Here is a 121,896-nt window from a genome sequence, read left to right on the forward strand (position 1 = left end):
GTCAGATTAAAAGTTGCAATCGGAATCAAAGAAGAATTCACGGAAAAAATATCTCTGAAATCAACGGCTTGCAAATCCCAAATAAAGTATCGCTGATTCAAAGTCAGCTTAAACTCTTTGATGACGCCAAGAAAACACAAAAAACGGTGTTCTTCTTTTCGTGAATGTGAACAACGATACAGCTATGACTGGCGGCATATTTCAACTTTTAGAGGCGATACCACTGCTGTTTGCAACTGCAGCTCCACCTGTTGAAAAACCTACCGCACTTGGTGCCATTGGAACAGCTGCCGGCCTGGCATTGAAAAAGCAACAGGATACAGTCTAACGACCTCAAGAAAGGGACGGGTCTAACATTACCAGGAACATGGTACGGTCAAGATCTGAGACTGCCGGTAACGCTTCCACATGTCCAATTTGGATTTATTTGATACTGCTCGGCGATTAAACATAAAACACTACAGAGGTGTGTTCATGCGTGATCAGTTACCGGAAAAACCAAATCGTGTTGAAACTGTTATCATTGATCTCGATGACATTTCTGGTCCATGTATTCATTGGGCATCATACGCGGTTGATCCGCGTGGTGTTGTTTATTTAGATTCGTACGGATTGATGTCAACGAGAAAATTATTACAGTATTTCAGCGGATTATGTAGCAGAGTGCGAATCTGGTATTCAATATTACCAATACCGACAATAACTGATCCACCAAAATGCGGTCATAAAGTCGTGCTTGAGTATACAAGAGGACAGCATCGTTTTAAAAAGGTTAATAGTTTATAGTGGGAGATATATACGGAAAACATGTTACACGTAAGTGCCCACGTAGCGTTCATTTATCTGCGTTTGTGAGGCTAGATGAACTTGCTGACCTGCTTTGACCAGGATGAAGTTGTTGTTTGTCAGGAACAGCTAGGACGGTTGGAGACGAGCAATATTAAGTGTGTCGATATTATCCTGCGAGTCTCAGGTGCAACCAACTATAAGTTCATAGATTCTGTCAGTGGGCTTAAACGAGGGTGTAATATCAGACAATGAATTTGCTGAAATTATAGATATTTAGGTATCACACGAACGCAAACATACTAGTTCCAACGTTACCAACGGCAAATTTATAATCCGCCGTATAGATAATAATGATCGCAGAAAAACCTCCACGACTGGCACAGATGAACCCTAGCATAACGCCGCCGACAACCACAATGATATATGCAACGTCAACACGGCCGAAATTCGATATCAGTTTTCCAAATCCGATAAAAGAATATAATCGGTCAATTGAGATCGCACTAAAACAATTACGCCTTTTTATAGTTGTCCGAATATCAAAGACAAATCAGTTGGTGGATTAGACACTAACAATTTTGCTTCTTTTTTCACATAAAACGAACTTGGAAGGGGGCCAGCCAGTACAAGACTGGGAAGGTGTCAGCGTACCAAGAGGGTCAAATCAAATTGAACAAATCGATGATGAACAACAGCGCAGAATCAAATCAATAATGGGAAAAGAATCAAAGATCGCTATAAAAGGACACGAACTAACGTTGAGCGCCGCCATTGAAATATCGACACTAGATCACGCATTTGAAATATACAAATCGTGATCAGAACCGTGTTGGGGTGTTCTCTGGCAGCACCTATTTATACTGGACTACCACAGCAAACGCGATATGATTCTTCACCGACAGGATATCGTTTTGTATAATAAAAATACAGAGTACTGGTACCTATTTTCTGAGTAGCAAGACAAATATGAGGAGCGTAGAGTAAATGAATCTCAAATAGAAGAAATCGGCAGAGGGATTGCGCATGATCGTGACACTTCACAGCATTATCTACAAGCGCTATTTGAGAAGTATATGATTGAATATCTGAATAATGATCTTACAGAAAAAGTCCTTAATACATCTAAACCATTTATAGGCCGATGCTCGCAGTTTAACACAAATGACGGTCGAAACAACCCGTTAATATTCTGGTTATAAAAAGTTATGTCTTGATCATTATAGGATCACCGAAGACCAACTGTCGACCTTCAAACTACCCGGGATGGACATCGAAAAATGAAAAAGGAGCTCGATGACATAACTGATGGAAATTTTCCAAAGATCTTTGCCACATAGGAGAAGATAGAAGACCCTCCAGCTATTCTCCGACATAACAACTATCCAATAGTTGCTGGTCTTCATGTATCACCAGGTATTGTCAATATCACGTCGACGATTTCTGTAAATCTAGTTTATGACGCAATCCACGGTAGCTATACCGTACCTGGGCAAGCATTACACTGGCAGGTCCAACAGGGACATGTTCTTTACAGTTTTTCTCCAGATGTCCCGCCGGGTAATTTGATTGTGTCGATGCCCGTTAATCCTGTTTATTTACGAAGGCATAATCCATCGTTGTCACGAATACATTTCTGTTTAACCGACCAAGTCGGTAATTCGTTGGACACGCCCGGTGAAGAATTGACTGTTAGTTTGTATGTGAATGACAGGCCGTGAAACAGCCCACCATGAAAAAAATCCCGAAAAAATAGCTCATATCGATAACTAGAAAAACAAATCATGTATTTTGTCGTTAATTGTTTGAGGGTACTGGTAACGTTGCCTATCCACCTTGACAGGCGCAGGAACCGTAGCGGATTCCAACACAAGTTTGTTGATCTATCTCGCACGCGAACTTATAGCCACACGAGTTTCATATTGTCGAGACACATCTGATCATATTTTCTCAATGGCGCTTGCCAGTGGAACAAATTTAGCTATCTCACGTTCATAGTGTAAATCCGCCAATGAAAATTCCATTTCACGTTGGAGCAATTTGACAAATTCATACTCTACCGCTATTGTATATCTACCCTCTTCCCGTCACTGCTGTATCACCTTAAAATATTCAATTTTTTCAATATCGAGTTGAACCGCGGGACCATCTTCTGTAACTGTCCAATTTAATATCGTTAATATTTTCTTGGTTCATTGTACAACGAATGCATTTCTTCAAATAAGATTGTATCGAGACCAATTCGATAACTTCTTGCTGTATGGTATAAACCTATCGTGATGAATCCATGCGATTTTTTCTACTCATGTGCAAAGAAGTTTTTAAACTTATTTATGTCCATGTCGCCGGGACATTAAGTCTGGTGAATATTTCGCAGCGTTCGTGTATCGACACCGTTAAATATAACCAAAATATTACAGTTATCTCTGATCACTGTGTTTTAATGTCCGCCCCGTGAAAATATTCTGGTCCGATTTGCTTCTTTGTCAAGCATGACCTTATCGTAAGCCCCTTGACTGTTCATATTCCCGTTAAGATCCTCGACGGACGGATCATTATCGATGTCAGTGATAAATTCAATAAGATCATCTTATCCTTTGAATTTTCATTAACTTCCTTAAGAACATACATATGTCGTTGGTCATCCACAGATGTCGCTACTGAGTAAAGTTTGTCACATTTTAGCCACCTCATTATCAGATTGAGCAACAACTGAGTTTTACCAGACCAAAAGAGACCAATTATAATAGCTCGAATTGAATTTGGTAACACTGGATGATGCTTTGCCGGTGCCAGCTCGCGTGTTGCTGTAAAATCAATCACGTTCATACCGTGCAGATATAGTACTATTTATAGTCATGCGTTTATATTGTGTTTGATGCAAGACGGTCACGGATACAACGAGTTAAACACAAACGTGTTGAAAAATAAAGCTCGGGAACTCACAGGTAAGTGTGTAAGATGCCTCTGCGACCAACAATTCAAGCATTACCGGCGGTGATATCGGTGGGACACTCGGGATATTAGCAGGAACACCATGGGCTAAGTGCCCAGAAGAACATCTTCCGGGATATAATTATCGTGGTCCTGGAACCCGACTTGATTTTAGACTTCGATGAAAAGATATCAACCAAAACCAGGCGATTTCTGGTAAATGCGATTCGTCAAGCGTGCAATACTCATGATGTCGCGTACATAAACAAAGATCTGTAACGAGATATCGCAGATGTCAAGTGGATTCACACGTTGAAGTCGATGAAAAATAAAAACATATGAGAATCATTCGCGAACTGGTTGATAAAATCAGCGATGAGCGCTGAGTTAGCTGTAGGAAACAGTCATTGAGCGATTTAATCAAACACTTGCACAGCGACTATTTTTTACATCAATATGCGCATAAATTACTGAGCAAGGACAGATTCCGTTAATGTGTTACAAGACTACCTCACGTTGTGGTCGCGTTAATAAAACGAAGTCACTCGCGAAATTAGTATGAAACTCATCTAAGCAATTGCGAAGAAACACATACGACGACGAAAATCATTAGGAAATCAATTACAAAAACCCGTGCTGAAGATCTTGCTTGGGGGAGCTTGCTTGAGGAAGCTCGCTCCCCTACGCCTGTTACATTCAAGACATGTCAGAGCGCCATTTTCGCATATGTGGCGGTGACTACTATCGATTCCATCCACGGTAAATTGACGTATGTCGTTGGGGAAATATTGCCCTAACTTTATTGTGTTACTGCAGGCGCATTGATTATTTTCTCGTTGTTTTAGCTTCATGATAAATTCAACATGAAGATCAAACTCGCGCTGTTTTTGTTTTGTTGTCTTCTCGCGCATAACCAGCTAATATTTTTCTTCACCGCGTTGGTTGTTAGTGCAGTTAATACAACAGTTGTCGCCACCGCCTCCGTAACCTAGGCAATTCTTCTGGAACTGTCGGCGTTGGAAAAAAAAATTTGTGAAGCTAAAATAATTTACGCTATAGTGAATCCAGTCAAGTTTTACCTACATACAACTCTCAGATCATTAGGTCGCCATGAATTCCAGAATTTAGACATTGGTGTATCGAGATTCGCAGTACACATTATTTCACACTAAATCTTGTCCGGACGTAATCTGATTAGCGATTTCAACTGTCTTAATGTTTCATCGCGCGATCGATAGTCATAAAACATTTCTTCGTAGTCGCTAACGTAATTGCTCAAATAGTCATGCGGAGATGTTCCGCCACTTACGATAATTGCCTTGTTTTTCGTCGACAGCCAGTCATGAAACATTTTTAGAATATCTCCGGACACTGTGCATATTTCGTCCCAGATAATGATTTTAGGAATATATATTTCCCATACGTGCTGGACTCCTTTATCACCACGCCATCGAAAGAAACTTATATGTGCATAATTTAACTCCCCTATGTTTCGTCTCTGGTAGGACGGTGAGTTGGCGTCGACACAATCATGTCAGAGTTGCGACAAAAAAAAAGATATCGCACGTGTTGTTTTACAGAACCAACTGGACAATTAAGATAGACTGTGCTATGTTTCGTAATTGGATCATTGACTGACGGTGACGATGATGGTTCTGATAATTTATCGTTTCGGTAATAAGAGCCGACTGGTTTAACCTCAGCTGATTCAGAATAATTACATATTTGTTCACGCGTTATTCTCCAATGATCCAGCGTGTCTCTCCCAGACCAGCATCGTCGGCTGCAGTAGCGTAGCGTCTGTACACAGCGGAACTGTGTTTATAAATGGTTTCACAAGGTCCATTTTCGATCGACCTATATAAAATGAATCCGTGGTGACTCTTACATCATCCGCAAAAACCGGTTGATCGTCGATAGGAGGTTTATTGACGAATATGCTAGCATCGAAAATCTAAGATGAGTAACTGATTATCGTGCCAATATTTATTCGATCTCGCGAGATTGCACTTGGCCACGACATCAATACTCCTCTCGACGTTGTATCTGCGATCCCAAAATCAAGTTTTTATGGGTCCATGGGTAATCTTGTGCAGCGGCGTTGATTATCAGGTGACGACCACTGCGTAGATTTGCCAATTATTGTTTTACAAATATATTTATCATCGCGTGTTAACCAGACATATTTTTGTGGTTTGTATGAAATTATCGCAGATGTTCCAGTCAGTAACGTTAAAATACCGCTATCTAACAAATACTGGAATAGCACTATTGGAGTCCAAACACGTTGATTTTTGTGTGCAGCAGTCATCAAGATTAATTTTATTGCCCGATTTATTAAAATGAGACCAAAGCAGCAGGGGGAATACTCGTTGAAAACTGGAATGATTCAATCTCGGCAAATCCAGTTATCTTGTTATCAGCAGAAAAATTGTCATTTATTGCTACTCTGGTCATTACGTGTGATGTATGGCCGAATCGTTCAAAATACAGTTGCTTTCGCCATATCCAAGAAAACTATCTGCATAAAATGCCACATTGTCAACTGATATTATCTCGGCGGATTTTATATTTTGTGTTTCATCGACCACCATAACCAAACTCTATGCAAGATCTTGATATATTGTCGAGATATTCTTTTGGTAATGGAAGCCAAGAAATTTTATTTTGTACTATATGAGCCACAACAGACTACGTAGTAGAACAGTTATTCTCGCCATCATATTTTACCGCAATCTGCTTCATCGCACGTTGAGGAGATTCCTTCCGACAAAGTATAAAAATAGGTAGCACAAATTGATCAAATGTTGATTCATTTAGTGCCAAATAAATCGGACACAGATAAATCTAAGTCGTCACCGTAAAATAGCCAGACCGATACAGGATCACGCGCACTAATATTATAAATCTCCTCAAGATGATCACCATCATAAAATTGTATTGTTCTTTCTCTTGGAAATTTTATTACTGATTTAGTCCAGGCTAGACTGTTATGATCTATAATTGCTACTGGTATGCCCTTACCATAATACTTGCCAGAATTATACAAAATGTTGTTTGTTATTGTTTTTACAACGATCGGAAACTTCAGTGTTTTTTTCCAACACTACTACGTTATTTATTTTAGAACCGTTGATATGAGAGTTTTCCCACTGTGCTATTTTTTGTTCTTGATTCTGTGTGTCCCTTTTCTACGTTTCAGGTTAGTAAAATGTTCACGGACACGTTGGACTTCGGAATTTAATGTTCCATGTCGTATCGGGTCAAAAGCATTCATATCAGGATCGTTTAAACGGTATAGTACATAAACAACTGCTGACACTGTATACGCGTTATTGTAGTATGGTTTGTCAAATCCGGTAAACGAGCCTGGTTTGGAGTTTGTGTGCACGCCTTCGACATTGTTATGTCATCATGTTTCCTTGACAATGTTGAGTTTATGACAAATAATCCAAGTTAAGCCATCTTGGCAAACATGTTAGATAACAAATTTTATTATGAATATGTACTTTTTGTCGTCTGCAAGATTATTAATATTAGTCGCTGCTCTTTTGTCGTTCATGATAGAATTAATGGAAATACCATAACCGTCTATCCTAAATGTTGAAAAACACGAGACGCACCATCTCGCGCAAACTCATTTATGGCCATTGTGATAAATTCGTTAATCTGATTTCTTAAATAAAATTGTGTAATTTTTGACCTTGGGAAAGCTGGATTTATCCCAATTTAAACTAAAATACTGTTCTCTCAGCTGCTTTACAACTGTAAAATTAGTCATTGCTATATAATTGCGAAAAGTATTTTCTTTAACTGAACTTTATCCAATAGTATAGTATGCATTATGCAAAAAATAGTTGTCGCTGGCTCATGATCTGATCAGTTACACCTTGTATAATAAAATTGTCGTGGTGACTACTGCATATATCACATGGCCAATATCAGACGTAGAAGTGCTGTACAAAAACCATGTCTGAAGTGAGTTGGGGTCAAGGAGAAAACACAATTATGTGTATATGGCGGTGGACGAAAATATCGAGCGCTTTAACGATATTACGAGATACAAAAGGCTTCTGATGACATCAGAATAAATGATAACCTAGAGAGATATTCCTTTGCTGAAAAATAATGTTATATTAGAGATGGAACAATTTATAAAAAAATATATTAACGTTGATGAATTTATATGCCATCCAATATTAACTAATTATGAAGCAAGCAGATCTGCGATCATCAGAAACTGTCGTCTAAAAGAAACCTCTTGAAAATGGCAGTAAACTGTGGTTCTTCACTATAGGTAACGGAATTTCAGGAAGCAAAAAACAATGTATCGCTCACATATATTTATTTACGAGTGTTTCAGTGATCCGAGTAGTGATGGTCTTGTGGTTGACGATTTACAAAATTCAAAGAGACTTAACCAAAAAATAAAATTTAATACTTCACACAATAAATATCTTACTGCAAAGATTCACACTAGTCAGTTGACTTAAAAGATTTTAGCATGCACAGTAACGTATTTTTTTTAAAACAGCAAATTGCCTGAATTTCAATTCGACTTATAATTTTGATATTTCCTCCATGCAAGGTGTCAACTAGCTAAAAATACACGCTGGGTTCCCCACGCTAGACCAATATTATTACCTGTTATGATAATAGAACAGGAATGATTTAAAATGCTCAGATGCTTAATACATTTTCTGTTTAGTGTAATATAAATACGTGTACACTAATCTTTGATCTGTTATTTTAGCCATATATTCTTAATAAAGACAGTGGCTTAGAGGCTAAAGCGTACGAACAATCAATCTGTGAAAACTTACTTCATGTTCGATCCCAGGAACACGCGACTGACATATTGTCGGCGTTTAGAAAATATTATAATTGGAAGCGTGCCTGCAATGCACTAAAAAAGATGAAATATCGGTGAATGGGTAAACTTGTAAAACTTAACCTATGTGCACTTGCCTTGGCCCGTCCCGATCACAAATACGGGTATTCATTTTATAGTACCTGGAGTTCATTCGGGGTGTGTGTATGCTTGATTGCAAAGTTAAAATTCAGCCTGGACAATACTCTGAATCTCTAACATTTCGTTCTAAAATTTTATGTTGCACTTAGCGATTCGCCAGAGGGTGTGTTCACACACAATGGAAAAAATAAACTATAATAATTACCCAAGAAAGTTATTCAATAGATATTCAGCATCTATCAACCTGGTCGCAGTCATTTCTTTTTGCTATTTTTATAAAAGGCTTAGATTAATTAATCAGCATTGCCACAGGTAAAATCAACAATTTTACAATGGGGCTTTGACGGGGGGGGGGGGGGGGGCTCCTCAAGGTCAACGCCTTTCATGGATAGGCCTTTGGATAATTAATGAGTCAACGTTGCTTGGCTTAAAATAGTATCTTTTTAGCTCCCGTTTTTTAAAATGGAGCCATTATGATGGATGTGCCTCCCTCCAAGTCGTCGCCACATTTTTTGGGTCCGACCCCCTCTCCTCCTGCTGAGAGAGGAAGGAAGGAAGGAAGGAAAGAAGGAACGAGAGAAGTGTCAGTAAACAACTTTTCTTGCATGTAAACAATGCATTTTTCTCCACTCTAAATAACACTTATATTGTACAATTATGAACAAAACACAAGCGACTCCAAAATGAAACTGTATCGTTTTTTAAGTATTATTTTGAAGTATTATCAGAATGATATTAACTACAATTCCCCGGCAAGTTCATTTCTTCGTAATATCATAGTTCGATGTGTTTCTTTGGTTATATGGCGTTCCATCCATTTTAACGAACTTAGTTTGTTCACCACAGAGCGAAAATCAACCGGTGTACGCTCAAGAGTCCCAAACAGTATTAGGTGTGTATGATTCCTAGACGTTCAGGTTCCATTTATTAAATAAAAGGCCTCGGGTTTAATATTTTTCAATACTCAGTTACGCTTACATAGGGGCCATCCGTTTAGTACGTACGCAAAAATCTCGCAAAGCTGGACCCCGACACCTCCCTGTACACATGCGTACTTTTTTACACACACCCCACCTGCGTAAGTACGCTTGACGCACCCCCACCCCCAATTCTATTAGAACGGCCTGTATTTAATCCACGCAGAAACCAGAAAGGATTAATAATATTAACATGTTTAATAAAACAGGTAGCCCACCGACGTTGAATGTTTGGCTGCATCGAAGAAATAAGCTGCGTAACTTTAAACAGTTTGTCTAATGTCCGCTAAAATTCAAACTCCGACTGTACCCAATCGAACAGGGTACGTATTAGACAAATTATTATCGCGATTTCACTCACCTCACCAACGATTACTTTGCGTACGTACATTATCAGTAAACACCCACACGCACATACGCAAGCGTATGCATCTGGGTTACCCGTCTCCCCCTCCGTGCGTACGTACTAAATGGACGGCCCCATATTGGATAGTTTTCAATTATTTTTTATATTGTCTTCACGCGTGCAAAACAGATAAAATAAGGGTATGACTTTCTGGCAAATATTGGTTGCAGCAGCTGCCACAGCAGAGTCAAGATTCTGTTTGAAATTTTTTACATGTTTTGGATTGTGAGTCATTATAGCTCTGGTTGCTGGCATGATTTATACATCAGGGGTGAGGATCATTATAGCACTACCAGTTGGTGCATTCATAATTTGGAGAGTAGCTTGTAGCCCTGTTTGCTGCCACGACCGTTCTGTTTTAGTTAAGGTGAGAACCAACTGTTTACGTTGGTTTTGGGATTCCTATTATGCTTTTAAGCTGACGCAGACTTTACGTGGGGGTGGGAATCATTATAGCACTGGTTATTGACACGAACTATACGATGGAGTGTTGATTGCTATAGCTCACGAGGTCTACAAGAAAGATGGGTGGGGAATTATGATTGCATTTTTCGCTTGCACGACGTATACATTGTAGTGGGAGGGATTATAGGAATGTTTCATTGCACGACCTATATGTTCGGGTGAGAATCATAATAGCACTATTTTGCTGATACGACTTACATGTGTGGGTGGAGAGCTTTATAGCACTGTTTGATAGCATGTCATATATTTTGTAGGGGGAATTATTATAGCACTGTTTGATAACATGCCATATATGTTGTTGTAGGAATTAGTATAGCACTGTTTGCTGCCACGGCCTATATCTTTGGGTGGGAATCATGGCGGAGGGGGTCATGTAGCACTGTTTGTTGGCACCACCTTTATGTTAGGGTGGAAATCTTTATATCACTGTTTGTTAGCACGACCTATGTGTTGCACTGTGGATGATTATAGCTATGTTTAATGGCATCGATGTATTGCTTTACTTGTAGAATCACAGAATCATAACGTGTATGAGTTATCCACCTGACAATAAATGCCACTATTTATTACAACAATGGCGAAGCAATTTCTTTTTTATCTCAAAGTTAAAATATTTTAGATACTTCTGAGAATTTTGAATATTCCTAACTCTGACAACTTTTGAGAGATATTTACAAAGTATTGGTCTACCAAGGCTGAAAAACAGTTAATGCACGAGTACGTGTCGAAACTAAATAACATTTTAGCAGAATGATAATTATAAAATGTGCGTCATAACGAGATTCTTCAGCATCATAAACCACAGACGTAAATTTGTTTCGAAACCGACGCAGATTAAGTGATAACGATGGTGTGATAACATAATATTCCAAGACCCTTTCCTTAGGAAGTCTGGCTGCATTAATTCCTTCTAGCATGATTAAAACAAGAAATAGTTTAGTGCTTGTAGATTGAATAATAACTGGACCAAATTAATCTATCATCTAGCATTACAAAAAGAAACCTTCAAGAGTGAATTGCTATTACGAAAAATGGACAATACTCGGAGGTGAGTTTGCTATTTCCATTATAGATTCATGTATTCGCGCAGTTGAACCAGTATGTTTTTATAAAATGAAAACAGCAACGACATCTACACCTAGTTACAAAATATGCACTATTTCATGGTGTTTATTAAGCGGTTTACAACACGTACCATTCAAAATAATTAAACCTCTACGCACGTAATCCAGTGTTACGCTGCTGATAACTAGCAATGGAACATGTATAAAATACGTGAAATTATGCAATAAACAAGAATGCAAACTACGAAAGAATTTTTACGAGATTGAAAGCTACTGCAATTAGCTTTTATATATATATATATATATATATATATATATATATATATATATATATATATATATATATATATATATATATCTGTCTCTTTCTGTATATGCTTTGTGCGTGTGAGTGCGTCCCTGTGTGTGTGTGTGTGTGTGTGTGTGACTTGCACACTAACTAGCGTGTTCAAATTGGTGCTAGATCAATTGTGCAAACAGTCCAGAATGAATTATCTTTATGTTTAATATAACTGACTTAACTGCAAGAGATTATCTAACACACTGTAAACCTTTTGGCTCCAAAGCTAATATCCCACATGTATCCCTCAAACCTTCTACAAATGCTCATCCAATCTTGTGTCTAAAATTATGTATAATCTGTAGTTTCAGTTCAAACTTAGCACACCTTTTGTCCCCCTCCCCCCACCACCACCAGTTTGCGGATACAAAATATGTATACATGCTATGCTGTAACGGTATGTCGGCACAACATTGGTTACATGGTACCGACGTAAAGTTAAGTTTAAAAAATGTAAAGACCGAATATGAAGAATACCTTCTTTTTGCAAAATGGGACATGGAACAACTTTTAAAACTGGAGATAAGAACATTTATAATGCTTAGTAACTGAGACTAGTAATGATAAGAAGCAAAGGTCCTTTCAAACGAAAAGGTTTAGGAGCACCGTATTATCAGACATCCTCGACAGACAGATATGGCTAAATACATTAATTCTTTGAAGAAAGTTAAAACTAAATGAATGACACTATAAATTAGAATACCTTTATGTAAATTCCACGTGTCAGCTTTCTTTGTCATCCTACTCCAAAAGCTGTGTGGTTGAATTTAGTTAAGATACTATCTGCGGCTTTAATGCAGGATTCTGGTGACTCCAAATACCATTTTACACTGATTAGCAGGTTTCCAGACAAAAGTATGCAAACAATTATATTTTCATCCTATTTAAAAAAGAAAGAAATAGCAATGACATAAGATATGTTTACTGAATGATTCCATGCCTTAGAAGATGCCATCATTTTAAAGATAACAGCCAACTAGAATCTTATGTGCATTTGTTACATTAGTTTAATATATTGTTTTATTGGTACTTACCATATATTGTGCGTACTATTATCTTCTTCATCGAGATATCTTTCACCATATGGTACTAATACGTTTTATTCACAATTCAGACTAAGCTACTGAATAGAAATCAAAGTCCAATAAATCGCACAATGCGTACCGAAGCACGCCAAGCATCGGTCTCATGCGTGTTTGCCTGCTACGTAATAGTTAATCTGTGTTCCTTTGCCATGTCATAGTACCGCTACGTAATTTTGGCTTCTTTGTGGATCTTTTGCAACATCCTTAACGTTTGTCTTTGCTTCATGGTGCATATGCTGCTTTTGCTTGTAGTGGATTGTCTTTTGGTTGGAAGGGTTTGTCATTCACGGGAGTTTAGCAACTTTACGATCGTGACAGGATGAACCAAATGCTGTTGGATCGAACGAAGACACATTACAAAAGCACGTTACTAAAGTGTTAATTTTTATACAAGTAACGAATATTTAATTTCTGAGAAGCTAAACTAACTTCTTTACATCAACCTTACACATGCAAATTAAGCAAAACGATTGAAAATAATGCACACCAGTTTCATCATAAGAGACAACAAATAGTATCGTTCGTCAACGGATATGATAAGTGTGTGGATTTTTTTAAAGACGTTGATAAATGATTGATCAACATAGTTGATTAACGTATTTGTCAAGAAATATGACGTTGCATTCGATTGACATGCATATAACACTGAATTTTAGGTGAAAAGCCTAATATACTGTTCATCAACAAATATGCGGTTGTTTTCTCATGATATCCCGACGATGAGCCTAAATACTCCCAATCCATCGTTCACGATGAATGGCTGAGGAATTATCCAGTGTAGTCCACTACCGCTTCTAGCAGCTTACTGAAGGAATCCCGTTGGCCCATAACCTTTGGCCCGTCATACTGAGCCGAACATAATCATTCGTCCAGCAAACGTCACCGAAGTTATCATTAACTACAGCATCATGGTTATACTACCGCACTGAGTTCAACAATTATGGAATAGCTAAAACACAGAAAATAAAACACGTTTAAGGACGAAGACAGCGGCATACATTAAGCATGCGTGTACATGAACTGAATTCGTTACACTTTAAAATAATTTCGTTCATAAGAACAATTCTACGAGATTAGTAACATGATAATCGTGTTCCTGCATGAATCTGTATACAACAAGAATACTCTCACTTGATTATAAAGCTGGAATGTGTCTCATAGTTTAATGCTTTCAGTGTATAATAGAAGTTAGGCTATGTATTGAGCTACAAAATGTCTAACCTGAAACAGACTATATCGGATTGCATGGTTCCTAAACAAACAAAATCACACAATTCTAAACCTCATGTTCGGGATATAAAAAGTTATTGCTACATACGGAGAATGGGGACAACTGCTGAATGGATTCCACATCAGCACCATCTGCATGTCAAATGCAATGTTTCATCCCTGCCTGTCATTTCACAGACCTTGATCTTGTACACTTGACAGATCCAAAATAATGCGGAACTTTTTGCTTTTGAAAAACGATGAATTTCTTCTAAAATAACGTGAGAAAAATAGACCTACCTAAAATGGTCCTATCATTTCATTATCAACCATTACTTGAATTAATCATCAAAACTAAGATTACCCTGGCAATTTGAGTGTATTTGAGCAATCCTTAATTTTTTCATGTGAGAAAACACATAAGCATTTCCTATCTATACAAAAATATCAAGAAGAGAAAAGGAAAAAATGGAATAATTCCACACACTTCCATCATACTAATATACGCATCGTACGTATTCGTTTAGCCAAGCATGCGACTGCATGATGTAATAATTATTGGTTACTGCATTTGTATTGGAAAATAGGAAAGAGGAGTTTTTTCTGAGTAATGCTGCAAGACCTTGGTAGCGCAATATTACTCCGAAAAATTGAGTTCTTACTTTCCCCTTGAAAAATGCAGCAACGTTTTTTTTTCATTTCGATTTCCTACCTAAGGCTTAATAATAAAGGAATATGCTAAAACAAACAAGATAATTGACTTTATGCTGTATTTGAAAATAAATACAGGACCTTGCATTCGTCAATACCCAGTAGCAACTGTAATGCGCAAGTAGCACAGCCCAACGACCTTTGAACTTCTTCGTGCGCTCGACATTAGTATTTAAACAATTTTCGTTTTCGCCTACTTAAAATTGAAATTTCGAGTCATATTTTGAATGAATGCACATTGAAAAATATTTCCAGTTGGTCTGGAATAGATGCATTTTTGGGGGGGGGGGGTTATTGTTGCAGTTGTTGTTGAGTCAACTAAATTCTGCTTTTCTGCTTATGAAGGACTGATTCATTTTAGGTCAATTCAGTACATAGTAAGAGAACGTGATTTTATTTGGAAATATAGTCGAAATTACAGTACAATTTCTGTGTGTTTCAAGTTAACCATGACAGGGGTCATGTCATTCGGATTTGCAGAACTAACGAAGAAAGTACATTTTGAGGAAATTCAAGATGCATAAATGTAAGTATTGTTAATACCATTCTTATTACCAGTTAAGAAAAGACATGTTACTGCCCTGTCACTCGTATGTTCGCTGTTGGTGGGACCCCAGCTATGACATGTATCCTACTGTGCATATCTTCTATTGCTAACGTAACAATGTGCCAAAATAGGTAAACGGGGAAAATTACAAAGCAGTTTTTCTGTGAGATGCCGTTTTGCCAAAGGAAATAATATTTTTAGACGTATTGGTGTATTGGCTCTAATACTCCTAGTTTCCCACCAAAACCTTCAGTTGCATTTTGTTTTCTTGAATTTAGTGTTTTGACTGACTTGTAAAATGGTACGTGTCTGACAGATATGCCTTGATCTCAATATACTTTTCTATGCTATTTTTGTGGACCCTACATAGCAGTGGTCATAGTCTGAAGTATTCTATTTGAGAAAAGCTACGAATATTTCTCCTAAAGAACTGTTTCAATGATCAGAATCGATTTTCAATTATTGCCTCTCTTACGTTTGTTGACATTGCAAATATCACCTTCATTCGTTTGCATGTTTCAAATTTTCGTTTGTGACCTAGTGAACTCGTACACATACTCACCTTTATCATCTCTATTTTCAAATGGACGAAACAGATTCTTTAGTTCATTCACAAACAAATATGATCAACCAAAAGTGTCTACAACATGAATGCACATGGCTTGTTAACAAAATAATTAATAATACAAGACTCTGTTTTTTATAGACACTTGTCGTGCAGTATAAAGGTGTTAAGTATTGAAAAATACTGCACGATTCTGACACTAAAGTTAACGGAGAAAATTTGAGCATATAATGCAACGTAATACATAAAGATTGATGAAAGTGATTTTTGGGATTCTGTGGCTTCATTCTTGGACACTACATCTCCCAGTAGGATCTTAATCACATGTACTTTAATGATGGCAAATCCTTTAATCTTTTTTCAAATTTGACAGAAGACATTGATACACAATCCAAACGCAGAATACATACAAAATATACACACTGAAATAACACAAAAAACATATAATGTCAGGTTGATAGATATGCCATATAGACCCCTCTGAGCACAGTTCTAATCCGCGCTGAGCCAATGAATGAATAATTGTTGTATTAATCTCCCCATCTTAATGGCTGATACAATAGTTTTATTCTCTTAATAAGCACAATAAAAACAAGATCAGAAATGCACAATATTCTATAAGGTGTATGAATGGTATGTAGGTATGCCCAAATGCGATTTATGCTTGTATCCACATTTTTGCAATTGCATGATATATTTTTGTTGTTGTTCGAACTGATGTCAGTTTTGCATCGGTGGGGCTGAAAGCTCCTTCGCAGATCCAACAATAAGTGGTCGCGGAAACCTCGCTAAAATCATCTCTGGTCATAATCATATTAACGGGCGAGAAAAGTTGTTTTCGGATTATTTTCGCTGTAACCTCGATCGATATAAAGAACACATCAACTGCGTACTTGACGCGATACACCATCGGTGACGCAGTCGCTCATTTGCATCTGACAGCAGGGTAACAAACACTGCACAAGACTTATTCAGCGACTTGCAGTATACTTTATTTAACGCGGGGTTTCTTGATCGTCCACAGAAATGTTTATGCATTTTACGTACGTGTACATGAATAATATGAAACTTTCATATTCCGTTTGCTTTTCGGTTAATTTAAGAATGTTCGTGCCAGATTTCGGTGGATCGCAGACTAATGCTTTTCGCTGACTCCCTCGCAGTAAATGTAATGCATATCAAGTAATTGTTGCGTAGTAAATACAGGCAGGCAACGTCAATACAGAAATTTTTCGCATGGTACTTGTTGTGCCGATAAAGCAACCCTGAAAGATTACTCTTGTCCACACCTAGTGGTGTCGCGCCTCTGGACTATCCATGCTGCTCAGTAAAAATAGATCAACTTTAGCCTGTTCGCGCGTGTAAGACTTGTTTGCCGCTATGGATAGTCTTTTCTCATAAAAGCCTTTGTTCCAATGGAACATATTACCGGTGATACTGGAGCTGAGTTCTTCAAACATTTTGTGTATGGTCTCCTAAATCTGTACAGGACTTTCACTGTTACCAAACTTGAGTTCACTCAGGTACTGTTTGTATTTTCAATGCTGATCCAGTATGATCGATAGCAAAATGCAGGGGAAACAAAGTCACCTGTACGAAACACCGGTTGTCTTCACTTTGCATATTTATTACTGTCCGTAGTGGAACATGCTTTGGCGTTGGAATATAACTTGATAATCGAGAAGGCTTGTACCGATAAACACGAACATGAACGTTTTGAAAATCGATGCAGAACCTTTGCAGATTTCATCCTTGATGGATTCAGTACATGTGCGGTTTCAGATTACACGAGCACTTCTGCGAAAATGACTGCGTGTGAACCTTTAAACATGTCGTTGGTACCTTTAGATTTTACAGAACGAAGTGGTATAGTAAAGTTCGCAACAGAAGTAACTTTCTCCTTGACCCCGGATGTACCTGTGTGCTGAAACGTTGATATGATCGATGGATGCATGCTTGAGAGATGCTTGAGAGAAGATTCATATCGTCTTTGCTTGGTGTAAATGTTTGTGGAATGATTGCATTGTAATCTTCAAAATCACAAGCGCTCATGTGCAGCTTAAATTCGGAAACTTGGGCTGGTTGATGTACATAGGCGACGACGTCATCGGCTGGGCTGTAGTAGCTGCAATGTGGCAGTGGTTTTGTTTATTTGGCCCGTTCTGCCCGTAAAGGAATTTGGATACTCAACTGCGCTGCAACGAAGCTGTCTCATAGTTGCATGTGGCTCGTCCGGTGAGGGGAACTGCCGAATAGCGCAAGTAAATTTACCTTTCTTGCAGCTCTTGGTATCCTTATTCAAAGGCTTTGCGAAAATTGTTTGAGCTAATTCATAGATTGCCTCACAACCGCCTGTGTGTGGTTCCTCTGGTAAAAATCCATCACCAGCGCCCGTGAATCATCTTTAGGTAGTCTTATATTAATGCAAGTGCATCTGCTTTTATAATACCTTCTGGTATTTTTATTCCACGGTCTTGCATGGAATGCTTGAGTTGGTTTACAGTTGTTGTTGTTATTGTTTTTGTTGTAGGGTTTAACGCCATTTTTCAGCACAGTATAGGCTATACATGGCGGCCAGTATTAATGGTGGAGGAAGAACCTGAGAAAACCCCGAAAAGAACCACCGACCTAAGAGAAGCTACTGGCAAGCTTTCTCACATGCCACAAAGGCCGAACCCGAAACTCGCACCCACACAGGCAGAGGTGAGATGGCAGTGATCCTTAACGGTGAGCGCTTTAGACCACTCGGCCACTCGGGGCCACTGGTTCACAGTTGACACACTTATAATAATAATAATCATTTTCTAATTGCTTATCATGTTATAAAGTTTCTGTAAAAATATTTTTATTTTGAATCAGACTCAGCAACGGGTATCTCTTCTATGCTTGGTATTATTTCATTGACTTCTGTGTATTTTTTTAATAGCGTCGACGACAACAATATTGTTTACCTTGACTTGAATAGAATCGTTGCTTTTATTTTCCCCAGTGGCGACAATATATGTGCTGGCTAGTCTTTGCCTGCACCCGCGATAATACTTCCACACGGATCCACATGGCCAACGTAGATGATTAAGCGCTCTAGGTATGATGCCGCATTTAAGGCATGGTCGAGCGTCCGTGCCAACGCGTAACTTGAGAGTAGTGAAGTGGGGCACCCTACGTACAATGTAAATTAGCATTACAGGGACCTCTGGGCAAATCTACGTACAATGGAAATTTAACATGGCGAAAAATCGTGGGCAAATCTACGTACAAGGGGAATTAACATGGGAATAAATCGTGGGCCACTTTACGTACAAGGGGAATTTAACATGGGGAATAGAGTTTGGGCTTGTTTAGGGACAAGGGGAATTGAACATGGGATTTTTTTTTTTTAAATTTTGAAAAAAAAGGGGGGTAGGCAATTGAAAAGTCATTCTCTTTTCGAGAAATATGCGTGGCCCTGAAAAGGGCCTTTGGGTTTATGTTAATGTATCCATTAACATAAAGGGCACCGCATTGGTCTTCTTCTTGTCCTTAGGCTGCGTCTCACTGTAGGACCGTAAATCAGGACTCTTTTGAGGCATCCTTGTCTTTCTACGTAGATCCTACGTATCCACAGACTGGTGTTTGTCCTGTGGACAACGGTCCACTTGGATGGGACATACATGGGTATGTCCGTCCGGAACATCATGGAAGACACAAGCGTAGAAGATTGCACATCGGTCCACATCTTGAAGTGACGAGAACAGGTGAATCAATGCACTGAACTGCGCTTATTTATAGGTAGAGGTAGGATTGAAACGGATTGAGTTCATTCACCAATCCAAACACGCGTTACAAAATTCAGTCAGCCCGCATCCAATCTGAAGAGAGTAGTCTGTGACGTCAGTTGGTCTATATAGATTCGCTAGCGCTTGTGTGCAGTCAATCTATGCGACAGTGATTCAACATGACGGAAATTCAGAAAACGATCCATTGGGGTGCACCAACAGGGGAGACTGCCCAAGGGAACCCGGACTTACTTTCAGAAGAGGTGAATTGGGATTTTGTGGATTTTCTTTCCTCGCAAGAATTTGTTCCGGAACCTTCGTTACCTTCTTCATTACCGCAAGTGGAGAATTTTAGACAGAGACAGAAAGAAGAATTGGAGAAATTTATACAACGACAAAAGGAAGCGGAACAAGCTTTTCTCCTACAGCAACAGCAGCAAGAAGAAGAGGTAAGAAAAAAAAACAACAGCAAGAAGAAGTAGCAGCAAAGAAACAAGAGGGTGAAAATCAAACGGTCACGGTACTGTTGGACATTTTAGCGGAGTTAAGAAGTCTGAAACAAATGTATCAGACTTCTTTATTACGACCGAAGAGAATACGACCTTCCCGAGCTAAACACGTCAACCCTGTGACTAAGCCTACCGTACCACCCTTAGTGATTTCAACCCAATCATCATCATCATCAACGTTACGCAGTCCAGAAGTAGGCCTTGGCCGTGGCAAAGGCTTAAGGCAGTTAAAGCTGATTGCTTAAACTCACCCCTACACCAAAATAAAAAGGCCCTTTTCAGGGCCACCCACATTTCTCGAAAAGAAATACAATTTCAATTTGCCAATAACTAAAAAAAAACCAAAAAAAGACAAATAGCCCATTTTACCGCTATAGTACGTGTCTTTGTATGAGTGCGTGAGTGTACGTTCTTATTTTAAAATCATAACTGAAAGACACTTACCTTATATCATTAATTTATTCTTTTATAAATATTTACAATCCAATTCACAATTCACAATACAACACTTTAATAAAAAGTTCATTGACTTCTTCTGTCTCCTTGTTTAGTCTCTCTGTTTTTTAAATTTCTTCACCGTCACACTCTTTTCCTCTTCTTCCTCATCACTTTCTTCCCTTCTTCTTTTCTTCTCCTGTTTCTTTTTCTTCACCTGTCTGCTTTCTTCCTCTGAAAAATCCCTCTCTTCTTCTGAAGAATTTCTCTTTTCTTCTGACTCCTCTTGTTTCTTTTTTGGGCAATCTGGAGACCAATGTCCTTTTTCTTTACAATAATAACAGGTATCTTGACTTTTGTCTTTTTAGCCCCTGTTTTTGTTCTTTTTTGACGGTCTGGACACTCTGAAGACCAATGTCCTTTCTTCTGACAGATATAGCAAGTATCTTGACTTTTATCTCGAAAGGAAGGAGAGTAGTCCGTGGGCTGGTCTGAAGAGAATTTTCTAATGACCCCTCGCAAAGCTCTGACGAAACGTTCGATTTGGTTAGTCTCTTCCATCGTTGTGCTCGGCTTGAGAGTGAAATGAATAGTGAAAGGACAAGACACATACCCTTTTTATATACGCTGGTCTGCCATGACTATAAATTAGTCTATGGTGTTTGAACTTGAGTCATTTGAAGTTTTTCACTCAAGATGAAACGATCCTATTCATTCGAGAAGAAAGAAGAAGAAGAAGAAGAAAGTAAGAGGCAGAAACGTGATCTATCGCCTCGTACCAGAGCTAAAATCTTGGCACAAATTCATGCCAGTGATTTTGAAGAGGACATGAGTGAACCAGAATCCGAACCCTCTAAACCAAGTTCACCACCCTTAGTCAACCCTGAAAAATACTATTCCATTCGAGAGACGGAAAAGCGCTCCTCTAGAAAATTTAGAACCACGGCTTACACCTACACAGTGAAGTTTAAAGATTTCAAGGCTGACGTACCATTGGAGAAAGCAGAAGGGTTTATCACCGAGATGTGGGATTCTTTGCTCACCGCACTCAAGCGACAATGTCAACCCAAAGAAGACGATCGCTTGACACTATCCATAGATCACGACAGCTTGAAATCCCCTGTTTGGATCGAGTTTAGCAGACCCGCAGAACTAACCCCTTCCAAAGTCATGGACAAGATTCAACACGTACAACAATCTAATGATCAGTTTGACATCACCGATGGTAAAGCCACACTGAAAATGGCCCACGTCTCTCCTCCTCAAGGGACTGGACGCAAAAAGATGTTATTGGTGGACGATCTTCGCAACACCAAAACAAGTCTCGTCCGAATTAACAACACTCATGACCAGATGTGTTTAGCCCGTGCCATCGTGGTGGGACGAACCTATGCCAACAAGAACGACACGGTAGAATGGAAAAGAACCTGGAACACTATTCAACGTTCCTATCGACCCAAACAACGAAACGAAGCAGAACTCCTGTTGCAACAAGCCGGCCTGTCCAAAGACACACCCTGTGGCATTCCTGAGATGCAAAAATTGCAAGATGTCCTAGCTCCACGCTACACCTTGAAAGTGCACCCTCAAGAAATGCGCGGGCCTCTGTTGTTTCGAGGCCAAGATTTTAAGGACGGAAAATACATTCATGTTTATTATCACGATGACCATTTCGATGCCATTACCAGTATCACCGGATTCCTGGGATACAGTTATTATTGTGAGAAATGTGATTATGGTTATAACAATCGAGAGCAACACAAGCATTGTGGAATGAAATGCCCAGGATGTTTGGCCTCTCCACCCTGTCTGAGCGAAGAACCAGTGCCTTGTTCAACTTGTCTGCGCACGTTTGTCAGCCCTACCTGTTACCAACAACATTTGAAAACACAAGGTTCACAGAAGAAATGTGCTTGTCAACTCCTGAAATTGTGCCCTACCTGTGGACAAGGCATACTTACCAATAATGCCAAGGCACACCTATGTCGAGGAAAGAAAAAATGTCACATTTGTCACCACATCGTGGACTTGGAACACCAATGCTACGTGCAAAAATACCAACCTCCACCAGAGAAAGAGGACGGTTACAAGAAGAAAGGCAATTTCATCTTTTTCGATTTCGAATGCATGCAAGAGACCGGCATTCACATTCCTAATTTCTGCGTGGCTCATCGAGCGTGCGAGAAGTGCATTCAAGAACCTATCTTCAGTCATTGCCCTCACTGCAGCAAGATTCCTGGAGGACGTGAAAAAATCTTTCGGGGATCAAACACGTTAGCCGATTTTGCCCAATGGGTCTTAGACCCCGTCGACAAGACGTGGAGCCAAGAGGACATCGAACGTTACGGAGATTGTCATCGTCATGCCACGGTGATGGCTCACAATTTCTCCGGATACGATGGACAGTTTCTTCTCAGATACTATACGGAACAAGGCACCGAGCGTCCTAAAGTGACTTTGAACGGAGCCAAAATCATTTTCATGCAAGTGGGACAAGTACAGTTTAAAGATTCGATGAGCTATTTGGCCATGCCTTAGAGTCGAATGCCTAAAACGTTTGGAATGACAGAAATGGCTAAAGGTTACTTTCCACACTTTTTCAATACGGAAGCCAATCAACATGCCGTTCTACCCCATTTGCCTGAGACTCACTATTACGACCCCGACAACATGCGTACCGAACAACGAGAAGATTTCTACGCTTGGTACCAGGCTCACGCCTCGGACCCTTTCGACTTTCAGGAAGAAATGCTAAAGTATTGTCGTTCCGACGTGGACATTTTACGACGTTGCTGTGGAAAATTTCGAGAACTGTTCATGGAACACGGAGGGGTCGATCCTTTGAAAGAAGCTTGCACCACTGCCAAAGCGTGTTCCTTAGTGTACCGGCAACGATTCGTGCCTGAAAACACCGTAGCTGTCATCAGCCCTCAAACGGCCCACTTTGTCAAACGTCAATACTCGGTCAAAGCCCTACGTTGGTTACATTACTTGTGCGACAAGGAAGACAAGTGGATTCAGCATGCCCGCAACGGAGGGGGTGAAAAGACCATTGGATCGTATTCGGTCGATGGCTGAGACTTAGAAAACCCAAAGATCGTGTACGAGTTTAACGGTTGCTTATTTCACGGATGTCCCGTCTGTTACCCTGATCGTAGCACTAAAAATCAGTTTTTGCAACGAACCATGGAAGACTTGTACCAGGACACTTGTCAGCGACGCCTAAAGTTAGAACAGCAAGGATACCAAGTGGTGGAAATGTGGGAACACGAATACGATCACCGTATGAAAACCGATCCCGAGTTTAAACGCCTCGTGGAAAGTTACCAGTTCATGGACCCACTGAACCCGAGGGATAGTTTGTACGGAGGAAGGACCAATGCCACCTGTTTGCTGTACCAAGCCGACGAAGAGAAAGGAGAAGAAATCAAATACTTGGATGTGTGTTCGCTGTATCCCTACGTGTGCAAATATTGTCACTTTCCTACAGGGCACCCGCGATTGCTGACGGAACACATCGACATGGTCAACAGTCGACAATACGAAGGCTTGATCAAGTGCAAAGTTTTGCCTCCCACGAACCTATACCATCCCGTCTTACCTCACCATTGTCAAGGCAAACTGATGTTTCCTTTGTGCCGTACTTGTGCCGAAACGTGCAACCAAGATCAGCCTTGTCAGCACACCCAGGAAGAACGGGCCTTGACGGGAACCTGGGTCAGCGTAGAATTGTTCAAAGCTATGGACATGGGATACCAACTGTTAGAAGTGTACGAAATTTGCCACTTTCCCAAGACACAACAATACCACAAGGGTGATCCCAGTCAGAAAGGCATTTTCGCCGACTACGTGGATGCCTTTTTGAAACTGAAACAAGAAGCCAGCGGCTATCCTTCCTGGTGCCACACTCCCGAAGACCAAATACAATTCAAAGAGAAATACCGGGAACAAGAAGGCATCACTTTAGACCACATCGAGAAAAACGAAGGCAGACGGTCGTTTGCCAAAGTGATGTTAAATTGCTTGTGGGGTAAAATGGCACAACGACCGTGTTTACCCAAGACGGAATATTTGACAGAACCTTCCCGCTACTTCCAGATGATTCACGACAAAACCAAATACATGAAACACGTGGACGTCGTTCGCGAGGATTTGATCTTGGTCAATTACGAAGAAGATCTGGACTTTGTACAAGACGACCCTTTTGGAAATGTCATCATTGCGGCTTACGTGACAGCTCATGCTCGCTTAAAATTGTACGAAGCTTTAGAACTGTTAGGGGAACGCGTCCTGTACTTTGACACGGACAGTTGCATTTACATCCATCACCCGAGTCAACAGCACCCTGACATCGAAGGAGACCGTTTAGGAGCCTGGACAGACGAGCATCCCGACGACAAGATTCTAAGTTTCGTCAGTGGCGGTCCCAAAAATTACGGCTACGAATACCGGGACAAACAAGGAGAAGTGCAGACGACATGCAAAGTGAAAGGACTGACTCTGAATTATCGTACCAGTCGAGTGGTCAACTTTGGGGTATTGAAGGAAGCCTTGCAATCGGGAGAGGATGGAAACTTTAAAGTGACCACCAATCAACCGAACAAGATTGTACGTTTACCCACTCATCACATCGTCAGTCGACCCTTGGAAAAAGTCTATCAAATCGTGTACCAGAAGTGAGTGCGACTTCCCAATTATTTCACCTTACCGTATGGACACGTCGGTATTGGTCTGTATATAAAAAAGGAACCCTAGGCAAGATCGATAGTTCATTGTGACTACCAAGACCGAGGGAACAAGATGAATACTTTCAGAGAAACACAAAACAAGTTGTTTAGAAAGGCACAATTCAAGTGTGAGGCTTCTGAAGTGGAATGCGATTGTGAACCTTGCGATGGGTACGATGCTGTACGTTGTGACCTTAGCGATGCCGTAAAGCGTCATGGGAACTTTGTTCTTACGACCCCTCTCATGGAAAGTGATGCTGTGCGTGTCAAACCTGGGGGATGCGAAAGTGATGCCACTCGTCCTCTTGGACATTTTACTGGGTTTCGTTTTAAAGGGGAATGTTCACCTTCACGTCTACCCCCCTACGGATGTCATCCAGCCCTGAGCAAACTCCTGTTCATGTCACCCAACCCTCATCGAAACGAACCTGTGAAAGACGAATATTCGTTTCCTGTGCGTTTGTCGGAATACTGCGACTTTGAAAATCGTCTTCAATCGTTCAAAGGAAAATGGCCTAAGTATCTGGGAGGACCGACCCCCGAAGAATTAGCCAGAGCCGGATTTTTCTACTTGGGCGAAGGAGATAAAGTCAAGTGCTTCAGTTGCGGTGTGTCACTTCACCACTGGGAACCGCAAGATTCGGCCTACGTAGAACATGCTCGATGGTCACCGAATTGTCATTACTTACCCTTAGTGGGACCGAGACATTGAAGTAACTTACCATAATCTGTTCATGGATACTTTACAAGAGAACATTCGTGCTTTGCCCGTGGAGTTGAGAGAACGCATTTACCGAGAGCTGGTCAAAATACAAGTGAAACGTAAAGAACAATTGCATCCGTTACGTCACCGGTGTTTGAACCACTGGTACCTGAAGGCTATACAAGGACTGATTCAATTGAAAGTGTTCCATTGGACAGACATTGATCAACGATCCCCTGGTTTTAAAAAGGATTGGTTTGTTATGGACGATTCTATCTACTACATCATTGTAAACTTACTGCATCGAATTCCAGAGGAAGAGTTAACGAATTACCAACATCTTGAACACAATGTCAGCTTAGTGAAAGAGGAAACTTCTGAACGAATTGTAATGTGTAGATTAGTGACTAAACGATTTAAATTCGACACTGAAGTAAAACCATGTTTGTGCAAAGAGTACATTTCTTGTGTCAGACCAAAGAGGATTTAGTATGACCTATTCATGGATACTTTGCTAGAGAACATTCGTGCTTTGCCTGTGGAGTTGAGAGAACGCATTTACCGAGAACTGATCAAAATACAAGTGAAACGCAAACGCAAAGTTATTCAACCGTTTTTAAATTATGCTCTGTTCCAAAGTACAAGAAGACTGATTATGAGTGGATATTACATTAGGCACAAAGTTAAACGAGGCTATTGGCCACCACACAACGATTCCAAAATCAGTGTATATACTTATGGATACTTTACAAGAGAACATTTTGGGCTTGCCTGAGGAGTTGAGAGAAAGGATTTACCGAGAGCTGTATTGCTTCCGAAACAAAGAGACTATAAAATCAGTCTGCCATGCCACGGCTTATGTCACAAGTGATTGAACAGATTCCGTGGAAGGAACTCAATGACCATATTCAAACCGTAGATCATTACCATCGATTATTACAAGAACTGCATACATTCAATTTGGGACGACAAGTGGTGTGTGTCTTAGTGACTTGTTTTCTGGGATTTCGTTTACCAGCCGATTCTTTGTGGACTCTTTACGATCAGTACTTACCACCTCAATGGCCTTAAATGGTCACGAAAAACTCCTTTTGCTCAAAGCCTTGCGTTTTCATCTGGATACTTCTCGACCTCAACAGGAAAAAAAGATTCGTCAACTTTTAGCTACCCATGACGTGTATGACGATGTGTGTGTAGCTTGTGACTTACATCCCCATTGGACAGATGTCCGTGCCTGGAAAGAATGGGGTTTTGAGGTTTGGACCCAAGAAGTGGCCCAGTATGCACGAGAGTTGTTCAAGGAAAAAAGTTACTTTTCAACCCGTGTTAGTGACGGTGCCAGAAGAACCCGTCACCCAGGACGGGACTGTCGTGGACAGGCCTGAAAGACCCTTTCGGGAGGACACTTGTGTGACCTTACCCCCTACTATAGAACTGGTTAGAACATTACCCAAAACATGTTGTTGTACAGACACTTGTTTTTATTCCACGTTAATGGTTATCATGTGCCTTTTATCCTTGTACTTAAGCCTTTGGCTTTTATGTATTTTTGTCTTTCGTATTCATGTTTGAAAAAAACATTCAATAAACGTGTTCTGAAAAAGTATATAAACTCTTGTCTTGTTTGTTTTCGTGTCACAAGTGACATTTCTCACACCATGGCTACCTCTGCTGTCTCTGCTCCCTCTTCCTCTACTGTCAAAGTCATCGACGAACACTTAGATCGTGCCAGTTGGGAGGCTTTGTATCTTCGCCATCCCTTTAACATGCTCATTGCTGGACCTAGCGGTTCAGGCAAAACCGAATTCGTCAAACGTTTGATCGAACATAAACATCATTTGATCGATCGGCCACCTCGACGGATCGTGTGGTGTTACAAAGAGTGGCAATCGGCGTACAGCCTCTTGCGAGAAAGTCAAGGCGATTCCATCGTGTTTGTGGAAGGCATTCCTAAAGAAGACGACGGCATCGTCTCTGACTCCCGTCAAACCCATTTGGTCATTTTCGACGACATGTTAGGAGAAGACGAAGAAGAAATTAAACTGTGGTTCACGCGCAAAGGGCATCACCGTAATGCCAGTGTCGTTTACATCACCCAAAATTTGTTTCAACAAAGTAAAGCCCATCGCACCATCAATCTCAATGCGCATTACGTGGTCTTGTTTAAAAGCCCTCGAGATAAATCGCAAGTGCAAGTCTTAGCCAAACAGTTAGGAACGCCTTGGCTGACTCAGGCGTACGACGATGCCACTCAAACTCCACACGCCTATTTACTCGTCGATTTGAAACCTACGACCCCCGAGGATTTGCGATTTCGTACCCACTTGTTTCACTACTGGTGCCAAGACGGAGGGCCTGTCCTGTACACGTCTCCGTCCTCGACTTAATTTCACTCCACATAAAAAAATCTATAAAAACCTCAGACCCTTTTTCGTCTGTCTCACACAACGTCAACATGACGTCTCTTCAGTCGCATCTTCCCGTCAAATTGATTCGTGCCTTGTATGGCATCAGTCGAGAAAAAAATCCACAAACACGAGCTCGTGTCTTAGAAGCTAGTCTCAAAGAAGTCTTACGATGGTTCACGGTGACAGCACGTCAATTACTCCAAGGAATCATTCAGATTCCTCATCAAACCAAACGCTTTTTCGATCGAAACAAAGTCGCTTTGGTCCAACTGGCCGATCCCCGCATCGACACTCAAACCAAAAAACAAATCATTTTGAAACCTGGAGGGAGCGGTACTCTAGGAGGGGTCATCATTCGCTCTCTCTTAAGATAGGATCCTAATGCCCCCAAAGTTATACCCAAGAAAAAAGTCCAACGAAGCCCCAAGAAGAAAAAGACCAGGTCCCCAAGAAGAACTTCTCCAGTGGCGGGACCCTCCTCTAATCAGACACCACCACCCCGGAAAAAGAAAAGAAGCCCCCAGAAAAAGAAACAGAGAAAAAGTCCCCAGAAAAAGAAAAGTCCACAGAAGAAAACTAGTCGTAAGAGAGGCACTTCGGCCAGGACGCAACTTTACACTCACATACCACGACCTGCCACGGCAGTGACTGCGTCTCCGGCATCCTCACGTTCATCCACTTCTCCGTTGATGACACCAAGAACTGAAGAGTACTTGGAGACGTTGATTACACCAAGAACTTCTCCGGTGATGGGGGCCCCGAGTGGCCGAGTGGTCTAAAGCGCTATCCGTCACGGATCACTGCCATCTCACCTCTGTCTGCGTGGGTTCGAGTCCAAGGCTCGGCAAATGTGGATATGTGAGAAAGCTTGCCGGTAGCTTCTCGTGGGTCGGTGGTTCTTTCCGGGGTTTTCCCGGTTCTTCCTCCACCATTAATACTGGCCGCCATGTATAGCCTATCTTGTGCTGAAAAATGGCGTTAAACCCTATAACAACAAAAATCTCCGGTGATGACCCCAAAAAGAACTTCCCCAGTGGCAGGACCCTCCAATTTAGTGGCAATGGCTGCTGCTCACAAAGTACCTTCTCCCAAAATCAAAGTCCAAGAAAGATCGGGCATGTTACAAAGTTTACTGGATTTGTCCAAGCAAGAACTGGCTCGATTTAGTCCGTTACGTACCCCTGCACGACGTGTCATGCTCCTCAAACTGATACGACGTAAAGACAATCAGTGGCGACGCGTTCCAGTATAAAAAAGGTGTGTAACCAAGTAGGGTATCAGTGTTTTTTGGTGCTCCTGAAGACTCAAAGATGTCACCCTCCAGAAAACCCCAAGGAAAGAAAAGGAAAGGACTGCCACCACGTTTAGTCAAACATGGGGACATGTTATCTGTCCTGTCCAAAGCTTCTCCACCCCTACGAAAAAAACTCATTCAATCGGCCTCCAAAGAGGTCATCGATACCGTGTGCGAATGTTGTTTGAACGTCTTGAAAGGCACGATCCCTTTGTCCAAACACCAGAAACAATGCTTAAGCAAACATCGTCACGTTCTTCGCCAAATGGTTCAAAAGAAAATTCCCATTCGTCAAAAAAAGAAGATGTTGGTCCAACGTAGAGGCATTTTACCCCACTTGTTAGGTCCCATACTGAAAGGAGTCTTGGGAACCATGTTGGGAGGACTGGTGGGAGCCAGATAAAAAGGCCTCGGAAGTCCCAAGATCTTAGAATCGACCCCTGACAACCCCATGGAAGGACGAAAACTGGCTTTAGTGCCTTACAAACGATGGATGGAATACCATCGGTGGCAAGAACAACGCACCCCGCATTTACCTCCCAATCCCAATTTGAGCGAGATGTCCCAGTTACAACACGAATTGCAGTCCTTGATGGATCGCCAAGATTTGTCCGAAACAGAAAAATCGCAAAAGTACGGTCAACTCTTGCAACGACTGCAACTCTTTCACCAGAAAGCTTTAGACGAAACAGCTCTACCCACTCTGAAAGATTTTAAGACCTTGATGAAAAGTCCAGCACCATCACCAGTATCAGTACCAGTACCAGTACCACCACTACCAGTGACCAAGACAGAAAAAGGAGAAGAAGAAGAATGGTTTCAAACTCCACCAGAAAAAGTACGCAAGTTAACAACACCACCTACCTCCAGAATTGGATGGATTAAAAAGATGATGGCCACCCCTTCTTCATCACAAGAGAAAAAGAAAGTGAAGACAGAAGTGAAGACAGAAGTGAAACAAGAACCGATATCCCCCGCTCAGACATCCTCCTCTTCAACACCTATTGCCGGTCGCACACGCAAAGCATTGCAATCCAAGAAAATACCCCAAGAGAAAAAGAGTAGCATCCTCCAAGAGTGGGTGCCTTATTAACACACCAACCAACACAAAAAAGAATAAAAATGGAAAAAGTCTTAGCCAGCATTTACTACGATCCCTCGCATCCTGCAGGTTACGCAGGAGTTCAAAAATTGTATCGTGCTGCCAAAACTCGACTGAAAAGTCTCCGTTTACCTCAAGTGCAACGATGGTTACAAGAACAAGCTACCTACACTTTACACAAACCCATTCGACGCAAGTTTGCCAAAAGTCGCACCCGAGTGGAAGCCATCGATCATCAATGGCAAGCCGATTTAACCGATGTCTCTCATTTGGCCAGCTACAATCGTGGCTACAAATATTTGTTTTGTGTCATCGACGTCTTTTCCAAATTTGCCTGGGTCGTGCCCTTGACTTCCAAATCGAGCAGCGAGTTAGTGCGAGCCCTGCAACGGGTGTTGAAACAAAGCGGTCGTCACCCTCTTCGATGGCAAACGGACAAATGTACCGAATTTCTGAACCAAGCTTTCCAAAAAGAATTAAAGAAACGTGACATTCACTTTTTTACCACCGAGAATCCCGAAACCAAAGCCAGCATCGTGGAATGTTTTCAACGCACTTTGAAAGAACGCATGTGGAAATATTTTACGCATCACCACACTCTGAAGTACATCGACATCTTACCGCACCTGGTGCAAGCTTACAACCAATCTTACCATCGAAGCATCGGACGTGCCCCGCAAGACGTGACTCCCGACAACGAAGTGTTGGTGTTTGAGCGCCTGTTTGGTACGTCCCCGACGAGGGCTGTCCCCAAGAAAAGTGGAGAGTTGGCCGTAGGAGATTGGGTGCGCATTGGCAAAACCAAACGCACTTTCGACAAAGGTTACTTACCTAACTGGACGACCGAATTGTTTCGTGTTACTGGACGAGTGCATGGCCGTCATCCTACCGTCTATAAATTGGAAGACATGAACGGAGAAGTGCTCAAAGGAACGTTTTATTTGCCCGAGTTACAACGTGTCACCAAAAAAGAAGACGACGTGTACGACATCGAAAGCATTCTCGAACGCAGAACCCGTAAAGTGGGCAAACGACGTGTCAAAGAAGTCAAAGTACGTTGGAAAGGATATCCACCCAATTTTGATTCTTGGATCGACGCTTCGCAAGTCATCGACTATAAAAAGAAGTGACCATCATGCCTTTTCACACAGCAGACGCAGCTACGTCGACCACTCCTCCTTCACCTAGTTCTTCTGTGCAAGATTTACAAAAACAACCCTTGTGGGTGTGGTGTGGAGAACGTGTGCCTAAAACGCAAATCGTCTTTTTCTGCCAAATCTTCGTGGTGTATTGTGTCATCGGGGCAGCCATTGCCAATTTGAGTTTGCAACAAGGAGATAAACAATTGTGGACCATTTTATTGAGCAGTTGCATCGGTTACCTACTTCCCAATCCCTCCCTGAAATTCTCCTCGAACGGGAACCACGGGAACCTTGTGTCCAGTGCCAGTGCCAGTCACCACTCCAACAACAACCACAACCCCATTTTGGGCGGAGACACGCCTCTGACGTCCACTAACCCCTCGGACAGCCACAGAACTCTGGAATTATGAGTCACCAAAACCAATTTTACTTAACCTTACCGAGTGACAGTTCCATGGAGGTGTTTCCCCACAACACGTTGTGCTGTTACACGGCCAAATTACCTCAAGCCATCCCCTTAGATCACGAAGCCCATTGGGAAGTGGCTTTGGTAGAAATGATTCACCCAACACAAATCAAAAACATCACTGAAACTCAGAACACTTTTGACGTCGAAATTCTGGACCCAGCACTGCAGCAAACCATGACGAACAGTTCTCAACATAGATCACATCTTGCGAAGGACCCAATACCCCGCAGCAGCAGTGACCCTTCTCCTCCTCTTTACGTTTATCACTTTAAAATTAATTCAGGCCATTATTTTAGTGGTCAGCATCTGGTAGAGGCCATCGCTGACAAATTCTATGCAACCTTTGAGAAAGTTCTAAAAAAAACGTGTCACCATCGAGTACCACAAACAGTCTCACCGTCTACTCATCAAATTTGAAAGTGAGGAAAAAAGTATACGTATTAAATTTTGCCCTGGATTGTATGACATTTTGGGTGGAGACCTCAAAATGGTCACGGATAGGCAGACCAAAAAGATTCACATGGCAGAGATTGACAACAACGAGCATTTTGCAAGGTATTTTCGTTACCCGGTAGAACTGAACCAAGGACTGAATTTGATGTTCGTGTATTCCGATGTGGTGGAGTACAACGTGGTGGGACACACCTCCGTACCGTTACTGCGTGTCATTCCTTTCAAAGTAAATTCTGCCACGGTCGCTGACGAGGAAGGTGGAAACACTTACCACGTCCACCGCGAATTTGTCCATCCTCACTATTTACCCGTCAGCAAGTCGTATTTGGACACGGTCAACATTGCTATAAAAGGAGATTTGGGACAAAATATTCCATTCACCAAAGGAAAAGTCACGGTGAAACTCCATTTTCGAAAACGGTTCTCTCACGACTCGTAAGTAAGTCATGTATCCAGTGTACCGAGGGGTTGCACGACAGCGAGGACACGGTTTAGGAGATATGTTAAAATCAGCCTTTCGTTCGGTGGCCCCGGTGTTGAAACCGATGGTGACACGCGGATTGCACGCCTTGAAAGATGCGGCACTGACGCAAGGCAAAGAATTTCTCCAAAATGTCATCATCGACAAACAAAACCCTAAAGAAGCCTTCATGAGGGCAGGCAAAAATGTCTTGCTGCAAACGGGCAAAGACCTTTTGGGCCGACGAGACACACCTATAAATGCTCTGCACGCTACCGAATCAGGCATTCAGCAAGGACAAGGCAGAAAGAGACGACGAAGAAAACACCCTTTCACCAGACTTCAAGCGAGAAAGATCAAGAAAAGAAGAAGAACCGTTAGAGACTTAGACGTTTTCGATTATTGAGACACAGCAACAAAAAAAATGATGCACCGAGAGTCTTGCGCTTGTTCCAAGACGGAACTGGATCTGTTTGCCATGCCCCCCACCATGATGACGATGCAAGAATCCCAGTGGGTGGAATTTCATCCCGTCTCCTCATTGACCGATTCCGCTCCCATCGAGTTTGAAATCAAAGGACAGCCCGAAGATTACATCGATCTGAATAGCAGTTACTTGTACCTAAAAGTCAAAGTTCTAGATAAGGATGGTAATGGAGTAGAAGACACTGAGAATATAGCTCCCGTCAACAATTTCATGCATTCCTTGTTCAGCTCAGTGGACTTGTACTTGAACAACAAACTGGTCAGCAGCAGCATGGATACTTACCCTTACCGTGCCTACCTGGAAAATCTCTTGACGTACGGAATAGATGCCAAGAATACTCATCTCAATGCTTGTGTGCTATGGGAACCTGACGAAGCGGGCAAGTTTGACGAAATAAATAAAAGCAATGACGGCTTTGAGGAAAGACGAAGCAAAATCTTAAATAAGAAGAGTTTAGAACTGATGGATCGTTTGCATTTGGACATGTGGGTGCAAGAGAAATATTTGCTGAATGGGGTCAATGTCCGCTTAAGACTGAATCGCAGCAGTGCCGCTTTCCATTTGTTGGCTGATGATGATGCTACTAAGACTGGCAATCCTAAAAGCCAAATCGAGGAGGCCAAACTCTACGTACGACGCGTGGAAGTGTTACCTAAAGTGGGGAATGACATCAGTCAAACGTTGAGCAGAACGACTGCCAAGTATCCCATCCGACGCGTGGAAGTGAAAACGTTCACCATTCCCCGTAACCATCAATCCATAATCGAAGATCATCTGTTCCAAGGACAGTTACCCAAGCGTTTAATCCTTGGTATGGTCCTGAATTCAGCCTTCAACGGAGACTTCAATGAAAATCCTTTCAGGTTTCAACACTTCAACGTGAAGAAAATCGAAGTCAGTCGCGATGGCAAGACCTTGTGTACCCGGCCCTTTGAGCCTAAGTTTACCCAGAACAATTACTTGAGATCGTACTTGTCCCTGTACGAAGCCACCGGCCAGTTAGGAACCAACACCAGTCACGGCATTACGTACGAAGATTACGCAGGAGGCTATGCTTTGTGGGCTTTCGATTTCACTCCAGACCAAGGCAGTGACGAGGGACATTTTCATCCTATAAAATCTGGCCAGATTCGTGTGGAACTTCAGTTTGCAGACCCAGCCCCTGATGTAACGGTGAACGTCATCCTGTATGCAGAATTTGATAATACCGTAGAAATCAACAGTTTGAGAGAAGTCATTCTAGATTATTAGAAGCCATGGAAGACTGTTATCCCTCTTTACCTAGTGGAGAAACTTTGGAGATGGAATGTGAGGAGACCGTGGAAGGAGAATCTCAAGATAAAGACGAAGAAGTTGTCATGATGAAGTCGAGATGGCCAGAACAAGAAGCCCATTTAGTCTCCTGTTTTGCCAAACACTTGGTCGAAAAAATGACGGAATTGATCAAGAAAAATTGCTATGGATGTCAAAACAATCATCCCAGTCAAATTCAACACGATAAATGCCTGATGTTGAGTCAAGAAGAAAAATTGGACGAGTATCTGGACGAAGCTTGGAGTCTCATCTCGGACAAAGACGTGTTGCATCAGTGGTATAAAGACTTGCGTGAACATTCTTGTCCACCATTAACCACTCAAGAGATCATCGTATCGAAGCTCTCCTGAATCAGAGTGAGGAGACGAAACGAAGAAACGGTTATTTGTCAGACATTTTCAAGCAAAAAGTCAGGATCGAATTGACGACTTATTATTACCTGTGAAGAAGAAAAAAACACACAAATGGATACCTGGGAACTTTATTACCTTTTGAACCACAGTTCGTATACGGCTTCTTGGAATCCTGTTGTCTGTGCTAAAGATGAACTCCCTCATCGCAAACCTAAAGACCATCAAGCTTACGTGATCAACACGGACGACAGTCATCTCCCAGGAACCCACTGGGTAGCCGTCTACTTTCCTCAAGAAGGATGTGTGGAATATTTCGATTCGTACGGATTGCCTCCTTTGGAAGACGATATCATTGACTTTATGAGAAGAAATGCTCAGACCACCCGATTCAATAATGTGAAATTACAAGGCACAGATTCCTTGGTGTGTGGACAGTACTGTGTGTATTTTCTGCATCATCACAGCCTAGGTTATTCCTTAGAACATTTAATGACTCATTTTGATCTTCGTTCTTCTTCTAGAAACGATGTGAAAGTAGATCGATGGTTTTGTGACCATTATGCTTATCTTTTGTCTCAAGCTAAGAAACGTAGTGTCCATCAATGGCCTAATGATTTCCAACAGTGGAAATCACAATTTCATTCACAACGTTGTCAGCCCTGTTTAAAGTAGACTGTATTTGAAGAAAAAATATTTGATGTTATCATGTTGGATTATTGTTTAAAATATGTTAGAGTTGTTGTTAGTTAGTTAGTGTTAAGTGATTTTTGAATAAAAAATGTTGTGTTTTGAAAAAAAAATACCTTTATGGTTTGTTTAGCTAGAAGAATGTTTGATTGATGCTCTTTCAGTTCTTACTATCCCTCCCATAACACTCATCGAACGTTGCGGCTCGAAAACCGTGAAGGGGATGTTTTCCTTCACGTCCGCGCTTTGACTTTAAGAACCGGGTTGTTTCTAGTCTAACCATCCATTGTCGACTCATCCTGCTACGAAGATGTGCTCCAAACTAGCTAAGCTCAACGAAGCCTACGTGAATTTGCATAGGGTCAGACACAGTCTGATACCGAAGCCAGAAGAAATAGAGAATGTGAGAATGCTAAAAGTCACTGAAGACCTGATAGAAGAGCTCTTCAGAGAAGAAGTGAACAGGGAGAAAGAAGAATGGACAGAGAAGTACAGACTTCAGAGACAGCAGCAACAGCAGCAACAACAAAAACAACAGCAGCAGCAGCAGCAACCTGAACCTGACAGAGACTTTGTCGATTGTCGTATCGACACCAAAGAGTTCTTCTTCTCTTTCCGAAGAAGCAGACCTATCGCCAGAAAGTCTATCCTAAGAGGACATCGCATTCTTAGAAACTAAAACAGATTGCCATAGCAAACAAAAAAACAGCCCTTTTCAGGGCTACCCCAATACTCTAGAAAAGAAATAACGATCCATTTGCCAATGTGTGTAGGTAGAGTAGTGTGAATATAAACACTGACTCTTTTTTAAAAATGTGAGGGTATGTGTTTGTGTGTTTGTGTTTGTAAGTGCTCAAGTACGTTGGTGTGGATAGTAGATTAAAATAATGTATTTTTTGGTGTTTGAGGTGTAGATTTGGGGTTAGATTGGATTGCTTTGCGTATGTAAATAGTCTATTGAAGTGATTTATAAAAAATTTTAAAATAGTGATGGGTAGCATAAAAAAGTGAGTGAGTGTTTCTTTTAGGTCCGCGCGTTGTTTTTTTGGTCATAATCTAGGTAAGATCAATTTTATGTTTTTTAGGGGGATGTTTTCCTTCACGTCCGCGCTTTCACTATAAATTGAAACTCGCTGGGCAGTCTAGCTACCCTTGTTGATTGATCAACACAAGAATGAATAGCAGAATAAGCAAACTTCTTGAACTCCAGATACATCTGGAATATGTCAGGCGCCTGTTAAATGAACTGGCCGCGGAGGCTATAGTAGAAGAGGAAAGAATAAAGAAGGAAGAGGAGGAGAGAAGACAGAGGGAAGAGGAGGAAAAGAAAATAGGAGAGAGGATGTCGTACAATATTTCCGAGACAGAGGATTGGGGTGCTGAAGCGAATCATCCTCCCTCTGCGCTCCCCAGAAGAAAGGTGAAAGGAGACTGGGGAAGAAGATGCGTGTGTGGCGCCAGGCCAGGAAGGTGCCATCATTAGATAGGTGCATTTGGAGTTCAAAAAAAAAACCAACAGCCCTTTTCAGGGCTACCCAATACTCTAGAAAAGAAATAACCATCAATTTGCCAATGTGTGTAGGTAGAGTAGTGTGAATATAAACACTAACTCTTTTTTAGTGGGAGTGTATGTGTTTGTGTTTGTGTTTGTAACTGATCACGTAAGTTTGTGTGAATAGTAGATTATGGGTTTGTTTATTGTTTATTGTTTATTAGCGTATGTGGAGAGTATAGTTTGGGTTTTATTATATGAAATGAGAAAAGTAGGGGGATGTTTTCCTTCACGTCCGCGCGTTGTTGGGTCATGATCTAGGTAAGATTAATTTTATGTTTTAAGGGGATGTTTTCCTTCACGTCCGCGCTTTTCGTATAAGGACCCACAGTATTCGTCGTTCAAACCATTCTACAAAGAAGATGGCTTCGAACCAACTGGACAAAATGGAAAAATTTCAAGAGGTTTTAGACAATTTAGGAATGATGGAGCAGATGTTAGTAAGACTCAATGAAGACCACTATTCCTATAGTCCCCATCGTGTAAAGATGGAAATTAATAACGTAAGAAAAGTAAAGGACATAATAAGTGGTGTCATGAAAGAGATAAAGGAGGAGAAGGAGGATGAAGAGGAAAGGATAAGAATAAGAAAATGGAATGAAAAATTGAAAAAGAAGAAGAAAATGAGAAGAGGAAGAAAGAAGAGGAGGAAGAGAAGAAGAAAGAAGAGGAGGAGAAAAAAAGAAAGAAAAGAAGAGAAAGAGTGTAGGAGAGAAAATAAGAAGTTGGTTGAGAAAAAGAAGAAATTAGAAGCAGAAGAAGAAGAAAAACCAAAGGCCCTTTTCAGGGCCAGCCATATTTCTCGAAAAGAGAATGACTTTTCAATTGCCTACTCCTTTTTTTTTTCTCAAAATTTTAAAAAAAAAAAAAAAAAAAAAAATCCCATGTTCAATTCCCCTTGTCCCTAAACAAGCCCAAACTCTATTCCCCATGTTAAATTCCCCTTGTACGTAAAGTGGCCCACGATTTATTCCCATGTTAATTCCCCTTGTACGTAGATTTGCCCACGATTTTTCGCCATGTTAAATTTCCATTGTACGTAGATTTGCCCAGAGGTCCCTGTAATGCTAATTTCCATTGTACGTAGGGTGCCCCACTTCACTACTCTTGAGCAAGTGAGATCTGCAGTATTGGTAATAGACATGTTCTGTCCCAAACTTCACGCTTTCCAAGACAAATGCATTTGCAATGATTGCCTCATTGTGCCATTAGACTTGTATACACGAGGAGATTCTATTAATAGAATTAATAATCTATGTTCTCGATTGATGGTGTACGTAACGTCAGCCAAATCTGGTCTTTTATTTCATACTATATATGTGTCATATGGTATAATTCATTGGATATTATTTCATCACATGAACAGGAACCGTAAAATACATTTCTCTCATAACAGTAATGGCAAAAACCAGGTCAGCATCTCGTAATCAACCCTTTTTTGATCAAGGAGCAGAACGTGTGGATTAGGATCAAATTGCTTTTCCTGCAGAATAGAATTTTCTTTACGTCGGTTTTGGCCAAATCACTTTACGATTGGCACAATAAAACTGTATCAAACTACGTCGTAAATGACCATTGTCCGTTGTCATACAATAATATCACATGCTCCGCAGTCCGGTTATATTGACTCAATGGTTTCAATGTCTCACTTGAGGCTCTCTTCACAACCACACAATGCTCTTTCATGCACTTCCTACACACTGAACAGTGATTTGTTTTTCTATGACTGCACAAATAAACTATTAATCAGGCAGTTTTATTCCCATATTAGCTACAGACGCGAATTCGTTCACAATGTTGTGTGTGTCAAATGGTGATGTTTTGAATAACATTATATACTCACTGTGGCTTTTTAAAATATTATTCTCGTAAAAGAGAAACTGTATCTGCTAGGGCTGAGTTTACTAACAGTAATTCTTGTACTCTGTGGCCATCGAATATAAAACCCATTACCATGACTGAGTTCGAGGGGGTGTTGACCGAAATAAAAAAGGAACATCTATAAACGAAGCAGAACCAAAACAGGGATGTGTTATACAGGCATTAAAATAAATGGTAAACAGTTGGAAAGTGCCGTTTCCAGCTGCAGGCTCCGGACGAGCGAGTTTGGACGTGTGAGGAGTACATTAGAGCTACAGGCCAGAGTGAAAAAAGAGTTAAACCTATAACGTCGAAGGCGTTGACACAGATAAATATGATGATCATAAACTCATAATATGACACTGCTAGAATCAGGTGTAGTGGACCTCGTTCAATAATCAAGAATAAGTGAAAAGTACAAAGAACAGTTATAAAAACGGTATATCTTTATGACACGAGCATGTCTCTGTCTACTTTGTGTCAGGGTGTGTTAACTTATATGCAAATAATCGTTATCGAAGACCTAACTTAAGCAACATGGTGGTATGTTTTAGAGTTGTCGTTTCTTGCTATCTAGATTCATTCAAATAATGATTTACGATGTAGTCCGGACCATGTTAAATCTTCGTCAAAGAAGCTCTGAGAGTCATACATCCTAAGGAAAATTATAGATTTTTGTAAAGACGATTTTATTTGATTTTGTCTAAGTATCCACCATTAAAATGCCATAAGTAATTTTATTATTTTTCAGACAGTTACTTATACGTTACTTGTTTTATTAAATAGAGAATCAAACCATGTTCCACTGCTGATAGTAATAAATATGCAAAGTGAAGACAACCGGTGTTTCGTACAGGTTTGTTTCCCTTGCATTTTGCTACCTCCATATTGGATCAGCATTGAAAATACAAACAGTACCTGGGTGAACTCAAGTTTGGTAACAGGGAAAGTCCTCACACACGCACACACACACACACACACACGTACGTGTGTGTGTGTGTGTGTGTGTGTGTGTGTGTGTGTGTGTGTTTAATTGCCATCCAGGATCTTTAAGTCCATAAAAATCTTCATTTGGTTTATCCGGATTTTGCTTGCCTGTCTGCAAGAATATGATTTGGTTTTCACTTCTTTAGAAACTCCGTGGTCCATCTATATGACAGAATGAGGCGTACGTAAAACTATTAAATCGAGGGAATTCCACTTTAGGAGTTTGGCAATATTGTCTTCTTTTTAAAATACTTTTGTACTGCTAGATCTTTCTTGTATTGTAGATTCTTAGTGGATTGCTAGTTTGCACTAGGATAATTAATTTGCTCATTAAAAAAACCCCGATGTAATAGTTCTTTGACGGCACTCTAAAGATACTTGTTGATCGAAACACCAAAAACAAAACAAACAAAAAATACAACAAAACAATATTTAAAAAATAGAGCAAAACAAATCATGGTAAACGAAAGATAACCTCGTTTGTTATAGGCTTTACTGCATGTTTACTTCCCTTGCACCGTTGCTTTTCTTCTGACCAAAAAATGAGGATATGTACCAGGATTGCAATTCGTTTTCCAGTGTAGTCCCTATATTTGTTTCTCAGTAATGAACTTGCACGGTCCTAATTCGAATAAATCATATGTTAATCTAAATTACCTTCAAAGATAAACTCATTGTGAAGTTTTTGTAAGAGGTTATCCTGCATATTTTTGGAGAGACTGGAATGTAAGCAAAACTACGTGCAATGAGTCAAAAATTTCACTTCCGGATCAGCATCAATGCCTCATTACTCACTGTGCACTGTCGCCAAATACACACACAACCACATCATAAATGCTCATGTTCTAAATATTAAATAATCGCCTTTAAATCAATACTACGAATGTCGAAATCTAATTATTGTATCACCAACAAAATAGTAGAGAAAAAATGCTCTAAAAATAGACCGGGAATATATTAGTGGGTATTGAACTTGAAGTAATAATTGTGACCTGAGTTTATATAGATTGAGTGTCTTGTTCAATCTAAGCAGCCTGTGCTTTTTCCGTTGAGTCAAGAAAGAAACCTCAGATGTTTTCGTCGTCATATTCAGGTCTCTATTCTGAACAACTTTCGATCACCTGTAACAAAAAGGCGGCGGAAGGAGACAACGTGATAAACGGAGTAGCATTCTTTTGTAATATATGTGATGCACTCCACCAGAGGCGAATTATCAAACACATCAAATTCCAACAACTACATGCGAAGTTATTTCATAACATGACGGAAACGGCCGAGTGATGTTCCGATCGTTTGTGGTTATGTTTGCTGGTATCTACTATGTAGTTTAGCGAAGTTTTCACATCCTTAAAATTGTTTCTCGTATATAGCAGCCAGTTTTGAATCTACAGTATGGTTATTTTGAAATCTAGGGATAAGTTTATCTCACCAAAAAGGTTGTGTTTTTATTTATCTTTGTTTCACTAAAACAACATACATCGGGCTGACTTGTGATATATATATATATATATATATATATATATATATATATATATATATATATATATATATATATATATATATATATATATATATATATATTACACAGGTTCCTCATTCTGAAAGTTCACGTTGGAATGAACTAATAATTAATAAATTCGTTGGTCTTTTTTCGTTCTGTCTGTACCTGTCAAAATTGAAACTGGTGTATATTTCATCCAGTTTGGGCATGTTTCTAATGTTGGCAAGTGCAAATGTGAACTTACATATAATAGGTGAGTGTACATATTCATTCACAGAGCCAATTTCGAAATCTGAACAATATCTAAATAGGCCTGTTGAAGCAATCAAAGTCAAATACACTATCCCCATCGTTTGCCATGCATGTGAAATTAGCTCTCGGTCTTGGTGCATTCTGCCATTTAGGATATGTATGGATTACATATATCAGTCAGTGAGATACAGAACACATTACAAACTGAATCTTTCGATTTTCTTTCCGCATCGAACTCATCTGTTTCATACAAAGCATTTTCTCCTTTATAAAAAAAAATGTGCTTCATCATTTTCTTTAAAATCATTAACATTGCCAGTTCTATTGTTGAGGCCTTGGCCACATTCTTATTGATGTATTGGTCTTTTTTTTTTTTTTGACGTTTCAGATCTAGCTAAATGCTAAACGTCATCCTCGTCCGTGAACATTCCGCTGTAATCACGTTGGTTGCTTTAAACATTGCCATGTATACCGGTGTAGCAGGCCAAATTAACCCCTGCCCAGATTAAACCCGGGTATAGTTTGGCCCAGGCCAGAGTATACTCCGGAGGATAAAGTGTCCTAGGCTAAATTATGCCCGGGGGTGTAAAATAGCCTGGGCCAGACCATACCCCTTTAGGCCAGAATATGCCCCACTTGTATATTAAATTAATATTTACTTATCTTTCTCGTCTTTACTTGTAGCAGGAAAACATGAAGAACAATCATCACCGCCTTTTCTGAGTTTATTGAGGTACGTTTTAGCTTCAGCTTAAAGAAGTAAGAATACCACTGTGATTAAAAAACTAGAACATATTGATGGGAGTGTTGGAAATATAATAGTTAATCAATACAATTGGACTGGAAGAATGTGAGGTATATATTGTATCATGATTCTTGATTCCTTCTATAAGTTTTCCACAAAAAGCTCAAATTGTTGTGCATTGACACTACCACGATAGTGTACCACATGATTAACACTGTCTCTGGACATGAAGAGCATATATGTATACATATATAATCTTATCTTGTATGTATATACCTTGACAGACTACGAGTACGACTAAAACATGTCACTTAACTTACCTGACAAAGCTGAATCCTCAATAAAATGTTGAAAAATTAAGTAATTCTTGTGTATATCGCTCAACACTATTGATATCATGGGGGTATAATTAGGCCTAAGGGGTATGAACTGGCCTAGGCCATAATATACCCGGGTATAATCTAGCCTAGGCCGCTTTAACCCCGGTATACTCCTGACTGGGGTTATATTATTGCCTGTTACACCGGCATGTGTTTGGTCAAATCATGCCTAGATTCTATTGTATTTCACCGCTTAATTTTCGTCCAGTTTTCGAATGGATTTCAGTTTACCATAAATATAAAAAAGGGAAAACTAATTTTGCCTTAGTAGGCATTACCAACTCCTGAAAGTGCAAAGAAAAATCGCAAAGTACCAGTGAAGTCCAGGGAGTGAAACTGACCAAGAGGATCTAGCTATTTTTTGTTAACTACACATCTGAAATAAAGCCAGGCTGTATACTCTATAACCCAAACTGTATCCATCAACCATACACCAAAATAAAGGAATTCAAAGTTCTTTAACAGTGTCTAATATATACAATTTTTTTTAAATAACAGGGATAAACAGTGAGAAAAATCTCTATAATATTTTTTTACGATAATTAATCCCATGCAAGGTACGAAACGTAGAACTCGACCTTATTGAGTGTTGTGTCCATTGCGCAACTTCCGGTTTAAACTTCCATTTTGGCAATCGCTTTTCGTCTATCCACTTCCCAAATAAACATTCATCCTTTTCATTATCAAAACTGAACACATTGAGACCCTTGTGATAAGATAGAAGAAAATATATACTCTTATTTTCCTTAATTTGTTCACACTATTTAGGTTAAAGCAATATTGTATACAGTGATTATTTTCCCCATAGCATTTTATAATATAATATATTTGTGTGTGTTCGTATGTTGTGGTTGCTCTCAGGTGATCTCTTTGGTTTGGTGTTTTAGCTTCCACCGAAAATGAGAGTTTTTTATATTATTTGTTGACTTATCTTAATGACGGTGTGTATATCTATATTTCGAACTCAACCTTATCCAAATTTTACGTTCATAGTGTACCTAACCAGTGACATTTATTTAGTAAAGAATAGAATACACAGTTAAATTTTCTCTATGATTGTGTATTAAACATTCAGATCAGTATTAATGTAAACATGTTGACCTGAATTTGAGTTAAAAGATGCAGTCATGGTTCTGACCTTACAATTTCTAGGTTGGTAACTTCTATTAAGTGACACAGTATTTCCAGAAAATAGTAATTGCACCCTAGGTTTAATACAAAGGAATATAATCTTGTTTATATAAAAGTTACTCTTTCTTGCCTTAACATCTGAAGCAGAATTAATCTTATTCTTGTGTTCAGTTTTTCATTTGGGTGAATTATTTATTCAAATTATTATTCATTTCAAATACAAGGTGCTCATCAATAATATTCTTGGACTGGAACATTAATTTACAATTATAGTGAATTCAGACAAGAACATTTTTGATTATATTATTTTAATACTACATGAGATTATTAACACTTCCTCACACTTCAGGCCACCAGCACATTAGCATATTCGAGACTACAGGCACATCAACGCATTCATTATTGGAATTTATTTGGAATACCACTGGAATTCAATTGGAACTGTATATGATGGGGCTTCTGATAAATCGTTTAGGATTATTTGGGATTTAATTTATATTACTGTAAGTTATTTTTAAAATTTCAATTTCTATTCTAAGGAACGAAATTATTTGTTGAATTTTACAAAACTTATTGGTTTTCTCTATTTTCTGTTACTGAGTTTAAGATCATAGCTTCGTAACACATACATATTTAAATGTGATGCAGTTATGCATGTATTTAAATATAAATACTTTCAGCGCACAAACATTTAATGCGATTACATGTAAAAACATTTACAAGTAGCTCCATGATTATAAAATTTTGAAGATACACTCTAGTCATTTTCTACCAGTTATTATTTCAAATGATCTTGAAAACAGAGAAAGAAGGGAAGTGACATGGGCTTGAATTTTACATGTCAGTCACTGGCTCGACCATCTATGTGTGGCATCGAGACCCATTGATATATGGGTTAAAACCAGCGGATGTGACGTATAAGTCATGGAGAATCTATATACTACTTAAGGAAAGTTTTAGTTCGTGTTATAAACATAGCGGCTTTTTGTAATATGACATAGGTTTAATGAAAGATCGTTTGATAATATGTAGTACCATACATTTTGGAGCATGCATTTTTTAAAAATGTTAACAGGAGCAGGTTTGCGGGAATCACTGCCCCGCCCCGCTCACCCCAACCACAAAATAAAAAGAGGGCTAACAAGCCGGAACTTTTTCCGGGAGCAAGTTCTCTTTACAGCTAGAGAGTTGATAGCATGCCCTGGAAAGGCTTAATATGTAAGCTTTTTCTTGTTTATTCACCGACTTCTCACCGCCAACGAATTTGTTTGATCCGTCTTAGGTTAATATGTGGTTAATTTTTTAAAAAAATTCTAAGCAAGATTTTAAAAAAAATATTCTGTGCAAACTCTACGAATGTTGCCTAATCTGACTGGGAGAGGCGGTGCATCACGAGGATATTGAGAGATCGTATAATTTCAAGGTCACTAAATTTCACGTATTTTACTGCAATCTCCTGCAACCATTTCTATTTGATAGATCATCCACTAGAAATTAGAGTTCGTAGATGCAGATATATTTCAACATCATGAATGAATAGATCTAAATATTTTCATTGCACAATACTTATTGGGGATGTATTAATAAACAAATACAAATTTATTCCAAGTAATTCAAAGACCCTGAAATACATACACACTTTACCAATTTATATTACTAGATACACTGACTTTTTAAACTGATGATTTTGTATATTTATAAAACATGATCTGATTGGTCAGTAACTAGCAGAGGTCCTCCTTGCAAAATTCACCTTAACTACTTGAGATTGCTCTGAGAATCAAGACACACTTGGTTTGTTATTTTATAAACAAATGAATGGCTTGCTGATATTCAGTAGTATCAGTTAAACACTGGTTATAATTTTGATAAAGTACAAAGTAAATTAAGGTCTCCTATGAGAGTATACGCAAACACATAAAACAATATTTGAAATAAAATTAGTATAATAGTAAATGATTCCTATGTTACTCGTAATTCAAGTCACAGCAATATTAAAGAATATTTATATACATTGTACAAATGAACAGGTATCCATACTAATTGTCAATATACATCAATATCCAATCCAAGGGAACGCTACATTTAAAAATCACGGGCATTCGGTTGGGCGGGTTTGTGGATATTTTCATATATTCTGACGATCATTTATAATATACTTCCTACTTGCTGTATGCCTTTCAATTGCCCCAAACAATTAGTGGTGCCAATACTGTATGCCTTTCATTTGCCCAAGAGAAAAAGTGGTGCCACGTCTGTATGCCTTTCATTTGCCCAAGAGAAATAGTGGTGCCATGTCTGTATGACTTTCATTTGCCCCAAACAAATAGTGGTGAATATAACTGAGATCCATGGGCTCATAACTTTACAATAACTATTAATTATCAACAATTAACTACATGTTTAAAATGTATACGTACTAAACATGTTTTTTAATTATTTTTGGATACATATGGAGCTTAGTAATGATAAACAGGGAGAACATTTAATTGAATAGACTAGTCACGGCCGTGTTACCCACTAAGCACAATAAGTACGTGCTTAGGGCCCCGGCTAAACAGGGGCACTAGGGAAGAAAAAACAAATGAAATGCTGATGATAAAATCGAACGACCTATATATGACCATTCCGATCATTTACGAGTATTTTGATTTCGGATGATGGCAACATTGGTATTTTCCCACCGTTTTAGGTTTTAATATTGCCTTTTTTAGTTTCACATTTTGTTGGAAGGCTGGGGTGGGGGACCCGCACCATAATATGTTCAGTACTTAGGACCCTGGAAGGCCCTAATCAGGCCCTGAGACTAATTATTACGTATTCTGCGAATCTCTGTCACATGAAGAAACCTAAACAAGATACATGTAATACCAATAACGTGATCAAGAAGGCAGTCTTTTACGTGTTCTAGCAATTAACCGTTTTGCTCAATACTCCACGAAAGAAAGATTTAAGAAAAAGAAAAATATCTTTTAAACATAGACAATTCATACCTTATGAAATATCTTATTATTCTTTTTCTTAATTTACACGGTCGTGTATATTTGGAGGTATATAAATGCATTAAAATATTGTTTATGTTTGTAATTATCTTGCTTTCCGTATCTTTTTCCCTAGGCTGTACGGGCAAATCATAGACCTTTCATTCTAAAAGCACGACCGCTTCCTTTGTAGTGCTACCATCCTGATAGTACGTGCTCTGAAGAATAGAGGGAAAAATCAATAAAAGTCCATCATCTAAATGGGTAAATATATCTTAGCTTAGCATTCAACATGCGTAATTACTTGATGATAACTTGTTATTGAAGACCCCCCTCCTACAAAGCAAGTACTTGTTAATCATGCCAACGCATTGTTGTAGACCTCAGGGTCAATCTGCGGTCAGACGTTCGATATTTGTGCTATATAATGAATACCTACATTGCTCTAAACTAAATGTAATATAACCTACCAATTAGACAAGGTATCCAAGGGGTGACAGCCCCATTATAGACTAAGAAACACACACGAAAACCTCACATAACCTACCAATTAGACAAGGTATCCAAGGGGTGACAGCCCCATTATAGACTAAGAAACACACACGAAAACCTCACATAACCTACCCATTAGACAAGGTATCCAAGGGGTGACAGCCCCATTATAGACTAAGAAACACACACGAAAACCTCACATAACCTACCAATTAGACAAGGTATCCAAGGGGTGACAGCCCCATTATAGACTAAGACACACACACGAAAACCTCACATAACCTACCAATTAGACAAGGTATCCAAGGGGTGACAGTCCCATTATAGACTAAGAAACACACACGAAAACCTCACATAACCTACCCATTAGACAAGGTATCCAAGGGGTGACAGCCCCATTATAGACTAAGAAACACACACGAAAACCTCACATAACCTACCAATTAGACAAGGATTCCAAGGGGTGACAGCCCCATTATAGACTAAGAAACACACACGAAAACCTCACATAACCTACCAATTAGACAAGGTATCCAAGGGGTGACAGTCCCATTATAGACTAAGAAACACACACGAAAACCTCACATAACCTACCAATTAGACAAGGTATCCAAGGGGTGACAGTCCCATTATAGACTAAGAAACACACACGAAAACCTCACATAACCTACCAATTAGACAAGGTATCCAAGGGGTGACAGTCCCATTATAGACTAAGAAACACACACGAAACCCTCACATAACCTACCAATTAGACAAGGTATCCAAGGGGTGACAGTCCCATTATAGACTAAGACACACACACGAAAACCTCACATAACCTACCAATTAGACAAGGATTCCAAGGGGTGACAGCCCCATTATAGACTAAGACACACACACGAAAACCTCACATAACCTACCAATTAGACAAGGATTCCAAGGGGTGACAGCCCCATTATAGACTAAGACACACACACGAAAACCTCCCATAACTTACCAATTAGACAAGGATTCCAAGGGGTGACAGCCCCATTATAGACTAAGACACACACACGAAAACCTCCCATAACCTACCAATTAGACAAGGATTCCAAGTGGTGACAGTCCCATTATAGACTAAGACACACACGAAAACCTCACAACACTTGTCAAGAATATTTACATTTAACAGCTGATTAAGCGTTCTATTTTCAAACATCACTTAAACAGTTTGTGGTAATTTCATACACCGACTTTCATGTGCCATTCCTCAAGACCACTTTTAAACCAAAATTAATTACATCTCAAAATGTAGAATGATTCTTTCTTAATTACACTCTGGTAATTCGTTTGTTTTCAGGAATATTTCACAATGAAAACCGATGCTACAAACATATAAATTTAGATATAAACTCTAAGCTGGGTATTTACCCAAAGACTTTTTTTTCCTAGTCTGACTGTTCTGAAAAAGGAAACATTGACACCAGTGATCTCAATCGGAACTTCGCTCAGCCATTCCCATAACACTGAGCAATAATACCAGATAATTATGATAATGTATCTAAGTTTCATACGCTTGGTGATTCGACTCGGTCGGAGAACACCACATCTTTTTTTAAATAATATAGTCCGTAATTGTCATCCGTCTGAAAGTGTTGAACAGAGATAATATAGCTGCTAAAATATTTTCAAAATTTAAAATCGCTCCAAAATGTTGTACTTGTATTGTTGACAAGGGCAGCATTTTTGATTTGTTTTATCTCCACGTGTGAACAAATAAAGCATGTTTATTGGGTTATAGATGCATTTATTTCTTCCACTTGTTTATGCATGTATATTGTTTTTATATCAGAGCAGATAAATGTTCTTTCTCTTTTATGTAATTGATGTTGGTATACGAAAGGTTGTGCGTTATATACGCTATACAGTATTATTCACGGTTGAATTATTGCAAATATGGTTCACCTCATCATATCTTCTATACACTCGACTCGAATGTACGTATGCTTTAATAAAGCACGTGCTTTGCACGTGTTATATCGGTTAATAATGGTTACTATTGTCACGGGTCGGTCTGTCTCTCTCCCGTTAATGATTTAGTCAGCTCAATATAGTGAGCAGTTTATAGTGATGCCTAACACTGGGGCATCATGTCGCAGACATGTAGCATGATGTCCCACCCAGTCACATTATCCTGACACCAGGCCGACCAGTCCTAACACTAACCTCTTAATGCTGAGCGCCAAGCGAGGCAGATGTTGGTACCATTTTTGTAAGTCTTTGGTATGACTCGGTCGGGGATCGAACCCACGACCTCCCGCATCCGAGGCGGACGCTCTAACCACTAGGCCACCGGAGCTGTCCAGCACGATGTCACCAACCATGTTTGTTTTTATATAAAGAAAATGATTATTTACGTCCAAAGGGATCTATTTTTAATTCATGCAGGTGTACAGAAGCACATGTATACACAATTTATACAATGTGATGCACACTACAGTTATTTCATGTATTGCAATCATGCACTATTGTAACACTGTATATTTATTACAAGCTCTACAGAGTAGATTCTCTCTCTCTCTCTCTCTCTCTCTCTTTGAAACATGTTGTTTACTCGAATGTCAAAAATATTTTTAAAAAATCAAATGTTTTTATGCAAGCTTACAAAACTGATTATATAGGTATATATGTAACTGAGTCTGATGATGAATTTATATTTACGTCCTGAATTTACAAAAATGATATATATGTTGCGATATGCGTCTTTATCATTCGAAGTATCTCGAAAAAAATGTATATCCCTTCAAGGAGACTTAAATTAAATTCTGATGTTATTTAAGACTATGTCACTAATTCCACATTCTACCTGCTTGTTTCGTATATACGTCCATTCCAATTTCATCAAAACTATAGTAAATTCTTCTACGCAGAATCAGTATAGCAATAATGCCACTCCCGTTTTGCACATGTTTCAGCAGAAGTTTGCTCAGCGTGTGTTCATTTTATTTTATTTTACTGCTATTTTTCTGTCTTTCGTATCATTTTAATTGTTATATCGTTGCACGTATTTCATTAAAATTCTTTATGTATTCAGCCATATTTAGCATAGAGTTTGTGATGTGTTTAATAATCATCTAATGCTGTAGAATAAATGAAGAATATGATTTTGAATTTGTTATGTATATCTATATTGTGTTTAAATTTTTGCCCATGATTGCAGAATGTAAGGGTCATTTAATAAACAATATAATACATAACTAGTACTGTCTACGATTGTACATTATATTCTTTAATACGTATCTCTTGTAGGTAAACATGTTTACTTAGGTTGGAGTTCTAGATATAACCTTTAGTCTGACCTTAGAAGTTTATAGAAACGAATTATGTTCACAATTTGAAGCAAATTTCCATTAAGATGACAAGTCATGTGGCGATCTATATGAGAAATGAACTTTTGACCTTTATCCTGTTTCTCTAATTTTATCTTAGGTTTTTATATCAGGGTTGTTTACATCAGAATTATGCATTCCTGTCCTTAACTTCAGTTGTGTTCAGATTTAATTTGAGAGGAATATTTGTTTTTTCAATTATTCATTGGAATTGCATGGTGATTATTGAATTTAGGACTAAATCATTAGTTTGGAATTATTGTGAATTCATTCAAGGACATTCTGGATCATATCATTGTGATTCATCAATATTGATCATACATCAAACTATTCAAGGCTATTGGTATATCAGCACAGTCAAGATTGTAGTTCAGTCGGAACACCATTGCAATTAATTCGGAATACTCTATACTTCTGGATTTGTAACAGAAAGTGCAAGACTACTAGGATTTAACTCACAATAAGTTCTTTTCAAATTTTCATTTTTTATTCAGGTTAAATTATTTGCTAATTTTACAAAACATTTTGATTTTCGCTCTTTTCTGCTACCGAGTTTAAGATCATAGAGTCGTAACAAATGTGAATTTGGGCTGGAATTGGTGCAAATCGGTACTTCATGTTACACCAATTACTCTTTACTTGCCTAAAAGAAACATTGCTTAATGTGTTATCATTTGATATTCATGTCAAAAACAACAAGGAGTTTTGTTTTCAGCTTGAAAGAATATCAAGCATTGAAGGTCTTTAGATCTGAAAGTTTATTTAAAATAATCATATTGGGCAGCCATAATATTCGTCATACACACATCCACAATATTCGTCATACATGTAGCAACAATATTCGTCATACGTAAATCTATAATATTCGTCATGCATACAGCCATAATATTCGTCATACACATAACCATAATATTTGTCACACATACAGCTATAATATTCGTCATACATATAGCCATATTATTCGTCATACACACAGCTATAATATTCGTCATACACACAGCCATACTATTCGTCACACATACAGCAATAATACTCGTCATACATATAGCCATAATATTCGTCACACATACAGCTATAATATTCGTCATACATATAGCCATAATATTCGTCATACATACATCTATAATATTCGTCATACATGCAGCAATAATATTCGCAGGCCATACCCTAGGGCAAGGCGAACGAGGACACCGCCTTCGGCCCAGCGCTTTCAGGCAATGCACTATTTTTGCTTGGGGACCCGCGCTCATCGCATGCTGCCTTGGGCCTCGTATGCTGCTTTGGGCCTAGCATGCTGCCTTCGGCCCCGCCCATCCCAGAGCCAGGCCTGAATATTCGTCACACATACAGCTCTAATAATCGTCATTCGTGTAGCCATGCTATGCGTCACACATGCAGCCATACTATTCGTTATACATACAACCATTATATTCGTTATATATACTATATCTTCTTTATATATATGTGCCAATACCAGTGGGCCGTCAACTGTATTGGAAAATGTGTGTGCATCACGTGATATACCGCTCCACTGGTAGCTTGTCAGACATTAAGGCCTAATGACCATCATTTATCCTATTGCCACTATATATCATATGCTAATTCAAACATTGTCATAAGCCTAAACGTGTTTCATTTTTTTCCTGCGATGTATACTATGAACTAAAAGTGAACACTAATTCATGTCAGGTAAGTGTTGATATAAAATACTATTTTACATCATGTGCTATATCAATTAGTGGTTATCTCTGCCCAGACGATAGGCCCATATTGGATTGCTTATCTTTACTTTATTCAAGAGAAAGGCTTACAATAATAAGAGAATGGTACATCGGTAATGCACGGCGCAAAGAGAACTATGTGCCCGCTAAGAATTCTTTTTGTCGATCATATCTTGTCTGCTGTCAGCTTTCTCTGCGTACATCGATTTTAAAACAAAATGCGTGACCTAACAAATCAAAATAAATAATTTGCTTAAAATAATTGTTACCTGCTCCTTTGACATCCTTCACAAGTGACATGCAGTGTTTGACCTGATTTACCTGTTGCGCCAGCGGAGATGTATTGGACACCTTATAGGTTTTACTTGAATGAGTGGAGAGACTCAAAAGCCGATGTCACGTTTATTCAGCCCATTAATTAAGTCGTGTATAAACAAGGTGCTATTACAAGCCATGGTTAAATGTCTGAAGATAGCCGCAGGCTAGAGTTAATCTATTACGCAAGGTTACCTAGACCAGAGGGAAGATCCGGCATCTTGAATCGGCACAGGCGTTAGATCGAGCGACATCCCACCTATATGTTACACTTTGTCCAAAGATCAGAGGAACCCACGAGGAACGGGGCGTGTTCTAAATCCGTCCCCTCGTGGACAGACAGCGAGAAGGACATTGTCCACTAAGTTTGATTTGATCGGATCAAAGCGACATCCAATCGGAATTGAGACGGAGGGTGTGATAAAATTTTCGATCCGAATTATAACTTCTAACTAGCAAGCGAAAAGTTTGTTTCGCCTTGACAGATTGCTGAGCAATATATGGTTACTCCGAGGGAGTCACACGTAATTTGGCTGTAACACTTAGAGAACAAGAATTGAACAAACCTAGAAAAGGAAAAACTGAACAGTCTTTAAGAACAGAGGCAGAACAACAAGAAAAGAAGCAGACAGAACCAACAAAGAAAAGGAAAAAGAAGAAAGCAAGGAGATCTCCACAGTATGATGCACACAATACTATATCACACTCAACATCTGAGGGACGCGAAAGGAAAACAAAAATCCGAGAAGAATATAAATTTACGTTTGATGAAGAACTACACAAAACTGAATATGCAAAAGAGATACTAAATTGCAATTTGTAATCCGAATTGTAATCTGAATTTGTAATTTGAATTGTAAAAAAAAATATTTTTTAAAATAAAAAAACTTAAAACAAACCCCAAAAATAAAAAATAATATATATATATATATATATATATATATATATATATATATATATATATATATATACAAACAGTCTCAATCTATACAGATCATACAAAATGCTCATGAATAATTAAAAAAAAAAAAATACTAAACCGGAACACATCATTTCAACACACAGATAAGCCTTTGGGTATTGTAATAGCATGTAAGGCTTCGGGTAATTATAACAAATGAGGAGGGGTCGACCCGAATGGTCTGCAAAGATCAGACGGGGAATCCCACCACCAAAAAAAAGTAAAACTTAGGAGATTCCAAGGAAAGACAAAGCTTCGTAAAGGTCAGTAAGTTATTTTCTCGATTTCTGCAGAATATTACGGCATTGTAATTGTAATTATCTGTAGTGTGTATACTTAATTACTAGGATCGTTTAGTACGTATAATTACCTTTGTAGTGTTTAATTTAAATGCGTATTTGAGAAACGAGTTTGAGTATTATGTAGAGAATTATGTAGATTGTTAGCTTGTTGTGAGAATTAATTTTGTAAATCGCTATTATGTTACGTAAACTAGTGCATGTATTCATGTGATATGTTAGATTTTACACATACTTGAATTGTAAATTTGGAAAATGGTTGAAGTGTGTAAGATTAGTTAATATGGATGTATGGATATTTGAATCTTTGTGTACTTTGTAGGAGTTGTACTGTAAAGAAATACGTCTGATTCTTCTGATATTGTTTAGTATAACGGGATTAGGAATATGTACTGATGTGACGCAATTTATTGATGTATGTATGGGAAGTAATTGATATCGTGCTTTTAACAGGACGTTAGTTTTACCATTCAAGAACGTATGAGTATTTCGATGTGAATGAATTCGTGACCGAAGAAATTTAATAGCCGTTATCTGAAATATAGGCTGGGTGTAGTGTGACATGAGAAGGCTAAGAAAAATATTGTACCGTCCTGGTGTTTTCACAAGAAGCGATTTGGGGGACAGAACTTCTGGTTCAGTGAGTCCCGAGTTTCTAAGAGGGGAGACGGAAGTGGGACTAGCAGAGCAGTCGGAGTCGACAAGTCTAGTCGGTGGAGAAAGTCGAGGAGAAGGAGGAAAAGGAGTCGAGGAGGAGAAAGTGGAGAAGGAGGAGGAGTATCGATCAGTCGGTAGAGAGAAGGAATTTGGAGAAAGTCGGGAGGAAAAGGAGAAGGAATATGAGGAATAGGAGAGAAGAATACAGATGAGTAGAATACAAGGACAGGCGGAAAGCTATCTCACACTACTAATCAAATGAAGCAATAGGCTATCACAAGGTCAAGCGGAAGGAGAGTACTTGGGAAATTGTAATCATTTGACTATTGAATTGTCATTAAATTGCTATACGTTGAACTTCACTTTTTTGTATATTCAATACATCTATCTTCCACTAATTTAACTTCCAACTAAAATCGAGCCTGGGTGGGACTTCTATAATAATTTTGATATAAAAAAATTGGAAGCACCCCACCCCACATCTACCACAGTGACAGCATAACACCACAGCCGATATGTGGATTTGTATTATTTTGAATGTCATTATTTTTAAATCAATGAACAAAAGGAGATTTTTCTGACTTAACGTTTTCAGCTTTATCTAGCTATCACAATTATTTTGGCCACTCATGATCAACATGACTGCATTTTATCGCATGTACGAAATTCCGAGTCACAATTGACCAGTCCCACAGAGTTACCGTTAAATGGTACTTTGCCCGTGTGTGATTTTACTAATTGTCGGCAAAAGTAGGTCACAGTGATTATATATACTTTTTGTCTATACAAGTGTGAAATTTGAATAGTGTGTTTACAATATGAATTCACCACAGGCACAAGGCAAATGTAGATAAAGTTGCATACATGTAATGTAATGACTTATGCAAAATTCACCTACCGCTGATGCTTTAAGTTCTGAACAGAGTGTAAAAATAAGTTTTATCTCGTTTTGCATTCAACGACCTTATTTTAACCATTTTTCACTAAGGGACTTCATCGTATATACACTGATTCAGAATGTATTAAACAATTCATAATAAATATATTCAATAAAAATATTTTTTAGAAAAACCTATTCTTTATAAATTTTAATGGAATATATGCAATTGTACTTATACCTTCGTGTGTTTTGGAACATTAGTAAATCTAAAATTCGTGATGTGTTTGAAGTATCGCAAAGAAACACAGACACATACATAACATGATTTCACAAAATATGCTGAAACACATTTACAGTCGTGGAACAAAGTATAAAGCCTTCTTTCTTCAAGCAGTATATGTATTCTATCATACAAATGCCAGTAAGATTCCTCAAAGATTTAACAGTTATGCAACATATACATCTGCATTCGTTGTCATATATACAAGCTGAGCAAAACAATGCATTTTGGAAAATGTAAAGTTCAACGTTTGATTAATACTTAGAAATGTAGCAGTGCGATAGTTGTTAATTCTCCATTATACTCAACAAAAGATCATAAATACAGCCTTTTCTTGGTTGTGTGAAAACATAGTTACATTGTCTTTCTGGCTGTAAGGCAATGGCCATTGCAAAATTATCATTAATAAGTATAGAAATAAACCGTTTATGCTCGAGTATATCATGTAAATGGTAATTCTGCGGAAGTCAAATTTTGGCATACTTTTGTGTGGTTTGAATGCATCGTTAATTAAATTGCAAACATTAAATGCAGCTTTTCATTGAAAGAAAACGCGAACACATAAAACAGTGAAAATTAGAAGATATATGTAATTGTATCAAGTGCCATTGTTCATGGAGGATACGATGCTTTGGATCCTTACACAGTATTGCAAAACACTGTTGTATTTGAAAGACTATCATATGGGTAAGTATTCCATAGTGTGTGGGTAAGTATTCCGTCCTGTATGGATAAGTAGTCCATCCTGTATGGGTAAGTATTCCATCCTGTATGGGTAAGTATTCCATCCTGTATGTGTAAGTATTCCGTCCTGTATGTGTAAGTATTCCATCCTGTATGGATAAGTAGTCCGTCCTGTATCTGCAAGTATTCCATCTTTTGTGGATAAGTCTTCCATATAGCATGGGTAAGGATTCCAGTTTTCGTCTCAGTACTAGAACAAAGAACATTCGGTTTCCCTCGCCATTGGCGAATGCTTTGAACACTGGAAGGCTGATAAAAATTGTTTGAAATTTGAGAGCGTTCCGATGACCCTAAAATAACGGAGAAAAAGATAAGTAATTTTGAATGTTGACGACTCTTATTTCAGCATAAAGCATAGACCATGGAAAAAATCATAACTGATCAAGCTCAGAATTAGTTCATATATATTTTGCCTGCGCCAAACATCAGTGAATGAAATAATCACGCTAAATACCAGCGTAACGTTGCGACACAAAACGCATCTACATGGGAGACAACTCTATCAATAATGTCTTGGGTGTTACAATTTTGCATCATCCTTGGACGCTTCGTTTAATTAGCTCTGGATAAGATGCAGGCCGTTAAAGCCATGAAATAATGGCGTTGACTGCATCTTGGTAATGGACCACTATAATCACCCTAGATTTTCTTGCGAGCAGCTGCAAATATTTTACCATCAAACGACTCCTTCCAAATCTGATGCTTGCGAAATGCCTTTCTGACCCTGAATAATAAACGTATCTCTGGCTAATTACGTATTTCTGGCTAAATACGTATTTCTTTGACTTTTAATATGATTGATACTATCAAAGTTTAAACTGATTTAATATTGTAACTTATAAGGGAAAAATGTTTAAAATGGCCAATCACTGCCATATATACTCGTGTTGTCACTGTTGTTTCGTCTTCAGTTTGGCTACACCACTGCAATGGTGTATAATTTTTCTTTCGTTTGTATTTCTTAAAATAGGTTGTATTGCATGTCTATAAACAATGGTTTATTTCGTACTGATTGATTAAAAACAAAATCTTACGAAACGATACTAACAATATTCTCTTGGCGCTTTCAGCAGATTATCTCAGGTATAAACAAATAGGAAAAATAAATAAGGCAAAAAACTGTGACGTAACTAACATGCTCTGCCCCTCAGTATAGATACAAAACTATTCATTTTTAAACTTAAACGAGTAATCGGGATGAGACCTGCAAAATATAGCCACGTCAGATTTGTTTTTGGCTATACCGGTATTTCTCGCAAGAACGAGTCACTTGTCTTAGGAGTGTATTGAAGTCCATTCTAAATATCAGTTAAATAAAGTCTTGAATCTGTTAAGGAAACTATGAAGAGGCCAAGTAAACGAACATGTCAAAATACCCATGCATAAGAGGTAAATGACGACTAAGTTATGACATCACAAGAAGTCGAAAAGAATTGCTTTTTATTTACTTCCTTTCCTTAATGTCTTACAGGTGTCAAAAAGTGAGGAATACCAAAGCCACTTCAAAACGTGAAGTCTTAAGTGCGTTAGCATAGCCAAATAATAAAGCTTTTGTGCAATTAAAACATATGTTTTGGCCATCATTTTCAGCGTTAGGATCCCACTCAATATCTTATCGTACGTGAAAATGTTTCTATGGTATGAACCACAGAGTAAATGAGAAAATAATTTCGCATCAACATCTCAGTAACCATTAAAGTTAATATTCGTTACTATTTTGTATTGTTGTACCTGGAATATGTAGCCGACAGGAAAAAATGGACACGAGGATTCTTAGCGCAGATAACCCAAATGCACCCTGTGCAAACTATGGTTTATTGTGAAATATGAATGCAGGCTAAGACTGACTTTATTTGTATAGGGCCAAACTTTTAACCGTAATAATAATTTATCTGATAAAAATTCGTTTTCCATAGGAAACCCGCACCTCATTAAATTATAAAGTTTGTCCGCTTTGCAAAGATATGGAAAAGACCTAGTTCCTAAACTCATAGCAGACGTTAGAACAATCTTTAGACGAAATTTATCAATGCATTATAAAGAAACGAGAAGAACTACTTAAAACAAGGTCGGTTTTCTTTATCTAGTGAGGAAAGCAATGAAGAAATTAAATTTGAGCAATGAAATGTCTTCAGAGATCTGTTCACAGGAATAGAAACATTGGTGTGCCATAGCGCCGTCCACTTCCTATAATGTGCACACATATGAAGTTGCAGACTTAATTTTAAATACCGCCAACGAATGAAAATTGGATACTCCAGTACGAAGCGTTTCACAATTGATATCATCTAGTAACCTTAAAGTTCGTTCTTACAAATCAAGAACAAATTTTAACGTGAATAAATCTCCAAAACTATTACTTCTCCCCCAGGACTATCAAGTCATATTTATGGCTGTGGGCACAGCTGTCTTTAACATGGAAAACGAGTTGAACTTGTCAGGTAAACCGGATAATTGAAATTTTAAATTTTACTGAATGGTCATGAAAGTCGATATTAGACAAGGAAATTAAGTAGTCTACGATAAAATAAATTAGTGTGGTGATGTAAGTGACGTTAGTTTATATTTATCGAAAACGGTAAAAATGAAGAAAAATTGCTTAGTTTTCTTGAACCCAAAATTGCAGTCTAAGAAGACTTAGTAAAAATATTTAGCCACATATCTTTATAAATAGTATAAATTCCCTAAAATAAACACCAAATTTCTCTAAATTAGTTAGAACTCGTAAGAATATGGAATAAACATCGGTCTAAATCATAATAAGATCAATGCTATTTAAAAATAAAAATTCTAGAACACTGAAACAGAAAGTATACCTGAATTTTCCTGGGACAGGACTGGTGTCATCCGACTGCACGTAGTGCATCATCATCCCTCTGTCATTCATCTTTTCACACATTGTCTGAAATAAATGAGGAAAATACTGATCGACATTGGCAAGCTAACACTGAGCAACCGCAGCTCCTGTTTGTGATCTGATTAGTGCATTTCTACATTCAGCAAACTGATATATTCTCTACCTAATAATTGTACATCGTCACAGGAACAAACAGATAAACCTCTTTGTTGTATAATTTGTTAAATCTCTTTTTTTATTGTATTTTAAATCTTAAATGTTATACGAGATATTCCTCTTATTTGATTTCAAACGTCTGTTAAGCGCTGGCTGTTTTCCGCAACCTGTCATATGAAATTATATATTTGACTTTGGTGCAATGATATTGCTTTATTCCTATGAAATATTATACAAGTAAAGGTTATACATGAACCTTTCCATAGATTATATCATGCATTTGATAAATAATTATTGCGTTTCTTTCAGGAATAACATATAATGAGAGAGAGAGAGAGAGAGAGAGAGAGAGAGAGAACACCTGTGCATAGCCAATGAAGAACAATTGCGTATGTGCATAGGGTAGATGCATGATGGGTGACTGGTCAGTTTTCTGGGATGCAACTCGACGAGTATATGCCTGTGCGTAGAATGGTATATATGCAGATAATTTTTTACTAACATACAAAAAGTTTGAAATCTAACAAAATTAATTGTTAATCTTAATTTTCCAATACAGAGAAATAAGGGTGTTAGTTCATCTTTAGGATCTGAATGGAAGAATGCATGACCAATCTGTTCAGAACTGGCTGACTAATTAGCATCTTTATCTAAACTGAAGTTCACATAATCTTAAAAAAGAATGATTTCGCATTAAATAAATTGGTAAAGGATGTCCGCTAGAAACATACAGAACATTCTGATAACATTAAGATGGGGATCTTTTCGCCTTGAAATTCAAACTGAAAAGTTCCATAATGTACAAAGAAATTTTTAAAAATCTTTTAACTTTGCAATTCAAATCATGATCAAGATGAATGTTATTTGTTTGTCAGGCACCAAGTCATAGAAGAAACTTGTTATCGAGATAACATCGAATCGACCCTACTCGAAAGAAGAAAGCTAATACACTATTGGAAAGTAAATCATCATTACTTAAGATATTGGTAACAAAAATTTAACACTGCATGAAGTGGGGAAAAAATTATAACATGGAAACAATCAGATTGATGTAAACAACTAATATGTACTGGTCTTATTACTGATATGTATATTCGAATTTTCTTTCGAATGTAAACTTATTTTAATTTGGAACGTGTTTTTCAATTGCTCTTCTCAATTTACACATAGAAATGGTCAGTTCTTTGAGATGCAACTTGGTACTGGAAAATCAAGTTATTCAGAAAAAGCCTGTTGATCTATATGCCAATAAAAACAAGAAGTCTATTTATGTGTATGCCAATGAAGAACGTGAAGTCTATGTATATTAAGAACGAGAAGTATGTGTGTATGTATATATATATATATATATATATATATATATATATATATATATATATATATATATATATATATATATATATATATATGCCAGTAAAGAAAAAGCCTATTGACGATTATGCCACCAAAGAACGAGAAGCCTATTTATATGTACACCAATAAGGAATTCAAATGAAAGATGGTATATCTATCAAGAAAATGATATTCCAGTCATAACAATTAGCGAAAGTAATTTGTATGTTGAACATTTGACGGGAGTTACACATGGCTGTCAACCGTAAACTATTTGTAACTGATATTCAAGTTCAAGAACCCTAGGCAAATTTTAATAGCAAATGCCTAATTGGACCCCCTCATAAGATAGGGTCCATCGCCTAATTGGACCCACTCATAAGATAGGGTCCATCGCCTAATTGGACCCACTCATAAGATATGGTCCATTGCCTAACTGGACCCCCTCATAATATAGGGTCCATTATGTTGTGGGCATATTACCCATTTTATCCAATATTTCAAATTGAGTCTAATAACCACAGGGGCAAAATCAAAATCTCCCAAATGCAACAGAATTTTTTATAATTATTTTAGAATTGAACACTAATTACTCCAAATACAATTATGTGTGGATACATTTAACATCATCGGCGGGATGACATTTACTTTTTTGCACTACTATCATTTACAATTAATATAACAAAAGATTGGAATAATTGCATGGTAATGCATACAAAGATATAAAATGATGAAGTTTACCAAGAAGTCAACAAGCAGCTTTCACTCTCAATCATACATTCTTTCGTGTTTAAGTAATGCAACTTTATATCTCAAGACAGAAAAATACAAAAATATTATATTTCTTTGCCATATATCAGACATACCACATTTTTGTAAATTATCATTGTCGTTTATCTAAAATATATCTAGTTTCCGGACAATATAAAATCAGGGTCAGCCTTTCCAAGACTCGTCGAGGTATGCTTAATGGTAACTTTCGCCCGAGTCCATTCTTCACTGTATTTCATGTAGAGACGAGAAGGCTAATGGTAACTTAGCAACTAATTTATAGCATTAAAACATATTATAAGCGAGAAGATTTTTTCTTCGGAATTGAATATTTAGCTCTTTCGTATAATATACAGGGGAAATGTATTCGAAACAAAACCATTGTTAGGATGTTGAAATGTCTTTGTATTCAATGGACCACACACGTATCTTTTAAAACATGTCAAATATCGCCATTATGTCTATGATTTCGGAGACCCAGAGATAGCAGATTCTCATTGAAACTAATTAGGTTTGCAAAATAATAGAGAATGATATTCAATTATTTTGGGAAACAGTTGATAGCATCGCACATTAGAAATTTCTGTAGTAAATATTAATCAAAATGTAGGCTGCCTTTTTGTATTGTCCAGTCCTTTAAATTCATGTAAGATATTCTGCCTCTAATTAGGAAACAATTTTGGGCAAGATTTACTTCAGTAGTTCACCCCTCTAAAAATGAAGCATATATCTTTCATGAGCATCAATAATTAATCAGAAATCGCTGCTAGCGTTTCCTTCGTTGTCAGTTAGCTTGATAACTGAATGTGTCGTACAATCCTGATTAAACCAATAACTCATCGATTTTCTGTCGCTCAGTCTAAAACTACACTTATAATAATGATCTCTAACAAATGCACTTTTTAAAGAAGCTTTTTGTACATTATACATGTCAAAAAATAAAAGTTATATATCTAAATAAATTATAAATTGCAAAGCAAGACGAGTGGACTGAAATATAATAAAAAATTTTCAAGACTCGAATCGTTATTACTGAGTCATGTGACAGTAAAAGAAATATAATAAGTTGTTTAAGACAAAAGAACCAAAATATGGATTGTAAAGCCTGATTGATAAATATTATTGTAAAGCCTGATTGATCAATATTATTGTAAAGCCTGATTGATCAATATTATTGTAAAGCCTGATTGATCAATATTATTGTAAAGCCTGATTGATCAATACGATATATGCAAAAGGTGGGGGTGGGGTAATACATACATTAAAGGCAACTCTTAGTGCAAGACTATCCTTGAAATTCTGACTTTTACTTAGCTCTCCTCTTAAGACAAAAGAACCCAAAAAACGGATTGTAAAGCCTGATTGATAAATAGCATTTTAAAGCCTGATTGATCAATATTTATGTAAAGCCTGGTTGATAAATATTATTGTAAAGCCTGATTGATCAATATTATTGAACAGCCTGGTTGATAAATATTATTGTAAAGCCTGATTGATCAATATTTATGTAAAGCCTGGTCGATAAATATTATTGTAAAGCCTGATTGATCAATATTAGAGTGAATCCTGAGTGATCAATATTATTGTAAAGCCTGATTGATCAATATTAGTGTGAGGCCTGATTGATCAATATTATTGCAAAGCCTGACTGATCAATATTAGTGTGAAGCCTGATTGATCAATATTAGTGTAAAGACTGGTTGATCAATATTATTGTAAAGCCTTATTGATCAATAATATTATAAAGCCTGATTGATCAATATTATTGTAAAACCTGATTGATCAATAGTAATTGTAAAGCCTGACTGATCAATATTATTGTAAAGCCTGACTGATCAATAGTATTGTAAAGCCTGATTGATCAATATTATTGTAAAGCCTTATTGATCAATAATATTGTAAAGCCTGATTGATCAATATTATTGTAAAACCTGATTGATCAATAGTAATTGTAAAGCCTGACTGATCAATATTATTGTAAAGCCTGATTGATCAATAGTATTGTAAAGCCTGAATGATCAATATTATTGTAAAGCCTAATTGATCAATATTATTGTAAAGCCTGACTGATCAATATTATTGTAAAGCCTGATTGATCAATATTATTGTAAAGCATGGTTGATCAATATTATTGTAAAACCTGATTGATCAATAGTATTGTAAAGCCTGACTGATCAATATTATTGTAAAGCCTGATTGATCAATATTAGTGTGAAGCCTGATTGATCAATATTAGTGTAAAGCCTGGTTGATCAATATTATTGTAAAACCTGATTGATCAATAGTATTGTAAAGCCTGACTGATCAATATTATTGTAAAGCCTGATTGATCAATTATAGTGTGAAGCCTAATTGATCAATATTATTGTAAAGCCTGATTAATCAATATTAGTGTGAAGCCTGATTGATCAATATCAGTGTAAAGCCTGGTTGATCAATATTATTGTAAAACCTGATTGATCAATATTATTGTAAAGCCTGATTGATCAATATTATTGTAAAGCCTGATTGATCAATACGATATATGCAAAAGGTGGGGGTGGGGTAATACATACATTAAAGGCAACTCTTAGTGCAAGACTATCCTTGAAATTCTGACTCTTACTTAGCTCTCCTCTTATCTGAAATTAAAACCAGAATGCAATCACCGATTACTGATCTCGCCGATACAAGCTTATTGTAGTTTTAATAAGTCATCAACATTAAATATCATGCAGGAATAAAAAGAATGAAGTGATCATGACATGCAATATGATGTCACCCCCTGTGTTATATAATAGACATAAAAAGTACTTTTAAAATCCTTTTCTACGATGTCAAAGTGGAAGTACTATATTTATATTTAATTAAAAAAATAGACATTTTCTATTTTTTCTTGTATTTCAAATCATTGTCATTCTTAAGAACATAGATTTTACTGGGTGCAACTCATATGCCTTGATTAACCTTGAATGGACAGCCAGGACGATCACTATTAGAAAAATAGATCACGCACCGGTAATTACCTTGTTTAGCCACTACAACTGAGGTCTCACATAAAATGGATGCAGTTCAATCGTCTGATATATGTGCTTGAATACTTACGTCGCCTTAGATGTTGGCACACAACTAAAATAAACGGGACACTGGCGGTAGCTGTCGGATTTAAATGAGTTTTACCTATAGCATTTTTGCTTACTTAACGAGCTATACTTTGACTCGGAATGATTTATTTATGGGGAACGAAATAATATATTCTATAGATAGCATAGACTGTCTTCGCTTGACTTTGTATTAGCGGTATAAAATTTCAATGTCAGACGTAAGAATTAAAGCGCTCAATGGAGACTCTTTGCAATATTTTCCACGAACATTTTGCACAGATTTTGACGAAACTTCGCATAAGAATGTTCTGTAATGTTATTCATTGTGAGGTAAATTGAATTAGAAATCGACCCGACACTGCATTACTTAGAACCAGAGAAGCTATATATAAATGTACAATTTGTAAAATGTTCAATGGAACTTTGAGAGGAAAACTATAAGCATTCTCTCTAATTTAATGGTGGCTACTTCTGAATGATTATAAATGTATGTTGTTATCATAACCGGTTACAAAAATTGATGACCACATGGCAGATGGTCTTTCATGACCAAATGTGTTATTCTTGTTACAGAAAGTTGTTCATTATTATTATTATTATTATTATTATTCCAAGAAAGCGTACGCAAATATATTTAATGAACATAAAACTTGAAATCAATGGTGTGTTAAGACTTTAGTTATGAGGCGTTTTAGTTATGAAGCGTTTAAATGTATATACTTATTTTTCAAAGCCCATAGCGAATGGTACCTGCTGACTCATGAAACTTCAAACATCATGACAAATGGAAAAAGAGAGATCCGTTTACACGTGCTTAAAGGAGACCAGAAACCAATGGAAATATAGAATAATAATAAAAGTACTATAGCAGAAAACCTTATTCTGAAGTATCATCTGCGACCGTAATGCCAATATTTATATATTGGCTTATCTTCTAGGAGCTGAATTTCCGTGACCTCGTATGCAAAATTTCCGCGCCTATTCGGTTACTTTCGGGATGTGACGTCATAGTAGCGACTCCAGCAGCCCAAGTGGAAGTTGCCAGAGTAAAAGACAAGACCATTTTGCGTTGCTTACGGGTGTATTAGAACATTAAGAAAAGCCTGTGGACATTTTTTTTTCTTTTCCGAAAGACAAAGGCATAATGAAAGAATGGGTGCATTATTACAAACAAGTCGATTTCAAAGCAACACCATACAGCACTATGTGCTCGTTACATTTCTCAAAGGAATGTTACGAGAGGGATCATGAAAAAATAGCAGCTCAAAGATACGCAAATGCTAGGCCTAGACTAAAAGTTGGCGCTGTTCCAGACACACCTTTGTACATTTTAAATCCTGGGAAACGTGTGAGATACGAAAATAGGCAGAAGGACAAGTAAGTGACCACAAAATGCAACAATCAATCCACATATCTTTTATCTAAAACAGCAGTGCTAAAAACAAATCTGATAGCCCGACACCCTGGGCCCCTTCTGGTTTTAGTACCGGCCCATCCTGTATTCAAAGTGAGGTGCCCGTCAGGCTTGTCGAAACAAAAATTGTTTGCCTGAGGAAACTTTGATCGCGCTGGTGAAATGAGTAAATGTATTTTCAAGATGTTGACATACATGCCTTAACACGGGACAATCTAAATCAAATCACCATTGTCCTAGGTGAAATTTAGATTTGATTTTAATCAAATGGAAGCTTTGCTAAAAATAAGATTCTAAACCTGTCGTGTTTCGAGAAAACACAATTTTCAGTACTCTTATAACAATTAAAAATTAAAAAAAAAAATGCATTATATACATGTAGTATGCATAAACAGTAATCTGTAGTAATTGGAACTGATATAAAACTATTCCTTGGGCAGTTTAAAAAGCAGCGATTAAAAAATAAGAGGTCAAAGTTTCACATTAACTGTCTGACAATAGAACCGCGGGGGGGGGGGGGACTATTGACCCCCCTCCCCTTGCCCCAATGTGCGACCGCCCATTTAACGTGCCTTTTCTCCCTGTGATACGCCTTATTATTACCCCATGACAAGCCCCTTTTGCATATTCTGGTCAGTTCTGGCTAAATTGCAAAATAGCTCAAGTTTTGATTTAAGTACGCAAACAATAAAGCCAGTGTGACTAATGAACATAATCCTTATCCTTGCATTGATCTTGTGAAAAGGACTGCCCTTCGGACATACTTCAAAAGAAACCATGTTCGACAGTGTGTGTATGTGTAAGCACCAGCAATTGATTACCAAATAAACCATGCCTATTTTGTTGTTACTTACGATGCCATGGACTTCTTTTTAACAGTTCAAATCTGTAGTCACAAGTTACCGTACATGTGGCAACTGTTTTTCTAAAGTTTTATGCCCCACCTTATTTCCTAATGTTTAAGTCTTAATGCATGTAACACTGTTTGCTGAATAAAATATTTATTCAGAATTAGTTCTTTAGGGCCACATATACTGCATGGTATATTTTGTTTTATTCCTTGTAATTTAATCATGGTAATTAAACTTTTCATATACGGTAGAGGAATGTCAGGTGTTAACTGGCCGAGTTTCTTTGGCGGAAATGGAGATGCGATTTTGCTTGCAGAGAAAATTTCAAAGTGATCATTCATTTAAGTTAATTGGTGACAATTTTATTCTTTTAATTTTTTTTTAATACTATAGTACTGTTGTAGTTGTTTAAAAAATCTGAAATTTACTTGAATAATGTTTAATCTTCACGTTCTATTTACTGAAGAAGAAAAAAAGAAAAAAAACTGTTGTATGATATTAATTATTTCGTCCAGTGCCGGTTTAGACGTGTGTGCGTGTGATTTGAATTTTTAACGTAGCTTTAACAATTTTTCAGTCATATCGCTACGATGTCTGCAGTGTGGCAGTTTTGACTGTGGATTGCATACGTTATATTTAAAAATGGTTTGGGGTTGGGTTTTTATCTTCTGACAAATGAAAATTGACAGACATAATGTAATAATCGGGACTTCGCTGAGCAAAATTGAGAGATATTACGAGATCGGGAGGTAGATGAGGAAATACCCCCAAAATAGGGAGGTTTTTCTCCCGGATTGAGAGTTGACAGGTATGAACTGTCTGGGCTTGTGGAATTTCATTCAGGAATTTAGTTTATTTAAGTCACCTGCCCGGGACCTGTGCCTTACAAATTTCTTTTAGCACTTACCAGTACAGTACATAAACTATTATATCAGACTGTAGATTTAACTTTTGAATGTGCAACCCAAATGTGGTCTCCTGTCTACCTCGCTCGCCAATGTTTATGTTTGTATTCGAGGACTGGCTAGTATAGCGTCACGGTACCACGTGATCTGTTGTCTCATCAAAACTCGGAAAAACTCGGCAATTTACGGAATCGTGGTATCTTCCACGCAATATAATCACTACCCGCCTACGATATTTAATTTATAAACATTGCAGTCGAATTAAAATCTATAGAGAATTACATACGCAAAAGGAAAATTTTGATTTCTAGTCTCCTTTAAATAATCTTAAATCCTTCTTGACCTAGACAACACGGACACTACGCATTAAGTTTCAAAAGTGTAAGCCTAAGGCTTTCATGAGATACGTTGGTATAACCCTGCAGGGGTGAAGATCCCAGGACAATCAAGCAGAACTGCCGTCTGTGTCATAATTTGCCTTAACATTTTTTCTGTAATAAGAATTAAAATATCTTTCGAGAGAAAATAATATTTTTATAATGTTACATACATTTTAAAGGCAAATTTCTGAAATTGCAATTAACCCGAAATCAGCCGGTAGGATAGAGCCTTTAAGGAAAGAATATCTCCTAACATGACAGCAGTTTTAACATCACGATTGCATTGACCCGTGGAGAACGCATTTAAAATTCTTCAATCAACTTTAACGTAATAAAGAAGGTATGAAATTTGTAAAGGTTGAGTTAAAAGTAATCTGTTTTTGCGTTAGTGAAGCCATTTACGTAATACGTAATAGCTGCAGCACCAAATATTATTGGCTAAGCCGTTTTAAACCAAATATTGTCGGTTTGTGACAGAGTAATAAATGTTAATTTTTGGAGGTTTTGGGGGTTTTTTGTTTGTCTTTTGTAAAAAATTTGGTTCGTGTGTGTGTTTGGGGGTGGGTGGTTTGATGTGTGCGCGTTTCTAAACCTAACGACAATGTTCCAGAAACTTCTACAAAAATGTTATGCCACTTGGAAGATGTATACACATGAACGAAAGTTCGCTGTCTAATTCTGTAAAATTTGTATTCAATTGTGTTTTTTTTTTACGAGTGACACTCTATGGTGTACAACAAAAGTCAAAACTACTGGTACCGTTACAACTGTATCCATTTATCGTTACAATGTTATATTGTAAAATAATACATGGAACTTAGAAAATTCGAAACAAAGTGAATTTAAATTTCAAAAGCAAAGTTTTTAAAAATATTTTAGAGAAATTCTTATCCAGAACACGAGTCTCCAATTTGCTGTTACGACTCTATGGTATTAAAAAAGGTAATGAAGCTTTGCAAAATTCAACATACAAATGCCGAAATTTCCTTTGCACTTTCCGTTAGTGGAATTTAACAGAATCCTTTCAGAAAGTCAAATTTTATTATATATTTTCATTTCCAATATTGTCAATGCAATCATCGACTCCTGGCAATGAAAAAGAGTCTGTTTTGGTCCCACTATTTATTTTGCTATAGTTACTGTAAGGTTTATGAGAAGTAACGTGCATTTCCTACAGCTGAAGATATGACAAACAAAATGCATACACTAAACCTGAATGACATAACATGTAACATGCCTGCCCTACAGCTGAATGATGTCAAGTAACACGCATGCACAACATCTGAATAGCATGACAAGTACTGTGCATACCCAACAGCTGAATGACATAACATGTAATTTGCCTACTCAACAAATGAATGATATAATGATTAATATGCAAAACCTACCGCTGAATAACATGGCAAGTAATATGGATGCCCCACAACTGAATTATATAACAATTTGCACAACGTAGAGCTGAATGACATGATTAGCAATATGCGTGGTCTGCAGCTGAATGATATAATAGGTAATATTCATCCTCTTCAGCTGAAAGATATGAGAACGTTCTTATGTAGCTAGAAAGTCGTGGTCAAAACAATACCTTGTAAGCTGTATCATATGTGTGAAGAAGGGTATATTGACTGTACTGCTCTACCAGACACTGCAGGCGGAAAGCTATCGTCAGCGCTACTCTGTGATCTAGCTTCTCTTCCAAAAGGAGCTTGACCAAGGCTACAAAAAGGCAATTGCAATACTTAACTTTGTAATCATAACTAATTTTGGCTTAATGGATTTCATACCCAAAATATTTGTAGCCACGAGACTCGTACATAGTTTTCACTCCCTTGAAAACGCCCCTGACTCTAAAGTAGCCTACCATACTACTAACGCCATATTTTCTCCAAATAGCGGAGAACTTGCCTCTGGATTATGACTTGGAAACTATCGAAATTTCTGCATTTTAAGCCGAATCATGTTTACTAGAAATGAAAATACAAATGTACAAATAAAGTTTAAATATGTCCCTGTGTCGTCCTTACCCGAACTAGGGTCATATAATTTTAGGGCGATGAAGGGAGGAAATAGTCTAAAAGGAAAGCAACGGGAATATGTTTCACAATAACAGAACTCTCGTTTAACACATTAACTCCTGGAGGTTCTTGTCGTTTTCGCCTGAAATTCGAGTAGGAAACACATTTTGAAAGCCATGTCTGAAATAATCCTAATAAATCAACTTCCAGGTACTTTTCCAATAACATAATGCCTAATTGTGTTAGAAACGTCGTTTTTCATTGGCTATTTGGCTCGCGCATGAGCAGAAGTGTAAACGTTGGATATTTTTTTTAAATGTTATTTTTTTTGTTTAACTGACCCATTATTTTCGTATCGAGACAACTCTTTATTCCAAATGCCCATCTTATCCTACTTTTTGCAAAGGTTCATCTGTCATGTACAGTTCATATCGGTCTGCCTTAGATCTGAGACCAAAAAGTATAAAATCCGGACACAAAATCGGATTCCGACCACAGGCGAATTTTGGGTGGAAAAAGATCGGGTCCAAAAACTGAGGTTTTTTCTTCGGTATTTTGTAGTGCAACTTGAACTTCCAGATTATTTGGTATCATTGTAGAGCTACATCTATCTACCTTTCTATAATACCACCCACTTTAGTGTATCTTACATGACCTTGACGCTACAGAGCTCGGCAGTAGGCTACTACCTCCTGCCACGTAAACTCGTCACCAGGGGTTAATGTGTTAAATTGCATATCAGGAATGGTTGTTACAAAAGGGATGATTGATATATATATATATATATATATATATATATATATATATATATATATATATATATATATATATATATATATATATATATATATAGTCAAATGTTACTACAGTCATTTATTCTCTAGCTAATAATAATTGCCAAGAGTGAATTCAATATAGGGTGAGACTAAAAGACTAAATCGTCAAATAGCTTACCTTCTAAGTCAAAAGCTTCGGATAAAAGCTGACTGATGAATGTTCCGAAAGATCCATAAAACAAGGGCAAGCTGGACTGACTGTAAAACAACGGTGGTTTTAATACTGCATTGGGTAATTCTGAAAATAAAAAACAGACATGGAACTATTTCTCTCTTTTACCAGCAACATAAATACGCATTTCATATATGTCTCTGTTTTCACTTTATTTATTCAAACAAATATTATTATTTATTTTTAAAAAATTGGCTGCACATGTTTCAAGAAAATTAAAGCATTGATTCAGTCGATAATTGCAGTCTGATTGCATGTTTTATATATTGTGCACAGGAATGGAGTGGAATGGCAGGCTATGTATATGACTAGAATGGGCAGCATTAATCTTTCAGATTTCTCGGGGCTCTTAGGCCAGCTACTTTTATGACAATTCTCAATATGAATATATATACAATATAATCTTTTCTTCAGGTATTTTCAAAAATAGTTGAAAAAACAATTTCTTTAAATTAAGACGTAAAAGACCACACTCGTTCACAAAATATGTCAAGTATTCTAATATTCACTCTCATTCACAAAATATGTCAAGTATGCTAATATTCACTCTCATTCACAAAATATGTCAAGAATGGTAATATTCACTCTCATTCACAAAATATGTCAAGTATGCTAATATTCACGCTCATTCACAAAATATGTAAAGTATGCTAATATTCACTCTCATTCACAAAATATGTCAAGTATGGTAATATTCACGCTCATTCACAAAATATGTCAAGTATGGTATATTTCTGAAACTACTTGGTAAAAATTCAATATAATACGAACTCAGAGGTAAATCTTGTATGCATGCTGGGCCTTATTGGAATCCAGTTATAATTATTTATTAAATACACTTTTCTAACGGCAATACAAATTTAAATAAACAAGCCCACTATTCGTTTCTTTCTCTCCAGGTACGAAATTAAAAATGCTTTCTCCTGATTATCGTTGTTTGTCTGTTGATTATCGTATATAGTCTGTCTGTTGTGTGTACAGACCCAATATCTAGTCTGTCTATTGTATAGACAGAACCCAGTATCTAGTATGTCTATTGTATAGACAGAACCTAATATCTAGTCTGTCTCTTGTACAGACAGAACCCAGTATCTAGTCTGTCTATTGTACAAACAGAACCCAGTATCTAGTCTGTCTATTGTACAGACAGAACCCAGTATCTAGTCTGTCTATTGTACAGACAGAACCCAGTATCTAGTCTGTCTATTATATAGACAGAACCCAGTATACAATCTAGCTGTGGTAGAAATGGAACGCAATATCCACACTGTCTGTTTATAAAGAAAACCAAATTATGTTACTAAAATAAAGATAACCAAATAAGAAAATACTTACCAATAAATTCCTCAGATACTTTGACAAGTCTTTGTATTCGTACATTCAGTGGTTCCCATTGATTTTTCCGGAAGTACTGCCGATATTTGAAAGTAATGAGTCTATGAAAATTGTCGAAAAAGTTTTGATTGACTGTTATATTTTCTAATATGGAGAAATTGTATATATCAACAACATATCTCATATTAAAACCCGTGAAGGTCTTTAACAGATGTTCAGTTTGAAACAGGGGTACCCAGTACATTGACCGTATGACCTCAGTCAAAGAGGTTATTACTTCAGAAAATAAAATCCTAGTCGACTCAAGCACTATCATAGATGGTGCCTTGTCGAAAGAATATGGAATAAATTTTGACATAAAATTTACGCAAAATAAATTAAGGTTGGTACCATCAACCCTTAAAAACTCGTCATCCTCCCAGTTACATTCCTTATAACGTGGAATCCGCTCTGGTAAAATTGTATAGATATCACTTTTTAATAAAACAGTGATAATGATGTATCGCTTGATGGCCAGGGGTGAAAACCCAAGTAGAACATTCTGAAGTTCCGATGAAAGTTCCGCATGACAAACTTTAAAGGTGTCGTTCACGGAAGTTCCAAGAAGTGAGATGAAGAACCTGCTCCAGGATATCCTGTAATTGTATTGGTCTGACAAGTCTTTAATGGACATTTGTTGGTCACAGTTGGCCATTTTGTTGGACAGATTTGCAGAATCTTCTGTATAAAACACCTGCAAAAAGGAAATCGGTCTGGATATTTTTAACCATTTATGTTTTGTATTAATATATATTTGTCAAACGTAAGAAATGATGAATATACTGTAGATAAACATAAATATCTTCTTTTTCTGTTGACAGTAGTTCTTAGTCAACAAATTTATTACATTGCTATATGCACTGCCAGAGATTTTGTTGGAAACATTACTTTATACACAGCCAGAGATTTTGTTGGAAACATTACTCTATACACCGCGAGGGTTTTTGTAGGAAGTATTACACTATACACTGCAAGGGTTTTCGTAAGAAATATTACACTATACACCGCAAGGGTTTTCGTAGGAAACATTACTCTATACACCGCAAGGGTTTTCGTAGGAAACATTACTCTATACACCGCGAGGGTTTTTGTAGGAAATATTACACTATACAACGCAAGGGTTTTCGTAAGAAATATTACACTATACACCGCAAGGGTTTTCGTAAGAAATATTACACTATACACCGCAAGGGTTTTCGTAGGAAACATTACTCTATACACCGCGAGGGTTTTCGTAGGAAACATTACTCTATACACCGCGAGGGTTATCGTAGGAAATATTACACTATACACCGCAAGGGTTTTAGTAAGAAATATTACTCTATACACCGCGACTGTTTCTCCTATGAAAGATTACTTTTGTACACTGCGAGAGTTTTGTAGGATACATTCCATGAAATTATTAAATGAATCGCTCTTTCGAACGATACATCCTTCTCAAGACACGTACAACATTCGTACACACGTAAATTTGAAACAAATCAAACAAATAGATACATTTTTCTAAGACTGCCTGATTCAATCTGACTTTTTATTAAATTGTGGTACACATTGTCTTCGATAATATAAAGCTTCCACTGTTCGACTGTTTTATATTGACCACCTACATGTTAAGGAAAAAAGAGTTTGTGACCATTTTGTTCTTACCCTGTGTATGTATATTTCCAACTGGTAGATGTCGTCGATCATTTGTGTAAAACTTGAGCTTCGCTTCATTGTTTCGTTCAGACTAAGGACTGTGGCGACAAAGTCTATAAGATATCTTTTGTACTCCAGTAACACCTACATAATTCAGGAATTGTAAACACCATAAGTGCATGGCAGTATAATAATGAAATTAGTTTCAAAAACTATATTTTTTAATAATAATAATAATAATAATAATAATAATAATGATAATAATGTGATAATAAAAATATCATGTTCAAAAATATATTTTTTCTCTCGACAGCAACGGGAAAGAGAGTCAAAGACGACTCTCAAAACCTTGCAAAAGTCAATACAAGTTCCTTTTCATGAACCATTCATAATTTAGTATCGTTAGTATCACTATTCCGTGTAAATATAGCTAAGTGCGACACATTATCACTTTCTTGCCGAATTATGGTAGCCATGTTAAGTTTTAAGTCTGCGCTAACATTCCCTACGCTTAATTGTAATTAAAATCTAAACTTATCCACCCTATTAAATGAAATAAAATGCACTATTTAAAGCAGTATGTCTTCCTCCAATTAAGCAAGTATATAATGCAAAGATTCCGTGTAGCATTTGATGCTTCGTAAATATTATATGAGATTGATCAGTTAGGTGTAACCGCCATTGGCCAAGTGAACTAGTGCCTTGGGCAAGACAGATCAGCTTTGAAGCGAATAAACTAGGTTGGAGGCCAAAGGTCGGAGATACATTTCGTATGTATGCCTTGATTATAAATCTAGTTCTAGTTAAAGAAAATTAAATAGAAGAACACTTTTTTTTAAAGCTCTTATAGACCAGTCTAAACGTAGGGAAGATTCGCACAGAAATTTAAAATAACGTGTGAAAAGATGGATTACCTCATTGTGAACCTCATCCCCGTAATAGTAATCTCTTGGCTGCAGGAAACGATAGTTGTAGAAGTTTTCCGTATTGTACAAGTATTTTACTGTGTCTTTGGTAAATCTGTTCAGGAGCTACAATTAATGACAAAATTTCATATTATTATATGTATGTATGTATGTATGTATGTATGTATGTATGTATGTATGTATGTATGTATGTAGGTTGGTAGGTAGGCATCTATGAATAGTGTTTTAACGTCAGCACCAAACTGGCTATATAGTACCATAATTTCAAAGTGCAAACTGATTGTTTCGTATGAGACAACTGTTCTAAATGATTGATGCGAAACAGTAATTGATCCAAATGTTTCGGTCGGCACTGCGAAGTGGACAGATATAAAAATGCGGGTAATTTCCACGATATAGTTACATAAATAACAAAAAATATTGGACCATACAAGAAAAAAAGGTATTTCTTACCATTATGTTGTTGCCTTTAACGATTACTTTAAAGAAGGGCGAGACACCATACAGCATGGTTGCAGAGGCCAAAATATCTGTTATGTTGTTGGTTCTTGCTGAAGACGCGTATGGAAAATCGAATCCACCCAGAAAGTCCACCAGTGCTGAAACTCTCATGAAAAGGAATAGAATGGCGATTAAGCACACATTGTCGCACGAGCAGAGCCGATATGGCGTGTTGTTGTTGTTGGAGCAAAACCTTTTTGGATTTGTTTATCAATCAAACACGACAAAGAAATGTATTAGGCTAGGCGAAAAGCTCCCAAGTTATTTGCAAACATTATTTTGTTGAGATAAGTAGTCTTTCTAGATATAGCTATCCACAGTCAATAGCGGGCTCTAATTCACTTTTGACACTGTGTGAAAATAGCTTCAAGTTAAATTCTGTTATATTTGACATTTGTAACATTTGGAAATCGTTTCAAGTTAATATTCTTATCTTTGTATGAAATTTTAGAAATGTTGCGAGAGGAGAAGAGCTAATACCAGGTTTTTTTCTTTCTGTGTTGTTTTTTTGTTTTTTGTCATAGTAACGGCGTTTCAAGCACCATTTGGGACCGCTCCGGTGGCTTAGTGGTTACAGCTTCCGTCTTCTATGAGGGAAGTCGCGGGTTCGAACCCCGGCCGAATCATACTAAAGACTTATAAAAATTGTACAAGCAGCTGCCATGCTAGGCGCTCAACATTAAGAGGTTAGTGTTACAACTGGTCGGCCTGGTGTCAGGATAATGTGACATTATGCTACATATCTGCGGCATGGTGTCCCAGTACTAGACATCACTATAAACTGCCACTCTGCAGACATCGTAGAGATATGACTGGATAATTGTTAAAACTACGTTAAAAATCCAAATCACACACACACACACACACACTTCAAAGCAAGCCAGTTCAAGCTAGCATTTAGTCTTGTATGCAAGACTTTGGTCAATTAACATCACCATCTCTCTCTCTCTCTCTCTCTCTCTCTCTCTCTCTCTCTCTCTCTCTCTCTTTGAGAATATATCTAATAGCTGTTCGGCGAGTATCCAGCTGTTTGGTGTCTGAGATTATAGCATAAATCACCCCTTGTCATAAATAACTGATTGTATCAAGGCCGTATACAACATATCTGCCAATAAATAAAATGAGAGTTGGCCCTGTAGTCTTTAATGTTTTCGAACACAAAGAACTAGACTTATGATAAAACCCCAAATTCAATACTTGGAATATATCTAGTACATTGAAAATTAGCATGCTAGTAGAAGAAGCAAAGTTTAAAATATTCCGACTTGATTCTGATTATATTTATTGTTACTGAATATCAAGCTATCCATATACTGAGCTTGAGAAAGTAAAAGTTCAAAAAGTGTCGAGAAAACGGGACCAGAAAGTTTGATTTGAACGAATACACTCGAACACTCCTGAATGCTATACATTATACACAGAAGTTTGTAAAATGAAACTATCCTGATTATAATTAACAATCGATGCTACTTAGACAAAGTTTACCTTACTCCATGATGATTTGGTTACCGCTGAATATCTACCTTGTTCCGTGCTTCCATCAGTCTTCTCCGCGTGATCCATGCAAGTCTGGTACACCGTTTTGCAGGCCTTAGTGTGTGGAGTATCCTCTGCGTGTACAGCAGATGAAAGCATGTCTGAATAGCCAAAGGAAAACAACATATCAAAGTACAAGAAGTCATTAAAGATAAATGGAGACAAAGAACCGTGATGGAAACTATTTAGAATGATATGCGCATTGCCAACCTTTGTTTTAGATTTAACAATTTACTGACATCGTAGAAAGTGCAAATATATTTCACCTTGCAAATATATTTCGATACACATTGCGTTTTGTCTATTTCTAAAAACCTGTTTCAATGTTACGAGTTCTTTAGCCTTCACTTATATATACTAGTTGACAAAATTTTGAACACGACCCCTGTGAATTCCTCTTATATCCTTTCTGTTTTCCATTACGAGACTGTCTGTAATGTGTGGCTGTTAAAAGCAGTAGCAAGATTTCAATAAAAAGTTTTAAAATGTTCTTTTCCACTATTTAAACTTTTAGTCCTTATTAATTAATAATCCCCACGTATGTATGTGGTAAACAGAGGATCTCTAATCGATAATGATTTAATACTGAATTTATGAAACGAGTTGAATAATGTCCAGCTTTGGCGTTCCTTGGCTAGCAGAAGCTGGACATTATTCAACGAGTTTCAAAAATTTAATATTAAATTATTATCTATTTGAGATTCTTTTGATCACAGTTTTTATTTTCTTGGAAATTATTTAGATAGAAAGAAGAATGAATAATTTCATTCATGCTGACAGACGATGCAACTTTCATTTGGTGTTAATAAAATATAGTCAAAAACAAAGTTGAACTAGTAAAAGTAGATTGTACCTTTTTACAAACTATAAATCAAAGAATAAGCGTCCATCCGAATAAACAGAACACTTTATTACGAAAAAATCATTTTTCAAAACAGAATGATCAATGCGTGTGATGTGATATCACATTGTTTGATACGGTACACAGTAGGCCTTAGAGTACATGTTTACCCTAAAATGTCACTTTCACAACTAACGTTACATTGTTGCGATTTTCATGTGAAATAGGATTACTGGATGCAGAAATTCACATATTTACTGTAATGTATTTTTGACCGGATATTTGAATTATTTAATTAAGAACAATATAATGTGCAGAAGACGTAAAGAAATTTCTTTTTGAGTCGGATTTGCATCACATATTTACTGCATAAATAAGCTGTTGTTGGATAAGTTCTGTCAGTTGGGATACCGGTTTATGACTATATTCTTCTATTAACAGAGATGAGTTTATTTACTTCCGTTGAGTTAACATTTAAACCACGCTTGTATGTAGGGTGGATGCTTTGTTACAAATATACCCACCCCCTCCACCCAATACCTCAAGTTCGCTATCAAATGAGCAATACTCTTAGTTTTACTTCTTGTTGTTTTTCTTGTCTTGGAGTTTAAAGCCATTTTTCTTATGATGATATTGTTATACATGACATAACAAGCCGACGTGTGGATAAATTGTCCATATTCAGACAGCCTAGATAATGTTTCCTCAATTTCCTTTCGCGAGTCGACTTAAAAAATGGCCGCCAAAATGTTCATTGAAAACAAAATATTCCAGAAGGCGGGGTTAAAAAGGTTTTCCACGACCACAGCCAATCAGTAAAGAGATTACTACACAATAATTTCATGGGCTTATTTAGACCAACCAATATCACATAAAGTGATATGTTCGCATTTTATAATATCAAAAATATTAAACTACACACACTATAGGCAAAGTGTACCGACTATATGATAAATGCCTGTTATGTTATTCTGGTCTTATCTGGATCGATAACAAACTTGAGGGATACACTATTATAAGCGAGATTTATTGAGTGGAAGACAGGACTTCAGATTGCAACGAAAGCCATCAGTGATTTGTGTATAATTGATATTCTTGCAGTTTGACTTTATCAGCTATGTCTGTTTGACCTACATGCGCATTTGTAGTACACGTAGAGCTTGAAAAGAAACTAAACCTAATATAAAGACCGGTACTTTAGAAATTAAGACTTGGTTCTTTCAGATTAATTATTCTTAATCATCGACTGGAAATATATAAACTGCAGAAAGAAATAAAGAAACAATGCAAAAAAGGTTTTGACTTCAAATACTAAAATCTGGGAAATTAGGGAAAGGCAGTATAATATGTCGATGCAAAGAATAGGACATCGTCTGAGTTGAAAAATTGTCCGCTGTCCGCATGTGGCCCATACCTTTATACTGTGCGGCCCGCGGCCATGTAGGCAGTCCTTCTGAAAATATGCATTTTAATTAATACAAATAATTCGGGGTAAGAAACTGCTCTTGTTCATGAAGCCCGTTATATTTTATATGTTGTGGTCCTCAGCCGAAAAAAAGTTGCACGCCAAGACTCTAATGGGAATGTTTTAATTTTAAAAATTAGATTAATGATTTCATCGATTTCGTGCGTGTTTATTGGCAAATCTCGGAAGTATTTGCTGTTGGCGTTCTTGTTCCGTCTCTAGGTTCATGTACACAGTGTTTGATAAAGGTACAACGTATCCTGTTTTCTCCATATATATATATATATATATATATATATATATATATATATATATATATATATATATATATTCAATTCGTCCTCTCCCATGCTATCGTTGAATAAACAGCAAGGAGTTGAAAGTCAGTCTCACTGATTGCAGTATATGTAGTTAACATCGATATTATACAGATGATAAAATTCGAATTGTTTCTATCACTGCCTTAAAAAGGATTATGGGAAATTATAAAGTCCAGAATTATTGATTAGAGTTTCCGTTAGAACAGACATTAAACATATCGTATATACATTCAATCAAACTCTTGTACAAGAAGAAAAGATTTGATGTATGTACTCTTTACCTAAATACTCACAATATTAAGCTTTTAAATCCAATGTGCTACTCACTTGTCAAATTTTAATTTATACTTTGTTTGTACACTTTTGAAGACTGACTAGGATGTAAGAGTACATTAACAAATACATGCATATGAGACGTGGTATTTCTGAATTACACGGGTTTAATACATGTGCTTTCAATATCGCACCGAAGAGTCAGGTCCTGATTTCAGTAATGAGTCTTCCAAACTCAGGTCTGTAAAGGGATTGAAATTCTATCAATAGAACCATTTCTCGGGGGGTGGGGTGGGGTGGGCTTACAACTAGAATAAGTTCTCAAAGATTATTTTTACTCAAATCTATCTTTCATTATCAACCATTCCTGGCCAGCCAGATAAATACATACTCTCTTTTAACTGCACCCATTTCTAGACTGGTTCCCATTATGCCTTATTATTAGTACAGTGAGTCCTTAAACTTACATGGATACATTCTGCTCTTCAAAACGGAGTCGTAGACACCTTAGTGAGTTTAGTACAGTAAATTATATTTTAATATAATTCAAAGAATCTGTGATTAATAGCCATAAAGAGGAAAAAGTGGGAAGGTCCAGAAACATGGGAAACTGCATTTCATAATTGAGATGACGCAAGTGAGCAAGCAATCAACTTATGGAAATAAAATTAATTTCGATCGTTCAATTAGGATGAGTGCGGTTTTCGCTTCTCCTTCGAATGCGTTCCCCAATCACATTACTTTAGGAATATTAACCTGTTATCTCGCGAATCCAGCCCTACTAAAACACGAAAATCGTCTGATCCTGTAACACTTGCTCATTACCTCCCTTGATACCACCAGGTGTCGCCAGTTTTTTGCTTCGCTACAATACAGCCGTTTTTGTGTTCCTATGGGTTCATCCAGCGTTCATTTTGGATTTATTGTGATGATTTATCGAACTACTACAGGTTGTATACTTTATTTTACAATTTCTGTTAATTTTATAGTAAATTGGTCACCTTTTGGGACTTCGTCTTTTAAGGCCAACGTCCCACCAAGCTATCGTTGACTTTATACAAGGTCATTATGAGTTTACGTTGCTCGCTTACTCCGTCCGTTGCGGAGTTGTTCTTAGCGAAATTCTGAAGTGCTGCTTGATATTTATGCTAAGTTTATATACTTTGATAGAATTATGGTTAATTGTTAACTAAGCATTGTGCATAAGTTCAGAACAGGGCCATGGTTTTGATACATTTTCACTGCTCTGTTAGTTACGACAGTGTTTTAGGGGCTTAGTAATTTCAATACATTGCTAGTTTCGTTGTGTGTGTGTGTGTGTGTGTGTGTGTGTGTGTGTGTGTGAATTTTTGTGTCGTTTCAGCAGATGTCAATTTAATGATTTATATGCACCTTCACAGCATGGAAGTCTCCCATTACTCTTATTTGTACTATGTATACACCGTTTATGATATGTAGCATCTATAATACGTAGCCAGAGCTTCCATTTTAGGTAATTAGTCCTATATTGATTTGGCAATTTATGCTAGTAGCTAGTTAGCCACATACTAATATGCTAATATATGGTTTGTTTTCTCTTTTTGTGTTGGTTAGGTAGGAATGTTTACTGCACGCATTAAAGGCACGTTCAAAGCTATCTTCCTTTCGGCACTGAAGGGAAGGAAAGACTGAAGAAATCAAGGAAGACAAAGTAATGTTCGTTGCTGGCAATACTGATTCATTGGAGAGTATTCCTCAATTTACAGGCAGCCCTCGAGGCGTAAGTCCCCCGCATGTCCGAGCATGGCCATCGGGCCTGTATGTCCGGTCACATGGGTTTCATGCCGGATCCGTTCCGTTGGATCCGACTCTTGATATTGCCGTAACATTACCGGCCGTCATGCAGTCACGGCCGTCCCGACATCGCTAACCGTCCAGCCGACATCCCCAACCGTCCCAGCATGGGGATCTCTCCGTTGAAATGGTCCAGTCAAATAGTTCCTACGGGGATCTTAGTGATACATCCGTCCCTCTATTCACGCCGTCGGTATCTTATCCTTACTGTACCGGAGATCTCGATGAAAAATTTGTCCATTCAGCCAAGCCTTTGGTGGCACCGGTGCTTGCCGGACCGTCCTATATACCGCATGCATTCAAGCCAACCATATGAGGAGCCGCAGCGGACAAAAGCTGGTACAATGAGAAAGTTGCAGTTGAAATGTTGGTGTCGTATGTCGAGAAATCCAATATCACGTGTTGGATCAAATTACATGTCCTTAAATGTCCATTTTCTAGATCGAGATGTTAGATTTTATATGTTGAATTATACAGTGGTGCTTTAAAGTTTTATTTCCTATGTCGACGTTTTACAGTATATATTTTGAATTACACAGCGGTGGTTGGAATTTCAATACTATATGACGAGAATTCCTAATTCAACACGTTGATGAAAGTTCCATTTCATATGACGAGTATTTAGATTTCATCTGTTGAATTTCACAGCAACGAGAAGCAGCCTCCTTGTTTTAAAATAACGTGTTCCGTTCACGAGAGCGACATCTAGAGAAGAAATTCATAGTAATTCTCGACCTGTGAAAGGTTGTTATTGTTTTTGTAGGGTTTAACGCCATTTTTCAGCACACGATAGGCTATACATGGCGGCCAGTATTAATGGTGGAGGAAGAACCCGGGAAAACCCCCGGAAAGAACCACCGACCCACGATTAGCTACTGGCAAGCTTTCTCACATACCCACATTGGCTGAATCCGAGACTCGAACCCACGCAGAAAGAGGCGTGATGGCAGTGGTCCGTAACGGAGGGCGCTTTAGACCACTTGGCCACTCGGGGCACCCCTGTGAAAGGTAACTTTCAAATTGTAAATGCATGGAATGGAATTGCGCCTCATAAATGAATACACCAATGATGTATCTTAATACTCAATATTATTTTGAATTGTTCAGTCGGACACAGTGTAATGTTATTTTTTTTTAAAAAAAACGCTTCATTTCGCCATATAAAAATAGCAATTCTGACAAGCACAAAACAATGTCCAACCACCGCTGTGCAATTCAACAGATACCATCTAAAACTCAACATACTAAATGGAATTTTCAGCACAATCAATGTGATTCAATATATTAAACTGAAACTCTCGACCTATGACATTAAAATTTCAACAAGCGCCGTGTAATTCGGAAGATACAATCTAAAACATCGACATTGGACATCGAATTTTCAACCAGCGACGTGTACTTCAACAGATGAAATCTAAATACTCAACACATGAAATGGAGCATAAACTCCTTGAACCAGTACGTAAATTAGCAATTCTCGATGTATGACATTGAAATTTCAACCACCGCCGTGTAATTTTAACGACACAATCAAAAAGCTCGACATAGAAAATGCCGTTTAATCTAGCAGATACAATCTAAAATGTCTACCCAGAAAAAGGAACTTTTAGGACAAACATTTTTGATACAACACGTGAAATTGGAATTCTGGACATATGCCATTAAACTTTCAACAGCAACGTTCTGATTGGACCAGCTTTTATCCGCTACGGCGCCTCACACAACCACGCGCTATTCAAACCGGGTCCATTGGATCTAAAACATGTGAAAACCGCACCGTCAGCGGCCGTCCAACTGTTCCAACATGGGGATCTTTTCGTCGAATCGGTCCAATCAACTATGATTTACGGGAATCATAGCGACAGCTCCGTCCGTCCAACCATACTGTCGGCGACATGCCCTAGAATATGTCTGCCCATCAAGGCCTTTGGAGGAGCCGATACCACTGATAGCCGGAACGTCTTCTATTCCGTCAGCGTCCAGGCCGATCATTCGCCGGGCAAACCAGCAGGCAGTGCCGAACTTCCGTACGTTCACTGCTTGTCTACAAGGGAGAGCAAGTGGCGTTTTCATGGGGATGGAACTGAGACATCATATCACCTGGTGTATCTTCTCTAGCGCTGCAAGTAGACCCAGTTGGGCCTCGACACACAGTGAATGCAACGGAACTCCTTCAAATCCACTATCCTTCACGTCTTACTCAGATCCGAACATGGAACGGACATAAATTTAGCTTCAAACCGCTTTCAATGACATGGTTATGGTGTTGGCTACTTCATAATGCCCTCCACCCTTGCTGGTAGATCTCCATGAGGAGGAAGAGTCGGACTTAAGTCGCCAGGCACCTTCAGAACTGATCTCCAGACACTTGGCAAGAATGTAGTAACTGTTCATATGTACGCTCGTCATTTTATGGGGGGGGGGGGGCAAAATCTGCTCCATGCCACGGCTTCCTCGTGTTCGTGTTACCAGAATCTTCGAATGTTTCGTACGGGCTGTGATACATGATAAATACATTTCAGATATTTTGGCCAATTTTGATCTCCATCAACCAAAATCAATAACCCTGTTTTCTACATGGAATCTGTCGTAAGTTCTAACAGGGTTCAATCAAGTAAATTTGAGCCTCTAGCCCACACTTCGCTAAAGTTTAGATAATACAAAACATGTTTCCTGATAGCTTTAGCTTCCGCATACAGGGTAAGCAAGCTACATGTTCTTTCAGTCGACCCAAATTATCTTCAGTTAAGATCGAATGGTTCGATAGTCCTCATGATACAACCAGGCTTTACAGCCAAAGACCGATTACCGTCCGTCAGTAATGAAAGAGTCCTCGTTCACTGTCTATATGTGTGAAAGTAGTAGTTGTCTGTTATTATTTGTTGTTGGTGACTGCATTTCTTAACTCTCTGATTGCCTTTACTGTAACTTTTAACATGTAACTGAAAGCTGATTATTTATTGCCCTGTGGGAGGGGGTATTTTAGGTTGATTTTCATAAGAGTGCTCTTTCATTTCGGGAATTGCTGCTAAGAAACTAAAAACAACTTTAAAGGTTAAAAGTAACTGCAATCTAACCATGGATTTTTATGAGGCAGACTTCCGTTCGAACGATCAAGTTAACTCTGATGTCGCCTAGATGAAGCGGACACAATTCTCTCGAATGCCTTCTTTAGAACCTGCAAAAGGATTTCGACGAGGGTGAACAACACAAATCCAAGAAACATTAAACCCTAATCGAAATCTTTGACAGGACTAACACTAAATGATTTTTGAAAAATAAGATTAAATAACGAATATTAATTTTCTGATAGAATATATGAAGAACATGTCTTTCAGAATTCAGTTTTCAAAAGTAAATTCAGAAGTTTCATTTTAAGCGTTCTAACTATCGCATATTTCAAATACAATTTGAATTGGACCGTTCCATGTGGAAAACCAGTAGGGTGAGACAAGTAGAGAAGGACTGAGCCAGTATAGCTTGAATGACACTTTGATTGCTTTATAACTGGACTCCAGCTGATGGGCTCTGCATCCAGTGCCAGTTGTGGTCACAGGGCAGCAGCTCTCAGTAACGATCTTGAGTAGTTATTTTTATTATTGCATGTACTCTCTTATAAATAGAGCCCAACTGCGAATTGTACAATGCATCAGAAGATCTGGGTTCTCTGTTTATCTAGTTCGTATGTAATACTCAGTGTAACAAATAACATAAAATCTAATCAGTAAGCGCATTTTGCCAGAGCAGATCAGGGTCTATGTTGTTACAATTGGACTCGACATATAAAGCAAGTACAGACGGTACCATGCTTTATAGATATCTTGTGCTAAGATTACATTTTGTCAATCAAAATAGCCTATAAGATTAAAATCATGAACATATTATGCTGGAAAAATTAAGACCATTTACCTAAAAGGTGGTTTTCTCTTAAAAAAAAGAAAAATTAAAAACTTAATAAGAAATTCTGAGGCAGTTTACATTACCCTGCATTGGTGAATAAAGTTACAATAACATTAAAAACCAACAGTTTTAATAATGTGAAGAAGTATTCGATAAATGTCAAGAACAGCAAAAACAAAAGTCTTACGAACACATAGAAAAAGTAAACGATATGCGTCAAGATGATGCAAACAATTTTTTATTTTGAAAACATTTTATTTGATATTTTACTTTAATAGAGAAATTACTTCATTATTGTTCTACTCCCCAAAAATTATGCACTACGTTAATAAACAAGTTGGTATCTATCTGTTAATAATCATATCTTACGGTTTATAAGTTTCGAAGTAGATAATGACATTACCAGACAGCCCTGAAGCCAGCTGAATTGTTCTAATCCACATCTAATTACATCTTAATGCGAGGAATGCAGGTTAGCCACAACCCACAGAGCATTCAGCTGCGTATCAGTATGACGGCTGCTGATGTGAGAAAACATCTGCCCACTGGAAATTTCTTAGAGAGGGAGATAAAGTTTGGCCATTAAACTGCAGAAAAGACCGTTTGACCCATGGGCTGACAATTGTATACTTCCGTCTTGGGCACACTATTAATGAGCAGTCAGGAATAGTGAGTTCCAGATTAAGAACGGATGTAGAGCAGCAAAATTCAACTTAATTATTTTTTTGTACATTTCTTTGCATGTACTCCGTATCCTCCTTGATAAATACCTGTTAGAACTGGTACAACTTTTCAAGGTTCAAAAACTATTGATGTACGATTTTATGTTGACAGACAGACAGATATGAGTGAACGGATCACAGATGTGAAGGGAAGGCTGTAATGCGTGAGAAAAGTAGAGTTTTTGCGGAAATGTACTGCAATTAAGTTATTGACACCATTAAGCGAGTTCTTTATTGGCAATGCGCAAGGTTGGCGTCTCGCGATAACTTGACATACATGTAGCAGGGTTCCTGCTATAACCTCATACATATATCAATAGTCTCTGGTACTAGAAAAATCTAGATCAATAATGCCTTCACTTTTTCTTATTTTGTGAACGGAATTAGGGTGTTTTGGGGACAAATTCTGAATATTTAAAGCTATTGTGCAGACATAATACATCTCCAATCTTTCTATATTATTCATCTATCGACCCATCATCCGTTCATCATCTATATTTCCACACGTTTATCCAGTAACCGCCATGGCTCATTGGTTTGCTTGCCGGCCTCACGGCCAAGCAGACCAGACTGAAACAGCCATCGTGGTGTATGGCTGGACAAAGCACATTACTTCAATAAACTCGGCACGATATAACCTAGCTACGATGTCGTAGCCTCAACTTGATTTGTTGTGGTTGAGACTACGAACTGATCCCATATCATGTAATGGAGCAAACAAAAACATCACTAAAGTAAAAAAAAACAAACAGTGTAGAAATCTACTACATAAGTATAATCATGTTGTAAAAGAAGTTTGGCTTATTTTGAATTTATTAAGCCCTTACACGATAAAATAAATTGGCATGGTTACACTAACCTCACCCTGTCCGCCATGACAGACAACGCTAGACTCTCGCCGTGACCCCTTTTCTACGTAAGGCTTGTGAGACCATATTTGGATATTCTATGCTATGTTATTATCAATCAAGTGGCGAATAATCGCTTCTTGGTTGAATTTCAAAGTTGCTCATAAACCGTATTTACTTTTAATGCGCATGATTTCTGACCCAAACGGCGCCAAACTTTAACTACGATTTGTTTACGTTTCCAAATAAGGCGTCAGTGTCCTTATTTGGCACACAAACAAACGAGGCTGAGAACGGAAGTAATCATTATTTGAACTAATATGGCGGACGATCTAAACGAAAATATCGCCTAAAAAAGGTAAACGAGATTTTGCAACTATTTCTCAATGATTTTCGATACTTCCGGTATTAAATAAGAGGACTACTCAATTTATTAGATTATTTGCAAGGAATGTGTTCAAAGTGTTATTATTAGGCTAAAAGAGCACCGGGTGTGAATCACACCCGGCTTGCTCCATTGATTCGTATATGCTCATGTTAGTACCCTGTCCACGAGGCAGGAGTAAGGGTACTAATATTAGTACTAGATATAACCTTCATTTGTTGCCGTACCATTAAACATCAAACACAAACAAACAAACCATCAGTCTATCTTGCAATCCACCCACCTACCCTTTAATTAATAATTGTTGTATGAATGCACGCATAGGGCACGTTAGCACAATATTGGTTATATAGTGCAAATAAAAAGATAAGTTCTACAAATAAAAACATAAAGAATGTACACAAAAATAAATTAGTATAGAAAAGCCTTCCAAATAAACACAACCATACATTACAAGATAAAATATATTGATGTTAACAGCTCTACACACAAAAAATATAAAGGAAAAAATGCCAACATAAAATCAATGAAACACACGGGTAACACTTTTTTCAAAAAACATCACTTTCCTTAAAACCCCAAGATTTTTGTATGTGGTATATTGTCATAAAGTTTCTTAACTGAATTCACATACAAAACTTTTGTCTCACTTGGAAGTCGGTACATTTGACATAAATATGTTGCATTGTCAGTGAACACTGGTTTAAGGAAATTATTAAAGATATGCGAACAATACGCATTTGGGAATGATATCATTTATAATACAAAAAAAATCGGTATGCATGGTTATTCAACCAACTTTCAAATTACAATTTCCTCCCCCTGTACATCTTAACGGCAATGCTCTTACATGTGTCAACAGTTATACGTATTTGGGTCATATTTTGAAATCCAGTCGGTCGGATAATGAAGATATGATGAGACATTACCGATTTTTGTGTACTCGAACAAACATGCTTCTACGTAAATTTAAGAATTGTTCATTGAATATCAAAATTAGATTATTCAAATCTTATTGCTGCAGTATGTATTGTGCCCCTCTGTGGAGAAACTTTAATGAATGTATGAAAAGAAAACTAGTTATTGGTTATAATAATAGTCTTCCTATATGGAACGATGCCTCCAACATGTTTGTAAATTGTAATGTATTCAGTTTTGATGAAGTAATGAGAAAATATGTATCCTCAATGATGACAAGAATATCTAGTAGTAAGAACTGTATATTGCAATCTCTTTGGAACTATGACATTCATTTAAATTTTCAAATTATTAGCAGATTGAATAAATTACTCTTTAAATGTACCACTTAATTTCATTCTTGACCAAGCAGGACGCAGTTAATTGCGTAGATGTATCTTTATAAATAATTGTACGTATGATATATATGTTCTTTTATGTTTACAATGTTTTTACTTTATATATATATTTTAATTTAGATATATGGACTATGTAGTCTGAAATAAAGAATTCTTATCTTATTTTATCTTATATATATATATATATATATATATATATATATATATATATATATATATATATATATATATATATATATATATATATATATATATATATATATATAACAGATTTAGCATATCATATTTTTATTTAGCCAGTCAATGTTATATCATTGGTACATTACAGAAAGTCGTACATATGGAAATATTTCAGGTGTGTTGATATCGGTTCGATTGCAACGCTCAGATTTTATTAATCTGAATGATAATCAGAAAGCAGATAATTTAGAAAGTTGTTTTCTCGTATTCAGCTGACTATGTGTGGATACCTGGGTGCGGGCTAAATAGATATAGCCAGAGACCGCTGTTAGTAAGCAGAGATGAAAGACCGCAGGAGAAGTGCCAACGTGTGTGGGCATGGAAGGCCTGGGTGATTAAAGTGATCGAGCCGGGAAAGCGGGTCAAGAGCATCATATGAAATTTCAAGTAAACATTGGTCATATGTATGACAAATGTCAGTATAGTGTTTGACTATAAAGATAAATGTCAGTATAGTGTTTAACCATAAGAGAAATGTCATTATAGTGTTTGACAATAAAAGAAATGTCAGTTTAGTGGTTGGCTATAGAGACATGAGGTACGGTAGTGTTTGACTAAGATAATGTCACGAAGTCAAAGCCCACTACACTACTAAGATCATGGAAAGTTTCAGCTGCAAAGAGCTCTTCGAGATTTCTAACAAGCTAGTATCAAGGAACAAATCAACACCACTTCCAACTACCTTCTCTCCAGTTGACCTTCCGGACATGTTTGCAAATTTCTTCCGTGACAAAATACAAACCATCAGAGATAAGCTTGACACCACAATTTCAATTGACTCGTCGTCACTATACAGTTGGGATACAGAATTTGAGCGGCAACCATTAGCAGCATTTGAACCTGTCTCTATGGATTTCGTACGTACAATCCTAATGAAGTGTGCACCAAAGTCATGTGAACTTGATCCAATTCCAACATCACTGCTGCTTGAGTGCTTAGATCCAGTATTGCCTTCACTAACTGATGTTATTAATACCTCTCTCTCATCGGGGGAATTCCCATCATTTTTCAAAATTGCCATTGTAAAGCCTCTGCTGAAGAAACCAACACTAGACCATAACTATTTAAAGAACTACCGCCCAGTTTCTAATCTCCCATTCATATCAAAAATCTTAGAAAAGGTTGTTCTATCCCAGCTCGTATCTCATCTAAATTCAAACAGTCTTTTTATCAATGTACAATCTGCATATCGCCCTTGCCACTGTACTGAAACTACTCTTCTAAAAGTAGTTAATGACATTCTCTCTGCGTTGGATAGCGGAAAGATTACAGTCCTCACCCTCCTTGATTTGTCTGCAGCATTTGACACAATAGACCATGATATAGTACTTCACCGTCTCCAGCATGTATTTGGCATTCATGATACAACCTTACTGTGGTTCAAGTCCTACTTGGTCAACAGGGCACAAAATGCATCTGCAAATGGAATACACTCCAGCCCAGTTGATCCATGTTGTGCTGTTCCACAGGGGTCTGTTCTTGGACCTGTTCTCTTCATTATGTACACTCAGTCGCTCTCAAGTGTCATAGATCATCATCCAGTGTCTCACCAACTGTACGCTGATGACACCCAAATATACAAATCCAGCCACCCAACTGAAGTTGATGCTACCATCCAAGGTGTAGAGAGGTGCATTACTGATGTGAAATCATGGATGACATGTAACAAGCTGCAGATGAATGATGAAAAAACTGAGGCCATTCTGATCACAGCACAAAGACTTTCTCATTCACATCCTTTACCTCAAACAATAAATATCAGCAACACCAACATTAAATTCACACAATCAGTACGAAACCTAGGTGTTACTCTGGACAGTACTCTCACATTGCACCAACATGTCATGAACATATGCAAGGCTGCATATCTTGAGCTGAGACGCATCAGCTCAATTCGCAAATATCTTTCAATTGATGCCACTAAAATATTTGTGTGTTTATTAGTACTTTCAAGACTGGACTATTGTAACTCAATTATGTCTGTTCTGTCTGGTTCATCTCAATATCTACTCCAGAAACTTCAAAAAGTTCAAAACACAGCTGCTCGGATCATACTTAGAGTACCACGATCAGAGCACACCTCCCCGCTGCTCTGTACGCTACACTTGCTATCCATTCGATCCAGAATCAAGCAAAAAATGTGTTCTCTGTGCTACGTTTCACTGTCGGACTCTAGTCTAACATACCTATCCGATCTCACCCATGTGTACACACCAGCAAGATACTTACGCTCCTCTTCTGACATTCGTATACTCATTATTCCCACTATGAAAACAAAGTCATATGGACAGCGTTCTTTTGCATACCAGGGCCCAGCAACGTGGAATGAATTGCCCACTGAACGTAGACACAAAGACACAGTGATCACATTCAAGGGGGCTCTCAAAACTCACTTATTCCACTACAAGAACAAACTTAAAGACCTAATAAGGTTGCCTACCTGAAATATACTCAGCATGTTTTTTATTTTTTAATGTTTTTCTAATTTCATGGTGTTTGTTTTTGTAATAATAGTATTATATGTTTTTTATGTTTTAGGTGTTGTCTAATGTTGTAAAGCGCTTAGAGCTTCTAAAGATTAGGCGCTATACAAAGTCCTCATTATTATTATTATTATTATTATTATTATTGAATATTCCAAATAATTATGTATTTGTTCTTCCTCATTGTTTTCCACTTGTCCATACTATGTACTCTTATATTTATTTCAGTGTCCTATTTCTTTATTTTATGATCATTAGTACGAGGGGATAATACATTTTTTCATTGTCACTAACATACGTGTTATTTCTTAAATCCCATTTAGTTTCAAAGGGTGATATATCGATTACGTTATAGCATAATGCTATGTCTTCACGCAAATTTCAAGAGCTGTTGCCTCTTGATAGATCAATGACGTCATGTTACGTATAAACAAGCTTACTGCGTCATACCTGTGCTTCAGGGCAAGTCACTCTATTGAGACTTACAACTGTGCACATGAGGTGCGGCTCAAATTGTTGTCGGTCAAGGGACGATTCGAGATAGCATGAAGTACAAGGAAGCAAAATCATAAGTAAATATCGGTGCTTTAAGAGAGAATTTGTTTTCATCGATAAAGTAAATGGTTCATGTCGTTTAGATCACAATGGGATAAGTACAGTCAATAAAAGTATAAACGAAACCCAAATTATTCTCCTCGCACTGATTTTAGACTTCGTAACACATAAAATGCATATTAAATATTTAAAAAAGTGATTTTTTGCCCGAACCTCCGTATAGAGAGCTCATGACTAGTTGCTGAAACTGAAATACAAAATTGGTATAGTCTTCAACTTCCAGAGGAAATTCTAAGACGAAAAGAGTCCTTTGCAGAGTGCATTGTTATGTATGAACTCACTTACCTGCGTAATGTAATTCCTAGTATGTATTGAATTGAAGTTCTCCATGACGTAATAAGTCATGTATGATCGGTGTACGTTCTTCACCTTGAAAATTCGTGTCAGTGTACTTGTCCTTCCGTTATTACCCCACCCCCACACCCGCAACAATTAAGACGACAAAAGCTTGTATTTAACGTTATTCAGATTATAATGTGACACCTGAACAATTAAAAATATAAGTTTTAGAAAGAAAAAGAGAAAAAAAGACGCCGACATAATATTTAAAGGAAAGCCTTATGCAATATCGTTAAACGAGTAAAAATTGATGAAAGTAAATTAAACATGCATTGTTCTCATTTTTATGTACAACAAAATTGATGAATTAGATAAACAAAGAACATAAATGAGGGAAAAGGTTACTTTCAAGGAATGAGAAAAAGTGAGGCGGATATTGGAAAGAGGAGAACTGACAGTGTCGTACCTGATGTCTGAAATTAAAACGAACTCTCTTCCTCTTCTTCCCTCCAACCTCCCTCCCTCCCGCTCTCTTGCAATATCAATGCCTACTAGTGCTCTCAACAACATCTTGTGTCATAAAATCATGTGCAGCATGTAGATTATATATACATTCATTTCCAAAGATAGTGACTTCTGATTGGCAGGTCCTCCTAATTAACCAAAGTATGGGTCGAGTCAGAATTTGAATACGCTAATACTTGTATAAACTTTCATATCGCAACTTCATTTTTCTCATCGATAATTCATCACTCAAATTGGCTCAGTAGTTGCAGGTCTATCTATGGCACAAATGGCAAACTTAATGGAGAGACCCCCTCATGTATAACGTGATATTGTGTCGTTTATATTTTTCGTTATCCACTAATTGTTTTTTGTTGTTGTTTCGTGTTCTTCTATATAAATGTGAATCGTTGCCCCACACAGCGGACGACACTATACAATGACAGCTACCTGACGTCATTATGTATGAAGTATCACATTCGTTTATACTGAACATCAGGATGTGCATATACAATAATAGTGCAATTTATCTTTAGCATCATCTAAAAGTGCATGATAATATCCAGCGAGTGTAAATCTTATTTGCTCATCCCACAATGCATTTGCAAAGGAAGTGACGAACTGAGTATATACTTAAACATATTTTGTTGCATATTTTGCTTAAGCGGGTGAAGGCCCTGTGCATTATTTCTCAAAACATTTCCTACGCTCTTATTGTTACATATCGCAGGAAATGAAAATCAGTGCGTGTGTGTGTGTGTGTGAGTGAATGTGCCTGCGGGGGGGGGGGGGCATTAGTGATGGCTGTTAAAACTGCTATGTAAGTCTACTTTTGTGTGATTGACTTTTATCCATAGGTGTGGATAGGGGTTAAACCTACCTGGACAATGTCATTTTTGTGTGTTTGGAAACAACATATTATATATCTAATTCTTGTTATTCGTTTTTAGATTTTATTTATGATTATTATTACTTGAAGGTAAACATTTTTACGTGGATCCATTTCTGGACATTGAAATTACTCGGGGGAAAACATGGTCAACCTACTCTTCTCCACAGTAGCTTGCAAAAATGTAAGCCAACAGACCTGACTATGCTGTCAAATTTTATGGAAAATGCCATTAAGATGACAGAGTATTTTTTTATTAAAAATATTATAGCGACATAATTCAGGTGGAGAGCTATATAAAACTGCTTGCATCAGAATTACTCATTCCCAGTTGAATCAGTCTTGTAGTTCTGTTCAGTTTTAATATAAGATGATTTAATTATCTAAATTATTCACGTGAACTATACAGCTTTTGATAATACTTTCAGACTAAATTACTATTTTCGGATTATGGTGAACTCTTTTAGAGATATTTTGGACTGTATAATTGTGATACATCAATATCGTTAGTACATCAACACTATTCCAGGCTATTGGTACATCAGCATTTTCAGGACTGGAATTCACTGGGAACACTACCGGAATTCCTTCTGAATACTCTGTAAGTTTGGACTTGTGATTGAGCGTTTTGGAATATTTTGGATTTAATTAACAATAATGTACGTTCTTTTTAAATTTCACCTTGTATTCTACGGAAATACATTATTTGGTGAATTTTCGATCTTTTCAGTTACTTAGCTTATGATCACTGAGTCGTAAGAAAACGAACATTCAAATGAGTGAAGAAAACTAAATGTCTGTCAAGTCTTTCTAGTATGGTAAATCTATTTTTGATACCGCAGATGATGCATACATCTTTTTGTTTTCGAAGAAAGCGATCAAGATCATTTTGCAAAACCCTAACGTTCTCGGAAATTATTTATATTTACAATTTTTAAGAGTTTACCTTTCAATCGACAAAACAAAGCCAGTACTGTGCTGGTAAACCTACCTACCTACCTACCTACCTACCTACCTACGTAAATGCAGAGAATCTCAAATGGGTAATTATTTGATACTGAATGTATGAAACGATCTGAATGATGTCCAGCTTTTGCGAGGCTTAGTTTTATATTACTGAAAAATAAGAGTGAAAAAAGAAAAATAAGTTCCATCATTACGACTTTTGCAAACGATACACGTTTAATTTGTTGCGCGAAAAACATAGTCCCTGGAATTTTCTGTTCTCTGACTATTAAAATTTATTAGTTTTATTTCACCAGATATAATTGAAAGAGCAACTGTCCTTCCGAATAAATATATTTTACTCAAACAACATAATTTTTCAATACAGAATGTGTATGCAAGTTCTGTATGATGTCATATAGTTTTATTTCTGTTAGAGAAATGCTTGACAGCAAGAACGTTACTCTCAGCTGCACGTCTAAGCATTCAAATTGTTGGATAAATGAAGGGATGGATGCAGATACTCCAGATTTACATTAATGTATATGTGACCGGATATTTGCCTTACTCGATTTGGGACAGTAGACTAAAGTAGATATAGAAAATTTGGAATTGTTTCACATGTTAAGAACTATTTTACGGCGTAAACATTCTGTGGTTCGATAACATTCCTTCAGTTTGAAGACTGGTTTGTGTCCACATTCTCCTGTAAACAGATGTGAATTTATTTACTCCTACAAGTTAACATGCAAACCACTCTTGTATATAGGATGGATTCCATGCTACAGGTATATAGTACACCCACCCCTTTCCACACGCAAGCAATTAATTGACAAATTCCCTTTTTTTTTTTACTTCTTGCTATTGCTGTTCTTGTTTTGTTCATTTTTCACCGCATGATAATCTATGCATGGCATAACGAGCCCATCTTGGGATAAATGGGACATATTCAGCAAGATGTGACCCTTTTTCCGCAAATCCCTTGAAGTAGTCGATTCGAAAAAATGATCGCCAAATTGCTAGTAGTACTAGTAAAACAAAAGGTTTCAGCAGGCTCGGTAATGAAATTTTCCGACGATCGCAGCCTACCAGTAAAGGGAATACTGCGCAAGAATTTCGCCGGTTTATTTTGACCAATCCAAATGGCATAACATGATATTTAACATGTTATCATATCAAAATATTAAACTGCACATACTACATTTAATGTGTATCGACTATGTGATCAATATACATATTTCACTTGATAATAAAAAAAACAGTTGTCCAGTCGCCATCTTTCATCAGGCATCATTCTGAGGATATGCCTAAAGAAAGCAGCCTTCTTCTACATGTTACTATTATTGGTATTATTGGTGATGAAGACCACTATTATTATTGTTATTATTATTATTATTATTATTATTATTACTACTACTACTACTACTACTACTACTGCAGTGAGCATTCATTCGTAATTGTGAGAATTGACAGTCATATGTATTTGTCTGTTGTCTTGCAGACCAGCCTAATACAGCTTTCAGCTAATTAACTTTTCTCCCAACATAAATCTCGAACAGCCAGCTGCTCGCATACTTCCTATTTCCTTCTATGATTGACATTCCCAGCGGTAGTCTCGAAATACCTCTTGTAGGTCTGGGAAAAGATGGTGGGCTTACCTTTGCTGCCATAAATTGGTAGGTACATACAATTTGCCATCGTTAGACTTAGATAAGTTTGACCTCGTATATTGGCATTAAGCCTTCTTCATTTTTAATCCAGACAAATAAAATATTAGTTATAAGATGGAACTATGAATAATTGTTATTTTATATAAATAATTGCATTGTTTGATAAGAATACTATTATTGTTTGATATGAATACTTGTATTGCTTAATATGAACATTACTTGATATGAATACTTGTATTGCTTGATATGAATACTTGAATTGCTTGATATGAATACTGGTATTGCTTGATATGAATATTGCTTGATATGAATACTGGTATTGCTTGATATGAATATTGCTTGATATGAATACTTGTATTGCTTGATATGAATATTGTTTGACATGAATACTTGTATTGCTTGATATGAATACTTGAATTGCTTGATATGAATACTGGTATTGCTTGATATGAATATTGCTTGATATGAATACTTGTATTGCTTGATATGAACATTGCTTGATATGAATACTTGTATTGCTTGATATGAATATTGCTTGTTATGAATACTTGAATTGCTTGATATGAATACTGGTATTGCTTGATATGAATATTGCTTGATATGAATACTTGTATTGCTTGATATGAACATTGCTTGATATGAATACTTGTATTGCTTGATATGAATATTGCTTGATATGAATACTTGAATTGCTTGATATGAATACTTGTATTGCTTGATATGAATATTGCTTGATATGAATACTTGAATTGCTCGATATGAATACTGGTATTGCTTAATATGAATATTGCTTGATATGAATACTTGAATTGCTTGATATGAACATTGCTTGATATGAATACTTGAATTGCTTGATATGAATATTGCTTGATATGAATACTTGTATTGCTTGATATGAATATTGTTTGATATGAATACTTGTATTGCTTGATATGAATACTTGTATTGCTTGATATGAATATTGCTTGTTATGAATATTTGTATTGTTTGATGTGATATGAATACTTGTATTGTTTGATCTGAATATTGGTGTTGTTTGATATGAATAGTTGTATTGCTTGATAAGAATACATGTATTACTTTATATGAATACTTGTATTACTTGATATGAATACTTCTATTGTTTGATATGAATACGTGTGATGCGTTATATCACTATTATCAATGCTTGATATTTATAATTGTATTGACTGATAGGAATTTTTATGTTGCTTGACTTGGATAATTGTATTGTCATATTCGGAGTAGATACTATCCGCGTAAATCCTGTCAGTTTCAGTTTGCCTGTATGACCGCACCTATGGAAAACGAGACATATTTTTTATTTCATTTCTTTATTTTTAACATTACATGTCGTAGGTACTTGCAGCCTCCTATAAGACGCGTAGCACTTTCAACAGTTCCGTAAAAACGATCATTTTCTACCAGCCATATCGTCATTGTAGATGCATCACCAACATTACAATTTATGCTGAAATAAAGTTCATTTCTTGCTCTTTTTAACTGTATTTTGGTTTGTTGATGAAAATAAGTGAATGAACAGTAATTTGCATCTAAAAAAGCCACAGTTTCACTGTTGGGCACGATTCGGTCAGCTGAACGCCTTACAGTGAAAGTAGACAAACGAGTTCTGTCGGGAAATCCCATTCGAACTCCAAAGCCACCGGGTCAACATCTAAAAATAGCACCACACTGTAGAGCAGAAAACGGCCTTTATTTTCATATAAGTTTGAAAAATATATATTTAAATTAAATTTTCTTGGTACGCTTTCATAAAAATAGGTTAATTTTTCCGGCAAAATATCTCGGCCATTTTAACAAAATTAATATATGATACCTATACGCGCTGGAAAGCCCAATTTTCGCTGAATTTAATGATATGAATGGCGTCGAGGTCTCATTAAAGGAAGCCAATCGCATGCGTGTAAACCGCGAGATCGTATTCAAAATGTCTCGAGTCACGCACTGTGAGGTGATTCCGAATTAAATGGCCGACATCACATCGACAAGTGATCCAAATTTTGGTCTCGTGTGTGAGAAATTGCAACAGCACATCGTTAAGTATTGTTTTTCTAACTTTTCCAAACATTTATGAATATTTTTAGGCATTTGTTTTATATTTTAATAGAATAAATAATATACTTTTCGATAAAATGTGTGTGTATACTACGACAGGAAGTTCACAATTGCCACGTGTTACCATATCTTACATTCCGAGTCTGCGAGAATGATTTAATTTTAATAAATAAAAAAATATCTATATTGATTCGATGAATTAGTAAAATGAGTGAACAATCAATCATTCTGTGCAAAAATATTTTGTGTAGTCCTTCTTTTATCGCTCATCTCCTTACAGTTATTGGACGTTTATAAACCGGAAGTTTGGTTTCTCTCTTACGAGGTATCTCTTCTTTCTGTTGTTTTTATCAAAATATTTCTTGGTCGATGTTTCATTGTTATTTTAGATGGTCTCTCTGGGAAATCAACACTTTTATACTGTTGTCGTACACGAATAGTAATTAATCTCTGTCTGTCTGTCTGTTTCTTGGTTATATAAATAATAAATAACACATTTCTATCCTCCCAATCAAAATATTTCAGAAGTGTCATGATTTAGTATTATGTATAAATATATCAAAACATTTTCTTTTGTAAAACAAAACAAACCAAAATGTGCTCACAAAGTTAAAACATCTACAATTATACGACCTGACGATCTCAATCTAGAATATACAAAAATAACTTAAAATATTGATAAATATGTTAATAATGTAATGTATTTGAAGTTTCTAACTGTGGAAGAAGAAAAAAATTAAGTTTCCCAATTCTTACACTGATACAGGTCTTATAAATAATGAACTGTGCTGTTTTGCACTTTTATAGAGAATGAAGACTTCCAGCGTATGTCTATGTGGTTGATTAAAAAGGGCAAAGAGAGAAAAATAGCGCTTGAGAATCACGAGCAAGATGTCATCACCTCCAAGTTTTTGATCCAGTTCCATCAGCTTAAAAGTAAAGTTCCTGTCACTTCTGATCAAATTCAAGAACCTTTTGAAAACATTTGCTCAGCCTCATGTCAAGATGATTTTAGGCATACAAATTTGCAGAAGAGATACATCATGCGCTGAGAGCTGCTGTAGAAGCAAAGTTAGAAATTAGCTAACATTCTTCAATAAAGTTTTCCTGCTGTGTTTGTTTTCAAACAGACATGATAATTTTGGTATTGAATTTGCTATAAAATGCTTTTTACATTTCAATAAAATATTGTTACTGGTTGTGCTTTTCTGCACAGTACAGATTGTGTGTTTGTATTTGACGTCATATGAATTCTGCCTAGGGGGTGGGGAGATATTAAAAGAATGTTGTTTTCAATCCTCAAAATATAGAATCATCAGATACATTACAGCAATCTGAGCACAATACACTTAAAATATTAAAAATTGATACATACATGGCCAAGATATAGTTTTTAAAAATATGTTACCTGCATTTGCGACTGTATTTGCCACTGACCAGTTTAGTGAAGATCTTTAATTTTGCGGGTCTGGTACGTTGCTTTTTCAGAGAATTCAGTTCCAAAAAAACTGAGCAAAGTTTCTGTATAGAAAATAATAAATCTGGAAAGTTCCAGTCTTAAACTGCAATTAGTTTAAATAATATCAACTACTTAATTTGGCCATTTATGCAATTTTGGCAAATTTGTGGAAAATCTCGGTATTTTATGAGGAATATTTTTTACCCATAACCAGACACATTTTTACCCATACATATTTTTGGTTGTTCTTTTAGTTTTTTTAAAAATCTATAAAATCCACACTGAATTTCTAAGTTGAAATTTTGGCTGCCAATACACTTCATGTGTACTGAAGGTTTTGATGTCTATGATTATCACAACGCATCAAATAATGAGCTATGAAACAAATCTGAAGACATCCATTACTGACACATGTCTGAAAAAATCACTTAAGGCATATGAGTTCAACATATTTCATGTTTCCTGTAATCCAGAGGTGAATTACTGTGGGAATTGCGTTCCCTTACTTTTTTGCCCTCGCCATTGCCCCATCCACCACCAGCATCGGAGTGATATGCGTACCCCAACTTCTCTATTGCGTTCTCTCATTTATTTCGTTAGCACTAAACTACTGCCACAACCAGAATCAGAGACGAAAATTGCAAAATTACATTTTTCGCCAATTTTCACTTGAAGAAGACCTTAGGCCGCCAGTATATCCAGAAACGTTTCCAGTATGTGTATTCTTCCGATTAACTAGGGTATTATCGTGCACTCTGCCTCTAATTTTCAAATACCAATGTCGTAATATTTCTAAATATGTGTACTGGAGGACATTGAGAAAGCAGTTAACCGGCTATTTGGAATAAATATCTATTACAAAAACAAAACGACAATCCAGAAGGATTTGTACCGATCATTCAAATTCAAAGGACTTAAAGGAAAAGAAAACTAGTAAATCACCTCTTTCAATGAGCAAGAAAGTGTAAAAGTGCAAATTCTTGTGTCTGACTTCCTGAATGCAAGTGATGACGTAACAGTTAAATAACGAATTGAAAAGGTGACTCCCGAACGTGTAGCACACTTTCACTCGTGCAAATTTGAGTTGTATGTATATTGTTCATATATGTTGTTGTTGTTCATAGCAAGTTTCATATATATATATATATATATAATTATTTTACAATAACCAAACTTTTCAAGTCAAGATTTTTAAAAGATAATACAAAGATAAAATTAATCATACAATTTGAATTACTCCATTGTTTTGAATGGATCATCAAAATAAAACATTGTGTTTGCTAATTAAGAATGTATTTAGATTTATGTCCATAAGACCTGGTTTTGACTTCGGTATAATTTTCATTCAAACAAACTTTATAATATACAAACATGAAGAATTCCTGCAGGTTAATTGAATTCAGATGCTTTGAAGTCCTTGTACAATGATTATGGGAGACCCTAGATGCACAAGCCTAAGCATTTATGATCAATATACCTATATTAAAATAAGGAACTATTTTTGATGGGCAGACGATGCAGAAAAATTCACAATACATACACAAGCATAATGAAACATGGTAGAAAATAAGGAAACAGATGGACCTTAATTGATAAAAATGGCAAATGTTGAAACTTTTCAATCACTGAAATATCTCATTAATGCTCAGACTGAAAGGAAATTAACACATCCCTCCAGCCAGCCTTCTCAAGACTTGAATGTAAATAATGGAATAATGAAAGCAGTGGCTGATTCCTTCGCTATGGTTTTCGATAAAACATATATTGGACGAAAGTAAGAGTAATTGAAAATATTCGCAGCGACTTGGTCGTTTTCCAAAATGAAGCTTCTTCAAAACGATGACAATATAGGACTTTTTGACATCTCCATTTTGGAACGAGCAGTCAGAAGTTGTGAGTTATTTTTATTTCCAAATATAGTTTACATCTGTATGAAACGTATCCTAACTTTAATCAATACTGCGAACGATTTAAAAAGCAAATGCTTCACGTTCCACAGAAATTTGGCAGAGAGAATTTGATTGTTCTATGTTATCTGAGTACTGGGTCAAACCTTGAACATCATATAAGCGCTCCAGACAGGCGTCAGTCGGACGCAAGCTATGATTTGGCTGTATTGCATTCATCTGTAAATATCTATGTTTTGTCATGTTCCCACTAAGAGATAAAAGCTAATTTTGTAAGCTAGGAATCTGGGATTTGTAACAATAAAGAATCTTCATATAAGAGTTTTTGTTGGTTTGACATGCTAAAGAGTGTTTGTGCTATATTTTAAATTAGCCTTATACTAAAGCCCAAGACATAAATTGGTTTCTGAACCAAAACATATTATAAGCAACGTCTGGAAACTATTACTAAATACTGACATGTCTCAACAAACGCCTTTGTGGGACAAGGTTTACAAATGACGATTTGATAACAGGATCTACTCTCCTTGGCTGGCAGCCCTGTGATAATTGGATATTGATAGTGCGTGCTGAGAGTAATGAACCAATGGCATCAAAACAATCAATTTACCAAACCATAACAATCATTAGATCATGAGGCTGACACATACCAGACCCAAATCCTTGCTAGACTACGTCAACATTGGAAGAAACGGAAACAGGGTTCTATATTAATATGCTTTTGTTGTTATTCAGAATACACAGAAAACACCTTGATCACTACATTTAGGTCCTTAGATTTAATTGCTGCTACAAGGAAAAGGACAGAGTTTTCACCTCAGTCGCATGAGTGATCACCTGATAAATATGTGGATGCACAATGATTTGAACTTAATTGAATATATTCTGGGAGCATTAATATGTATGCTGTAGTGTAAGATGGGCCATTCTACTGTGCGTACATGTATATTGTTGAATAATTATTCCATTATAGATGAGATAGACTTTGTTGCATCATTATATAGCGTATACAAGACATATTGGAAAACTGTTATGCACATGCAAATCCCCAAAATATAACTGTCCAAGAATATCTATGTAAATAATAAATCTTTTAGAAAATGACAATAATCTTCAAAATAGCTAAAACTAAATGTGATGCCATCTTGAAGATTCTTGTTGAAGTTAGTCTGCCTTGATTGTACTGCAAATACAGCTGTTGATTGAAATGAAAATATATTTTTCGCTCAAAGTATCAAAGAATTTATGGCTCTCACTTACCTTGAAGAAACCCCGGCACAATTGCATGTGACCTAACAGTCGCAAACTCATTGTTTTAATTTGGGTATGTTCTCGTCTCGTTGTTTTCCACATGTAAATAATTTCGTAAATGTGGTAGACGAGAGAAGCCTCACTGTAGGGGGACAGAATAAAAATATATTTGTTATACTTGCCAGCGATATTTTCCAGATGCTGTTCCAGAATCAAATCAGGATAGCTTCTTTTTCTTGGGGATTTCCATGACAGTCTGGTTCGTGACACGAATCCACCACATGCAAACTCGTAAAAGTCCTAAAAATATATATGAATATCTCTTTTAAATTTTATATCAATCGTGTATACAAATATAAAGTCGTTTCGATCATGGAAACAAAGAATAGTTCGTGTTCAACAAGACCAATGAGAAATTTCCTTCGATTTTAGTCTTCAATCCTCACGCTTTGGGTTGTATGTTACCTATTGTCTCACTATGCCATTCCCCGCGGAGACAGGAGACTGTGTCTGTGTGTGTGATTTGGCTTATTCATCTTGATCAGGTATTACTAGTCTGAACTAGAAGAATGTAAATGTACTTTATATTTTAAATATGTAGACAGAATGTTCAGTTAACTATTTCTTTCAATTCAGACTCTAGTTTTCATTTTGTCCCATTAAATTTGTTTACACAATTGACTGATATTTGTTTAAGCGAGCTGCGCGATAAATATGCCTAGAATAGACACACACACAAAAGAAAACAACAAGAGAATACAAAATGTTTCATAAATTATCTTTAAGGGATAACCAACAACACAAACAAACAACCATTTTATTTTCAGCCATTTGCTGCATATTTTTCAATCCTTTTAAGCTTATGAACGGTTTTGTGTCAGATTTAGCCATTCGTATAGGATGAATTTATATGTGCTGGTTTGAATATAACTTTGTTTAAATAAATGATATCTCTGACTTTTTTAATCGTCGTAGAATTATATTGTAAAGGTGATACATTAATAACGTTGTTCTGTAAAATTAGCAGAATACAAGGTTGTGTATTTGTCTACATATTGTTTTTAAATATCTGAGTTTGGGTTTGAAGACATGACATTTAGCTTAGGATTTTACCATTGCAAATTATGAACTGGATAGTATAGACTGTAACAATGTGAACTTTGAAGAGTTGTACAGCTCTTGTGGAGCATTTTGCCGCGGTCAGCGGGACACGTAACATTTAACCTTGATGATGTGCTAGTCACTGCAATGAATCGCTTTACTGCAGTGGTTTTAACATCCCAGTTTAGGACGTGATTAATTTTTAATTTGGATAACGGTCAAACAGATGGATGCGGCAAGGTCCTTTTGGGTTTAAATGGCGGAAAAATGGCAAAGTGAAGACGATCCGGAGAACATTCTGTGCCACTTGAACTAAGTGCCATAAAGTGAAATTTTCCATGAATCTGTTTATTTAAAAACGGCGGAATAGAGATAACTATTCTAACTTCGTCTGGCTTGTGGTAATTTTCGGCGGTTAGACTAATTTAATCCTGATCGGCTAAGCCCAAAAAAAGGGTTGGTGTTTCCCAAACGAAATTCACTGTTTTAAGCATTCTCCCTCGAAATATTTGTCAGTCTAAGCTTTTAAGTTGGGAAGGCAATAAGTTATTAACTCCGGTTGAGTAGAAAGTATTCTCGTTATAAATTATCAGAGGGACGTGTGTCTGGAAATTTGAGGGACACGGAACCTTATCAGTTTCTGCTACTATATAAACGAACGAGTCTCGAATGCATAAATCCCATACAATTTGTTCGTGGATATGAGTATATAATTATTGAATGTATTCCTTTTCAGTCTCATATAATTTTCTTGATATAAGTTTGTAATTATTTGTTTGAATGTATTTGTTTTTAAATAATACATCAATTTTCTTTTGATGAGTTAGGAAGTTAATTGTTTGCATTCATTCGTCTTGAATATTATATGACTCGTTTATTCTACGAATTTCACGCATAATTTCTTGGCTAAGAATTCTTTGAGATAATTGACTGAGTTTATTTGTCTTAAATGTTATGAATCATGTATGTTAAGAAATGAGTAGTCGTATGTCTTAGGATGTTCAAACGATGGATTGTTAGTTAGCAACTATTGCATTTACAACAAGAAGTGCATTTCACTGATTCGTTTGTATAAGATGTGAATTCTTTTAACCGACAATAGATGGTAATAACATTCAGAGCTTCCTTTAATCCAGTTAGTGATTTCTAGTCCACGTCAGGACGTAATAATGTATTAAAGATCTCTAGTTTGTTATAGTTCAGTTAGGAATACTAAACAGCCGTTAGGGAGATATATTAATCTGATGTACTAGGGTTTGTGTATCTGCTGTCAGGCTGAGAAATGACACAGGTTAGCCTTAGTTTCTGTCTAATTACGATAAGACGATATCTGATGTAACGAGAGAGCGGGTAATGTTCGATCCCAGAAATATAATAAACTGACAATTATTAAGTTATTATTTATTTTAAAAAGGGGAATAGCTACACATATGCACCCTTACAGTGAACAAAGGTAGGAGAAAACCAAATAAGGTTGATGCCCCGAAAGGAAGCTGAAGAGAGAGAGAGAGAGAGAGAGAGAGAGAGAGAGAGAGAGAGAGAGAGAGAGAGGAAGAGGAGCAGGAAAATGAATACGTCGACTCAAATCTGTCACCAACGTTGAATTTGGAAGGACGGCAAGCATCCGGGTTAAGAAGGCATGCTGGACAATTGAGTTTGATCGTTCACTAGATTTCATGGTGAAGTTTTTCTTATCAGTGTAAATAGAACGGCTAATTACATTTGTTTTAGTAAACTTGGTAATTATTTCTAAGAAAGTGTGTCATTCAAATGTCATGCTCAGTTTCACATCGTTTATATGATTGATTACATTTTATATAACGGAGGCTCGTGTTCTATTCTGTATGAATGCTCTGACCTCTGTTATTGCATCCATTAATTTCACATTTTTATTTTATTTTATTTTATTGACTCGATCCGAGAAATAACACCACGGTCTATCATCCTCTAGATAACGATAACCCAACCACCACATAACAAAGAATAACGATGGAGTTATATGGGCAATAGGCAAGTCGTCCAGACTTGCATGGGAAGTTATACGCTTAAGCCCTTCACGAGTCTTCCAGCTATGGATAAATAGTGTGATGCTAACACGGCGAACTTCCGAGACAGAGTCAACAGCCAAGAGGAAAGGCTGCCAAACAGCTCAAGGGCTACGTGTTCTGACCAAGGCGAGCCAACAAGTTGGAGGAAATCGGCTGTGGTCAGGCCTGGAGAGGGTTGGGCTCCGCCAGGAAACAGCTGCCTTAGACAAACCACACGAACAACCACCGAGCCACACTAGATCCAGAGGTAATTAACGTCCCTCCACCAACTAACAACGACAACTACCCTATTCTACGTGAAGAAGTAGAAGCCGCAGTGAGATCGCTGAAAAAGAGGAAGTCAGCAGGAATGGACTTCATCCCAGCAGAACTGATCCAAGCTGGAGAGAAGCAATGATTAGCGCCCTCCCAAACATCTGCAACAAGATCTGACAGACAGGAGTATGGCCATCGCTGTTGACTCAATCACTCATCATTACCCTCCCCAAGAAAGACAACTTGCAACAGTGTCAAAACCACTGTACACTCAGTCTTATAAGTCATCCAAGCAAAGTCATATCGAGGGTACTGCTTAAAAGACTAAAGCCACAGGCTGAAAAGATCATTGCCGGGGAGCAGGCGGGCTTCAAAGCAGGGCGCAGCACAACAGAGCAGATCTTCAACCTAAGGATATTGTGTGAAAAGTACCTCCAACACTAGCAAGATCTGTACCACATCTTTGTGGATTTCAAGAAGGCATTTGACAGGGTAGGGCATGCAACCATGTGGGCGATCATGAGACTGTACTACATCAATGCCAACCTCATCACGGTAGTAGAGTAACTCTATGACAAGACAACCAGTGCAGTACACTTCAACGACAGCATAGGGGACAGGTTCAGAACGACAGAATCGGGGTCGGACAAGGCTTTCTGCTCTCTCCCACACTATTCAACATCCTTCATGGCTGAAGCGCTTGAAAAGCATGAAGGGACGGTCAACATCAGAGGAAGAAGAGTCACCAACTCGTTTTGCCGACGACATTGATGGACTAGCAGGAAATGAGCAAGAATCAGCTAGCTTAGTAGAGAGCCTCGACAAAACCTCTTTAGCCTACGACATGGAAATCAATGCAGAGAAGACCAAAATGATGACCAAGGACATCAACACTGAGGGTCCAAGGTACGAAGCTAGAAAGAGTCCACAGCTTCAAGTATTTGGGGGAAACTGTAACAGATGAAGGATCGAAACCTGAAGCACACTTCAGGATTGCACAGACAACAGCAGGGATGACAAAACTGAAGCCCATCTGGAACGACAAGAACATCGCACTCAGTTCAAAGGTCAGACTGATGCACTCACTGGTGATCTCCATATTTCTCTACGCCTGCGAATTATGGACCATAACGTTTGACTTAGAGAAAAGGATACAGGCCACATAGGATCAGACAAGTCACAGGGCCTCACGAAGACCTCCTGATCACAGTGAAAAAACGTAAACTGCAGTGTTACCGGCATGTCTCACGATCATCAGGAATTGCTAAGACAATCCTGCAAGGTACCATACAAGGAAGAAGAAAGAGAGGCAGACAAAGAAAGAGGTGGGAAGATAATATTCGAGAGTGGACAGGCTTGATATTGAGCGACTCACTGAGAAAGATGGAAAATCGAGAGGAATGGAGGAGACTGGTTGTTCGGTCTTGTGCGGTGCCCCAACGGTCTACCTGACCACGGTACTGATGATGACGATGATGATGTGATTGGTTCTATGTTACTATTTTTACATGGAGTTGTCCCATAATCCTAACCTTTCAGATAATGTAACCACGTTTTGCCTTTTTATCTCGTCAATCTTGACATTATTATGTCACAGAACCTTTTATATCATGACCTCAGTTAACTCGCCCGATATAGTCATGTGCGTCAGGAATAAATTCATAAATTATTTATAGAATTTTTTTATTTAAAGATTGATAATTTCTTCCCTAGGATACTGCTACAAGACGTGTTAACTGAGGCTAAAATGATTAATGCAGATATTGCGTGTCTACTGCCTGACATTTTTAGTGACTTTAAAAATTAAATAATGTAAGCGTATGTATAGTCAAAACGTTTCGTATATAATTATGTGTGTGTGTGTGTGTGTGTGTGTGTGTGTGTGTGTGTGTGGTCTATGTAATGGGTTAATATATCTTGAAAATCTTTAAATTTTAGTATGTAAAATGTACAATATAAAAGAGTCACTGTGTCGTTCAAAAGATCCATGTCATAAAAAAAACTAATATTTCCTTTCATCCGCAAATGTCACTTACTAGAACTGAGATAAAAATCAAATATTTTAGGTTTGGAAACGATAATAGTACCTTTACTGACGTTGATATCAACTATCTTGACACGACTAACTCAATTCGTGACAGTAAACGTTTCATTATTAATGAAATCCCATTACATTTTATCACCATTTCTGCTTTACTCATTGTCTGTTAAGAACATAGTTTTGGCCTAAAAAGTTTATTCCAAAACAATAACGACTTCCCAAAACTTTTGACGTAGTTTCCTGATTTATACGTTCATCTCTCATATAGTGTACATTTTGCGCATTTCTGTCAACGGTATTCTTAAATATAGCAGTCATTTACAATACATATTGCAAAATGCAAACATTGAAATTTGAGGAAATCATTCTGTACGCATAAATTGGGCAAAGGAAACAAGTGGAATCATAGATTGGGCATTGGAAACAAGTGGACCCCTTTCCGTCAACTGATAAACTCAGCGATGTCAATAGCAAGTGATGTAATCTGACATGCCTTATGATTTCTTATCTTCTTGGCAATTCATATCGTAACATTCTTGTTAGTGTCTTTTATTTCCGCATGGGTATCTAAAAGTATGTTTATTTTCACATGATGTCTTTCTAATGACCACAAATATCATCTCTGGTTTTTTATGATGAATTCATCGATTGATCGTTTCGCAAAACTCATGATAGTCGGTAAATACATACTAGTTAAAGCACATTTGATACATGTATCGTCTGTATATTGCAACACAGCTAATGATACATGTATCGGCTGTATATTGTAACACAGCTAATGATACATGTATCGTCTGTATATTGTAACACAGCTAATGATACATGTATCGTCTGTATATTGTAACACAGCTAATGATACATGTATCGTCTGTATATTGTAACACAGCTAATGATATATGTATCGTCTGTTTATTGTAGCACAGCTAATGATACATGTATCGCCTGTATATTGTAACACAGCTAATGATACATGTATCGTCTGTATAGTGTAACACAGGTAATGAAATATGTATCGTCTGCTTATTGTAACACAGCTAATGATACATGTATCGTCTGTATATTGTAACACAGCTAATGCTTTGAAATAAAAGGTTAAGAATTTGATGGATCAGACCACCCAGTATTGATAAGAAATTATTATATTTTATCATTTCACCAATATATTGACTTAACAGTTTGAACAAACCAGGGCCATGAAACTATGGGTCATGGCTTGCGACAAAAATCTAAGTTTTGAATGCCGGTCATGAATATGACCGTTTATGTCCCTTTGGGGTCATTACACCATATACACCATGACCTTTTGGGGTCATTACACCATATACACCATGACCTTTTGGGGTCATTACACTATATTTTTAGGTCTTATGACTTAAATCGAACATAAAATAAATTATACATTTTAATTTTCTAATGGTTAGAGGTACCGGGCTTACATTATTGTAATTAGAAATAAGTGAAATTATTTAACCAACTGGTACATAATTTTCTATTTAGCTTCCAAAATATCAACATTCTGTTTCAACTGATCACTTAAAATATGCACAGTTATAGTGACTATGTTTTTGTGGACATCTCTAAGTCTTTCCATCATGTATTGCTGGTTATGTCTTTCTAGGTGACCCATCAGAAACATTCCAAATACCCGAAGGCTTAATATTTAGGATTGTATACGAGAAATTTTTGCATTTTCTCATGAGGATATTCGGTTCTATTTTCCTGGAAGAACGTGTTGAGTTTTTCAGCATCATCTTTTAAATGGCCAGGATTGTCGCTTCCGTTTGAACCGTTGGGAATAGTCGCTATCTTCGATTCCTTCATGCTGATTCCAAAGATTTGCTGGAATCTCTCTTCTGTTGCTTCTAGAGGTATTTCAATTGCAATACCTGTGAGGTTGATATCCACTTGCTTTGCCGCTATTATTCTTACGATGTTTGGGACTTCCACTATTCTGAGTTGATTTTCATTATCTGAAAGGGTATTCTCGTCCAATAATAGTCGGATGTATCATGAGCATTTCTTTCTTTCTCAACTGGTGGGGGCCCCGAGTGGCCGAATGGTCTAAAGCGCTCACCGTTCCGGATCACTGCATCTCACCTCTGTCTGCGTGGGTTCGAGTCCAAGGTTCGGCTAGAGTGGGTACGTGGGAAAGCCTGCCAGTAGCTTTCGTGGGTCGGTGGTTCTTCTTCCACCAGTTATACTGGCCGCCATGTAAAGCCTATCTTGTGCTGAAAAATGGCGTTAAACCCTAGAACAATTCTCAACTGGTGTCACATCTTTAATTTCATGAAGGTTAATTCCGTTTTTACCCGCATGATGTTCTCTTCAAATGACAAATGTGTGTGTGTGTGTGTGTGTGTGTGTGTGTGTGTGTGTGTGTGATTTGAATTTAGTCTTAACAGTTTTTCAGTCATAACACTACGATGTCTGCAGTGTGGCAATTTATAGTTATGTATAGCACTGGGGCATCAATCCGCAGACATGCAGCATGATGTACCATACAGTCACATTATCCTGACACCAGGCCGACCAGTCATAACACTAACCTCTTAATGCTGAGCGCCTAGCAATGCAGCTGTTAGTACCATTTTTATAAGTCATTGATATGACTCAGCCGGGAATCGAACCCGTGACCTCTCGCATTAGAGGCGGACGCTTTTACCCCTAGGTCACTGGAGCGGTCCAAATGTGATGCATATATTCCCTGTTCTCCTGTTGTACGATATGCCACTAATAAATTCTCTTCCTCAGTTCTGTTTTTTTTTTTGTCTTGTATAACTTCTCTAGTATTGGCATTTTCGTGTTGTTTATCTTGCATAACTTGTAGATTGATTATGTTTCTGTTTTTGTGCTTTGGTTTTTGTTGTGTTTTTTTGTTGTTGTTTTGTTTGGGGGGCTGGGGTGGTGATTTGGTTTGGTTTTTTTTTTTTAAATTCTCGCCGCATCTGCAACATGTCCTGCAGGTGTTCTTCCAGCTGCATTACAGTCAGACTTACCCATGACATCAGCGACCTCTATCGTTTGAAAGCATGAGTGCATCCGCTATAATGTGCATTTATAGAGGCTACTTGTAAATAGCTTTGAACTGTTTCGTACTTAGTCAACGTTTGTGAATTTTTGGAAATTAAACATTTTTAAATTATTTGTTCTAGTTGCAGTTGATTAAATAGTTTCATCTATTTGTAATTATTATACTGTAATTTATGTATTTGTAATTAAAATCATGTAATTTATGTATCTGTAATTATAACCAGGTAATTTATGTATTTGAAATTATAATCATGTAATTTATGCATTTGTAATTATAACCAGGCAATTTATGTATTTGTAATTATAATCATGTAATTTATGTATTTGTAATTATAGCCAGGTAATTTATGTATTTGTAATTATAATCATGTAATTTATGTACTTGTAGTTATAATCATGTAATTTATGTATTTGTAATTATAATCATGTAATTTATGTATTTGTAATTATAACCAGGTAATGTATGTATTTGTAATTATAATCATGTAATTTATGTATCTGTATTATAACCAGGTAATTTATGTATTTGTAATTATAATCATGTAATTTATGTATTTGTAATTTTAACCAGATAATTTATGTATTTGTAATTATAATCATGTATTTGTAATTATGATCAGGTAATGTATGTACCCCAAACAGTTGGAAATTAATTACAATTAATAGCTTCCGATATGCCCATTTGAAGTCATAAGGCAAAATACGTGACGTAATTAAGCAGAAAGCGGACAAAAACCTTCAAACACCGTTCCTATCGAAAATGAAATACGGCAAATTCTTGAAAACCCGAACTTCGGGATTTCGAGAACTTTGAAACTTTGAAGACAGCAAGAAACAGTTTTAAAAAAAACTTTGTGATATATAGAGTATTCGAGATAACCCAGATCGAGATAATGGATTTTACTTGTAATTTATATAAGGCAAAAGTCTTCTGTTTTTCTTAATTCGAGATGTTGATAATTGTGTTTAACTGTAAATATACAGTGAGTTCGATATTAATGTGTTTAATGTAATTCTAAACCACATGAGTCTGATGGTGGTTTTTTTTTTTTAACTTCCCGTGTGAGTAGAAAATTCTAAGTTAGCAATTAAGCAATGAGAAAATATTATTCATATAATTTTTTTTATCGCGCTTCATGACTATCTAATCAGGTAATGACAATTAAACCAGGATATATATTCAAAGCAGCTCGTTATCTTTACACAAGAAGGGGCTTCTGACTACACATCCTAACACAAACGCGCTCGTCTTTACTTCCAGCAATATTATGTTGAGGAACTGCCATATTATTATAGATTCTGATTAAGAACCAAACTTGGGGACAGGAGTGATTTTTCATGATGTGATAGGAGGGGCGGAAAATTAAAACATTGATTGAGTAAATTTGCGGTGTAATAAGATTCTAGCAGATCACTTATCACTAAATGACTTTCGAGTGTTCACTAGTAATTATATGAAGCTACAGCCGTCTGTGTAAACGAGATTGATTGGGACGCTATAATTAACGTTCGAGACCGACAGGGTAAATCAACTCTAGCGCCGAGTTGGCGATTTTGAGGCGTAACGTTCCTATTCCAAAGGAGCCTTAATTGTTACAAAGTCCACTAGTATTTGAAAATGTCGTGGAATAGTTATTCATCAGCTGGAATGGTGCATCAATCATCGAATATATTGGCAATCAAATTCTCTTTGGCCTAACATGGTCTGAAAAAACACTGTTACTCCTTTAAGTGAGGCAAAATAGCAATGCAAACATGATTCTATTAGCTTTCTAGGACATATTTCTTATTGACTGCTGGAAACTTATCGGGGATTGGGGGGGGGGGGCGGCCTTGGGGTCAGTTTATCAATCACTGTGATGGTTTTCCAAATATAATGGCTGTGGCTACAAGCGGAAACGTTACTAGCTTGCTTCGATTGTCGAAGACATGCAGTTTTACAAGGTTATCGGTGTTTTCTGTCTCAGTGATAAACAGTCCCCAACTCCAAGATACACCTTACACACACACACACACACACACACACACACACATTAGCATATTAGAGACGGAAAATATCTCCAAACTCAGGTATTAAACTGACTACACTAGTTTACCTAAGTTGATATACAGAGTTTATCTGCAATTTGAAAATTGAAAAAGGATGAAACAGAAACTTGTGAAATCAATCAGTACCATATTATTACATAGGCGAAATATTTGTACAAAGATGCGGATTAATTTAAATAAAATGACGAATAAATAAATCTAAAATTAATATCCATTTTTTGTTACCTTTTTAGTAAAGGTCTCACATTTCGAAATTACCCAGTATTAATTAAACTTCAATTATTTTAACATTCAACGCTTATATTTTTGTCTTCTGCTGTCTGAATGTAAACATGTACACGGTAGCATGACAAACATTCATTTAACTCAGTGAACTGAGTAACACTTTGGCGTGTTGCTGGAATATTTATGTAAATATAAATCATACATTAATCCATTAAAAACGTTGGTTTTGCGAGACTTAAAGTGGAGATCTGAAAATGACATTTGTCAATGGTGTGGCACAACACCGTAAGAATTTTCACACGCACCGAAACATGTAAATAAAATGACTCTTTCACTGCCAATTATCCGAAAGAAAGCACTTCTGATCTAGTTAAAAGTCATCCCACGGGTGAAACATTATCCCAGTATAATTCAATGCCGTATGCATCAGTGTTAGATGTCGGATTTTATATTGCAACATCCAGACTATCGGCTGTTTCGTTGCACAATCTGAGAATGCGGAGATTCTTGCTTATTTTCACTTGAAAGTAGAGATGAAAATATATAACGGATTATATCAGAATTAAACTGCATAATTTGACCACATAACCTAATGCATTTCTGTGTCTTCGTGAGAGATTAATTAATAAGGGAACGTGTGACGCGAATATGGAAGATATTTGCAGCCAATATGCTACCCCCCGACAGAGCTTTCCTGTCAGTGACATGATATGAAGGATAATGGTTCCCAGTGCTAGGCCTGAGTTACTTTCTTATCAGCTGCCCCAATTTTCTTATTGGCCCCAAGAGACCAGAGAACATGCTCACCTGGCAGGGATCAGCACTAGTATTCATTCTGATTAACACCTCCGCAGACATCTGGATGCATTCCTCCGAGCTGCAACTCTACGACAGAGAACAAAATAACTATATATATATATATATATATATATATATATATATATATATATATATATATATATATATATATATATATATATATATATATATATATATATATATATATATATATATATATATATATATATATATATATATATATATATATATATATATATATATATATATGTGTGTGTGTGAGAGACAGAGAGAAAGAGAGAGAGATGATTAGGGCTATGTGTGAATGGTCTATATTCTTATAAATTACATTATTTATGTTTCATATGCTAAAGTATTCAACACTTCGCTTTTTAATTCCATCATCCACAGTGGATATGAGAGATAAAAGTAACGGGGTTACCTGAACAAAAATATAAGTAACAACCATACTTTTGTTTATTCTTTTCCTGTTTGTTATTTCTCGGCAAAATTAAAAGTGAAAAAGAAAAACAATAATTCATAAACCACTTTTTGCATAAGGGATTTTACATCAGTAAATATATCATTTCATCATGACTAATTTAAGATACTTGTAAAGTGTTTATAAACGTAATAAACTTACGAATTGTTTTGAAATATTTGTATCGCCTTAAGAACTGGATTAATAAATGTTCACTAAATGATGAGCATGTATTCTTTTTATTTTATTTATTTATTTTTGTCTTTGAGCAATGCAAAACATAAATATGTTTACATTAAAATAAAGATGCCTAACGAAAGCGGTGACATCAATTATTGCTGCTAATGAGGAAGAGAACATTTTGATGTGAAGAATTCCACGTATTTTAATTTCCGTTACCTTTTACAGAGGTTACTGATTGCCAAAGTTACTCAAAAGAAATTGGTTCTCTCTGTTTTAGTCTCTTCGCCGTTATAAACTAATTTCCTTTTCCTCCGTCTCCAGAAAATATTTTAATTCCATTTTAAGGGGTGAGGTGACAAACCCAAAGTTCTTACTTAAAACATGTACTAATTTTAAAGGATTTTAAACAAGTTCAAACTAGATCGATGTACATGAATTTTTGTTAAATCAAATCTGTATTTATGAGCAGCTGAAGATAACTTAGTACAGCTATAATTGGAAAATGGAACTCTTATTGGGATTTTCTGTAAAAATATATACGACACGCCAGGATTTAGTATGACAAAGCAAAAAGCAACAAACGTACCTTTGGAGGTGGTGCTGATGTTGTACATTTCAGGAAATTGTCGTCTGATTTTTCACCGGCTAAAGTGGACGACATTTGATGAATTGCACTTTCCTTTCCGCCGTTATGTCGAAGATCCACGATCCCCTTTGTTGACAGGATCACAATCGCTATCATCACAGCAAGAGCCACAAAGAAAACGAAATTGAAAAAACAACAGCATCTCTCCCGTCTGGACCAATACGATCCCCATTTCTCTGTGGACGAAGGAGAAGAGATAACCGGAGAATCTGGCCTGAAACATGTTTCAGGCGTTGTAGTATGGTCTTGAGATTCTCGGGAGTTAAGAACAGTTTGTCCATCTTCTTTTTCTTCACTACTCGAAGAAAAATCTGAAATATGATCCACGGAATATACAACATATTTTTCGGATGATGAATTTCTTCGCGACATTCTAAGTATTCTATATATTAATAACCAAACTTTGTATTTGTGGTACCAAATCTGAATAACGCTTTGTTAATATATGTCGCCGTTGGGTGCACAAGTCAGTCTGTAGAGCAAATTAACGAAATCGCGCATGAGTTACACGAAATTGTTCAACGCTCCCATAACGTAGAAGAAACTAGATACTCGCCCAGCGGAGAGAGATACACTCGTGGGAAACGTTTTAAGTTAGTCCTCGCTTTGAAAGAAAACACATTGCACATAAAATGTTTAATCAAAGTCGAAATATATCCGCAGTGACAAGCACCCACTTTGTAGAATAAGACAAGTTCGTTCAAGTGATCACTGCAAATCATTAAAGCAAGAGGCTTGATGCAAGGTCTCAACGAGCAGTAAATAAAACTTTGCCAGTTTTTATATTGCATTTTCCGACGATGTCTCTAGGGAGTTGAGAAGAAATGATCCGTATAGACAGGCATATTGCCTGACAGTCTCTCATCCCCGCTTGTGTGAGCGTGGAGCGTTGAGAGGAATATATGAGAAGCGATACTTCATCGGTAATCAATTCGCTAATTGTTTTTCGCTTGCACCTTCTAGACAATTTGTAGTTACCCTAGTCAAAACCGTTGCTCTCTGTGCTCAACTCTTATTTTATTTAATCAAGTTTTGTTCGTGCCTCGAATGATCTACGATAACTTGGCCTCCCGTTATGAGCTATACAGTTTGACTTCTAACACAAATAAACACCTCTCTTGTCAAATGTAATCATTTAGTGGTGTGATTCTAAAGGTTTTTTTTATGAGAAATGAGTTATTATCCAATTACGTTAGAGGAAACTGTGTGGGGTGAAAGGTTGGATATTATTCATGTATTATTATTTGTAACGCACAGTACTATCTAAGTTCAGGGGGAACGTTCCAGCATATATATCATCTCGCCGTTTGCTTTGTTTGAAACACTGATAGGCAGCAGAGTCGAAAAAGAATCCGGTAGGAAATATAGAGAAATGACGAAAATCGAATAGCACAGGGACATGGGAGAATGTATAAGTAGTATATATATTGACAGTCCTAGACGCATGTAAAGTTTAATTAAATTTAATCTTTTTTCTTGGTGGACAAATAAACAAATGGTAATAAATAAATAAAAATATTTAGAAAGATTCTAATTCCATAACTTTCTATATAAATTCTACTTTAAAATTCACTAGACCAACCAGGCTTGAAGGTGGAAATTCATGACATAGATAACGGCAGAAACTTATATTGCAATTAATTCAACATGTCTGATAAGTCTAACATGAAAGCTGCAATGTCGTAATCAAGAGATAAATTAACATTTCTTTAACTGCTTGGGTACAAATCCGGTCAAAGATAATTATGCCACTGAATAAACATTCAAGAGGATTAGTTCTAATATGTTGATATCAAACGAAAAAGATATATTACAAAGTTTCAGAAAAGATGTAACTTCACCTATTGCTTTGACTGCAGATAGCATCGTAATACGTTGCACCAACCTTGAGAGCAACATGGTTAAAACACTGTAATAAAAGAAGGAATACATAACATACTTGATGTGGGTCCGGATGAATTTACATACAAAACGAAGATCTCCTCAACAAAACTAGATCAATCTACAACGATTCAATCAAAATGTAGATATAATCTACAGACAAAAATAAAGTTATATTTAAACCATGGTGATTAAATATATGAAGTAGATGTTCCAGAGTGAAGCATAGGAATATACTAAATTTATATATGTCTGAAATCATTCGTTTGGATCAAGTGAAGATATGTTGCAATTTGTTAAATATAAAAGTACATTCTTTAGACTATAGTCAGGTTCAAAATACAATTAGAAACAGCTTAACATGCCTAAGTATTCTTTGCATGTTTTACACCATTTTAAGAAGCCGTCAAAGATAAGTATTTAAAGCATCATTAATACTGCCCTGACATTCCAGAGGCTTGCACAAATAGGAATCCCTTTGCACACAAATAAACAGAAGTCAAAATGAAAATAAAAGGAACACTGAATTGAAAGAAATGAAGAATATACCTCCATAAAACACAAACAAGATAAAGACTCCCATAATAAAAGGTAGATATTTGTTACGTGGATGGCTAATGACGGTAGTCATTTTGAATGTAAACATGCAACAAAGATATATTGTCACGAGTCTATGTGTTAAGCTATATAACAGAAAGAAGCTAATCCAAAAAGGTTTTGCAACATTCAACAATTTATTTCATTAGAAAAAGTCAAAGTTTAAAATGAACTTAAAGCATTGTGAATTAAATGCCAAATAATCCTAAATGTTCTATTACAAGTCCAAATTTATAGAATGCTCTGATTTCTATCACAAGTCCAGAATTATAGAATACTATGAATGAATGTCAATAATCTTGAATTTGCTGATGTTCCAATCGTCTTGAATAGATTGATATGCCAACAGTCTTGCTGTATCACACTGATATAATCCAGAATGTCGTTGAATGAATGATAGATAATGCTAAAGTAGTGTTTTAGAAAAAATATCCATGAGCACTTTCTAATTTCAATGAATAATATGAATAAATTATTCGTCTAAAATTATATCTGAATACAACAGTAGATAGTTCCACAGACTGATCTTAAAATTGGAATCAACAATTTTTTTTACTAGAAATTTATATGAAAACCTAAGACATTATTACATAACCAGGATGCAAGTCAAAAGTTAACCTCTAGAACATTCTAAGTTTGGAAATAAGGCAAAACTTGAAATCAAATACCAGCAAACAACTTATTTATAACTCACAAACATTACACAAGAATGTGAATAGTCAGGAAGGCAAAACTTTCACCCTCACTTACGGACTTAGGTCAATCACACAATGTGTGTGTATATATATATATATATATATATATATATATATATATATATATATATATATATATATATATATATATATATTCATGTGCTGAAATTAGGTTGAAAGAAAATAACACGAACATAATATTTGCCATGCCAAGATAAAATACTCAAGGAAAGCATATTTATGGCAATACAAAATCATTATTCGACCAATACCTCATTAAATATATTTCAGTTTTCAATATCACAGCAAAAGAACAAGTGTTACGTGTTTAGGCTCTTCCAGAACGTAACAAGAAAGAAAAAAGTGAAGAAAACAAGCTTTTATACAAATTTTACAAAATTGTTTCCCTAGAAAATCAAGTTAAAAATGAGAAAAAGAACGGTTTTACGAACCAAATCCAAAAATATTCCAAGAATTACAAAATAGAAGTCCTAGAAACAAAAACTCCTAATGAAACTGAGTTCGATTCCCGATGAATCCAAAATGGAAGGTGATGACCTATGTTGTGGTCAGCATCGTACTAATATGTCAACAGTTCTTTGTTGAATCACAGACAAAAATATATTCGAATCTGAATTCTGTATATATTTCAATAAATGTCCTTGTCCAAGAATTAATTTAGAGCACTAGTATTTCCAAGACAATAAATCACTTTTATTTAAATTAAAATGAAATAATTAGCCCAAAAACTGGTCACAACATAAAACACCTGGACGTCTCCAGTGTTGTGGCAAGTATGACTGTTAGTTTTAAAAACATCACAATAAATTTAGCTATAACGCAAAGCAGATGCCCGGGTTTGGGGCAATCCTCTGGAGAACCTAATTGAAACATGTTATTTGTCACGTACTCTATGTATGGCCTCGATTGGACTTTATTAATCTTACTCTGAGAAAAAAATTTAATTTGTTTTTTCAACCTTTGCTTACTACAAACTATCACTGGTTCTGGATCAAAGTCAGGAACTACGTCAGCATTAGGTACAATGTTTCTATAAAGTTGTTTCCGTCAAATTCTTTTTCAAAATCAGTCAGAACTGAACTCTAATCCAGTAAAAAAAAAGTTCCATTACAATAGCAAGTAATGGAAGTTTTAAAAAAAATTAAAACATACAAAACAATTAAATTAAATCAAATATAAATCACATAAAATATACATAACACTTCCCCCATAAAGAAAAAGAAAGATTTATATAATAAAGCTTTCTTTTTGCCATATATTAATTTTATATTAGGTTTTTAAAAAAATAAGAACTTTTATGAATTATACAAAGCATACATAAAATAATACCTTTCTATAAACCGGAAATTGTATCTGATATTAAATTATCTTTTCCCTTAATATGCCTGGTGTCAATATTATATTACCATTACAACAAACTCCACCTTAGT

General features: G+C 36.9%; 2 protein-coding genes across 3 annotated transcripts; one reads left to right on the forward strand and one right to left on the reverse strand.

Moving 5' to 3' along the window:
- Positions 1–56,744: 56,744 nt before the first annotated feature.
- Positions 56,745–118,294, reverse strand: LOC149803219 (endothelin-converting enzyme 2-like). 2 transcript variants are annotated; one of them, XM_089952848.1, is made up of 14 exons: positions 117,213–118,294; positions 115,972–116,049; positions 104,598–104,715; positions 78,182–78,295; positions 76,611–76,756; positions 76,146–76,262; positions 75,241–75,375; positions 73,555–74,287; positions 72,166–72,285; positions 70,782–70,912; positions 65,119–65,184; positions 60,822–60,920; positions 60,264–60,349; positions 56,745–57,737 (listed from the first exon to the last, which is right to left on the reverse strand). In XM_089952848.1, the coding sequence occupies exons 1-14, from the start codon at positions 117,642–117,644 to the stop codon at positions 57,638–57,640; spliced, it is 2,475 nt and encodes an 824-aa protein (XP_089808974.1). In that variant the 5' UTR covers positions 117,645–118,294; the 3' UTR covers positions 56,745–57,637. The 2 variants fall into 2 exon arrangements, with proteins under 2 accessions (XP_089808974.1, XP_089808973.1); XM_089952847.1 differs by having other exon boundaries at positions 76,611–76,762; positions 117,213–118,293.
- LOC149803220 (uncharacterized) lies at positions 81,952–101,016 on the forward strand. The gene is made up of 2 exons (XM_089952849.1): positions 81,952–82,043; positions 100,606–101,016. The coding sequence occupies exons 1-2, from the start codon at positions 81,986–81,988 to the stop codon at positions 100,848–100,850; spliced, it is 303 nt and encodes a 100-aa protein (XP_089808975.1). The 5' UTR covers positions 81,952–81,985; the 3' UTR covers positions 100,851–101,016.
- Positions 118,295–121,896: the final 3,602 nt, after the last annotated feature.

Source organism: Sinohyriopsis cumingii, chromosome 3 (genome assembly GCF_028554795.1).
Source record: "Sinohyriopsis cumingii isolate HCF-2022 chromosome 3, ASM2855479v2, whole genome shotgun sequence".
NCBI classification, from domain to species: domain Eukaryota; kingdom Metazoa; phylum Mollusca; class Bivalvia; order Unionida; family Unionidae; genus Sinohyriopsis; species Sinohyriopsis cumingii.

What these genes read in the sequence shown, in the direction of transcription:
- LOC149803219 (XM_089952847.1), bottom strand. Translation starts at nt 117,644, where the DNA reads ATGTCGCGAAGAAATTCATCATCCGAAAAATATGTTGTATATTCCGTG. An exon ending in GCATCTGGAAAATATCGCTG is followed by an intron (nt 78,296 to 104,597) that starts GCAAGTATAACA and finishes TTGGCTATTCAG; the next exon opens with ACATGCTTTCATCTGCTGTA. An exon ending in GGGATGAGGTTCACAATGAG is followed by an intron (nt 75,376 to 76,145) that starts GTAATCCATCTT and finishes TGAATTATGTAG; the next exon opens with GTGTTACTGGAGTACAAAAG.
- LOC149803220 (XM_089952849.1), top strand. Translation starts at nt 81,986, where the DNA reads ATGGGTTCATCCAGCGTTCATTTTGGATTTATTGTGATGATTTATCGA. An exon ending in GATTTATCGAACTACTACAG is followed by an intron (nt 82,044 to 100,605) that starts GTTGTATACTTT and finishes GCACTTTTATAG; the next exon opens with AGAATGAAGACTTCCAGCGT.